This window comes from Panthera pardus, unplaced genomic scaffold (genome assembly GCF_024362965.1).
Source record: "Panthera pardus isolate Hobbes unplaced genomic scaffold, ASM2436296v1 HiC_scaffold_11, whole genome shotgun sequence".
Classification (NCBI taxonomy): Eukaryota; Metazoa; Chordata; class Mammalia; order Carnivora; family Felidae; genus Panthera; species Panthera pardus.
This window is the reverse complement of record NW_026526666.1, coordinates 104307409-104408881: the sequence shown is the minus strand read 5'-3', so window position 1 is coordinate 104408881 and position 101473 is coordinate 104307409. Positions and strand designations below refer to the sequence as shown.

Genomic DNA, 101473 nt, shown 5'->3' with positions numbered 1-101473 from the left:
ACGCCCCGCTCGCCCCCCGGGTCTGGCGCCGCGCCCTGATCGCCCCGACAGCCCCTCCACCCCAGGTCCGCCCTCGCACAGGGGTCTGGGATCGAATCTCCTGGTTTGCACCAGCACCCAGGGCAGCTGTGTCGTCCACAGATGAGTGGCTCTCGCATCGGAAGCGGGAGATTACCAATGACTGAGGCCTGGCCCCTGGTTAGAGAGAGATTCTGGCCTAATAAATGGTCTGGGCTGCGGGTCGGCCCGGGATGGCCCCCAGTTCCCAGGTGTTGAGTGGGTGGCAGGGTTGAGAAGGGCTCGGGGATGGGTCAGTTTTCCCTGGTCAGGCACCGCGCCAGCTGGGGCGTTGGAGGAGGGAAGGGGGAGTGCGAGCTCAGGGTAGCTGCCCCTCTGCTCATTAACGCCCCACCCCAGGGGTTGGGGGGTTCCGTTGCTTCGTTTTGTTTTGGAATTTTTGAACTTTGTATTGAAGTGTGATCTACACACAGAAAAGTGTGCACACTTTGAATTTTGCCCCAATTGAACACATCCGTGTAGCCATCATGCACAAGAAACGGGTTATTGCGTCTCCTCAGCCCCCTGGTGCCCCCAAGGGGCGTGGCTTTCTTGGGCCCGGACACCACACATCAGCGCTTCCTGTGTGATGTGCAGGGTGTTCGCCGAGCCTGGCTGCTTTCCTTCCACACCATGCCTTTGGGATTCATCCACGTGACAGGCAGCTGTGGATGGTCTGCTGTCTAGCATTAGAAGTAAATTGTGAATATGCCGTATTTTTCTCCAGCGGGGTCCTCGGGCTAACTGGGAACCCGCCCCCCTCCCCTCAGCACGTCACCCAGAGAAAAGATGGTATTTTGCTTGGTTGCCTTTGCGATCAACTCCATCTGTGAAGGACAGGCATCAGTGGGGGCAGAACTCGGAGCCTGCATCTGGCCCCCCTTTCTGAGCTGGCTGCAGCTCAGAACCTGCAGGACCTCGTGCTCTGCGTCCTGCTGGAGCCACGCCACCCAAGCGCTGCAGAACTTTAGCCTTCCCCAGGGATTTCTTGGTTTCTCTGGAGTAGATTTTTGGGAATGAGTCCACCAGCTCATGCTATTTATATTGCCCTCCTGACCGGCTATGAGAACATTAATGGTTTTATAGTAGCCAACACTGGAAACAAACCAGATGTCCATCAACAGGAGGATGGATCAATACTGGGTGAGACATCTCCTAAAATGGGTGAGCGCGTCGGGAGTGAGTATTCGGCTACGCCCGGCAGCATGGTGATTCTCAAGGTCACGCAGAAGGATATGTAGTGTGATTCCATTTGCATGGCTTAAAAACATGTCAAGCTCAAGATGATATTATTTAGGGATACGTTCCTATGTGGTAAGTCTACGTAGGCAGCCAAGTGTTGAGACGTTTCCTGAGAAGCAAGGCCGAGTTTACTACCTTGTAAAGCAAGGGGTCCCCCGAGCACTGCCAACAGGTCTCCAACGGATTATGCAGGTGGTTAGCAAGTGACTTGTTTCTCTGGAGCCCCGCTAATGCCTCCGAGCCAACCTTGTGACGCTGTGTGGGCCAGCTTATATTTATTTATTTATTTATCATGACTATTTTTTTAATGTTTTTTGTTTTTAAGTTTTTTTTTATTTTTTTTTAAATTTTTTTTTTTAAACGTTTTTATTTATTTTTGAGACAGAGAGAGACAGAGCATGAACGGGGGAGGGTCAGAGAGAGAGGGAGACACAGAATCCAAAGCAGGCTCCAGGCTCTGAGCTGTCAGCACAGAGTCCGACATGGGGCTCGAACTCACGGACCGTGAAATCATGACCTGAGCCGAAGTCGGCCGCTTAACCGACTGAGCCACCCAGGCGCCCCTATAAATTATTTCAAATGCATTGGATATTAAGTTGCCCTGATATTTTTGTCATATGAATTGTGAACAATTTTTAGTAAAAATACTGTTTTCATGTAAATACTGAAGTGCCTGCCAGTATTGTTATTTTTTTCTGGTATCGCCATCAGTAATCTTTGTTAAACTTTTTCTGAATATCCTCCGGGTTGTGAGGGCCTTTTTGAAACGTGATAGAGACATTAGTCATGTGGTGTCCTTACACGTATGGTGGGCGGAGTAATGGCCCCCAACAAAGTCCACGTCCTAACCCCGGAAGCGGGGAGCGTGCTAGGTTTTATGGCACAGGGGAATTGAAGCTGCGAATGGAACTAAGGTGGATAGTCGGTGACCTTGAGGTGCTGGCCTTGGACGTGGGGGGAGGGGCCCTGGGTTCGGGAAAGGGGGTGCCTCTAGAGGCCGGGTTCTGCTCGGAGCGCCCACAAAGGGGTGCACCCCGCTGAGCCCCCGTCTTAGTCCAGTGAGACCCCGTCAGACTCGTGAGCTGCGGAACCGTGAGGGGGCGAGTGTGTGCCATCGGTAACTCTGCTCACGATGACCGGTCCCAGCAGCAGCAGAACACTTGGGTGCCATGTTCTGGAATTACCTACCTGTTTTCACTCACACAGAAAGCCTGGCTGGAGGCCTGCTGGTCCCTTTCCTGATGACAGTAGGAATTCCGCGTCTTTTGGGTACTGATCCTTTGTCGTCTGCGTGTGTTTTCCATCTCTGTGAGGTGTCTCCATGCGCCTTTCTCGTGCACGGACATTCATGATTATACTGGATTCCAAAGACGGGTTGTTTAGTTGTTGTGTTTGTGTCGTTTCACAAATCTCTACCTCGTTCAGGAGCAGAAAATACAAAACATCAGCTCCAGGTAGGTGACAGGTGTTGGTGTTAAAAAGCAAACTTTTAAACTTTCAATAGGGAGAAGGCAAGTGATTATTTTTTCTGTTCCTGGCCCTGTTCCATCCCAGCCCCGCCCAGGCTGAGACTTGGAGCCAGGCCCGGACATCTGCAGGCTCGCCCTCTGGCCTCCCCCAGCCACCAGGGACTGTGCAACCCCCCCACCCCCGCCATTCCAGGATCCCGGAATTTGGTAAACAGCACTCCCAAGGTGCTCCCTACCCCATGGGGAGAGAGAGATCTCCATCCAGAACCCTGGCATTGGTTCCCACAATGTCCCCCACCTTCAGGCAGGACACTGGTCCCAGGACACTGAGAGGTACCAGGACCTCTCCTGGGGAGTCCTGGGGGGTCCTCAACCTGCAGGACCACAGCACACAAAAGGGCTTTGCTTAGGGATGACCTCCTCCTGTGCACAAGGAAATCCAACCAATGGGGAGTCTGACCTCAGCCCTCCCCACTCTCCAGGCCCCTCCCCTGGAATCCCAGCACAGTGCCTCAGGTGGGCAGGTCTGGGGTCTGGGAAGCTCGGTGGGGTTTTGAGGCCTTCTGGGCAGGGGGTGGTCCATGCCTGGGTCTCCCCGTTCCCCAGCCCCTTGCTGCTACAGCCTAATGAGGGACGAAGGGCTGGGGGGACCCCTCAGCTTAAGTGTGGGCTCCCTCCCCAAACTTGCAGACTCACTGCCCAGGCTGGGCCTCTTCAGCACCTTCTATTTGGCTCCAGTCCACAGAGGGGAAACTGAGGCAGGGATCAGCTGCTGTCCACGGGCCTCCCTGGTCTGACCCATCACGACCCAGGTGCACATTTGGGCTCACTGCCTTCCAGGAAGCCGGTGTCCCTGTGTACCATTGAGGATATCCTCAGCTGCGTCGTGCGGGCCTCGAAAGGTCCCGGGAGACCCCGGGGGGACACGCTCTGCAGAAGCAGCACAGAAGGTCACCGACCCACTGACCACTTTCTCTGGTGGCCTGCATTTCAGAGCCAGGGGGCTCAGCCCAGGCCTCATCCGGGATGAGGTGGGTGGAGGCCCCAAAGCCCCGAGGGGCAAGAGCCAGGAAGGCTGCTGCGCACACACCAAACTGCTCAGCGGGCCTAGGTTTTAAGAGCAAATACGCAACGGCACAAATGAACATCTAATTCGAACAGCACACAGGCGGGTTCTTTCCCTCTCGCACATCTCTGCAGGTGTGAATGCAGGGCACGCCCTTCACTTGCCCTTGGCTTCTTTGGAAAGCGTGCTCTTTCGTCCTGCACTCGTGCAGTGCACACATCTAATAACTTCAGAACGGAAGCAATTATACAATTACCAAAACTAATAAAAGCTTAAAAACACTCCAGAAATCAACAGAGGAAATACTGACGCTTTACTTATTTGAAAGCAAAATAGCCTTGTTGGCCGGCAAAAGTTCCTCTGTCAAAAGGGAAGAGCCTGTGCAGAGACCATAAGTGCAGCCCTCCCCCCACCAACATTCCGACTTTATCCCACAAGATAAAGCGGGTCAGTGATTCTCTCCAATTTACACGCACTTAAAATTCTTTAGCTTCTTCAGCGGGAAACTCCTTTCGACACACCCTACGTGGGGCCAGGCTCGGCCCCCCCCCACCCCACGCCCCAACCCGCCCCAGCCACGCCCGGTGTGGGCATGCGGTGCATGCAACTGGTTCACCTTTTAATTACAATCTTGAAATAAAAGTGACAGGATGTTTTGTGACCTTTTTATTGTGTTAACATGCTCAGAGTGAACTGACCCCTAGGCCCTGAAATAACAACAAAAATATATTGGTTAGATACTATAATTCTGGTGCCTGAAATAAAGACAAATAGAAAACTATATTAAAACATTAAAAAGTTAAAAATTTTCATTAAAGGTATTTACATGTGTATTCTGATGCCAAATTTATAGACACATTTGTTTTAAATTAAAATATTTTGAAATATGAAAATAAGAGAAATAAATATCCACAACATATTCATAGTGAAAATTATTAATTCCTGTTCCAAATTTACATTTTTATTTATAAATGGCCAAGGGATCCTACACTTCCTTCAGAATTGCCTGTCCTTTATTTTCAGTTCCTTAATAGCCTCTAACTCTGTGGAGCTCTTTGTAGCCGCTAGGCAGGGCTCACTTTGACAGAAACGCCTGCTCCTTCTGTAACCAGCAAGGCTAACCGGTCTTGAACGCATCCAACTGTGTCAATCACTAAAGTGAAATATTTTTACGAATCTTTTTAAAGTTACGATATATGGAAAATACTACATACATGTTTTTTGCGAGTGTTGATTAAGAGGGAAGAGAATGGCTCCTCGATTAGCGTTTCTCATCACTGCTCGTGTTACGGAGCGGCTCGCCTGTAGGAGGAGGGACCAGGTCGTGGCCGCGGTCTGTGAAGCCAGGAGGGGTCGCGTCACAGTTCCCTCGGCATCTGTGTTCTGCTCTGTCTGATGAAGGTTTACGTTCTTTCTCCCCACTACTTATTTCTTAATTGAGTTATTTTTTGCAAAGGTAGTTCTCTTAGTCCTATTCTTGCTGTATTTTGAGTCAACCATATGAGAAAGTGTTAGTTCACCCAGAACGGAGAGTGGTTAGTGCAAACTCGCGGTCACTAACACACTCAGGGGACGCGCTGCTCCAACGGCTATGAGGGGTTTTCTGAAACGTGTTTTCTTTCACGTGGCGGGGAAGTAAACAGGTGTATATGCTGATGACGTGGTACAAATCCCACCCATTTCTCAGCGGCACCCCGAAGGCCTGCTGTCTACTTGCCTACCACGCGGGAGAACGGAAGCATGCTGGGCCGCGGGCGGGGTGGGAAGGGCCGGCCTCCCTGGGTCTCTGGGCGCCCAGCAGGCAGTGGGAGCGCAGGCCGACACAAGGGAGATGGGACGCTTCCCAGCAGGTTTCAGACACACCCTGGCTTTGCCCCGCCGCCACCTGGACACGAAGCCCGGGAACCGCTTCTGTGGGACACGAGGGCTGGTCTCTTCATTTTAAGCCATGTTGGGGTTTGAAGTGTCATGGGGCGTGTTTGAGACAAATGAACTTAGGGCTCCGATTCGTAGATCTGTGAGAGGCAGGACAGGCCCAGAGCAGACACCCGAGCCTGCTGGTCCGCGCTGAAGGCTCGTTCGCGCGTGTTAACCAAGTGCGGCTGCTCCCCTCGCCTGCTCAAGGCTTTGAGAGAGGGCTGTTCTGACCGACATGTGTTCAGGGCGCAGGACAATCGGTGGAGAGGCGGGTCCTAACTCTGTTCTAGAACCACAGGTGTGGTTCTAGAAGGAAGGAGCTGGAAGCACCGGGAGGAGAGCCCTGATGGAGCCACAGGGTGGCAGGCTCGGCTCCCAGGGGCTGCAGCTTGGGGTCGGGGGGGGACCCAGCACTCCGCACGGTGGCAGGGGTGGGGGTCGGGGGGGGGGGGCCTAGCGGGGCAGGTGCTGCAGGGGGACCCATGCGTGGCGACCGCAGGTTTGTCTTTCCCTCTCGTGACAGCGGGAGGTGCGGGGTCCGCACACAGTGGGGAGGTGCGCTGGGCGGGGGCCGGCGCCCGCCAAGATCCGCGCGGCCCAGTGAGCCAAAGCCCTGCGGAAATTCTGCCACGTGAGAGAGAGACCGACGTGCACGAGGTTTACAGCGAAGCCTTTATGGAAACCACTCCAAGCGCTTGAGGAGAGGGCGCTCTGCTCGAGGACACCCGTAACCTGCTCACCCGACCCGGACAGGGAGGTCGGTCCCCTTCAAACGGAACGGCTGCTCTTCTGGCGACGACGGCCTCGGAGGCCAGAAGCCTGGTAGCTTCAAACCGCGGTGAGCTTGGTCTGAGCCCCGGACGCAGGCTCTTGCGTCAGCCCCTCACAGGGAGCGGCAGGTGAGGACAGCAGGGCCACGAGCGGAGGGATGGCGGGGGCGGAGCACAGGGTCGCCACGTCCAAAGGCGGATCTTAGGAGAGATGGTTCGCAATCAAGAAACTCGCTCGGTCCCTCGTGGGGACGAAGGAGACAGAATGTGGGTCACGTCACCGCTTTGTGTACGTTCTGCCGGAGCTTTTGTTCAGTCCCTTTGGGGTAGGGATCTTGCTTCCGACCTTGGATGCAGAGGTCCCTGATTTGGTCGTGGCTGGGCCTTTACCTGCTGGACACACAACACACAGGCCCCGTGTCAGCAGGGAGGCTAACACACCAACAGAGCGCCAAGCCACAGTGAGGGCATGGCGGCCAGGTGTCGTCAGGCCCTGGGGAGAAGCAGAGCGCCAGCGGGGTCTGCAGGGGGCAGCACAGCGGCCACTCGGTCCACAGGTGGCCCGGCTGAGCGGGGCACGTGTGGGAGCTGGCTGCCGGGCTGAGGAGCAGGGCTCGTGCGTCCCCAACGGGCTCAGAGGAGACGCCTGGCCCGAGGGCGGGAAGAAAGAGAACTTGCTCATTTGCCCGGGTGTCGGCTGTAGAGACTCAGCTCCAGAAACGAAGAAAACGAGCAGCCACGCGACTACAGCTTCGCTTCCGGGCTGAGTCGCCCCGGGCAGGCGCCCCCTCCAGGTACCCATATTCCCTCCGTTATGAGAGAGGTGGCAGGGTGCGGGGTGGGGGGGGGGGGGGGCGTCAGCCACACTCAGCCCTCGCCGGGTATCTGGCAGGTGGAGCCCAGAGCCCACATCCCGTCACACTCGTTTTTATTACTCTCTCACTTATTAACGCCCCTGAAGTAAGAACGTCCGTCCAACGGTTTTTCGTCAGGAAGAATTTTCTAACGAAAAACGTCCTGCTTTCCTGTCGGCGTTCTCAACCTAACACAAAGTAGCTGCAATTACAATTTACGAGGCAGGGAGCGGAGAGATCTGTGAGTCTGCTATCCGTCTGTTTCCGAGCGCTCTGCTTTGGCGATGCAGAGCCGGGAGCAGGGGCGTGCGCCCGAAGGACGCGGCGGGAGCCCTGAGGCAAGAGCGTGGTGCTGACGACAAGAGGTCTGGGCACACATCAGCCTACTCGCTAAGGGAGGGAAGCACGTCCGTGTGACCCCAGAGGTGCGGGGGCCCCGCCACGCGGCACCCACGTGCAGCAAGGCCCCAGACCTCACCTGGCGGCAGAGCCTTGTGCAGCACGTGCGTCTTGCGCAGGTTCATGGTGCAGCCGGCGGGGCCCATGAGGTGAGCCTTCCACGCCTGGAACAAAAGAGGAGGCACACGCCGCGTCAACCGGCGACCGAGAGGGAGCAGACGAGCTGAGCTCCTGTCAGAGCTGAAACCAGAGGCGGCCGCATCTCACATCCTGGCGCGGCACGCGGAGCCCCTCGGTCGTCACCTCCGAGCACGGCGCGCTCGGACTGTTGTCACATAAGCACGTGCACGTGTGTGGATTCGGGGAGTACACGGGGCAGGGTGACCTCCAGGAGCGGGGAGTGGCCCCTGGCTGCCAGCCGGCAGAAAACAGGGACCCCGGTCCTGTAGTGACAGAAGAATTCTGCCGGCACTGGGGGAGCTCGGGAGACCCCCTCCCCCCCCAGCCGGGCCCATGGATGAGAACGCGGCCCAGTCGACGTGTCACTGCGGCCTGGTGACTCCTGGAGCAGAGGACCCGTTCAGTTGTGCCCACGACTCCTGCCCCACAGAAACTGACATCACAGAAGGATGTTTGAGCCGCCAAGCGTGTGGTGACTGGCTGCAGGCATGGACCGCTGAACCGAGAGCAAGCAGAGAAGTCCGAGAGGCCCGCTGACGGCCTTGGAGCCGCGAGCTGTCGGACGCCGGGGGACACAACTGCCAGGAGGAGAGGGGCTGAGGTCCGCATCGCACGGAGCAGGAGATGACAGCAGCCACACACAGGGACCGGGTGTCCCGTGACAGCTAGTGTCACGGTAGAAATCAGACCCCGGACACAAAGCCTGAGTTTCACACGCGAACGGAGAGAAGGCGTGTGCACGTGAGGACTACTTACACGACTTTTAAAAGGGAAAACCACTAAAAACGGCCCTGTTAGGAAGGAGGGGTGGTGGGCAGGGGCAGGCACTGCAGCTGCTCTCTGTTCTTCTGTGCATATGTCCCATTTTACAGACTTCAGAACTAGTCGAGTGCTTTATATAATTACAGGACTTAATTTTACCCCCCCCCCCAAAAACCAAATACACAATAAAGCAAGTGACCGTAAACGCACTGTGGCCGTGAAACAGCTCGTGGACCCCCCACTGCCAGGGGACACGGAAAGGATGTGAACAGGGACTCACGGCCCCGAGTTTGGGCACTGCCGCCAGGCACGTGCTGCGTGTGGGGTCGCGCAGTGCGCGTGCACGACGGGCGGCAGGCGGGTCTGGCATCTCCGGGGCTCTGAGAACCCAACCCTTGGGCTGGGGAAAGGGGACACCGGGAGACACAGGATGCGTCGGAAATGTTCGGCTGAACTCACGAGGTGGTCATGTCAGCATTTTCACACGGCTCCATCCACCGGGAAGGCCAGCGACAGTGACCAACTCGGTGGCTGTGAGCACGGGAGACACCGATGCTGTTCTAAAATATCCATTTCCACCGGAGGGAGCCCAGGTCCGGGGCCGGCCTGGGCAGGGTCAGCATGGAGCGGGCAGAGTGTGACAACAGCCAGGGGGTGCCGAGAACACCGGGGTCCGAACAACAAGGCCAGGAGCCTGAGAGGCCGCGCTGGCCACAGACCAGGCGACTCAGGCCTCAGAGAGGCTGCAGGACACCGGTTGAGTCTGCGTGTTTACGACACTAAGGGACACGCTGGTGAGCGGCTTGCTCCTGTGCAGCCCGTGGACCGTGCGGGAGGCACACACGTTCTCGCCCGGGGGCGACTGCAGGGCAGAGGGAGGAACGCTTCTCTCGCAAGTGGCGGCCCAGCTGACGACTGCAGGGTGGCAGGCTGGCCTGCGTGGACCTGACGGTCCCTGACGGTCGTGGGGTGTGCCCGGGCACGGAAGGGCGGGCCACTGGCTAAGAAGCGGCTGCGGGCAAGTCTGAGGTTTAAACGGACCCGGGCGGGAACGACCTCTTAACGGTGCCGGGAGGGAGGCCATCCGCAAACCCAGCCCACGGGAAACCCAGCCCACGGGAAACCCTGCCAGGCAGACCGCTTTTCACCAAACTCTAAAACAGAGCACACGGAGGAGGCTACTTAGAAACACATCCAGCAGTCTCCGCGTGCGGCCTCCGCGGGGGCCGGGACACTGACCCCGAGGGGAGGCTGGGGGACGCTCTCGAGAGCGCCTCCACGAGCACTGTTTCCGGAGCCCCACGGCAGAGCATTTCCAGAGGAAGCGACGTGCCGTCTGGCTGCACCCCAGCGTGGCCTGGGCGGGGAGCCGCAGCTGGGTGCAGATGGGGCAGGGGTGGCTGTGAGCCCACGGCCACGCGAGCCGGCGATGGGGCGTGAGGGGCGCCTGCGGGCCCCTCTGCTCTGCCGCGCACTGTGTTGTGTATCTGACGTTTTCTGAGAGAGGGACGACGGGCCTGGGACGACGGCATGGGCACAGGGCCGTCTGCTACGTGCTCTCGGAGGTCGAGGGCGAGCTACAGAGCACGGCTGGGTCTGAGCCGTCTCGTGGGCACATCCCAGACGGCTGGGGCAGGGAGAGCCCGCGGCGGGACCCGTGGGGAACTGCAGGTGCAGCGGCTAAGGGGGCTGGAGCGGAAGCGGTGGAGCCAGAGGCAGGTCCCCAGGACCGCCCTGCCTGGCACGTGGAGGACATCGCCACTGTCGTGTCAGCTGAACCACCGACACGAGCCTCAGACCTGCTCTGGTCAGAGCAGGGGGCCCAGGGAGGAGGGGGGCGGGAACCGGAAGCCAGAGTCGCCGGCGCCGGGGAAGGGAGGAGAGCTGGCAGTCGTCTGCGAGGTAGGACCCCCCAACTGCACTGGGCTGGACGGCAGTAATGAGAAGAGACCCGCACGTCTGGCCCAGACGCCACTCAGGGCCCCAGCGCACAGAGGGGTGCCGCGCCTAGACAGAGGCGAAAGCCCCTCGCGCTCGCCCACCCAGAGCTGAGGCCCCCGCAGAGGGTCCACGGCGCTATGGGAGGGAGAACTCACAGGAGAAGGCAGGTGACAGAGTGTCAGGCGGACCTGAAGCGGGACCGGGGGTGCTCCCCGAACACTCACGGTCCCCCACCCGCGGCCCAGCCCCGACAGCCTCGTCGCCGGGTCAGCCCCGGGTAGGGTCACGCTCGAGTTAGGTCCTCACCTCCTCCCCTGGTGAGAAGTTCTCGTGGCACAGAGGACAGCGGTTTGCCAGCTTCTCCGGTTTGGCGGCTGAAACGGCATCAGCAGGACAAGGCTCAGCTCCTCCCGAGACCTGAGCCAGGAGCTATAGACGCGGGGTGGGCCAGCCCTCCACGCGGGGCCTCCCCAGGCAGGGCCCGGGGGCACAGCGGGCACCGAGGGGTCTGGGCGGGGGCCGAGCGGGCACTCACGATTACAGTCCTTTGCTTTTATGTGTCTGGGCAGCTCTTCCTTCAGAACAGCCTCGTTGCAGCGGTAACACTTTCCAAACCCGTCTTTCTTGTCGCATTCTGTCAGCAGGTGCTCCGTCAGGCTGGAGATCTCGACCACCTGCATCCAGAAATGCAGAAGGAAGCAGGGTGCTGAGCGCACGGGGCGCGTGCGGCCCCACCTTGCACTTGTTCCCCAGGGCCGGAACACGCACAGCTCTTCTCTCACTTGGTCCTGACCCTGCCGGCCCCAGGGGGCTTCCTCGGGCGCTCACTATACTCTGATGAAGACCCGGTGCCCCTCGTGTGTCCCTCCTCGTGTTATGGTGGTAGCGCACAGAGGACACTGCCAAGGGGGGGGGGACGGAGGAGCGACGGCTAACCCCCGCAGCACACGCAGGAAGCCGCGGAACAGCTTAGCCGTGTGGCCTCTGGTTCAAATCCCGCCTCCCTGTTGCTTGTAAGAATGTGCAGAGACGGGGTCACAAAAAGACTGTTAGGAGAGTCTCTCACCACCCAGGCACGTTCAGCAGGAGTGACCACTATGCATGGACTCATACACCTGCTGGGAATCCAGCCAACACGGGCTGGGAGTTGGGGGGAGGCTAGAAGTCTGCACTGCCAGGCTGTGGGGGGTGGGGTGGGGGGCTCTGTCTACTTGAGAGCTGCTGTGTAGCCTGCAAGAGCCCCAAGGTAGAGGCCAGAAGTTCATTCTCCTCCTTTATTAAAAGGAAGGCCTTACTGCATCACAGGAGACCTGCAAATCCGGGGGTGGGAGTTTTCTTAAACAAGATACACAACGCGTAAACCACGGGCAAGACGAACAAGGCGGACAGCGTTTAAACTTAAAAGACACGCTGGGGTGACAAACAGGCCAGACCCCAAGCGGGAGAGGGCAACTATGGCACCTGGGGCTGGCCAAGGACTCCGGTCCGTGCACCTGAAGCGTGACTACAGATCAGTAAAGCGGGACCGGCAACGCGATTCAAAACGTGAGCAAGAGACTGGAAGCTATTTTATACAAGAGGGCACTCGGGTGGCCGAGAGACGGATGGACAGGGGCCGCACCTCACTGTGGGCAGGAACCACGGAGCTGGCGAGGATGTGGCACGGCCCCCCACGCCCTTAAGACCCCTCCGGAGCACGGCCTGAGTCAGCCCCGCAGCCCAGCGCGGGCTTGCCCAGCCACTCCGCCCCCGGGGGTGCACCCAGAAAGGCGCGTTCGCAGGCGCCCTGGGAGCGGATACAAGAATGTCTGTGGCAGCGTTACTCGTGATAGGCTCTAACTGGACGCAACCTGAGTTCCAAAAACAGTAGGATGGAGGGATGAATCGTGCACTGCTCAAACAACGGAACACTATAAAGCTGGAAGACCAACCTGACATAAAGTAGGTACATTTTGTAGGGTTCTATCACGTAAACCCGAAACGCAAGCAACACTAACTTGTGGTGTCAGAAATCAGGATGGTGGGGTGACTCAGGGCGGGGGGAGGTGGTGCACTTTGAGGGGCCTGGGTGCTGGGGACACGGGTGTGTTATTTTGTGGGGGCCCCGCGGGCTCTCACACTCATGGCTTTGCGGACGGGCACCTCCTGTCACGTGCTTCGCAGATGCCGCGTTCTCTGCAGACGGAGGGGCTGCAGCGACCCTGCACTGACGGGGTCATTCGCCACCACTGTCCCAGCGGCATTTGCGCACTTTGCGTCCGTATCACATTTCAGTCATTCTTGCAACACGTCAAACGTTTTCACTGTCGTACGTGTGACGGTGACCTGTGATCGGCGAATAGGACTTTGCCAGAAGCCCAAATGCCGGCCAGCGTTTTTTAGTACGTGTGTGACGCACGCACGTCCTTTTTTAGGTGCGGCTCATACGCTGGACAGACCACAGGCCACAGCACACGTAGCTTCCCCGCGCCCCGGGAAGCCACGAAGGTCACGTGACTCGCTTTCTTGCGCCCCGTGTGTTCCCGGGGTGGTCCGGAACGGAACCCCGCCGCTGAGGTGCGCCTGCACGTTTACGTACGTGGGACACGGCTCGCTTAAAATAGCGGAAAACGTAAGAAAACGGGGTGACAGCCATCCAGCCACCTTCCCCGCGACTTCTCCCCGGGGAGCGCTACACGCGGGGCGGGTCTGTGAGGGGCCGTGGAGGGGCCGCGTGCGGCCGGGCGCCTGACCTGCCTGCAGCAGGCGCATCTTGTCAGCATGAGGCAGCGCTTCCAGTAGTGGAGGTCCAGGCCCTCCTCCGTGAAGGACTCACTCCTCTCCCCACAGAAGATACATAAACTGAAACGAGACAGCAGCGAGAGATGAGGCGCGGAGGGGCCTGGACGCACGCGCGCCCTCGCCTTCCCTGGGCGGCCCCGCTGCCCTGGCAGGAGGCTCCGGCGGTGGGGGGGGGGGGAGGGGGGGGCGCGGCCCACTCGTTTGACACAAGTCGGCTTCGGGTCCCACAAGTTCTAACCCACCGGCACAATCAGGCAGAAACTAACTCGCATCGGAAAAAAAGGCAAAGACGTTCTACTGAAATTCCTTGCACATGCGCTGTGGCGGTGGCACAGGGGACGTGCTTCGCTGTTGTCACATCTGGTACCTTTAACAGCCCTCTGACAATCGGCCGCCAAGCAGTGTTGGGTAAAGTGCAGGGAAACCGGACACACCCGGAGTTAAGCCCGTCAGCGTGGAGGGCAATTTTCCAACTTGTACAAATGAGCGACGCGAGCCTATCAGCCCACAGGCTCGCAGTGCGCTGGGGCGAAAATATCTACTGAGTCGCGTTTTATGTGGCCGGTCCCTTCCATCTCTATACACCGGGCTGAGGATGACCCCACGCACTTATCTAAGTAGTGAGCGGCTGGGACTTCCGGGGCAGGACATGCGGCTGCCTTCCCTCCTTCCGTGTCTGAAATGAGAAAGAAAAATGGAAAAAAAAAAAAAAGGTTATTTTTTAAAATGACCTTTTGTAGAAATTATTTTCAAAGTTTTAGTAACCAGTTTGGTGTGAAATACACTTAAAAGCACGTGAGTTAACAAAGGTCGTACAATGTCCCGCCCTCCAGTATTTGCTGAATGGCCGAGGGGACCGAGCACCTACCCTGACTGTCTGCCTCCAGCGTGGGGCCTGCCGTCGTCTCCTAAGACACAAGAGCAGAAAGGTCAGGGACAAATGGCTGCACAGTCTGTCCAGGGTGTTTTGACCCTGAAAGCAAATTCTTCTGTTTTCAGACTCTCTTTTTTCTTTTTTTTTTTAACGTTTATTAATTTTTGAGACAGAGAGAGACAGAGCATGAGCAGGGGAGGGGCAGAGAGAGGGAGACACAGAATCGGAAGCAGGCTCCAGGCTCGGAGCTGTCAGCACAGAGCCCGACGCGGAGCCTGAACCCACAAACCGCGAGATCATGCCCTGAGCCCAAGTCAGATGCTCAACTGACTGAGCCCGCAAGGCGGCCCTATTTTTAGACTTTCTACCAACAAGTAACACAGCTCTGTGAGCTCCCAACGCCCAAATACGTGCCTTCCCCTCTCAAGTCCCTGCCTCAGGCTCCTGTCCCTGCTGCCGCTCCCCTGCCCTCACCGCTCCCCTGCTCCCCGCTGGCTCTCCAGCAGCTCACCTTGGTGCTGTGAGCTCTGGGCAGCACGTGACCGTTGCCCTGCCCTGTGGATGCCCAGGGTGCCCCTCAAACGCCATTCCTCAGCCGTCTCCCCTTTCTTAGCTGCTCATGCTAGGGGCGCCCTCCCCGGCCCCCCAGCTCGCCGCCCCCGTGTGGATGAGCAAGCGTTCAGCCTTCTCTCCCTGGGGGTCCCAGGCCCCGGCTTCTCCTGACCAGGCCTAGCAGCTGCCCCGCCCACCCTGCTGTGGACGAGGCTCCAGTGCCCCAGGTGCAAACTGGGGCACAAACCGGGAGATCTGGGCTTCTCCCTCTCCCCCCACGCGACCTCCACGAGCCCACCGGCGAATCGTAGGCTGCACTTCACGCACGCACAGCCCACCCTCCTAGCTTCTGCCCGCACGGTCCTCTCTCCAGGCCGGGGGCACTACTCAGGAGTCCTCCTGCGTGAAGGCTGGTGGCCCCGTGAAGGCCTCGGAGAGCAGATTTACTCTTGCTTGAAACCCTCAGACAGCTTCCTGAGTCACTCAGCTGTCCACTCAGCTCGTTATCTTCGGTGCCCTGTGGGCCAGCCACCCGGCTCCGGCCGCCCCTGAGGGCCCCTGGTGCTCAGGCTCGGGCTCTGGCCTCCTGTCGCCAGGCGTTTCCCAAGACAAGCTCCACGAGAGGCCCCCCGGAGCAAGGCGCCAGGCGGCAGTCCCTCCTCCGAAGCCGCTCCTCTGCTCTCCTCTGCGGTCCCCCACTCTCTCTCACAAGCTCCCTGAGTATCTGGATTGCTGTCGGATGCCGCCGAGAGAGGACAGGGTCCCTGGGGATGGGGACTTTGGTCTGTTCTGCTCTCTGGCACACACGGTCCCCAGCCCACTGGCGGACCCAAGGGATGAAGGTCAGTCAGAGCAGCACTGTTCGTGGCAGGGACGCTGCTGGGCACCACGCCCTGGAACCTTCTCTCCCGCACAGCTGACACTTCACGCTCCTCCGTGGCTACTGCCCACCCCCTCTCCCCCTTTCTTTCTTTTAGAGAGACGTTCTTTCTACTCAAGGAACCGAATTACGAAATCAGTGGCATGCAGCCGGTGTTTATATCCCCCAAGCACCTCCTGACCCCCCGCGGACGATGTCCCCCCGAGGCGGAGGACCCGGGGCTCCCTGAGGTGGAACGTCTACCTGAACCCCCCCTTTTTAGTGCACGGGAATCACATCTTCACATTCAGCCATATTTTCCTCCTTTGCCCCTGAAGGAGGCCGGGAGGAGAGGAAATGTCCTTGTACCAGGACCGTTTAGCCCAGAAGTTTCCTCTCTAGGAAACCTCCCCCCAGGCGGCCGTTTTTAGACTTCAGCGGCTACCAGCCGCTCGTGCCACCGCCTGGGAGGTGAAGAGTGGGGACCCAGAATCTAACGCAGAGCAGCTAGTGGGAGGTCCCTTTATTCACCCCCAGACTAGTTTTAGAAGCACTCGCAGCAGAGAACACACACAGCCACCCGCCCGAGGCCACAGAAAGTCACGCGAGCCTGCCATGCGTCTGTCTGGGGGGCCGACACTCGGCGACCGGGGAAGGATGTGCTGACCTTGCCATGCTGGACTCCGGCCTGAATTTCGGAGAGCACTGCCAACTGCCCTTGTAAAGCTTTAATTTCTTCTTTCTTTCGTTTTTCCGCTTCTTCTGTAGCCGCTTTTTTCTGTGCCTGATATGAAAATTATTTTTTCGTTAGAACAGCTTTTTAGGATGGTCTTCGAAATTGGGAGGGAATTACGGCATATCAATTACATCTCTTATATGTTAGAACGGTCGCTGACAATGTAACGAGGGTTCAAAGTAAATTCGCCAGATCAGCCTGAAAACATTTACTGGCAGATAAAATCGCCAATGTTCTCTCAGCTGCCGTTGCTCCAAAACTGGGGGTCTCACAGGCAGCAAGAGCAAAGGCCTGCACCTGAGCTCCGAGTGCTGGTTTCCTCTACATGCAGCTCCTCTGTCACTCTAGTTGGGGACCAAATAACCCCTTCGGTACAGGATCAGATCACAGCTTCACACAAACTAACGTACCTTCGTGTCAGCATCTGTTGGTCTGCCGTCTATTTTAGCAAATCCGTCAAAAATTGTTTTATAGAGAACGTTCTTGCGCGTGGTGTTGTCGTCTGGAGGGAGGTACTCTAGAATAAAAGCCCGGTGCTGTTTATACATGTCCAAAATAATTCTAACCGCTGTCTCTCGAACCTCATACACTCTGTGCTCCAGGGCACTCACTGAAAACTAAAAATAAAGTTGGGAGGGGTTCTTGTGGTTACTGATTCTTACAATAACAGTATTTTTTCCAGCATAAAATAAAGGCACATGACGAGAATTCGAAAAACAGACCACCACCCACACGATTCCATTATGACAGAGAGTTTCTCACCGTGTGTGTCTCACACACGCGATTGAACTCTGGTCGTATACATAACTTTGTTTTGCTCTTTTCCACTTAACATACCAACAAGCATTTGTTTAGGTTACAACCGTCCATAAACTTCGCATTAAACATTACAAAATATTCCAATCACGGAGGAGAGCAAAGGTGATAAGCTTTACACGTCCACCATCCACATCACCAAACTGTAATTCTGCCGTGTCTGTGTGGGACCTCTGTCTTTCAGAAGCAAGGCACCGCGGTGATGGCGTGAGTCCCCCGTGGAAGCCTCCTGGGCCCGCTGTCCTCCCGTGCTCCTTGGAGGCGTGGCTCTCCCGAAGCAGGCCTGCACGCTCCTTCCCGTCCGCTAGTCCACTAGCATCAGTGTGCGCGTACCATGGTGTGTTTAATGTTTTAAACAGCATCCTGCGCTTATCTGTCTGGAGCTTTCTTTCCCTGCTCGACACTCCTCTGTCAAGGACGCCCATCTGTTTGGGCCGCAGGTGCTGTCACAGGGACCTGTGGTGACACGTTCACCCCATCGTAGACTGGTGTTGCCGCGACAGTGGACCGACACCTCCCCGTGGTGGTCTGGGCGCCAGGCTGCTCACTTCCCACGGCGTCAGCCTGGCCACGGGCTCTTTGGTTTTACCCCAGAGCCTGCCTGCCCCCCACTGCCCCCCGGAGCGGCTCGCCCCCAGGTCTCCTCCCTTCCCCACTCTCTTGTACTCCCTCCCTGACAGCTCCCCAACCCCACTGGGGCTCCGGTCCATTCCTGCACCCACTACTGTCTCCTCCTGTCACCTCCCTCCAGCCGTCCCTGCCCTGGGCGTCCAGCCTGGACAGTGCGGTCCATCGCTAGGTCACTTCCAGCGTTCATGCACACCCTTAGAGTCTGGGACCCCGTCTTCTCCTGCGTAGTCGTGGGCAGACTTGAGGCACGTGCTGACTGGCCACCCCAGGTGTCACGGGGACCCCAGTGCGCAGGGCACCGACTGTGGCATTTCCAGTCACTTCACCTTCTCAGACGTCCAGGGGGCGTTTCATATTCCTTCTTGTCTCTTGAACCTCTGCCATCGGGTCTGGCTTCCGTGAAGCCCATGTGTTCCCTGCTCCACACGCAGCCAGCCCACTGAGTCTTTACCAGAGCCACTCGGGACTTTGCTCCTGCGGTAACTGACCCCTCCTTCCCACTTCTGTTCATTTCTTTCTTCTTTTCCTTCCATCAGGGTCACTCCTTCCAGCATTCAGACGGACCCGAATGTGGCTACGGGCTCGACAGGCCAGCCTCCTTCTTCAGTGCACACAGCCGTGGCACCCTTCCCAGGTCCTGTGTGTGTGGGCCACTGCGGTCACAGGAAGTGTGCCGGGAGCAGCCTGGCCCATAAGGACATCCTCACCACCCTCTAGTCGCTTCCTTCATTCAGTGACCTCCCAGGTTGTGCGTGAAAGCTGGTGGTGGCGACCCAGGAGGAAGCGGCGGCCCTGAGGGCCTGCGTGGGCCAGAGCGCCATCTCTCCTCCAGAAGTAGGACTGCAGGGGAGAGCCGCGGGCACCGCCCCCGCCGGCTTCCAGAACCGATGCTGACGTTGGCACCGTGGAGCGGGGCGCCCGTAACAGGAATTTAAGTGTGCGGGGCAGGCTCCGGGCTCTGTGCTGGGGAGCACGGAGTGAACGTGGGGGCGAGAAACATGGAGGTCCCCGTGGCCGCGGGGCTGCTGCCGCCAGAAGTGGTGGAGGCGGCTGGGTACTGTGTATGGGGGCTACCACCGGCTGCCCCTGGCATTTGTAGAAGAAGAGACAGGAGCTCAGGAGCGACCACTGATGGCCAACAGACTGCAAGTCGAAGCTCCTACGGGAGCCAGACACGCGGAGTCCACAGAGGAGGGAGAGACGGCACTGAAATCACGCCGCAGACCCTGCCCTCCGGCACCGACAGGAGCGAGTACGGGCGGCTGCGGGGGCTGCACCGGGCACCGTGTGTCCGCGTCCGGCCAACACGCTGGTGGCGTGCACGGAGCTTCCGTGCGGACCGTGTGGCACCAGGGACGCGGGGCCTCTGCTGTGGCCGTTTCTCTCCAGCGGCTTCTTAGTTGCACTAGGTTGTCCAGGCAAACTCCCTGCACTTCCGTAAACCTGACGTTCTTGCGGACTCGGCATCCGCCTCTCTGTGACCTGTCCACCGCGCCCAAGATCTGTACAGACCAGTTACCGACTCGAGGCACAGCCAACAGCAGGGAGACTTTTGTTGCACTCGTTTGTGACATGAAACAGTGACTGTCTTTCTGAGGTCACGCATTCGTTCGTTCGTTCAACAAGCAGTGACCGGACACCCACCGCACCCCAGGCCCCCCTCCCGTGCGGAGGCCACGGCAGCACACACACAGGTGCACTTACCTTCATCACGTTATCGACGGTGAAACCCGTGTTCCCGGTGCCCAGGTCTCTCAGGAGCCGGGCCAGGAGGTCCATCTGACTCATTGCCAGATGAGCCGAAGAGTTGGCTTTTAACGGCTGTACCAAGTAAGGTGGGATAATCTGGAGAGACCTAACTTCCTTAAACAAGGCCATTTCCTATAAAAACCAACAGAACTTGTTAATTTTTACTGGAAAACGCTAGAGGCCACTTAGTATAATTTAGCATGATCCTCCAAATATGCTCATGTTTCTATTCGAGGTGTACTGATTAAAAATAAAACCCTAAAGGAGCCTGTGCGGCTCAGTCGGTTGAGGGTCCGACTCTCGATTTCGGCTCAGGTCGTGATCCCAGGGTCACGGGATTGAGCCCCGTGTCGGGCTCTGCGCTGAGCGTGGAGGCTGTTTAAGATTCCCTCCCAGCCCCTCTGCCCCTCTGCTCCTCTCCCCACTCACACTTGCTCCTTCTCAAAACAAAAACAAAAAACCCTAAAGCATGAGAAATAAAACCATGATCACCCAAAGATAAATGAAAGATTTCCACAAAATGTGATCGAAAACTTAAGATTTCTCTTCTCAGGATTTCCCAACTTTAAGAAAAAGGTTTTCTAATTTCTAAAATTCTCAAAGAAATGAGTGCTGTGCTACTATTTAGGAAACGTCAACTGAGAGCACAGCAGTCACAGATGGCTGGCGGACGGGGGCCTCGGGGGGCTCACAGGACAGCAGGTAAGTCCACCAGCAACAGACACGTCTTCCTGTAATTAACGTGCTTATCACTCAGCAACCAGACACAGAAAGAAAACGATAAGACACTAAAGCATATGGGCTGCAATACAGAAAAAAATCCATTAACAGTCAGGAGGCCACACCACCTCAAACAGCCTCTGGCTTTTCCAGAAGTTCCCTTTAGTCTGGGCCCCTGAGGGACTCTGCCCACGATCACAGGTGCGTGGGCGGCCAACCCCGCCCACAGCTCGTTCACGGCCGGCCCTGCGACCTGCTGCTGGACGAGGGCACCGCACCGCGGCACCTCCAAACTACTCGGAAAGCAGAGCTCTTAAAAATGACTTCACGGAGGAAAGACACGCTCTCATTTTCAACACCCCTTCTGAAAACCGCCATCTCCCCCAAACCGGGTCACAAGCAAGAGGGGGTGTCTTGTAGGACTCCGGCGTCACTTTTGCCGTATTAGCATAACTCCCCCCTCCTTTTTCATACTCAACAAACTCAAGTTTGTTACAGAAAATGAGATTCGTGGTTCTTCACACTAAAAAGAATCCCTCTGAGAATGTTGTGCAGGACCTTCGGGGCTCATAGACTTGCTGAAGCCCCAGCATGGACCTCGGGGCAAGAGCTCCCTCGGGATTTCCCACGATGCCTGGCCTGGAGGAGGCTCGTGTGCGGCAACAACACAACTACTTAGATTGAGGTCATTGCACATTTATCTCATCTCTTTGCCCCCAATTTCCTATTCTGGTTCAGCTTTCCGTCTAGTTTCACTAGAAGTTACCAGCGCGTGTCGACGCAAATACCAGACGAGCCAAACTATACTTCACCGAAGTTTACATCTAAGGCAAAACTCAGCTTTCAGAGCACAAGAGACGCAGGGCAGGGCGTCACGAAGGAGAACGGGTGACGCTCTTCGGGGAGACAGAACCTCGCAAGGCCCAACGGCTGCAGCGACACGCTTCTTTGCCGTTTCAAGCTTCACGGCGGCATCCGTACCTGGATAAAATTGGAAGCTATGACTCGGAGGCGAGCAGAGGAGTCTCCGGTCCTGGTGAGCAGAACGGGAACGGTTCTCTCCACACAGTGGGCCGTTTCGAGCTTGCTCAGCTTGTGTTTGGGAATATATTGTGTAATTATCATTTTCAGCAGTTTCAAAGAAGCCTGAAAGACCTAAGGAGAAAGTGGTAAAAGCCGAGGCACTCCTCTGACATTTACTGAGAACGATAAACACGAGCATCGTGTGGAACATCACGTGCTGCGGGGAGGGCCGCAGAGGGCGAGCTGAAGGCCACTTCCTGAACACAGCGCCTCGAGCTGGGAAGACACGTGCCCGCACCTCACGTGTCAGGAGGCACCCGCTTCGCCCTGGACGCCAAGCGCCTGACCTTCCTGCCGGGCCGGGGAAATGCGGACGGCGGTGCCGCCGGGCGAGCTCACGGTCACGGCCCCTGTGGGGTCGGGGGATTCGCTAACGGCCCCGGGCTCCTGGGGCTTGTGAAACATAAAAACGTCAACCGAGTGCCTGCGGGTCGCGGGGAGCCCGGCCTCAGCGGACGCTGCTTTAAACAGCACAGCAAAGCTGGTGCCGTTCGAGAGCAGAACGCGTGGCCGGGCAGAGACGGACTCCGATGCCCTTCGCTGAGCACGCTTCGTGCCACAGAACCTTGATTCCCAGCGACACCCGTGGCCCCTCCCGGGGTACCCCGAGCCCCGGGGGCACCTCACCCGTACAGCCGGGGCCACTGAGGGGCGGAGGGGACTCACTGGGGTCACGAGGTCTCTGACGGCTCTCCTCACGAGGAAGATGGACGCTCGCAGAACGTTCTTCAGCTCCTCCTTGGGGGCTCCAGCGGGCATCTGCATCAGCTGTTTGCACAGTGCGAGCAGCGCGTCTTCCCGGTACGACCACGTCTTGGAATAGGCCCCAGCGACCTACCACAGACCAGAGGCTGCCTTACTCCGTGCAGGCGTTTCAGTGATGTCACGCCGCCCCCCAGGACCCTGCGACCCCAGCCTCTGTTTGTTCCGGATGGAGAAAAATCTCTTGTGAGAACAGAATTAATATGTACACTTAAACAATAATTTCTCTAACGCAGAACACCGAAGGCCTGCTAAAGTACGGAAAGTGTCAGAAGTTCCGCCAGGAGAAATACTGTGAAGCTGGCGCCCAGGGGCCAGGGGACCAGGGGGAGGCCCACTGGGCTCATTTCAAGAGGAGACTGCCGTCCTCTGTTTTGTTTTGCCATCATCTCCCCCCCCCGCCTGAGTTAGCAGGTTCTGGGAGGGGCAGGTTTTCAACACGGGCTCTGGCAATACTAGACAGTATCTTCAACACTCGTTCATAAAATCTTAACTTCTAGCTTATGCGTCTGCTGTTTTATATAATTAATAATTATCAGAAGGCTTCAAGCGAACAAGGACAACAGGAAGCCAAGGACATCTCAGACACAGAGCCGTGGGCGCTTTCCCGCCCTCGTCCCTCCCCGTGACCCGCGCCCACCCGCGGGCCCGCTCGTTACCAGGGCTTCTCCGAGCACGTCCACGGCAGGGCTGGCCTCTCTCAATGCCTTCTCCGTCAAGGGCTCCGGCTCCCCAGTGGCAGCTCCTCTGGGAGCCTCACTGCCATCCCAGTCACTCTTCTCTGGTTCCAGGGCCGCCGCAGGCTGCTTCCGGGCAGCAGGAAGGGGCCGCTCATCGTAGGGCACGGCCTGGAGCTACAGGAGAGGAAGGGCGGCTACAGAGCTCCGGCGGGGCTCCCCCACTGCCAACACCATGTCTACACTGCAGGCTTACTGCTCTGCGCTTACCTGGTCTGAACAACGGTATTTCGCTAAATACCAGTTTCATCAGATTAGGACAACTTATGCGACGGCAAGATTTAATAGGAAAACTTAGACAGGGTCTCTATTCCTTTCCAAGTTCACTACAGACCTAACAACAAAGTGGCCCGAACTCCGCGTCAGTCGCTGTTTACTGCTGGTAATTACAGTTCACAGGACATGAACTGACTAGGGTACAAGTCATTGTGTTTTCTTGACAAGACTTCTGTTTCTTTCCATACTTTATGCCTTAGAAATAACGATCAGGCCTCATTTTAAACGTGCTTGTCATCCGGCAGACCTCTAGGAAGACGGGCGGCCCAGCCGAGGACCTCAGGGCAGCCTTCTGCTCTTCCTGCTGCTCCGGGCGGGCGCTCAGCCCCACAGGTGTTCGTCGGGCCCCTGGCCCAAGCAGTGGGCGACACGGACTCCCTGCCTCCTGGGGCTTCATCCCCACGTGCAGACAGACACGCCACTCGACAAGTAAGTATGCAGCAGACTTCCGGAAAAGTAAGTGAGAGCAGAAACTGCCGAGTCATTTCCCGAGGCAGGTGTCACCGTGACGCTTCACTCACACTTAATACCCACTGAGACACAAACGGGGTACACCGTGTGCGAGAATGAGTTTCTCATCTTCTAAAATCTACTCTGCTGTAAAACACGTTGATGTGGTAACAAGGGGCACGTTAGAGTATCATGTGCCGAGGTATTAAACGTGACTTAAAGCAACGAAGTTACAGACAAGATGCTCCTGGGGAGGCAGCCACACCAGTGCCGTCCTCGCTGGCTTTCCTGGGCCTCAGGCCGCAGCAGACACTCCCCGTGCCCGCCTGGCGCCCTGCCTCCCCACCCAGAGGCCACCGGCCACCCCGCCTGGCGCACGGACGGGAGCTCTGGCGAGGCCCTCCTCCGGTCCCTGTCACCACTTCTGGGCCGGCACGTGACGCGTACGTTCAGGTGCGCACGGTCCCCTCGGACGGGACGCCGTGTGCACCTGAAGCCACGTGGCAGCTCCAGCCCCAGGGCGCCTCGGACCCACAGGAAGCAGAGTTGAGACAGGAAGGCAGCGGGCGTCGAGGACACTGCCGAGCTGCTGAATCAAACCAAGCCCGAACCTGCGCGGTCCCTCAAGTCCCTCGTTACTGAAGCCAGCAGGCCCCCAGTTTAGCCGGGTTTTCTGTTACCCACAACACAGAAGATTCTGGAAGCACGGTACCTTGCGTGTGTACGTGACAAGCACATGACTCGTCCTGAGGGTCTACCGAAGGCAGCTTACGTTAGGCCGCACAAACACTGTCTCATTTATTCCTGGAAGCAATCCTTCCAGCTGCTGCTTGCGCCTGTTTACAGGTGAAGCACAGGCTCCAGAGGCCAGCATGTCCCAGGCCGCCTGCGGTGGGAGGCCCGGCCGGTCCAAGTTCACACAGGGCCTCCCCGGGAGGGGTGATTACCTGCCGGCTGCTTAGGCTTCGGCACTTACGTCCCTGTCCTGGAACACAGGACGGGCGGGGGCTGTGCAGGCATGTGCCCTGATCCCCGCACTGGGAGAGCCCGGGCACCAACGGGTCCTCACTGCGTGTCTCTGATCGCGCTGCACCCAACGTGAAACCGAGTTACCTACGTGGGTCCTGAGGTGAGGGTCCACGGCGGGCGGGGCCTGGTCCGCTGTGGTGGGCTGAGGAGGGCCCAGGGGACGTGCTGGAGGCTTTTCCTGAAGGAAGGGCTCTGAACGCAGGCTTTCTGGGGCTCTGTCCTCTCGCGGTCGAGACAGCGCTGGCTGCTGGTGGCGAGGACTGCCAGAGTGTGCCAGGGGCTGCAGGGGCAGGTCAGGAGGCCTTTGCACCTGGGGAGAAACGGGACCCTTCATTCCCGGGGCTGCTGCCACGCCATTCCGGGGGGGGGGGGGGAGGGCGCAACAGCTGAGGCAGGCCAAGGGGCCCCCAGTCCTGTCGCCCCATCTGACCCGTCTCTTGACGGCTGTGTGCGCTACGGAAGTGGCGGCACGCCAGAGCGCCAGCGTGACCGCGAGCATACCGCCTGGGTCACTGCAGGGCGGAAGTGTGCGTGCACACCTGCCAGCAGAGACGAGGTACGTGGGCAGAGCGCGCCTGGCGAGACCCGAACCCGGCACGGCCGTGCGCTCCGCCCTGTGGCTGCGAAAGCGGGTGCCTCTGTGTCATCGTGACATCGGTTAGCTCGCGCTGGGCACGGAGGGAAGTGCACCGGACAATCTCCTTTGAGGTACGCCTCGTACATAGGGTAAGGAAACCGAGGCACAGGGTGGCCGAGGACTGGCCCTGCGATCACACCGCCAGCAACGGGGCCGGATCTGAGCCCAGATCTGAGCCTAGTGCCGCGGCAGAGCGCACGCTCTCACACGGACTCCGTTGTGCGGCTCTGGGCCTCAGTTTCCTAGCCTGGGATGTGGGATGGACACCACTGCCCGTGTGGGCTCTAAAGGTCCGAGGCACGGCATCTCCCAGGAGACCGTCTTAACGAGCCGGGGCTGTCGGGACTGTTCACGCTCGACGCTCCCGAGGCCACGAGGCACACGTGAGGAGGGCTGGCAAACGAGGAAACCGGGCTGGGGAGATGCGGGGAGATGCGGGCCCCGGCCCGTTCCCCTCCTCCTCTCCCGTGAGTCTCACCGCTCGTGTCCAGCAGCACCTCCCACGGAGGCCGAGGGAGCTGAAGTCACCTATCTTTTCTTTGGATCTTTTAGTTAAGAAAGTTTTTTAAAGTTTTATTTTAGAAAAAGAGCACACGTGCGCGCACGCACAAGCAGGGGAGAGAGGCAGAGGGAGCGAGAGAACCCTGAGCAGGCTGACGCAGGGCTCGATCCCACGACCAGGAGATCGTGACCTGGGCCGAAATCGGGTCGGGTGCTCCACCGACTGAGTCCCCGCAGGTGCCCCTGAGGTCACCTATCTGAAGTGTGACCTGAGCGCCACAGGGCCGCGTGTGTCTCACAAATGCCCGCTGTGGGCGAGCGGCCCCTCGGGGCGGCCCGCGCACCTACCAGCTCGGCGTCCACGAGGCTGTGCAGCCGCAGCTGCTCGTACACTTGGCTGCGGAACCGTTCCATCTGCTGCTGCTTCTCCTTGGCGCGGTCGTAGTCCTCCTTCTCCACTGCGCAGCGCTTCTCCACCTCGTACCGCCCGAGGCGCTCGCCCACCTGAAGCACACAGGGTCACTCTGCCTCATGTGGGCCCGCGCGCCTTGGGCACACGCACGGCTTGCCCCACGAGGCTCGGGTGACGGCATCACTCGCCGGGGGGGGGGGGGGGAGGGGGGCTGGGCTGGGGCCACGGAGCGGCAGCCACGCAGGCCCACGAGGGGTGCTGCATGTCCTGCCCCAGCGTCTAAGACCCTGCGCGAGTCACAGGGACCATAAACCTCTTGGGTTCCCTGGCACTTCAGGACAGCGACGCGGCCGCAGAGGACGAGGTCTGAAGAGGCGGGGCCTGTGCTTTCACTTACGCTTAACCTAGGGGCTGGACCGTCCCTAACTTCGTTTTGCTTATGTCTTTGGACCCACGCTAAACGTCCACGGGCCTTTGTTGTGCCACGCGTCGGGGTCACGGGCGGCCTTCTCACAGAACTGAGGGGGGGCCGCTCTCTCTGGAAGCAGTACCTTTTGCAAATCAGCAATAGCTTGTTTCAGCTTCTTGGCATAGTCGTAACGTTCCTTTTGGACGGCTTCGCGTTTTCTTTCGTCTAATTTACGTATAATCTGGGCAACTTCTGGATCTTGGTACATATCGAAAGCTAAGTCATCTAGTGGAGAAATGTAGTCAGATTTCCTAAAGGAACGAAACGGGTATTTCAGAGCGGACAGGGCAGTGGTAGAGGGAACCCCGAGGGTCCAGTGCCGAAGACAGGGTCGCAGACACGGCACCCCCACCACTTCTGCTCCTGGAGCCTTCTTGCCTGAGAAAGCAGAGGCTCAGAAAAACTGTGACGGGCTTCAGTCACTCAGCTCTCAGTGCAAGCGGGTCTTTCTGACTCCACAGCTTATACTCTTGGCCGTTAGTTAAACTATACTTGGGGCGTCTGAGCCTTTGCTGCATTCTTCAACAGATAGTTCTTTTTTTTAAATTTTATTTCTTTTTTAACGTTTTATTTACTCTTCAGTAGACACTTTGAGTGCAGACCCCGTGCCCAGCTCTGTTCTGGGCACCGGGGACAGGACGGTGCATGTCAATCATCTGAAGAACAGGGAAAACCCGAACTAAAACGAACACGTTTCTATGCACCATCCTTAAGGAGTCTGACTTGTGGGGCCAGGAGTCCAGGCGCCCAGCACGCCTGACACCAGCACCACCCTCTGACGGGTGCTATGGATGGAGAAGCACTTTGCCTGGCCTTCTCCTCAAAGCGTCCGTCTGTGGGACATCCCAACTCCTGGGGAGACCAGAAAAATCCTTCCAGGAATAAATGACCTTTTTGGTTATCTGAACACCCCATTTCTGATTACCTGTCACCCCACTCTTTCTTTCAAATTCCACAGCGGGCTGGCAGCCTTCTCCTGGGTCTAACATTTAAAACAGTAATGCCAACGTAACTGCTCAACAAAAATGCTAACTGAGGACATGTTTCAGAGTCTCCGTCTGCTGTATGAGCTACACAAAGTAAGCCAGTTGTTAGCTTTGGCTTAGAAACTTTTATATACAGGGGGCGCCTGGGTGGCTCAGTCATTTAAGCTTCTGACTTCGGCTGAGGTCATGATCTTATGGTTCATGGGTTCAAAGCCCTGCGTTGGGCTCTGTGTTGACAGCTCGGGAGCCTGGAGCCTGCTTCGGATTCTGTGTCCCCCACCCCCTGTCTCCCCCCCCCCCCCAGCTCACACTCTCTCTCTCCTTTAAAAGTAAATAAACATTAAAAAAAATATTTATATATAGGTGGATTTTGATGAAAATATTACTCATCATAAAAGCCTGGTTGTCTCATATCATTGTTCACAGCCCCCCAGCCCTTCCCCACCCCTGGAATTCAGCACTCCACCAGACTTGGTGGTGGGGTCAGCTTCAGCAGCTTAGAACAACATCAATTAATCTCGATGATGGGAAGGGAGAGAGAACAGCTAGGGGCATCTGGGGGGCTCAGTCGGTTAAGCGTCCAACTTCGGCTCAGGTCACGGTCTCACGGTTCAGGGATTTGAGTCCTGTGTTGGGTGAACTTGAGCCCCCCCTTTGGGCTCTGCACGGTGTGGAGCCTCTGTGGGATTATCCCTCTCTCTCTCTCTCTCTGCCCCTTGCTCACTCTTGCCCTCCCTCTCAAAGAGAAACAAAGGTCAGTGATGACCAGGCAGTAACATGCTTTGGTGCTGGTACAAGATTAACCATTTCCGCCTAAACGTATTCTATACCCTTCAGTCAAAGTTGCTTTGCCCCAAAGTCCTAGAGATGAAAGCAAAGACTCCATCTCACTATGAAAATGCCACAAAGAGAAGAGTGGCACCTGTCCTCTGGCCCCTTGGTCACAATTCCAGGGCGCTGGGCAGTTTCAGGAGCGCGGGTCTCCCCACGGTCCACGAGTACCACCTGGCGGTGACCCGGGCACCTTTATGTCTGGTGCCGCTGCACGACACAGCACACGGGCTTTCTACCGACCTCTCTGTGCCTTCAGCAAAGCCCTGCGGATGAGTCAGGATGGGCACGCTGTGCACCACCGCTCCAGCGGGCTAACTTGATAAAGAACTAACGTAAACAGAGTCCAAATAACCTAAAGAACTTCTGTGGGAGCTACTAAGACCAGCCAGAGGGTCTGGCGGTCCCTGTTCTACCCCTGGGGCTTCACTGAGGGCAGAGCCGAGGAGCTGTCCGGGGGGGTGGTGCTGACGGACGTGGAGGGATCACTGCGTCAGTCCTCACCTGGGAAGGTAAGGAGGGCACTGCCGTCACCCTGTGGGGCGCAGGGAGCGTCTGCGGGAGGCAGAGCGGCCTGTGGAGGTGAGAGGTCACTTTCCTCATTATTTTTATACACACGTAGGGACAGTGTCCCTACTCGCATCCTTACACCCATGCCGTAACTGCCAGGCGGCGGGCCCGGGGACGCTCCGCAGGAAGCAAGGCAGTCCAGACTGCTGACACAGAGTAATTCATTCCTAAGCCGGGCTCCTCTGCTTGCATAAAACATGGACAGATTCTCTCTGTGGCTCAGGAGGCACTTGTGTGCCAAGTACACACACCAGTGGACAGTGAGCCTCGCTCCCAGGGGAGCCTCCCTTGGGCCTGCAGCCCAGCCGTCACGGGGTGCGTGTGAGCGGGGAGTGTTTAAAGCAGACATAAGATGAAGGCTCTAGGAACTGACAATTCGGGTCAACTAATTCCTTTAATTCTTACCCACAAAGTTGCCTGTGCCAATAAAACATCAAAGCACAGTTGACAGATCTTTTACCCGCATGCATTTTAGGAACTTTCCAGTAATACCTGAACACACGAGAAACGAAGATGTCTCTGAAGGGCAGTAAGTGAAGACGTGCTAAAGAAAACAGTGACCCTAATCTTTAAGTGTATTTAAGTCAATCCCATCAGTGGCTTATCTAGCTCAGAATTGAACTGAGAGGCTCTCGAGCCCAGAATCCTCTGGAGGTGACTCACACTTTGGTGATTCTGAGGAGCGTCACAGGAGTTGATGGCCTTGGGAGGAGGGACTCTTACCCAGTACAAGTTCCTTCCAGAGCTGGGTCCTCGGTGTTGTGCCCCAGATAATGATCAATCAGCTTCTCTCTAGAGGTCTTTGGGAGCAAAACATTCTGCTTAGCGTCTCAGAGGAAAACAGGAACAACACAAAGCCTTAACTAAGAGGTGACGTGATAGGAAGGTATCAGCAGGCTTTAAGGACCCTAGTCTTTTGGAAGGACAGTTCAAATTCTTGAGTGAAAGAAACTTTAATACACTATAGCTGCTAAAGATTATCTGCTAGTTATTCAACAGACAATTTTATAAACATTTTCAAGAGGACACTTTATGTGACAAAAGTGATCAATCCCCTCTTGCTAGAAATACGTTTTCTTCTCTAGGAATGAAACTTCCCAAACTTACAATATTGCTTTCATCACCAAAATCTGCAGGGTCTCCAATGATATTTACTGCAACCAGAGCAACCTAAGGGAGAGTTGACCAACAGAAATTAAGTATCAAATTTGTGACTTACTCCCTTTAAGACAAGCTGCCCACTCATACTGTCATCAAGGAGGATGATGTACATCAAAGCACATTCATTGTAAAATGCCAAGTGTGTTGAGTTGCTAGTGTATAGGATTACCACGAATACTTTCTACGAATTACATAAGTTGATATTCTAATACCAAATCGAGTGGCTATTTTAACATTGAAAGTATATTAAAACAATAAAGGCTAAAAGACCTCCACAGGTTTTTTTTTTTTTAATTAAAAAAATTATTTTTAATGTTTATTTATTTTTGAAGGGGCGAGAGAGACAAAGTGCGAGTGGGGGAACGGCAGAGAGAGAGGGAGACACAGACTCTGAAGCAGACTCCAGGCTCTGAGCTGTCAGCACAGAGCCTGACATGGGGCTCGAACCCACGGACCGTGAGATCATGACCTGAGCCAAAGTTGGACGCGTAACCGACTGAGCCCCCCAGGCGCCCCAAAACCTCCACAGGTTTAACACAGCCTCGTGTTGAAGTGCTTCCTCACAGTCAAGTGTGGGGGCCCATCCACACGATCTTGGTAAACTAGACAACGAACTCAAATTCTACATTGACGTAGCTCAGTCTGTCTGGATCAGTGATTCCCTGAAGGGGGAGGAGTCCCCTTCCCACATCCTCCCTTTCTTGAGGATCACTACCGGAATGAAGTGAGGGGAACTGCAGGTTCACACACACAAGATGGGGAGGAGAAAGTATCAGTCTTCTAGTTTATGGTCAAGCATGGCTGCAATGGACCAAGTAATGTCTCAGAGCTCGCTTCCAAGTCACTGGCTGAATATAAAACTTTGATGTGGTGGAACGTTTCCATTCCTCTTGGAGGAGGCAGGGTGTGTTGAAAGTATCTGTGCTAATTAAGAGTCTGCTGTGGACACTGCTGATTTCCACTACATTAATCATGACCAAAATAAAACAAAACTGAAAAAGAGAAAAGAAAAAGAAAGACGGGAAGGGAGGGAGGAAGATGAGAGTTATTTGCTTGGAGCTTGACTACATGCAACATTTCATCACATCCCCAATTTCTCCCAGGGGGTTGATTTATCTTGCAAACTTTAGTGGGTTTATCTAGAAGAGTGTCCTCTAACAGAAACGGTGCAAATCACACGGGTAATTTTAAATTTCCTTTTTTTTTTTTGAGTTTATTTATTTCGAGAGACAGAGAGAGGGAGTGTGTGCGTGCACACAAGGGAGGGGCAGAGAGAGAGGTGAGAGGGAAATCCCAAGCAGGCTCTTCACTGTCAGTGTGGAACCTCACTCGGGGCTCGATCACACAAACTGCGAGATCATGACCTGAGCCAAAACCAAGAGTCAGACGCTTAACCGACTGAGCCACCCAGATGCCCCAAGTTTTCTAATGGACACAGTAAAAAACTGTGAAAAGAATGACGTCGATTTTAAACTGAACATGGCCACAATAGTATCACTTCACTGTGGAAATGACTCTCTTCCTCACGTGAAGCCTCTGAACTCCAGTGTCCAGTTAACCCGCGCAGCCCCTCGCGCTTGGGTGCCCAGGCCCCCAGCGTGCAACGTCCGTGTGCGGCAGCGGCTCCTGATGGGACAGCGTGGCTCGGAACGGCCTACCGCCCTTCCGCAAAAGTTACCATCTTAGAGAAAGACTTGAAATGTCTTTGCCAAGGGGTGCGGGCCCACGCAATGCCACCAGGAGGCGGGGGGCGGTCAAGGGGAGGGCCCGCGTCTCACCTGATTATATATGTTGTACTTGTTGAGGTGGTTTTCGTGAAAGGTCAGCTTGAGAAACTGTCCCACCGCGTCCACGTAGACGGACTTCAGCTCCCGGGCCCTGCAGCCCGTCTTCTCGTTGTCACAGAGAGAGACATAGCTGAAAGAGAGCACACGCCAGAGTCATGTTGACGGGGACTCTCCTGCGCAGCAGAAGTGGCCGCTGCCACCACTGAACTCCACAGGGTTAAATACAAGTTAAGTCTAGAGTGGAAAGACCTAGGGAAAAAGCTCAGAAGTTTCACTCTAACCAGGCTTCTTAAAACAAGTTCTAGATCTGAGGCAGAGACGAGCTCCATGGATGAAAACGACAGCCCTGCTTACAGAGCATATTCTACGTGGGGCGGCTGCTCAGACACCATGTCCCCCAGCACCAAAGACAAGTCTCCGACACAGGACCAACCGCAGAGGGCGATCCGTTGGTTTGCGCTGCACTGAGACAGGGAGTCGGGTTGACAGTTCCCACCAGACCTTTCCAGGTCACGCTCACCCGAGCCTTCGAAAGCGCTCTGCCTGGTAGGGCACGAAGTACTCGGGCAGGCTCTCGCTGACGTAGAACTCCACTTTGCTGGGGATCATGTACTGGTGGGCGAGCAGCTGCAGCTTTCTTATTCGACACCTCTCCACCATCTGAAGAACGATCTCTTGCGGAAACTGGCAAAATCTGAAAGCAAACCATTGTTTTTTCCACACGGTCACGGCCGCGGTTTCCAGCCATGTGCGTGGCGCTCCCCACGTAGCAAGGCGGTCCGGGTGCTGACGGGAGGGCCCCACGCGGCACGGCTGCCCCCTCCAGCCTCCAGCTTCGCAAGGAGGGGCTGAGGCTCTAGGTCACACCCGACCTGCGTGAGTCAGACTTTTCACGGCGGAAAAGCGTCCAAAATGAAACCTGAGGTTTACCACGAGATCAATACTTCCGTCTTAAGAGGCTGTTCTAGTGGGCAAGCAGGGCTGAAGGGTTTTCCCCAGGAACCCAGATGCTTCAGGAAAACCACGTGCTTGGCGAATCCCGAGCGAAGGGTGCCGGGCGAGAATCAACACTGAGCGAGTGCCACGCGTGCCTGGCGGTCCGCAGAAGCCTGTGACTGGCCACTGCGGAGCTTCTAATTTTGCTTAGTACGTGACACGGCGCGTTAAGAACCTACACTGGAGGTCAGAGAACCGCAGCGTCAGCACAGCCCTCACGCTGCATGATCTGATCACGATGAACAACAGAGCACAGCGTTTGGGCAGTAGACGCCGCGTCCGCTGAGCTGGCACGCCCCGGCTCACAATGGTGGGGCATCCAGGGCCCCGGGAGGGGGACGCACCCAAGGAGGGGACAGGTGGAAGGCGCTCGGCGGCCTACAGGGTGTGCTCACTCCTGCCCCCTGGTCGTGCTCCCTGGCCCTCCTCTGCCACCTCTCCAGGCGCCTCCCTCTCCACCGAGAAGACAAGAACCTCAGATGGGGCTGCTCACTCCCCGAATGGGGTGGTGTCCCTGCCGGTGCCCCCCCACCCCCAGCCTCCTGAAAAGTGCTAGAGCCAGCCTGCCCCCGAAACTTCCAGCAACACACAGACGCACTCTTAAGACCCGCCCCCCCCCATCCTAAGAAACCCCTCCTGTGACCGCACCGGGGCCTGGCTGCCAATGTCACGCAGGAGCTGTCTGTGGCCACCAGCTCAGCTCTTCACGCACCCTCCCCAGTCCCTCCAGGGCATATGCTGCCACAGCCAACTCTGGCCAAGGCCATGTGCAGTGGACTTCCCAGTCCTGCTCTGTTCAGTCCGCAGCTCCTGGCCTCCTCCTACCTTAGGGTGCCCTCCCCTGGGCTGGGTTCCAGGCTCCTTCCTCTCCCCACACTCACCATAGGGTGGCTATCTGACCACGGCTTTAGAAACCTCCTGTGTCAAGGAGCCCCAACTAAACGTTGCCCGGGTCCAAGCCTCCGATCTAGCTGTGACCTGACGTTTCCACGCAGACACCCATAGATGTTATTAGATGTGACAGACAAAAACTCCTGACCCCTGCCACCTTCCCCCATCCCGTGCAGCCAGTCTCCCGGTCCCCTGCTTTGCCAGCTGGGGCCCTCCTCCCCATCCGCCGTGGCCTCCCTCCCTCCCCACTGCTGCATAACGAGTGCCTGCTTCCCAGCAGCACACAGAAAAGAGGAAGGGAAGAGTGCACAAAGGAACACCAGGCTGAATGCAGGAGAATGTGCTCAGCCTCTAAGTCCAGCTCTAGCTCCAAGGGACGTGCAGGGGTGACGGGGCGGGTGAGCACAGATCTGATGGACTTGCGCCCCGGAGGCACAGTCACCAGAAATCTGCCAGCACTAAGGTTTTGAGGTTTCAAAGATGAAAAGCTCGTAAGAGAGATGGCTCTGGGGCAGAAGGCAGCTAGTGAACACCGGGAACCAGGAACCCAGCAGAAGGCAGCTAGTAAACACCGGGAACCAGGAACCCAGCAGCTTGTGACTCGAACACTCCTCAGTCGCTCACGGTGGTCAAGTGTGGCTTTAGACGTTTAAGATAGTTACTATTTTCAAATGCTAAGCACATACGTCATACTCGGTGGTGAGGTCATTCTGGGCACAAGGACACTCTGAAAATCCTATAGTATATTTAAAAAAAAAAAAAAAAACCTCCAAAGTTATTTAAAGAAAAATAAGACACCAGACAAAATCAGAAGTTCTAGGCTTTTTAAAATCCTTCAAAAACCGGCCCGTGACTCAGTTGTTCAAATGCAGCTTATAGAGTTTGTGCACGCATCAAAGCTGTCGTTGAGGGACACTGAAGAGGCCACAACGGGACGGTGGGAAGCGTGAGAGGCGTGGCCACCGGGGAGGGGTGGGGCGCACTGGGGAGCTGGCTCCACAGGCAGGAAGCCTGTCAGGCACTTGCGTGATGGGACTCCTATGGTTTCACGTTTGGGGAAGACTGACGACCTCTACGGAAAAGACTTAGTTTCAGAAAAATACCAACTCGTATAATGTGACTCAAGCAATGGACAGTTTAAAAGGTGTACAAATATTCGAGACGATCAATTGAAAGAGACGTTCTTGGTTAAAGTTTGGGGCTAACAAAACCTTACCCACAGGAGCTCGGCTGTGAAAGCAGGGACCTACAGACACCCAAGCCGGCACGGGGCACAGTGAGGATGCGAGGCCCGGCGGACAGTCAGGGGAGACAGTGAAACAACCGTGGCCGGTGAGTTTCCGCCCTCTCCCCGTATTTGTACATTTCTGAAGCCAACGTCACTTAATGCTTTGAGGGAAAAAGATCCAACAAACTTTCTTTAAAAACATAGAAAGAGGGAAAACGCCCACTGCATCACTATGCAGACGGTACCGCGGCACGAAGACAGCAGTGTGGTTCTGAGGCCTGCGTTGAAACTTAGCAGAAACTTAGCAGGAAGGGAGCCCGCCGGCCTGCCCTCGCCCCCCCACCCCTGCCCGGCCCACCTCACCTCGGTGACCTCCACCCGCTGACGGTAGGTGCGTGGATCATTAGTTCCCGGGCACTGAAGCCATCTTCGTGTCCAGAGGAGCTGACAACAACGAAGCCAATCTTGTGGGGCATCCTGGGCGCTGGGCTGGTTGTAAGGGCAGGAAAGACTTCTTTAAGAGAAAGGAATTGGTAACGTTTTAGACCACGGAAAGGGTTAGTTCGTGCCTTGCTAACAGACAACATAATTCACAACATATTCAGAATTTCCCCATCACTTTGAAAGAATCTAGTTTTTTGTTAAGCGTTTTTCACAGGAGCCTCTAATTCTACTTAAGGTATCATTTACCTTGACTTTTCCCAAACACATGTCCTAAAAACATGATCACGTTGTGGGCGGAACTGTGTCCCTCCAAAGATAGGTTGAGGTCCTAACTCCCAGTGCCTGTGAATATGACCTTTTTCGGAAACAGGGTCTTTGCAGATGTAATGAGGTTGGGATGTGAGGGTGTCCTGGAGCAGGGCGGGCCCGATACAGCAGCACCAGGGTCCATTTAGGAGACACAGACACACACACAGCCAAGGAAAGGGCCAAGCGCCCGGGGCGATATGCCTACAAGCCAACGACCCGACCCGGCAAGTACTGCTGTCACCACCAGAAGCTGGGACCGGCAGGGGCGGTCCTCCCCTTCAGAAAGAGTGTGGCCCTGCCGGCAGCTGGATTTCGAGCCTCTAGCCTCCAAAGTTTTGTTGTCCTAAGCCACCCAGTTTGTGGCACTTTGTTATGGTAAAAACACAGTTCTGCTAAGATACAAATACCAAGTTTTTGTTTTTTGTTAAATCTGAGTTAAGAAAGCAATGTAACCAGCGTGTTAACAAGTTACACAAAAGTAAGAGGAAAAGGGGCAGTTTGGTCAGCAGCATGGTAAGGGCTGACGGCAAGCACACGCCCGCAGAAGGGAGGGCAGGACTCCAGGGAGGCGGGTCGGATGCAGAAGTGGCACCCGGGGCCTGCCGGAGTGACTGACTCGTAGCAGACACTTAGCCATTGGTCGAACGAATGTTTTATGCCATTTTTTAGTGAACCGTTCACAGCTGAATATCATTTTGAGGGTGGATGTTGCGACGTCCGGTTTTGCCATCCTGTCCCTGTGTGAAGACGGCACCTGACTGCAGTTTCCCCGGCACGCTCCACGTCCCTCCCCGGCAGCTAGTTCAGGGATGGGAACAGGAGAGCAGGACCCACACTGGACCGGCAAGGCTCTCCCCAAGGACTCTGCCGGGGCTACTGGGAGAGAGAAGTATTCTTCCTGCTGGGGCTATGGCCGCAGAATATTTCCCAGGGGCCTACTGGAAGCCTCCTGTGGGGAGGTCCTGCCAGAGAGTGGGCTGACACGGGGCAACAGCCACCTTGGGAACCCTGAGGTTCAGCCACATTTAAAGCCCAAACTACTCATAAGCTTCGGGTTATTTTCGAGTCGTTGAGCCAATCAAATTCCTCTTCAGTAAGCCAATCTGAACTACCTTTAAGTATCTGCAACCAGAAGAATCCTCACTAACATAGATAATAAAGAATTCTCCAGAAAGTTCTCTGGGATAGGACATACTGTCAATTGAAATTCTGAATGGGACGTGACATGTAAACATATCCCACATGAAATTTTTTTTTTTTTTTTAAATGTTTTATTTATTTTTGAGACAGAGAGAGAGCATGAACGAGGCAGGGGCAGAGAGAGAGGGAGACACAGAATCGGAAGCAGGCGCCAGGCTCCGAGCCATCAGCCCAGAGCCCGACGCGGGGCTCGAACTCACGGACCGCGAGATCGTGACCTGAGCTGAAGTCGGACGCTTAACCGACTGAGCCACCCAGGCGCCCCGAAATTTTGCTTATTTTAATGTGCTTGGTGCATGATCTAGATCTTTCTTTTACTTTCATTCTGAACCTGAAAAGGCCCACATGCATAAATTCCTGGCTGGTACTTGCTAACGTTTCTTGGGCTGTGGGAACAAAGGCATCCCAAATAGAAAAATGAACCATCATTAGGGAGCCCAGTTATTTCTGATGCAAGCTCACTGCAGGATGTCACAGTGCGGAGGAAAGCTGAAGCTCGCCCAGAAGGTAATGAAAGGCAGGGATTATATTTGGGGTGTGCCTGCAGGGGTGTGGGTGGAGCCCCCCCTCTGGCCTCACCAGGGCAGGGATCCGTCCTCTGCAGGGGCTCGCGGCCTGCACTCACTCCCCACGCCCCGTCCATCCTGCAGATGGCTGACTAGGACTGAATCTCCTCTTCTCCACCCCACTCTTTTCTAGAGGACGACTGTGGCCTGTGGCCAAGTCCCCCTGTCTGGAGCACTCCTCCCTCCCCCAACTATCCTGTGCTTCTCCTCACGCCCAGCTGGGCTCATCAGTATCTGGGTCTTCACTCAGAGCTCCAGATGTGCTCCCTATCCCGGGTTGAAGGGTCGTCTGTGTCCTGACCCAGTCTGCTGTTTGAACCCCCACTTCTTATCATGAATTCTGAAGTCCAGCCGAACTGAAAGTTCTATGTCTCTGCTCTGAATTCCTCAAATCCCTCAATCATCTTTTTTTTTTTTTTTTTTAAATTTTTTTTTCAACGTTTTTTATTTATTTTTGGGACAGAGAGAGACAGAGCATGAACGGGGGAGGGGCAGAGAGAGAGGGAGACACAGAATCGGAAACAGGCTCCAGGCTCCGAGCCATCAGCCCAGAGCCTGACGCGGGGCTCGAACTCACGGGCCGCGAGATCGTGACCTGGCTGAAGTCGGACGCTTAACCGACTGCGCCACCCAGGCGCCCCCTCAATCATCTTTTTAAAAAAAACTTTTTATGTTTCTGAGAGACAGAGAGACAAGAGACCGTGTGTGTGCACGTGCGAATGGGGTGGGACAGAGAGAGAGACAGACAGACAGAGAGAGAGAGGCAGGGAGACAGAGGCTCCGAAGCAGGCTCTGCACTGCACAAGCTGCTCGAGCCGTGAGATCATGACCTGAACCGAAGTCAGACGCTCAACCGCCTGAGCCACCCAGGCGCCCCTAAATCCCTCAATCACCTTCAAGGGCAGGGCCCACGACTTCCTGTTCCACCTTGGAACTGCAGGTATCTACGAGGTACCTTCAGCTGAACGTGATCATGTGGACACTACCTTCGAAGCACTTGCTGTGTGCCAAGGACTGTCCTCAGCCCTAGACACACACTTCCACCTTCGTCACACTGACACGGGTTTGTGGTCACGCCAACCTCAGGGATAAGGAAGCCGAGACACGGACAGGCTGTTGCTCAAAGTTACACAGGTAGTAAGCTGTGTGGGCAGAATCTGCGTTTAGCCGCTCGGGTTCCGGAGTCTCTGACCTTGAGCAGTCCTCTCTGCTAAGGTGCTAAGACTTAAATGTGAGACTTCCAGAGTCCTAGCGAAGGAGGTGTCCCATACACTACACTGTCTCAGTAAGCCCCAGACAGAGTGCGGGCCTTCAGGACCCAGGTAGGAGGAACGCCTGGCCACTGTGAGGACAACACTACCCCACTGTTTGGAAACGATTCCTTTCTGTCCCCCTTCTTCCACGGCCCTTCCACCCTGCACCCTGTGGGGCCCTTTGTGGGAACCTTCAAGGGCTGCGTGATACCTGGGGCGTTACTACAGGACGCCACTATCAGCCTCTGTGGACCTCACCACTGACATTCTGGGGAAAATCAAAGCCCCCCGAAATGCTCAGCTCCCGGCAAGGAGGACCGTGGCAGCAGCAGCAAGGGCTCTCACCTCGGCCTTGCGGCACACACTAGCGGCTGCGTGGACGAAGGCAGCTCGGCGGTAGCCTCACCAAGTCTATCAAAACGCAACTTTCCGAGATGTTCTCAGGATCGTTGACCTCCATGAATCAAAGCGAAACAATTCAGCAACTTCCGAACGTTTGGCTACAAGATTAGGAGACAAACCTTGTTTCCATCGTTCTTTTGCGGAAACCTAACTGTTAGGAGGGTGAAGAACGGTTGGCCAGGTAATCTTAAAGGCCGCAAGTGCCGCCGAGCGCACGTCCGAAACCGAAGACGGGTGGGGAGGTGGGGGTGGGGAGCCGCACCGAACCCGCACGGCGGCACGACCGCATTCCTCACTCACTCGGGTCCCCGTCAGCCGTGCGGCCCGAACACGGAGGTCGCGACGCGCAGAGAGTACCCGACGCTAAATGCGACGCCGACGGGAGGCAACCGCAGGCCGGACCCTGGGCTGCGGCGGGCGGAGCGCGGGCACCCCGCGCCGTACGCGCTCCCGGGTCCGGCCCCCTGCCCCTGCCCCCAAGCCCCTCGGCCTCCGCCCTCCGGCCCCCGGCCGCGCCCACACCGCCAGGCCCCGCGCGGTGTCGTCGGGACTCCCGGTACCTGTCAGAACGGAAGGCCCGCCCGGACCTCGGCGCCCTCACGGCTCCCAGGGCCCTCCGCCGCCCCTCGGCAGCGGCTTCCGGAGCTCAGGCGGCGCCTCCTCCACCGCCCCGGGCCGGCCCGCACCCCCGAGCCGCAGCGGCGGTGGCCGCCGAGGAGCAGCCCCGGCCGCCTGCGCCCAGCGCCAGGGCCGCGGCCGCCGCTCTCATGACAACCAGACGGGCCGGGCTGGGCCGCGCCTGCGCACAAAACGGGGTCTCCCCGCCTCCACTTCTCCGGGCCTTCTGGGTAATGGAGTCTCGGGGAGGACGGCGCCTGCGCACAGGCGGGGCTGCCGCTCCGCTTCCCCAGGCCTTCTGGGTAATGAAGTCCCCGAAGGACGGCGTCTGCGCGCAAGGCGGGGCTGCACCTCTGCTTCCCCGGGCCTTCTGGGTAATGGAGTTTCCGGGGGGACAGCGCGCGGCCCGGGTCTCGGTCGCAGAGCCCACCGAGCTCCGCATCCCCGCCGCTCAGCTGATCTCTGGGTCCTGGGCGAACAACAGCCTGAGTGGCCGGCCAAGCAGGTGCCGCCGGCGGGGCCGGAGGTCCTGAGGATGTTTACGGAGTTCCGGAAGCCCAAGACGTTCAAGCTGCGGGCTCTGCACGGGACGAAGAAGTTTGGGGTGGCGGGGAGGAGCTACCAGGAGGTGCTGCGGAAGGGGTGCTTCCACTTCCAGGTGCCCGGGGCCGGGGTTCGGGTGCCTTCACTTGCAGGTGCCCGGGGCCGGGGTTCGGGTGCCTTCAACTTGCGGGTGCCCGGGGCCGGGGTCCATGGGACCTGGCGCCTCCTCAAACTTCTTCCTGTAGTCACTCAGCCCTTCAGCGGGAGTTTCTGGAGGGTTCTGGCGCAACACCTCCCTCTTCTGACCGTGAAGATTACGGCAGCTCTGGCCTGAGATTCTGGGACTCCCTGTTCCAGTGCCTACCTGCTAACTTGCTGTGTGCTCCAGGGCACAGTCAGTGGGCCTCTCTGGGCCTCAGTTTCCCCTTCCGTGAAATGAAGGAGTTGTGTTCACAGGCCAGCACTGTTGTCGCAGGGATCGCAGCCCTCATTCTCACTGGAGTCTCACCGTATTTGTTGTCTTGACCTGGACCTGGATCAGCGCGGGTTGTGGGTGTGTGTGCGTGTGGGGGCGGGAGCGTCAGGAGTTAGGGTTAGGGTGAGGGTTAGGGTGAGGGACAGTGTTAGGAAACCAGCGGACCGTGTGCCGTTCACACTTCGTCAGCCAGAGGCAATGAGTCATGTTCAGGAAGATGTTCGCTGAGCGGCGTGTCCTGATACCAGTCGGGTGATGTGTCCTCATTGGTGGGGGTGTGTTTATGGGCTTAGTGGAAGCAGTCAGGCATCATTTTCTGAGACGGGCTTGGATTTTAAGTGCCTTTAAGGAGCCCGTTTTGAAAGGATCTGTGTGGCGAATCCTGTGGAGTCGACACCGCTATGTATATATTTTTATGTGACTTGTCATATTTTTGAACGACGTGTAACCCCAGGCACGATTCTTTGAAACATAGTTTTTTTCTGATTGTGAGGACCGCAGGTGGAAGGGCCTCAGGTTAATGCTCCCAGGCAGCCCGCCCGAGACCGGAGACGTTAGCTTCCTGCCCTACCCTCCCTCTCCGCAGCTCCCCATCACCGGTTCCCGCCTGTGCCTCTACGAAGACGGCACTGAGCTCACTGGAGACTACTTCTCGAGTGTCCCTGACAACTCGGAACTCGTGCTTCTCACCTCAGGCCAGACCTGGCAAGGCTGTAAGTGGTGGGGACGTGGGAGAGTGGCGGGGAAGCCGGCCCGGCTTTGGAGGTGCTGAGGGCCTGCTGTGGGGGCCAGCCAGGGAAACGGAGAATCTTCTCGCTCTGAGCTCCCCAGGGGGGAGCCCCGAGTCGGGAGCCCGGTTGTCCAGTTGGGTGTTTTAGGTGTCTTTTCTAGGTCATGTGAATTTTATGTTCGTTCTGGGTGTCCTAGTAACTCCAGAGGGCAGAAGGGAGGGATCTAGGGGTTGGGGCCTGCACAGGTTTGTGGGTAAGGCAGAGCCAGAGAGAGATGCCATCCTGTGTTGTCGGGCCGTGCGAAGGGAGCGGTGGTGGCTCAGGTTGTGCTCTGTCTGCTCTGTTGGTGTTTGCTGATGTGCTGTCACGTTGGAGGCCCATCAGAGGCATCGCTTCCAGGCGTGATTCTTTAGGGGCATCCGGATTTAAGAACCAGCTCGATGACAAGTTGCACATTGGAGCTGTAGGCCAGGGGCAGAGCGAGTGTGCGTTCCTGGCTCTTGCGCAAAGTGGCTTACGTTTCAGGAGATGCTTCTGGTGCTCCAGGAAGTGGGAGCCCCGAAGACAGAGATATCTGCCTCTTCGGCCGAAGGGACAGAAAGGGGCCCTAGAGTGGTGTACGTGTGGCTTTGCCCTGCGGTTGGGACTCCGCTGTTAGCAGTCACATCTAGTGTCTGCCCCAAGGTGGCAAGCGCTCTATCTCTTTGGGGCCTTGTCCTTCTAGAGGGGCAGCCAGAAAGCAGAGTCACTGTGATGCCTCCTGGGACGGCCCCTTGCAGGAGGTGGGGACTGGGCAGGACAGGGCTGAGAGCCTGCCTGGCTTTTCCTTTTCTTTCCCATTTCGTGGTAGCGAAATGAACAGACTAAGAAACACGGACTTGTTCAAGTGTGTGAATCACGAGGGATTGGGATCGCATCTCAATATTTTTTTTTAAGTTTATTTATTTATTTTGAGAGAGAGAGAGAAAGAGCACAAGTAGGGGATGCAGAGAGCAGGGAAGTGTGAGAATCCCAAGCAAGTTCCACACTGCCAGTGCAGAGCCCGACGTGAGGCTCGAACCCATGAACTGTGAGATCATGACCTGAGCCGTAATCAAGAGTTGGCCATTTAACCGACTGAGCCCCCCAGGGTGCCCCACATTGTTGTTGTTGTTTTTAAAGAAACGGGCTGTTTTCCAGAGTGGGAACACCTGTCCCACGGCCTCCGCAGCCTCCCCCACTTCTGGCTTCGCCACTCTTCTATTTTAGCCATTCTGCTGGGCGTGCAAGGTGTCTCTGTGTGGACGGCTTTGTGTTCCTGCTGGTAGTGCGGTTGACCATCTTTCCCTGGGCTAGCGGGCTGTCCACCCGTCCTCGCCCAGAAGGCGTGTCTTTGTCCGTTTGTATCTTGTCCATTTTCTAATTGGAGTTTTAACTGTTGAGTTTCGGGTTTTTCTCAGAACACGTACTGGATGTGAGTCTTGGTAGACGCGTGGCTTCTAGGGACTTCCTCCTGCTCCGTAGCTTGTCTTTGCGTCCCCAGAACAGGCTCTTTCACAGAACAAGTTTTCCATTTCGATGAAGCCCACATTGCCCGTGCTTTCCTTTTGTGCTCATGCTCTGCGCGTGAAGACTGGAAACTTCTCGCCAAGCCCTGGGCCCGGAAGCGTTTCCCTCCTGCCTTTCTCGTCAGTGGATATGATCATGTGACTCTTTTTCTTTAGCCCATGAAGGGTGGGTTTATACTGGTTGATTTTCGAGCACTGAACAGCCTCTCGTCCCCAGAACGACCCGCTGGGCCGTGGGAGCATCGTTCTTTCTGTGGGTTGCCGTTTCTGTTGGCCAAAGTGTCACGAAGGGTCACGGTAGACCGTGGTTCCACTGGGTTCTAAGCGCTGGCTGGGCTGCAGTCAGGTGGGTGTGGGAGGCTCCAGGAGGGAGGTCCAGAAGGAGGCCCAGAGACGTGGGAGGTTTCGTTTGGGGAAGAGAAGGGCTGTCGTGCCTCCACATCCGGCCCCTCCCCACGCTGAGGGGTGGGCAGCCAGGCCCAGGGGAAGGGCTAGCTGGCATCCGGGCAAGCCCGGGAACCCGGACGCCCCTGAGGTCCGGCAGGTCCAGAAGCGTGGTGATGCTGGGCGTGCGGAGACCCCTTCCTCACCGCAGCGCTCAAAGGACCGCCGGCTTTTCTGTCTGTGACTCTTCTGGTGGCAGATGTGAGTGACATCCATCACTTCCTCCACGCGTTCCACAAGCCGCAGGCGGGGCTCATCCAGGCTGCCCGGCAGCTGCTCTCCGGGGAGCAGGCCCCGCTGCGGCAGAAGCTGCTGGCCGACCTCCTGCACACCGTCAGCGAGAACACCGAGGCCGAGACCAGGGCCGAGGATCCGCCGTGGTTTGAAGGTACTCTGGGGCCCGGAGCAGGGGTGGGACTTGCTGGGAGCTGGCCACGCAGGGGACACCAGGTCCCACCGCAGTCCCTGGGCGGGGGGCCTGCCTGGCTTCTGTGTGCTAGAGGCCCCGGGACTGGCCTCCTTACTCCTCTGTCAGCTGTGGGAAAGCGTACGTGACGTAATGTGTTCCGTCTGAATCATTCTAAGCGTACGGTCTAGGGTCGAGCACGTTCTCTGTGGCATGCAGCCACCACCAGCATCCGTCTCCAGAACCTTCTCACGTTCCTCAACGGCAGCCGTCCTTATGTCCCCTCCCAGCCCCCACCCTCCACCCGGTCTGGATCTGACTCCCCTCGGGGCCTCCCCCGGGGGATCACACAGGACTCGGCCTCCTGAGCCTGGCCTGCTCCACGAGACACAGTGCCCTCGGGTGCAGGCGTGCTGCAGGCTCTCCCTCCTTCAGGCTGGATCTCGTTCTGTGGCGTGGCCGGACCGCGTTTTGCTTGTCTGTCACCCGGCCGTGGACACTTGGGCATGTCCACCTCGGGGCGTGGCCTTCAGGCCCGCCGGAGCCGCCCTTGGACTGCAGGAGAGGGGGTTCGGGTGCCTGGAGCCGAAGCCCCTCTGTGGTGTCTAGATGCCCACGATGCAGGTGGGCCAGAGTACCCTCTCCAGGCAGAGGGCAGGAGCCCACGGGCAGGACACGATCAGCACTTTCTCAGACGAGGCGGGTGGCGCTCGCAGCCTGCCGCCCGGGAGAGGATGGCCGTGGACTCCAGGGGGGTCTCGTCTTCTCTTGCTCCTGGCAGGTCTGGAGTCTCGATTCAAGAATAAGTCTGGCTACCTGAGGTACAGCTGCGAGAGCCGGATCCGGAGCTACCTGAGAGAGGTGGGTGTGCGGTGGCGGGCACGGGGGCGAGGAGAGACGAGGCGTGGAGACGGTGCCCGGAGCTACGCGCCTCTGCAGGCGGACGGCCCCGCCGGGGCCCAGCTCGCGGTGTCCCTGGGGTGCAGCTAGCGGCCGGTCCCCGCACTCCGCACGGTGCTGGCGTCTGCCCCGAGCTGGCGCCCTGTGGGGTTGTTGGGGCCCCACCTGGGGCCTTGGCCCCCTTTCTTTTTGCGCTGGAGTCTCAGTGTGGGTTTTGAATAGAACCGACCTGTGAACGTCATCACCCGTCAGGTGGTTGGATTTTGACGTGAACTTGTCTTCATCCAGCACTGGCTGTGACGGACGCCCACGTGGGTGGGTCCTGGCCTCTTTCCCCACGAGGACACTTCTGTCTCCAGGCTGTGGCCCTGGGTGGGGGGCCTGACCTCCGAGAACTGGGAAGGGCCGAGCTGCATCTGCTTTTGGGGTGCTCCGAGCCGTTGTGGGTGTGAGCTCTGACTCCACGGGCCCAGGAAGGAGATGACATCCTTCGCCCCCCTGGGAGATCCGAGAAGCGAACACAGATGGAGATTTAAAGCTTCGGTGCTCCCACTGGACGTGGCTGTCCGTCCCCAGAGAAATCTGTGCCCGATGTGGCCTCTGTCCTGCTGCCCCCTCAGCGAAGAAGCAGAGCCCACGGACAGATTGGCGGCACGGAGGGCAGAGCTGGAGCGGTATCCCGTCCCGCTCAGAGGAAAATTTGGTCCCGTGGCACTCGCCTTTTGCCGTGAGGGTGGGGGTCTGTGCAGCTGCCTTCCGACCTCATATGATGGGACAGAGGTGGGGTGCGTTCCCCGGGCGCTGACTTCTGTAAGGATGAAACATGTAAGAGGTCAGCTCTTCAGAGTGGACGGGAGTCCAGGCCAAGATCCCGTGACCCCTGCGCCGGGCCCTCCATGCAGGGGTGAGGCTGGGTGCTCCCTGCAGAGGCGTGTTGGGGGCGGGGGCTGCCCCTGTGCTCGTGTGCTTGGAAGGCAGTCCCAAGGCCGTCTTGCCCTCTGACTTTGCAGACGTTCTTTCTGCCCCGCCCCCCCCCCCCCCCCCCCCCCGCACGCCTGCCCGCGTTTCTTGGACCGTAGATCGCAGGGTCTATGGTGCAGGACGATGCATGGCCCGTGCTCCACTGAGAAGGAAAGCTCAGGACCGCGGTGTGGAGGCCCCTGTGGTCCGGCCCGGCTCCCCCACCTTTTCTGTCCTCCCACCTCCGCTCCACCCTGGCCACCCTTGCCTGCCCCCTGCTGCTGCCGAGAGCGTGCTTCCTGCCCTGGCCGCCCTGGCCTGTCTCTCAGGCTGTGACCCCCTCGGCGCCACACAGACCCTGCCAGGCCCTCTGTGCCCTGTTAATGTGTCTGCTGTCCTGTTGCTCGCACTCGACCAGGAGCCCCGTGGGGAGGAGGGGGGTCTTTCTCTGCCTCCCCTGGGTGCTCAGCGTCTGGCTGCATTGTTGTGAGCCTCCCTCCAGCTTGAGTGGGCAGCGTGGGTGGCGGGCGGGTGACGTTCCTCACCTGCCCGCCTCCTCTCGGGTTTCTTCCCACGTGGCAGCGGCGAGCGCCAGGGAGACGGGGCCAGGACTCCCGGAGCTTGAGTCTGTTACGTGGCCGACCCCGACCCCGGCTGCACGTCATGGGCCCAGAGAAGCTGGCCGGGCTTGGCCGGCCGGGGACCGTGTGAACTCAGGGCACTGGGACCCCAGGCGGCAGGGTCCCCGAGGGCCGTGGCACCGAGTGGACTCGGAGTCCCCCGACCGTGCCAGCCTTCAGCGATGTCCCTTGGCGTCTTCAAGGTGAGCGCTTCTGCCTCCACGGTGGGCGCGGAGGCTCAGGAGGAGTACGTCCGGATTGTTGGCCTCATGTGCCGGAAGCTCAGGGCGGAGCAGTACCACAGCAGCTACTTCGACAGAGGAGCCGAGGCGGACAGCCGGCTCTGCACACCCGAAGGCTGGTTCTCCTGCCAGGTGAGCGGGGGGCCGGGGCCGGGGCAGCCCTCCGGGCATCAGCTCAGCTCGTGGTTCTCTGGCTTCAGTGGCCCTGGAACCCCCGGACGGTGCCGGGAAAGACCCCCCCGCCTCCCGGCCCCCAGCTGCTCCTCACAGGTCTTCTGCCCGCTTCCCGGGCGGTGCTGCTGCCGCGGGCCGGGGCCCTCCTTCGAGAAACACCAGTGGCAGGGAGTACGCGGGGCACTGGGGACGGAGGGCGCCACTTGGCCCCCTCGGGAGAAGGGTGGTGGGCAGAGGAGAGGACGGTTTCGGAGCTTCTGAAACGTGGTGTGTCCCCGGGCAGCCACCTAGGTGACGGCTCAGATATCAGGACTGGTGGCCAGATGTGACCCCTCGGGCGTTAGTGTGGCCTGACTCCACTCCCTGGCGGGGTGTGGTGGCAGCAGCTGGGAGCAGTGTCCTGGGCCTCCTCCCGGACACTCAGATAAATGACAGAGATACCGCTTCCCAACAAGTGCTACCACCTCTGGGGACCAGGGTCACAGTCTGGAGGCTTGGGGCCGGCGACCTTTGCAAGGACGGCAGGGGCTGTTCCACTGCCCATGCTTCCTTCCCGGCCTCCTGGACCCCATGCATTTCCAGTAAAATGCCCTGTCCCCACTGGTGGCTTTTCTAGTGCCACTGAGGGTACGGAGCAGGCCCTGGAGGCGGGTGTGGGACCCAGCAGGTGCTCGGTTGGGAATCTGGCATTCGTAACGAGTGTCTTACTGGGGGTAACGAGGGAAAGGGGGCACCGTTCCAAAGACAGGGTTCCTGATCGCCCCAAGCAGCACACCGTTTACCAGGACTAAGTCCCCTACCGGGGGCTCGTCAGTCAGCTCCTCCCGCTTGCCTGAGACCCGGGGTAAGGCCCTTCGAGGACCCGAGCTTGCTCTCTGTTGCCTAGGGTCCCTTTGACGTGGACAGCTGTGCATCCAAACACTCCATCAACCCCTACGGTAACAGGGAGAGCCGGATCCTCTTTAGTACGTGGAACCTGGACCACATGTGAGTACGGGTTCCGCAGAGGTCAGGAGTGCTTGTTGTTGAGAACTGAGCTCACAGACCCACGGGGCACCTGCGGGGGTCTGTCCCTGCCGTGGCGTCCGTGGCCTGCCTGCCGGCTGCCTCGTGTTTCACGTGCCGAGCTTGTGGGTTGTGGACCCAAAGGTGTCCTGGGTGTGCGTGCGGATGGGTGCAGGTGCCCACTCCTAACCTGCCTGATTAGGTGCCCTCCACGGTGGGGGCCTCCGACAGGAGCTGGTCCAGGTCCTTGTCCATGTGCGTGCGACCTGGTACGTGGCCCCTCGGTCACGTCCGGCTCCACCTGTGGGGCCCAGTGGGTGGCTCTCACCGCATCGCAGTCTGGGGGTGTCCTGCCCCAACCAAGCAGGAGGTGCTCAGAGTGGGGGCTCTGGGTGGTTACTGTGTGCAGGGCATTTCCTGCTTTCACCGGGGTGCGTGGAGGCCGGCAGCAGTGTTCTTCCACGTGGACGAGCTCTTTCTAAAAAAGGCGCACAAGTAAAATTGTGTTATCTTCACGGACTCTTTTCTGGAACGTAATGATGTCCTTGTCTCTGCTTTGTGAAGACAGAGGTCTTCCAGTGCCCTTCAAGTGGCTCTATCACTTTGGGGACAGGTGGCTTTGCACATATGTAGGACATCACAGGGACAGCTGAGGCTCACTTTCCACCCCTCCTGGATGCACCCCTGTCCTCGCCGGGGAACCGCTCTGCTGCCATTTGCGAGCGTCCCTGTGATGCCTGTTTACACAGACCTTTACCCTGTAGTTGTGATTTGAAACGGACGTAAGTGGTGGCGCACGTGGTGACTCTACACCGGGCTTTTCCGTCCCATGTCGTGCTCACGGGGATGCGTCTGTGGGTTTCGTGCACTCGTTTCACCAGGTGCAGAGTGCCTCGCTCTTTCAAGAGAGTATCGTTTGAATATCCGTTTCCATCCCGGTAGGCGCTTCTGGCCGCCCACCTTCCGCTATGACAGAGCCCCCTGGGCTGAGCGTGCACGCGGGACCGACCTGCGTGGCCATGTGGGGGTGGCCCGTGGACTGGCAGCGTCCTCAGCATGTGGGGACTGGTCAGGAATGCAGATTCTCGGGCTCCGCGCACCGTTACCCGGGTGCTGGGGATTGGGGTGCACGTTCAGGTGAGGAGGCTGTCCTGGTGCCCGAGCTGAGGAGCTGCGCTCCCCTCTCGGCAGGGTGCTGGGTCTCACCCCTTCGATGTGCACCGAGCACCCAGAGACGATTCCCGGGTTCTCCAGGTCATCTGTCGGCTACTTTCCGTGCCCCGCTGGGGCGTGGGGACATCGATCTGGGGGCGGTCCCAGCACTCAAGGGGCGGAGCAGGCCAGCCTGGAGCAGAGTGCAGACGAAGCAGCAGAGGCCGGAGCAGGGTTGTCTGACACCCTGGTTTCAGGTGCATTTTCTCTGTCTCAATACAGTACTTCTGTGTTCCGGCAAATCGGCCTGCTTCTCCGCACGCGTCTGACTTCCGGTTTTCTGTGCTATTTCAGGCTCGTTTCTCCCAGGAGGGTCCTGTGGGCACTAAATGTTCTTTGGTCTTGGAAAATGTCCCTCTGGCCTCTACTCCTGCGTGGTCATTTAGCGATACTGAATTCTGGGCGGTGGGTGTCCCACCTTCAGAACTTTGAAGACGTGCCAACACTCTCCTGGCGTCTGCTCGGGAGAATTCTGCCCACAGCCTGTTCTCTGCCTTTTCTACAGACATTTCAGATTTTCCCTTTCTCTTTGAACATGGCATGTGTGTGGGTTTAGATCCTTAAATTCTGACCGGGGCTTGTCTTTGTTCCGAAGACAAGTTTCTCTTTCGTTTTGGAAAACACCTAAGTATTTTTTAGTTACCCCTTCTCGGCTTCTCTCTGTCCGGCTTCTCTGGAGCTCCCGCTGGCCGCACGTTGGACCTTCTCGTCCTGTCTCCCTTGTGCTGTGGGGGTGGTGTCGGGGAGCCCTCCGAGGCCTCTCAGCGGTCTGTTTCAGAGTGCTCTAGCCCAGGTCCTCCGCGGGGGTCCTCGCCCCTTGCGGTGTGCTCCTTGTGGCATCTGTGCTTCTGGATTCAGAGTCCACCCTCAGTGGGGACTGTGTTTTCTGTGCACTGGCTTGTCATGTCCCCACAGGGTGGTTTTGCATTTGTTTCTGCCGGACACTCACGGAAAGCCAGGGCCTCCCGTGGCTCTGAAACAGCGGAGTATTAATTTCTGGCTTGGGTCCCGTCCCCTGTGGCAGGTGCAGTCGGACTGTGGGTCTGTGTGAACGGTGAGCCGAGGGTCCTGGGTTTCCTGGTGACTGTGGAAATGGTCACGCTGTTGGTGCGCCCGAATCATGCCTCCTGGGGCCTCTACCTGGTGTGTCGTCCTCACCCCTCCCGCTGCTGACTGAGGCTCGGCCATGTGGCTCCAGCACACGGGACGCCAGCGGACGCCTGATACGTGCTTGCGCGCTGGGGCTCCTTCTCTTTGAGCGCTGGCGTCAGTGGGGAGGGCCCTGGCCTGGCCTCCTTGAGGGTGAAAGGCGCCATGGGGAGCAAGGCCGCCCCCAGCCAGCCCTCCAGCGTCGCGCAGCCACAGGAGCGGTCGGGGTCAGCGGGCGCCCCCCTGTTCTGGGGCTGGGCAGGCAGCAGTAGGTAGAGGGTAGGGTGGCTTCTCCTCCCTCCCGGAGCCCCGGGCGCCCCTGCCGCTTCCCTTCCGCTTTAATGGCTGGACTGGGGTCTCGGTCCCACCTCCCTGGCCCTCCCCTTGGGCCTCTGTCGGGACCAGAGCCCCAGTGGGCTGCAGGAGGGTGGCTCGCCCCTGCGGATCAAGTGTGGACTTGAGTTCCTGGCAGTGGGGAGCCCTCACCTGCTCAGCTTTGTACCTCTTTTCCCTTTTCTTCACTGTTTCTCCCGTGTTGTAGGGACAGGTGGGCCCAGCATGCTGCAGTGGCCCTCCCGGCCTTGTTTCTGTTCCTCGTGTTTACAAGCTCAGTTCGCAAGCTTTACCTGTCCGTACGCGGGCTTTGAATGGTGTGTAAGCAGAACAGGTTTACACAAAGCAGTATCGCGATTGTCTCCAGTGGACACACACACAAGCACAAGGTCGCGGTCGGGAAGACAGACGTCAGGAGGCCCTATGACTCTCCCCAGGGAGGACAGGGGCTCAGCTTTACTTCTGCGGTTCAGCTGGGGAGGTGCTCCTGTGTCACCACGGAGACGGGTGTCGGTGGGGACGGGTGGCGTAGGGCTCCACCCCCTTTCCCCGTGTACTTCCCAGTACTTACAAACACGCGCCGCCAGCCCTCCTCCGTGAGACATTCGAGCTGCTGGCCCTGGGGCCGCATGCCGTGAGGACCGTCCCCCCAGTGCTGCCCCTGCTGACAGCCGCGGCCAGAGGAGGGGTCACTGCCCCACTGCTCCTCGGGCGTGTTTCCAAGTGCGGCTCCTTTTGAAACCTGAACCTCTGGCCACTTGTCCTCCTGTACGCCCCCAAACGTCAGCTCACATTTGGGCCACAATGACCGGGTGAAGCCCTCCAACGTGTCCCCGTGCTGCCATAGCAGGCGACTCGGTAGGGGCCGTGGGACGCCGGCAGCACCCGTGACCCTGTCTCGCCTTGCCCTGCAGAATAGAAAAGAGGCGCACTGTCATCCCCACGCTGGAGGCCGCCGTGGCGGAGCGGGCCGGCAGGGAGGTGTCCTGGGAGTACTTCTACGGCCTGCTTTTCACTGCACACAACCTGAAGCTGGTCCACATCGCCTGCCATAAGAAAACCAGCCACGGGCTCAGCTGTGACCCACGCAGGATCTACAGAGCCCAGACGAAGCCGAAGAGACGGCAGCCGGCCCGCAAGTGCCAGTGATGGGCCACGCGTGGCGCCTCCTCCCCCGGCGGGCACGTCCTCCCATTGGGCACTGTTACTACACTTTTGCCGCTGCAGTGGTTCCTGGAAAAACTTCACAGAGCCCTCCTACAAGTTCTGACCTCGCTACACTTCCGAATCTGTGTTCGCACCTCCGACGGCCCGAGTGCCAGCGGACAGGCTAGCCGTGCCCTGGGGCGCGCGGTTGGCTCAGGAGCCCTCCCGGCCCTGCTGGGCGGCCCCCGCAGAGACGCAGCGTCAGGCCCGACGTGGCCGCGCTGGTCCGAGGCACGGGCATTCTGTGTCAGCTCTCTGCTGGGTCTCTGCTCCCGGGCGGATGTGAGGCTGTATCTGCTGGACTTTTCCGGATGCTCCAAAGAGTGGCGACCCATTCAGGGTGAAATGTTTGTAAAGAACGCGCAGGGACACGCGCTGCTGTATGGTTTATGATGGCAGAAAGCGGGAAACCCTCCGAATGCCTGTCCACAGGTGAGTCCCGCTTGTGGTATCGTGCTGAACCGCGGGAGACCGCTGGCTTTGTAGCTCAGAAGCTGTCAGAGGCCATTAATTTCTGGGTTCGTCTTCCACGTGGACATAAGGCACAGCCACGTGGCAGCTCTGTGTGTTTCATACGGAAAAGGGAAGCTGTCGAGTGCACAAAGCATCCAGTGGCTTGACCATGCAGAGGACAATCTGTTGGTTTTATAAAAGCCCGTGAGTGTATGTCACACGCACGTGTTAGCGTGTACAAGACGGTCAGGAAACACACCGTCAGGACAGCAGTAGTCCTGGGGGACAGGGTGGGTGGAGGGGGGGGGTACTGGATTTTAAAGAGCCAATTTTCTAAATCATGTATTTTATAATACTTGAAGTTTTTGAAATGATCACTTATTTCATGATCCTTTAAACATTCATTTTTTAAAGTCACACAGATTTTAATATTTGAATTTTTACATTTATTGTATAATCATAAAAAGCAATAAAGATTTTTTAGAAAAAGACTTATCAAAAAAGTTTGCACTCACTGGGAATGATGAAAATGAGGATAAAAATAGGGGTTAGTGATTTTTTTTTCAAAGGTTTTAATTTATTTCTGAGAGAATGAGCAAGCAAGCGTGAGCAGGGGAGAGGCAGAGAGAGTGAAAGACAGACAGAGAATCCCAGGCAGGCTCTGTGCTGTCAGCACAGAGCCCGATTGAAGGCCTGCACTCACGAGCTGTGAGATGGTGACCTGAGCCAAAATCATTATTCCATTTTCGGAAATTGAGATCTCAGAGCGAGTCGATCCTGTGTGGAACCGTACGAGTGCCACCTCAGCACGTGGTGTTTACCTGGCTGGACCGGGAAGCCCAGACCGTGGGGGAGTCGGGGCCCGTGGGAAGTGTGCCCTGCTGTCCCGGTGGACCCTCCTTCTTCAGCCCAGCAGCAGTGTGACCTCTTTGCAAAACGGGGTCATGGGCTGTCCGTTTTCAACAAAAGAAGGGAGTTAAAACGTAGTGGCTGGGAGTGTTGAGTCTGGTGATCTGTGGGTGCAGGAATGCTGGGTGGTCTGGGCAGGAGGTCCCTCATACCGGCAGGCCCGTTACTTGCTGTGGGCCAGCTCTTTGGTCAGCAAGGCTGCAGAGAGAGGACCTCCAGACCCAGGGCCTGCAGGAGGGAGGGAGGCGGCCAGCAGTCAGCCTCTGATGGCAGCTGAGGGGCAGAGGGAGCTGGCTGGAGAGCGAGGGCAGGGAGGCCCAGGGAGGGAGTCGGCGTGCAGAGCCAGGGGGGAGGGACGAGGTGAAGGGTCCGCAGTGGAGGCCCTTGGACCAGTGTGAGCAAGGCACAAGGGCTCTGGTGAGGCGAGGCCTGGAAAGGGGGCATTTCAACCCCAACACTCTAGGAAGCCCTTGAAGCAATTTAGGAAGGGGCCCCGAGTGCCCATTGCCAGGACAGGCCGGTCTCCAGCCTGCCTGAGGCTCCAGGAACACCCCGCCCTGGGGGTGTCTGTCACCAGCCAGTGGCCTGGGCCGGGCTGGGGTCCAAGTCCGAGGTCCCTCGGGTGGGCATTCCAATCTCGTGTGACCCCAACAAGACCCTGGGCGGCCCCAAGGTCTGGGTGAGCTTCCCGGGTCGGCAGCCCTCACAGGCACTGCCCCACATCTGGCTGGAGAGGGAAGCCAGGTCTCCGCCACCAGCTCGAGGCCTCTGCACTTTGCCCCAAGCGTCCTTCCCGCGATAAACGGGGACTGGGAGTCTATCCTTTCCTGAGTCCTAGCAGTTGTGGGGATCGTCCAGCCTGAGGCCCGTGGGAGGTCCCTGTGCAGCGGGCGTTTAAGACAGCGTGGAACGCCTCTGCTGCTCAGCCAACCACTTGGGCAGCACTTTGTGAAGACCAGTAAGTAGAGATGGTTCCTAAAAATTCACAGTCACAGGGCCTGCTAGGTCACAAGTAATTCTAACGTGTATTTCGCTATGCCTTCTGAAACTTTATTTTGTCCCCAGGGCTTAGTGTGCATTCCTTTTGTACTGCTAAGGTCATCCCCAACGGGCCTCAGCCCAATGCTTGGTCCCGCAGCACGTGAGCACAGCACGGTTTCCCCCAGCTCCATGCTGTCTGTGCCGTCCCTGCAGGGGACACTTGCTTGCTTCTTGCAGCACCCCTCACCTGGGAGTAACCGTCTCTGGCCCGCTCGCCACCCCAGTAGGCCACGCGGTGGTAGCAGGGGGTGGGGCCCCCAGGCGCACGCTCGGTTTCGTTCTGCGTTTTGGTGGGAATGTGATAGCAAGGCTCTTCTGCAGGTCAGGCCGATGCTTCTCCCAGAGGCCGGTACGTAGGACAGGGACTCCTGGCATCTGACGCAGTCGTTCACCACTAACTCAGGTGCTGTGATCACTAGTTAATTCTGCAGTAACCCCAACTAGTTAGTTGTTTTCCCTGGCTGCCGTCAAAATGCCTTTATAAGCAACAATTTCAAGTTATTAAGTAGTTTGTTGATCAATAAACCACAAAATTATCCAGAGTCGGTGGTCACAGCTGCTAATGGTCACGTTGGGCAGTGTCTCGGGTGGGTGTTGGAGGGGCTCGAAAAGCTTATAGGGCAACTCAGCGACCTACCTGCCCCGAATGATCTTTCACGTGAGATCCTTCCGTGCCTCACAGGACATTGTAATATGGTTAAATGTAGCTGCTGTCAGGACTGAGCTCCTGTTACTGGGGCGCCCCGCCCCCGCTTATCGGCAGGGGATTCCTTCCAAGACCGCCAGTGGATGTCTGAAGCAGAGGTGGTCCCGAACCGGCTACGTGCCAAGTTCTCTCCTGTACGCGCACCTGTGATAAAGTTGAACCTTGCATCGGGCACAGGAAGGAACCAACAGTAAAGCAGAGCGGTCACGACAATGTGCCGTCCCGCACTCATGACAAATGCCTGTGTGCTGGGATGAAGGAGGTCGATGATGCGGGCAGGTGACACGGAGTTGGGCTACTTCCAACCTTCTGACCTTGCGTCACAGGGGGGACATTTGCTTCCGACCCCGCGGACGAGGGGGACGACCGCAGCTGAAGAACAGCCTGTGATGCTCCTCAAGAAAATCCCAGTCTTCCTGATTCGCAGGCAGCCTCCCTCGATCAGTCGTGGGGATCCCTCGTGGGTGTTCCTCACCTGCCCACCCGCTCTGTAACCGCACTGCACGGGGCGAGGACTGTGCTGAGCGCCGCTGTCTCAGGAACCCCTCAGTCTACACGGAGGGGCCCTCTCCCTTCAAGGGCACAGCCTCAGCTCTCAACTCTCGGGCCTCACCTCTGCCCACAACCCAGGGAGCAGGTACGAAGGCTGACCCAGCCTTAACAAATACAGGAGGGAAAGGATTCGTTTTCCCCACTTGACTCTCAAATATTGTAGACAAGCATGGAGTTTTAGGAACACGAGACTCTTTAAAAATACTTCCAAAATATATTTTATTTCTTAGTCGTATGTGTTTTGCAAAATTCCCAAGGTAAACATTAGCTTCATGTACAGAAATAGAAGGAGAGTTCTTTAAGAACTGGCACTGACTCAATCATGAGAATGATCAAATTTTGATAATGGAAAATAAACGCATGTGTTATCAAAACTAAAGAGCTTAAGTGAGCAGTTTTCTCTAGAAAGATCTCCCGGCCCCCTCAGGGGACTCAAGCCCTCGTCCGCCTACACGGATATCAGAAACCGCACGATCTCGGAGATCGTTCTGGGTCACACGTGTCCATGCTGCAGGTATCTGGCGTTCTGCACTAGGGCGTTCGTGGGTCAGCTTCAACGTGTGGTGAAGGACACGTTTTCTTGGGAGATAAGGTCGTGTGAATCCCAGAACTTGCTCAACCGTCAGACTACCACTGACTGTCAAATTCGTGTTTTGTTCTCTACACTTCTGCACCATCATCATCATCTTCATCGTCTTTGGCTCTGAAATGCATCTTCCTGAATTCTCGTCTGCTCATTGAAGGACAAGACGAAGACGCCGGGGGAAGGTCCTTGGGGGAAGGAAACACTCCCTCAGCCACCGCCGGCCCACCGCACCTGTCGGCTCTTGGGCGAGGGCTCGTCCCCCCCGCCCCCGGCTGACGTGGGGGACGCAAGGGTTAAACGGAAGAGGACGCCCCGCAAGTGTGGGCAGTCGCTTCCCACCCGCGAGCGAGCGGGGAGGCCCAGAGTCACCTGCCAGGCCCCCCGCCCCCACCCGAGGGCCGAGCGGGAAGGAGGCCTCCCAGAAGCAGCTGTGCCCTGGCAACCATCTCCCGCTGAGGATGGGGAAGGGGCGCGCCCACTTAGTGACGGTCTGTCTGCTCGTGGGGACCGGAGCCTGTCCCCGAGGCAGTGCCACGTGCAGGGAGTGCAGAGCCGGCCAAGCGCGCGCCCCCGCGCGGGGGCAACCACGGAGGCGCCAGTCTTACCTGCATGAGCTCCACGTTCCCGAAGAACCGGCCCACCGGCATCGGCTGGTTGCTGTCCTCGTCCAGAAAGACGCTGTCATCCGTCTGCAGTGCCGCCCCGCCCCGTGCGGTGCGGCTGCCGTGGGGGTCCTCTCCCGTGAGGGGCCCGTGTGCCGGCGGGGACGGGCCGTCTTCAGTCTCTGCGGGGCGAGTGTTGCCCACGGCGGTGCCATGCCCGAGGGGGCCGCCCGTGGCCGCCGGCTCTGTCGGGGCACCAGCTCCCCTTCCTGGAGGCGCCGTGGGGTCTTCGGCAAACCCCAGAGGGTCCCTGTCACAGGGGCGCTCGGGTGGTATCTTGGGCAGAGCAGCACTATCGCTCTTGGGGACTCGTTTCTGTAATTCTGATTTCACAAGATGACCTTTGTCATACTTGAACTTCTTGGAAGTTCGCCTGTCGGCGGCTTTGTGTGATGAGGAAGTCTGCGGAGAGAAAAGTGTGTGAGAGAACCGGACACGTGTAGCATTGTGAGGCGGACGGCGAGTCAGGAGGCCTCCGTCCCGGGGGCGAGCCCTCCTCACATCTTCAGCAAGAGACGTCGTTGCCACAACTTGCACGATGGGGTCACGTCACTGTCTCCCTCGGAGGGACACGATGTAAACTGGCGGTTGGGGAAGAATCTAGACACACACCCACCGGGGCCTTCTACTTCCTGAGGCACCTTCGGAAGCACAAACCACCGTATCGTAGTTACAGCGCGGGACTCCGGGTCGCACACATCTCTGCTCGGACGGAAGCCGTTCTGTGACCCCGAGCAGGTGCACAGCCAGGATTTACTAAATGGACCGCAGTCTTTAAAGCCGCGTAGGCCACTGAAACTCTATGCTAGTTGTTGGTGTAAAACCCAAGTCCCTACCAGACCCCGGAGCGCGGCCCGAGGCAGGTCGAGCGTACAGCGACTTCGTGGGCTAGGATCGCTCGGCACAGACAGAGGCAAAGCTCTCTCCCGAAGCGGTCAGGGCTAAAGAAGCGTGGCGCCATGGCAGCCGACACCACGCAAAAGGCGGCAAGGAATGACCAGCAACGGTGCACGGTGAGTCGGAGTCTGAGACACCCCTGCCCGTGGACGGGCGAACGCTCCGAAAGCACGGCCCTGGGCTGCAGAGCGCACCTTCCTCTGAAAGCAGCTACACGGTTCTCTCCTCTGGGACCGAAGCACCACGACACTGTTCTAACACGACCCATCTCAGGGCGAACATTTCGCATACAAATGGCCACACCGGTCGAGACCCGGCAGCTCTGTGTTCCCGAGACTCACCTGACATACCGTCCTGGCAGACGTGGCGATGCTGGCTTCCCGAGCAGAGGCCAACCTGGCTGAGCGACGGCGGGCTCTCAGGCGCACCGAAGACCGCACTTCACCTGTGAGCTAGACCAGGACCCAAGGCGTCAGAAAACGCTCTTGTGAGACGCGAGCCCGGACACAGCGACTTCCTAACCGAAGAAAACCCTGTTGAGTCCTTCCCACCCCCCTCTTCACCTTTCTGGAAAGTCCCCTGTGGCCTTGTGCAAATTCAAACTAAACTGTCTTGGATCGAAGATGCAGACCTACTCTTTCCAACGGCCTCAGAAGCTTGGGGACAGTCTGTCCCCGTCACCTTATACCTCCATTTGTAGGTTAACAGATACTAAGCTAGCTGCAAATGTTTAGAAGCAGCCTTCTGAGAAGGTTCTTGAACTTTTACATGGTATCTGAGTTCCTGATAAAAGGTAATATGAAAAAACAAAAAGGCATCCCCAGCCCCATCGCTCCCTCCCTCAAATTACAGGTGGAAACCGTCCCAGTTCTACTGGTTTAAAGCAGTTGACTTTGGACTAAACACGGTCTGCCGCCAGTTTACTCCGAATGCAAGAGTCTTCTAATGCAAGAAAAGAATTAATGAAAAAGTAAAACTTATAACCCACGGTACGTCTGGCAAAATGGAAAAGTTAGCATTGGCTCACCCCTGTTCACTAAACTACAGATTTATCTGAATTCCACGCTTTTTCTCTTTTTAAATAAATATTTATTTTTGAGAGCGGTGCGCACGCACGGAGGAGAGGCAGAGGGAAGACAGGAAATCCCAAGCTGAGCCATCAGCACAGAACCCGATGTGGGGCTTGAACTCACAAACCGTGAGGTCGTGACCTGAGCTGAAATCAAGAGTTGTTCGCTTAACCGACTGAGCCATGCAGGCATCCCTCACCCATTTTTCCACTAATTCCTTATTCTGTTCTGGAATGGATACCAAGTGCACGTGGTGAGCAAGGGTGGGCCGGCACGCAGGTGGAAGGGCAGGGGCTGGGGGCCGAGGGGCCGGGGGAAGGAAGAGGAAACCCATCAAAAAGGAGACCGCGAGTTTAGAAATCTGCCATGGCGTCCCACCCATCCCCATCTGCAGCCCTGGAGGTCTCCAGAGGCCCCTGGAGGTGGCGGCTCACCCAGGCCGTGAGATACTGGGTTGTCCCATACGGCATTCAGGATGGAAGGAAAGGCCAAGGCCGTGGCCTGTGCACACAGCGGGGACACGGCGCTCCAGGCCAGGTGAAGGGCCTGCCGGGTGGGTGCAGCAGGGTCTGGGCTCACAGCCACTTGTGGGGGAGTCTGCAGCGGTTCCAGCACGCCCCTCCTCCCTGCCCTGAAGTCCTCCTACCTCCCAGGAGGGGCCGGCCGCCTTAGTCCCAGGCCACCAACTGTCCTCTCTTCCCCTACGAGTCCTGCTCCCGCCACTCCCCCTTGTGACTGTGCTCGGTGCTGGCTGAGAGACACGACTGGCCTTGAGGATGGCTGCCGCTATCACCGAGTGCTGATGTAGCTAGCACGTGCTGTGCTTGGGGCCTGAACAGCCTCCTCTTTGAGAGGGTGGAGGCTCCGGTGAGGGGCCTGTGTGAGGTTACACAGGGATGCGTGGCCTCAAAGTCCTCCTCACCCTGCTTCATCACGCACGGCTCTCCCCGACATGAGCTCCAGGAGCCGCCCGCTCCCCAGGACGGAACCGGGGAGCAGCAGTCCCGGCTCCGTGCCGCCGAAGCGCTCAGGCCCTTCTGCGCAGCCGCGTGCTTCCCGATGCCTTCCAGCTTCACCTCTGAGGCGGGGGCTCCAGGCTCCCCAGGCGGGCTCCTTAACCTTCACTTCCGGGCCCCCTGCAGAGGCTCTCTTGGCGGGTATAGGCCGACGCTCAGGAGCTGCCGTCACATCCGGCATGGCATCGCGCTGGCTTCGGGTTCGTCGCGGGTGGAGCCACCCCCCAGGCGCCAGCTCCCACGCGGGATCCGGCAGTTTCTTCTGCCTTGGACAGCTGCTTGGCCTCCCGTCGTCGGTCTTCTGCCTTCCAAGCGAGTGGTTAAAAACTGGGATGTCACAGGCAACAATGTGGTTTCCCAAAAGGGCAGGACAAGACTGACTTCCAACGGGTCAGCACAAGGAACCCCGCTGACCCCCACCGAACTGGCAAGAAGTATGAAAACCATTTAAGACTTCTGGAAATGGTCCTATGGCATGCAAAGGGTAAAAGAATGTTATTCAAGACCACCCACGAAATTCAGTGGTGTATGGACTCCAGACTGCCACCAGACCGCCACCACCAGGACGCTGGGCTCCCAGGCGCGAGGCGGGTCCCACCACCCTTGCCCCTGCTGGGAGGAGGTGGGTCCAGGCCAGGAGAGGCAAGCCTTCCTCCAAGAGCTCAGGGGCAGAGGTGTCACATCAGTGAAGGCACTGACGCAGACATTTTGCCTGGGGAGGGACAGACTTAAAACAGAGTTCCTAATCAGAATTCTTAATCTCTTCCCTACAGAATTGACTTCTTTTGCAAGGAGTGTGGATAAAGTTCATGCGTAAAGGGGCTCTCCAGAACACTAGAGGTTGTGGAGAAAGGCAGTTAGAGAGAGACATCAAGATAAACTTTAGGTCAGATAGTCTGCAGGTGACAACCAGGGAACAATGCAGCTGGAGGAGCCCTCCTGGGGTCAGCACAAACATCCAACACTGACCCCAGAAACTAGGCCTTCAAAGAAGCCACAGCTAGACTGGATTATCGGCAGAGCAATTTATGCCCCAGGCTATTGCTGAAAACAATTGAGCAATCAACAGGCATTTACTGGGAGCTTAACAGCTAGGTGTGGTCAGGGCAGGAGAGGATGAGAGCCACCCCAGGGAGAATGCGGGCTGCCAGGCAGGCAGGGGCACGTCCCAGCTGCCCAGGTGAGAGGGGAAAAGACTCCCATAGAAGAAATCTACCCAGTCACCAAATAAAAAGCCTATAAACAATAGTCTGTGGGGGTGGGAGACAGGTACCCAGAACTGCTGCACTATCTACTATGTCCAGGTTCAACAAGAAATGATGGCGCGTGCAAGGAAAGAGGAAAGCAGATGTCTACAGCGGAACAAGAGCTGGCAATGTTCCAAGAACCTGTGATGGTGCCTGGGGTGGAGTTTATCAGAAAAAGCCTTCAAAGTGGCCATGATGAACATGTCCAAAGGCTAAAAGGAACCACAGTTAAGGAATAAAAAATTTGACAATGTTGCATCCAATACAGAATGATGACGATAAAAAGAAATTATGAAAAGGAACCAAAAGGAAATTCTGTAGTAAAAAAGTACAAGAACTGAAATAAACACTTCACTGGAGGGAACTGGCAGAAGAAATAATAAGCAAACCCAAGGTCATGCAAGTCAAATGAGAGAGGAAAAAGAATGAAGAAAAATGAAGAGTCTTCAAGAAACTCTTGAAGTTTCTTTTTTGAAACTTGATGGGACTCAATCAAGGGCACCAACATATGTGTAATGGGAGTGCCAGGAAGCGGAGGGAAGGAGAGAAAAGATACACAGAGAAATAATGGTTGAAACTTCCCAGTTATTGCAAAAAAACAAAAACAAAAACAAAAAAAACCAACCACCTTCACACACAGGAATGTCCAGGAACTAAACTCCCAATAAGAGAAATGGAAAGAGCTGTGTAAACAGACGGCGCCGCTTAAATGCTGAAAGCCTAAGACCAGAGAACTCTTGAAAGTGGCAGAGGAAACACTCACCAGGGGAGCCCGATAAACAAACACACCGCTAACTGAGCAGGGGCAATGGATATAGTCAAACATAGTCAAAGTTCTTGGAGAAGAAATGTGCCAACCAAGAACCCTGTATCTAGCAAAGCTATCAAAGCAAAAGAGACACTTCCGGATAAGCGGAGAGAATGTTGCCGTGTTTCTTGCCAGAGGTACTGGGGGGAGCTCTGCAGGCTGACAGCAAGTGGCCCCGGGGGAGTTCAAGTTCACAGAAAGAGGGCGCCCTTTTTGTCGATGCTTACCGACAGCGTACATGCACGGGTGCCTCCTTTCTTGGTGATTTATAAGCGGTTGTAGAAATAACGTTATACAACGTAGACAGGAATGTGCTTTGGGGTGCCTGGGTGGCTCAGTCGGTTAAGCGTCAGACTTCAGCACAGGTCATGATCTCACACTCCGTGAGTTCCAGCCCCGCGTCGGGATCTGTGCTGACAGCTCGGAGCCTGGAGCCTGTTTCAGATTCTGTGTCTCTCTGTGCTGACAGCTCGGAGCCCGGAGCCTGCTTCAGATTCTGTGTCTCCCTCTCTCTCTGCCCCTCCCCCGCTCACGCTCTGTCTTTCTCTGTCTCAAAAAGAAATAAAAACATTAAAAAAAAAAAAAAGGAATGTGACTTATTTGCCAGTTACAGCACAAAGGACGGGGGTGGGGGGCAGGACTGTTGGGGCAACGAGAGGACCACACACGGAGAAACGATCAGAACAGGTCGTTGGGTTTCTAACACTAATAGATATAACAGGTATCCCGACATACCAATAAAGTGGGTGAAGGGAATAAAGGTACATTTTTATGTCTCACGACAAATCTGGAGCAACCGGGTGCAGAAAGGGCGCCAGCGCCCACCTGTCTGAAAACAGACCCACGAGGCGACTCCGCCCCCGGAAATATCCATAGGCCCCAACTGGCCAATGGGCTACTTACAACCGGCACAGGTCCCGAAAAGGGAGAATCCCATTGGTGGCCACACCTCCGCATCTTCCCGCAGCCCCGCCCACTGCCTCCCAGCAGCCCCTCCTGCACTGCGCCCTTCCAGCTCCTGGGTTCCCCTTCCAGCTCCTGGGTTCGGCCTCAGGTGAATTTTCACGCCCCGGGCCACTGGCTTCCACACCACTGCCGCCCCACATGTGGGGGCCCCTGACCGATCAGTCACCCCATTTACACACCACAAAGCCGATTCCACTAAGTTACAATGCATACGGTGAAACCTAGAGCAACTGCTAGAAAGAAAACACAAATGCCCACCAGAAAACATTCATTTTCATCCATCTACACAAGGAACAACGATAACAGACGTGCATAAAAAAACAAAACTAAAATGGCATGCGTGCATCCAACCAGACCAGTAACTTTAAAGGTGGGCCAAACGATTCCATCAAAAGAGAGGCCAGGCTGGTAAGACAGCCCCCCCACACCCCCCGCCCGGAAAAGGGCCCGCTCCTTGGGCACCGGGTGCTCTGTGTCCCGGTCCGTCGCCAGGTACGGAGTGCCAGGAACCAGTGCCGGGTCAGTCCTCTCCCCCTCTGCAGTGGCCTCCTCCCACCCCACTCTGCACCTGAGGTGACTGGGGCCAGGCTGAGCTCACATGCTGAAGAACAGAGGGCTTGGGTGGCGGCAGCAGTACTCAGGGGTCCAGACCAGTTCTGGACAGGGAGGCCCCCTTTCCTGGGATGTGGTCTGGCAGCCCCCTACCCTGAAGAGCGACCCAGTACCCCTCTCTCCAACTCGGGCAGTAATCTGGGAGCCCCCTACCCAGAACCTTGACCCAGGACCCGCCCCGCCCCCCCCCCCCCCCCCGGCCGTAATCTGGCAGCCTGCTACCCAGAAGGCTGACCCAGGACCTGCCCCCCCACTCAGGGCCGTAATCTGGGAGCCCCCCTACCCAGTAGCATGCCCCAGGACCTGCGCCCGCCTACGGGGCCGTAATGTGGGAGCCCCTACCTAGAAGCGTGACCCAGGACTCCCCCCGCCGCAGGGCTGTAATGTGGGAGCCCCCGCCCCCACTACCCAAAAGCGTGACCCCCAAACCCGCCCCCCACCCAGGGTCGTGATCTGGAAACCCTCCCGGACGTGGTCTCAGACCTCAGACCCGAGGGCGAGGGCAGGGAGTCCCGAGCAGAGGCAGCCCCCGGCCCAGGGCATACCGCGGCCTCCTCAACTCCCCAGACAATGGGTGGCGGGAGCCCCAGCCTCATCGGCACGGCTCCCGCCCGGTCTCGGCGCCTCACCTTCCGGCTCCTCATGAGTGTGAGCGGCGCGCTGCCGCCCCCAGCACTGCCCGAACCCCCGCGTCCCGGCCTAACGCTTCTCAGAGGAGCAGCGACCCGGCGGCCCTCTGCCCGCGCCCGGCGTCTGACGGCACCAGAAGTTTGGCCAATCACACCCCGGCATCCTCCGGCATGTGACCCAACAAAGTCGGCGCTGGGCGTAATGGGCGGGGCGGAGGCCATATTTGTGAGGGGCACCCTCGTGGCGGCCCTATTTAAGCGGGGCGGCGGCCATGTTTATGAGGGGCACCCCCCCCCCCCCCCCCCCCGGACGCCTGGCCACGTGTCTGGGGGGATGGCGGGAAGTGGTTGTTCACAAGGGGGCGGTCTCTTTCATCCTCGCCCCGGAGGTGGGCTCCTGCCCTGGCGTGTGAATGCCCGGCAGCGCTAGGGTGCTCCCGGCCTGGGGGCTGGCGAAGCCCCGGATCTCGGAGGTGGGCCGGCGAGGCCCTGCGTGGTTCTGCCCTTAAGCTGCCCGCAGGGACCCCGGCGCCCCCAGCCTCGAGCCTCTCCCCGGCGCCGGTGGAGCGCAGCTGGCCCTCGGACGGCCGTACCTCCCGGGGTTCAGCCCTTTCAGTCCCGCTTCTCTGCAGCCCTGGCCTCACGGTGACGTCCCAAAGGCGCTGCCCTCTCCCCTCTCCGGCGTCCTGGCTTTTGGCAGCTCAGGGACTGTGCATTAAAGCCAGTGTCTGCCTTTGAGAGTTTTAGTTAGATGAAATCCAGCCTTGCCTTTAAACGCTCCAGGCCCCCAGCTCTGGGCTCTAGGACCTGTGCCTCGAAGAGGCCTCGGTGGGCCCCCCGGGGGCCGAGGGACGCCCAGCCCTGTCCTCCAGCCCATCAACCCCCCCACCCCCTTTGGGGGCTGAGGGATGCCCAGCCCTGTCCTCTAACCCTGCTTGCTGGTGCCCCTCCGGAACTGGCCTCCCGGAGTCGTGGTACAAAGGCGGAAGCAGCCATACGTGTGCTTTGGGAGTCAGTGACAGTGGTGTTTACTTTATTATCATGTATTTACAGGTGAGAACATTTAAACCAGGCAGTTTTGTCAGAAGGATTAGATCTTCCGGTTAAACTGTACAGGTTGAAAAGTGACCTGTGTTGTGCTTCGGCCTCAGGTACCGCTCGAGGGTCCCGTGTGCATTGTTCCGTAGCAGAGGGTGATTCATATTCTCCTCCAGAAACACTAATGTGCTCTGCTCCTGCAGAATGACTCCCTCAAAGCCCGGAAATACACTCGATGCCTCTTTTTAGTGCATAAAAAGTGAGGGTACTTAAGGATCCTGCCAGCTCTCCCCTCCTTTCAGACTACCCTCTCCTTGCAGAGGCATCTTTGGGTAATTAGGCGGAGCCCCTTCGATTAGGCCTCATGTGGGGTCTGCTTTGGGCCGTGAGTGAAAGCACACGCAGTGTTGGTGTGCACACAGGCACGCTCGCATGCTCACACGTGCTTGTCCACCCGGCTGCCTGTTTCCCGTGGTCTCCGTGGAAGGGAGAAGACAAGTGTGGACTGGCAGGAAAAATCCATTTGAAAAGGAAACTAATATAACCACTGCCAGCTGTTGAAGAAACACCCAAGGCCGAACCGTGTTAAACACCTGTCTCATTTTCACTGAAATTGGTTTCCTGATAAACTAGGTTCAGTGGTTTTATTCTGGGGTCCTTCAGAGCTCCGGTTCTCATCAACTAGGAGCTGACTGTCACCAGCTAGCGTTTGCCTCGAAGGGGATCGTGGTGTCCGCTGATGTCGGGACCCCTGCTTGAGCGTGCCCGACTCGGTGAGGCCTGAGCCCTTGGTGCCTCTGAGCACGGCCTCCCAGAGGGGGATGCTTCATCTCTGTTCACAAATATGCCCTGCGCCCCCTCCCCTACGTTTGTGTGAATGGTGTTTCCAGCCCCCCAGCTGCTCCGGCCTGACACCCAGGGTCACCCGGGATAGGTGACACTCCCTCAGCCCCTGCTTCCAATCAGCGACCATTCCTGCACAGCCACATGGCTGGACCCCCTTCTCCTCCTGCCCACGCTGCCCACGGCAGTGGGGTGGTCACTTCCCAGTGGTGGCCTGACCCCCACTGAAGCTCTCTGTTCCTTCCCCCCTGCTTCTGGGATCAAGAGCTGGTCCTTTTTTTTAAATAAGTTTTTTTTTTTAAAGTTTATTTATTTGTTTAGAGAGAGAGAGAGAGAAAGAACAGGGGAGGGGCAGAGAGAGAATTCCAAGCAGGCTCTGTGCTGCCAGCACAGAGCCCGACGCGGGACTCCAACTCACAAACTGTGGAATCATGACCTGAGCCGAAATCAAGAGTCGGCAGCTTACCCGATGGAGCCACCCACGTACCCCAAGAGCCGGTCTTAATATGACCTGTAAGGCCCAGCACATAGTAGGTGCTTAGTGAATGTTTGTTGGATGAACGTGTAGCAGGTGGGGCGCCTGCTGCCCTCTCCCCTTACCCTCCCCTGCTCACGCTGCTCCCCTCCTGGCGCTCAGGGTGCAGCAGATCCCCTCCCCCTCCCGGCCTGGGGTCTGCCTTCTTCCTGGAAAACCTGCTCTCCCGGCCCCCCACCTATCTTTCCAGGCTAATCCCATGCTTCAGACCTCAAATCGGCTTAAACTGCATGTCCGCAGGGGGAGGGGGACATTACCAGCCGTCCTCCTGCCGCCCACAACCTGAGTTTCCTAATTATGGCTTTATTTAGCATTCTGCTTTTCCTTCAGGATGGGGGCAAGTTAGCTCTTTTCTCTCCCAGAGCATGGCGCACTCACTCACTCACTCAGTCACTTAGTATATGTGTGCTGAGCCCCTCGTGTGTGCTGAGCCCCTCAAGTGTGCTGAGCCCCTCAAGTGTGCTGAGCCCCTCACGTATGCTGAGCCCCTCATGTGTGCTGAACCCCTGATGTGTGCTGAGCCCCTCATGTGTGTTGAGTCCCTCATGTGTGCTGAGCCCCTCATTTGTGCTGAACCCTTCATGTGTGCTGAGCCCCTCACGTATGCTGAGCCCCTCATGTGTGCTGAACCCCTGATGTGTGCTGAGCCCCTCATGTGTGCTGAGCCCCTGATGTGTGCTGAGCCCCTCATGTGTGTTGAGTCCCTCATGTGTGCTGAGCCCCTCATTTGTGCTGAACCCTTCATGTGTGCTGAGCCCCTCATGTGTGCTGAACCCCTGATGTGTGCTGAGCCCCTCATGTGTGCTGAACCCCTCATATGTGCTGAACCCCTCGTGTGTGCTGAGCCCCTCGTGTGTGCTAAGCCCCTCATGTGTGCTGAGCTCCTCTATGACTGAGCCAGGCCCAGGGTTACAATGGTGGCCTGCTCCAGTGAATCACCAGGTCTGCCTTTTAGTCCAGCAGGGATGGGGGTGGGCGTTGGTGGAATAACCACACAAGGAATTGTAAATCTGCAGTGGTGATAAGAGCCACGGGGGAGAAGCCACATCGGGGGACAGCATGTGGGGGTGGAGGTGCCAGCTCTGCTCAGGGAGTCAGGCTTCTTGTGGGAAGTGACAGTGACAGTTATTCAGGGTCACCTCTTTCCCTCCGGGACTGAGCCCCTTTTAGGCCCGGTGGGAGGAAGCAGGCAGGAGCCCACACCTGGGCCATGGCTGCCCCTCCTGGTGGGGCGGGAGGCCTCGAGCTGGTGGAAGATCCCTTCTTGGATCCTCTGGCTGCCGGCGTCGGGATGCCGTGAATCCCGCAGGGCACAGAGACAGACCGGAACCCAGGCTCGCGCCTCCGCACGGTTCTGCACGTGCGATTCAGTTCCCTCTTCCAGCTGAACTGTCCCCTGCCTTCCTGCGTGGACGTACAGTGAGGGCCGTCCTCACAGCGGCAGGCGTGTGATGTTGCTGGGGTCCTGGCTTGTGGTCGGCCCCCCACGGGGACCGTAAGCTCCCTGAAGGCGAGGACCGTGTTGTGCTCACCACCGCGGCCTCAGAACCCAGCTCGGTGGCCGGGACATGCTAGGTGCTCAGCAAATATTTGTTGAATGGATGGATGGTGGGGATAATGCACACAAAGAAATCGAGGATTGAATATTCCAAGGAAACTTTGTATTCTCGCCCATCACGCAAACTCACTCCTCAAACACTGGTATGTCCACAGCTCAGTATTTGCCTTTCACAAACACTGGCAGGCCTGGTGAGAAAGTCGAAGAGAATTTTCAATTGATTAAGTCAGCGGATTTGTTCGCTGAGGTCATCCTGGCCTGGAGCGCGTCTCCTTACCGCCAGCACACGGTGGCCTGTATGACGAGGGATTGTCTCTTATATGCTGACCCTTTACATTTAGAAGACACATATAATAGTTTTTTAAAAAGCGAGGGAAAGCCATAAGCAAAAAAGCTCACAGAAGAACGTGAGGCAGAAACCCGTGGCTGGTGGGAATGCAAAATGGCACAGCCACTTTGGAAGACAGTTTGGTGGTTTCTTACAGAACCAGACATGCTTGTCCCATACGATCCAGCAGTCACATTCGTTCGTATTCACCCAAAGGAGGTGAAACTTATGGGGGCGCCTGGGTGGCTCAGTCGCTCGAATGTCTGGCTCTTGATTCCGGCTCAGGCTGTGATCTCACGGTTTGTGGGGTGGAGCCCCGCGGGTGGGCTCTGTGCTGATAGTGTGGAACCTTCTTAGGATTCTCTCTCTCCCTCTGCCCCTCCCCTGCTCTTGCACGAGTGCATGTACGTGCTCTCTCTCTCTCTCAAAATAAATAAACTAAAAAAAAAAAAAAAAAAAAAAAAGAAGTTGAAGCTATGTCCGCACAAAAACCTGCACAAGGATGTTGATAGCAGCCTTATTCGTAACTGCTAAAACTTGGAAGAAACCAAGAAGTCCTTTTGAGAAGGCGAGTGGATAAATAAAATGGTCCATCCACAAATGGAATATTATTCAGCGCTGCAAAGAAATGAGCCATCAAGCTATGGAGGAACCTTTAAAATTTTTTCTAAATGTTTTATTTATTTTCGAGAGAGAGAGAGAGAGAGACAGAGACAGAGTATGAGTAGGGGAGGGGCAGAAAGAGAGAGAGTGAGACACAGAATCCGAAGCAGGCTCCAGGCTCTGAGCTGTCAGCACAGAGCCCGACACGGGGCTCGAACTCACAGACCGTGAGATCATGACCTGAGCTGAAGTCGGACGCTTAACAGGCTGAGCCACCCAGGTGCCCCAAGCCATGAAGGAACCTTAAACACATCACGCTAAGAGAGAGAAGCCAAGCAGAAAAAAAATACATGCTTCCAACTACGTGACCTTCTAGAGAAGGCAAAACTAGATGTAGCAACCAGGTCAGTTGCCTGGGGATGGGGGTGGGGCAGGCGGATGAGCTGAGGACAAGGGAGTCTCAGGGCAGTGAGGCGGGTCTGGGTGAGCAGTCTCTATTTTTGTCCAAACCCATAGAATGTACAACAGCAGGAGCGAACCCCAGTATAAACTGTGGGCTTTCGGGGACGATGATATGTCCACACTTGTTCAGCAACGATAGAAAGTGTCCCACTCTGGGCGGGGGGGATGTTGATAGTGGGAGGCTATGGGTGTGGGGGTCAGGGCAAATCTCTGTATCTTTTCAATTTTGCTGTGCACCTGAAGTGCTCTGAAAACCAGTCTATTTAGAAAAGGGGTGTGATACATTTCAGCATTGATTGAAAAAAAAAAGGGAAAGGAAAAGCTCGCAGCCTTGTTTTCACTGTACGTGGCTGGGCAATCACAGCCCTACGGTAGGCAGCCGTGTGCTGTTGAAAAGATCTTAATTCCTCACCTGGGTTAAGAAATACCACACAGGGGCGCCTGGGTGGCTCAGTCGGTTGGGCGGCTGACTTTGGCTCGGGTCATGATCTCGCGGTCCGTGAGTTTGAGCCCTGCGTCGGGCTCTGTGCTGACAGCTCGGAGCCTGGAGCCTGCTTCAGATTCTGTGTCTCCCTCTCTCTCTGCCCCTCCCCCATTCATGCTCTGTCTCTCTCTGTCTCAAAAATGAATAAACGTTAAAAAAAATTAAAAAAAAAAAAGAAATACCACACAGATTCGCCAAGGCCCTACTAGGCGTGAGGCGTCTTCCGGACGTGGTCGGAGAAGGGTGTGCGGGCTCGTGGCTGCAGAGAGCAGGGGGGAGGGCAGGCAGAGCTCCTGCTGCGGCCGCCAGGAAGTGCCACCATGTTCCAGAGGGCGCCAGCGTTGGGCAGGAAGTGGTCTCTTATAGAGGTAGGTTGGGCGAGAAGAGGTTTCTGGAAGAGGCAGTGCTGCTGAGCGTGTAGGGCACATGTGCACGTGCCTGAGAGGGGCTGGAGGGGGGGGGGGGGATGCCCGCCTGAGCAGGGGTGGGGGGGATGCCCGATGTTGCCCCTTCACAAAGCTTCCCCGGTAGCTACACACTGATGAGATTTTTTTGTGGCCCACTTTGCAGGCTAGTCAAACAGTTTGTGGCATTAAAATGTTTGGGAACAATGGGCCGTGTTGGGCTTCAAATCCCCTACACCCTGTTGGGAACAGTGTGCCAGTGTGGGTGGTTACACCTGCTCATGCTTCAGTAAGTTCATGATCAATGGAAGGTCATTATCCGGGGCCGGATCCTCTGGCTCGGGGCTCATGGGACAGGGGGGTGGGGAGGGGGCGGTGTTCTCCACGCTCACAGCCGTGACCCCGAGGACACGCTGCTACCAGGGGTCCCGACTCAGGATTTCTCGGTACTGGTTTTCCCCACCCCCTTGGCTTCCGATGTCGCCTTCTGTCTTTTCTGTAATCAAGTGTGTGTCCCCCAAATCCAACAACGCTTCTGTTTTCATTGATAGTCACGCAAAGTCATTTTGGGAAGTTTCGAGATGTGAACGTGCATGAAGGAACATCCTTACGATGCCTCTGCTCCCCACCAGAGCTGCACCAGTGGAAATCGGCCAGGATCTCCCCGAACCCGTCTCCCGACACCCTGCGCACATAGTAACTGTTACCGTTACGCGTTCATTTCGTTCAGCAAACACTGATGGAGTTCCGTGTGCTTCGGCGTTGGTAGAAATATCGCAGGCACCACCGAACCGCCGGGGCCCTGACCACGGGAAGATGTGGTTCCCGCTAAGGAGGGTGGGGCATGCGACCAGAGAGACCGAGGGAAGCGGCTGCAAGTGAGCAGAGAGCTGTAGGGACCACCCCGTCTCCCTTTGCCCCGACAACGCAGAGAACATTAAACACACCCACTGGGGGCGGCGGGGAGGGGGCACCGCAGCCACAGTGCCCTCTGAGCAAAGAGCCTGGGATTTGCAGAGCCCGGAAGAGACTACATTTCCAGCTAGATGAGGACAATGCCGTTTCATGAGAAGCCTTGAGCAGGCAGGAAGAAAACCACAGGATGGAAAAGCCCTATTTTGAGAGCTCCCTCGCCCTCCAGCCAGCGGGGCTGTGCAGGTAGAAATCAGCTTAGGATCCTGTGAAACGGCCGGGCGAGGTTGGCGCTGGGGAGCCCGACGTGTCAATTAGGCGCTCTCACCACGTCTGTTTCTGCCTCCCGCGCACAAACGCTTCCGTGTCCCACGGCCCTTTCGGCTCCTTCGGCTAAGCGTCAGCGAGTGACACGTGAGGGGCAGCCACCAGAGAGATGAAATTTGCCCACAAATGTGGTGATCGTTAGCGGGTGGCTGTTTTCCCTTCTGCGGCCGCGCGGGAGTCACTCGTGGCGGGACGGTCCGTGTTCCGGGCACCCCAAGCATCGGCAGGGCCTGGCCACCACCGATGCTGGGGGACGGCCACCAGCAGAAGGCACAGCGGTGGCCTTGCCAGTTGTCACTGGTGTCCCATACTTGGTAGCACCAGGAACAACTAACCCCAGGTCTCAGTCCGTTTCTGGCTGTGGCCTTGAAGAGCGAAACGTTATCAGATTCCAAGTCAGATGGGTGTCCACGGGGCTACAGATATGCTCCCAGGTGCCCGCATCCTCCTGGGTTGTCAGTACAGGTGATGGAAGCCCTCGAGGGCGGTGGGAAGGGCAGGTAGGGAAGGGCCAGCGCCCGGAGGCACAAGTGCCCCCCACCCGGAGGACGTGACAGCACACAAGGCCCTTCCTTCCAGTGGCCTTTCAAGCGCACGAAAGACACGCCTTCCTTTCAGTGGCCTTTTGAGCGCGAGAAAGACACGCTGTTAATATGCACAGTTTGGGCTGGAGAGATTTTGCATGAGCAGCATTTGTTCAGAAACAAGGCAAGGTCAGGAAGAACCCTCTAGGTCCCCATGTCACGTGGGTGGTGGCCAGCTCGGGGGACAAAGAAAGGTATCCGATGGGGAAGTGGTTAAATCACAAAATGGTTCTGGATGTTACGACCAAGCCCTGGTCCTCAGGGACACCGGCAGCGCCCCCGTGCCCCCACGGCCCCGTGTCCGTCAGCGGGGGTCTCTCTCCCGTGTGCCACGGGCACCGGGAACAGCGTGGCACCTGGTCGGCCCGCCCTCGCTCTGGCTCCTCTGCACGAGGGAACCCCCGCCATCCCCGAAGGGCATCTGTCTACTCCTGTCCCCGCGGCTGCGTCCCCGTCTGGCTGCTTGCTAAGAATCCAGAGCAGATTCAGGTCAGTGAGTCTGAGGCAGCTACGTGCCGGGTAAATGATATTGTACGTAAATTGAAGTGGCTTAGCCAGGCGGCCCCATTCACAGCAGCTAACAGGTGTGACCTAATGTCACGGACGTCACCTTGCTTCTCAGGTGGTGCCGTTGCCAAGGCTGGCTTGCTCCCCGGTCCTCTCCCGGCTGCTGCGTGGAACGGCTCCAGCTTGCCTTCCTCCAGTCGCCTTTTCGAAGTCTGGGCACAAAGTGGCAGGCGGGGCCTGCTTTGTTATCTGGTCTCCACACACGGCTCTTGGTTCGTGGGGTGTTGGCTCACGCACAAGGAGCAGCCAACAAGGTTTGTGCCTCGTCGAGGGTTTTATGACTGAACCATCTGGAATTCCTGGACATTTTCAAACTAACACAGTTGGCATGAATTTAGAGGTGAAAAGGTGGGGGTGATGTCTTCCCCTGGATTTTGTCAGTCCCAGGATGTAGAACTTCGGTATTCTAGAAGACGCATCCGCCCCAGATCAGGAGTTGGGGGATTGTGGGAACGATATTCATTCTCTCTCTCTTTGTCTCTTGCTCTGTCTGTCTGTCTGTCTCTCTCACACACACAGCATGAGCTTAGCCCAACTTCAAAGTGGAAGGATGCCGTCCACACAAGACCTCACTTCAGTTGCCAGCTTGGGAGTCCCCAGACCACCCTCAGGCGAGCTAATTCTCTAGAAGGACTCACGTTGCTCACCGAGGGCTGCTACCCCCACGGTTATGGTCTCTTACAGGGAAAGGACACGGGTGGAGATCAGCCAAAGGAAGAGACACACTAGCAGGGTCCTGGAAAGTGCTCAAGGCGGTTTCCGTTGTCCCCTGCCCCTGGAGTCAGGACACGTCCTCTCGGCCGTGGAGTGTGACGACACACATGGAGGACTGCCATCAGGGAACTCTCCGGAGCCTCGCGGCCCCACACGCTCCCTAGATGGGCTGCCTTTCAGAGGCATGACTGATGATTGACCAACTGCTTATCGATTGGTTGGTCGCCCGCATTGCTGATCTCAGTCTCCAGGGGACTGATCCCTGTGACCCCAAGTCCCACTCTAAATCACAGGGTCTGTGTTTCTGGCAGGGCCGGCCCTACCCCACGACTACCACTCTGGGTCCCCTTGTTGGATTACCCAGGGTGACCCACGGCCCCCAGGAAGGCAGACCCTCCGGTCAGGCAGGACATTTTAGACATGACTGCCCAGAAGTGGGGGACAAAGGCCAGATTAAACTCTTTGCCCCGCCTCCGCCAGCATGGAAAAGCGGATATAAAGTGTCCTGGTGGGTCTGTAACTCCCTCGTCCTCTTTCCTAGGCTGGGTGGAAATTTCTTATCTCTTTTCTCCCGATTGCTGCTGAATTCCCTGGAACTAATGCCCATTGTATGTACCTGATTACAAAGGGAGCGGTTTTACAGAACATTCTTCCTCTCAGGAAAATGAGAGTTACCTGCCTTTTTCTCGGTGAGAGGGAAATGTTCTTTTGAGTAATTTTTTAATTTACTAAAAATTTTTGATCCCATTGTCGTGGGGATGCAATCTTCCAGAGGAGAGGCACACAGACAACGATGTTTTAATATTTGCACGGCTCTGAGGTGAGGCCAGCGAGAGCCCAGGGGCCGCCCGCACAGCCTTGCCTCTCCCAGGACCACGGGGATCGGGTGAACCTCCTGTCCCCAGCCCGACCCCGAGAGACACTGACCACTGACCACTGGCCAGTCAGAAATTAATTACCTGTGTCTCCAAGGAGATGGTGCTGTCCACTTACGACCTGGAGTTGTTTTTTTTTTAATGTTTATTTATTTTTGAGCGAGAGGGAGTGAGAGAGCCAAAGTGTGAGCTGGGGAGGGGCAGAGAAAGAGGGAGACACAGAATCCGAAGCAGCTCCAGGCTCCGAGCTGTCAGCACAGAGCCCGACACGAGGCCCGAACTCACGAGCTACGAGATCATGACCTGAGCTGAAGTCGGACGCTTAACCTACTGAGCCACCCAGGCGCCCCTTAAGTTTATTTGTTTGTTAGCAAAGGTTTTTAAAACTTTGCAGCCAGGACAGTCAGCATCCATGTGCCCGAGTCTCTGAGACAGCAGAGTGGCTACTGAGGTCTGGCGGTCCAGGCCCGCATGCCCACGGACCTCTTAATCCTGCCAGCCTGGGCAGCCTTTACGCTGAGGACGCTTTGAACTATGAGGTCACTGGTTCAGCACCGTGCCTGTTGGCTGGCAATGGAGGTGCTGTGCGGTCTTCCGGGGACGGCCGGGCAAGCAGGGTGCACAGGCATCGGGAGATGTGTGGTGGCCCAGCTTTGCAGACTCGGCCACCCCAGCTCCTGACCGGCACGAGGCTCTCACCTTCGTAGAGAATGGGGTGTCCGCCCGCCAAGGGGGCTGACACAGAGGTGGGCCTGCTGGGACAGAAGCCGGGCCCTCAGCAGGTCCCTGGTCACTGTTGACTGAGTAACCAAGTCAGGCGACATGGGGGCCGTTCTAGCGTCTGAGCCCCCGCGCCGATGGGGTGGGCACAGGGACGCCTACATGTTCCGAGGGCGCCTCCGTTTGTGCCTGGCACTGTTCTAAGCCAGCCTCTTCCGGGCGTTACGTCATGTGATTTTCGAAGCACCTGGAGGTGGTTCACTCATTGCACCTATTTAGACCTGGGGAGACTGAGGCATCGTGGGGTGCAGGGCAGAGGCCCCCTGTCCCCCCCGGAGGGGAATGCGGGGTGCTGAGCCGGGGCTGGAGAGCTGTCCTGGGCGCCCTCACTCTGCGGAGTCTGGCGTCTGGGTCCCGGCAGCAGGGGGCAGGATGAGACAGGGAACAGCAGCCGTGGCCGCGGCTCCTGCTCCGGGAGGCTCCGGAGGAGGGTGGCAGGTGCGGGGCAGGGAAGGTGGCTCCTTCCCTAACGACGTGCAGAATCTGTGGATGGGCCGGGGTCGGGGGCAGCTACCTCTGTAGAGACGGTGCCTCTGGGTTCCCCGCACCCTGGGGGGCACCGGGCGTGAAATCAGAATCGCGTATTAAACACGGGAAGTGGCAGCCGCTCAGTGCCGGCTCGTCACAGAGGAACCCACCTGCCCGCCGCCTGCGGGGACCCCCGCGCAGCGCCCGCCCGCTGGTCTGGAGGCAACGCTGATCAGGTCCGCAGGGACGCCCGTGCGCGTTCTGTGCTGGGGGTCATGGTGGGGGGTGGAGCTCTGCTCACCCTGCCCTCTTCCACCCTCTGCTGTCCCGAGCCCAGTCCCTCCGCGGAGCTCTCCCTCGCGCGGCCAGGAGGGCCAAGCTGGGCCCCCCACGCCCAAGGGGCCTCTGCCATGGCACAGCCAGGACTTGGGACGCAGGCCCAGGTTGCAGACTTTCCTTCTCTGCCCGAGCCCCACTCCGTGGCTTCTTCTAGAAGACATGTCTTCCTTTGTGGGGCCTCCGATGAGTCCTGATGGAGGGAGGGTCGTGCTGGTCCAGATTCCTCAGTCGCGAGGGGGGACGCCGAGGCCCCGATGGAGCCTTGGGGGCGCTGGCTGGGGGGGCTCCTGGGGGTGAGCGTGTCCCTGTGGGCAGGACCGCGTTCTCCGTGTCTCTGCTTGTCACTCCAGCTACTCCCTCCTCCCCCCCAGCTTTCTTTCCCATGCCGTGTGTTCAAACCTCGTTCCTTCCTCAGCTTCTCTCCTGGGGCGCACACCCGAGCCCCAGCCCAGCAGGAGGAGGGACCCCCCCAGCCCGTGGGTCCCAGAGGCTTTAGGGCCGTGAGTCTCGTGCTTCCAGAGAGGCCGGCCTTGATGTGACGTGGACAGTCCCCACGGACACTCTGCCTGGGGTGTGCCCTTTATCACGAACTCGGCCCGGGGCCAGAGACGGGGCTGGAACTGAGCACCCAGACCTGCCGTCGGACCACCCAGCAGGCGCAGCAGGTGGCATCGAGCACCACGGCATCTCTTTGCAGGGAACGAGAGACCCATCACAGACACAGGGCTCCTCCAGAACAGAGCCTTCTGGGTGCGGTCCTGAGCTGCCTTGTGACCTGGAGCTTTCAGGACAGCCTGGGTGTCTGGCAGTGAGTGGAGACAGAATGAAGCCAGGACGTGGAGGTCAGGGCCGCCCGCCTGCCGAAGTCAACACACGGCGGCGACTCCCTCGAGCTACTGGACCCATCACCGAGCAGGCTGCGCCTGGGGGACTGGAGCGGGGGCTTTGAGGGGCACCCTAGCCTGGCCTGGGTCCCGGCAGCACCTGGATGCCAGCTCACGTCACAAGGGGATGCAGAGTCCTCACTGGAGAGTGCGTGGTCCGTGCTGGGAGGGCCGGGCGCCGGTCTCACTGCTTTTCCTGGGTCACCACCCGTGATTTTTCCACGGCTGTCTGTGCTCGCTGGCCCCTGGGCCAAAGGGGGGCCCCAGGCAGAGAGGGGTTTTGTGCAGCCCTCCAGCTGTGACCCCTGTTTTAACCGCAGCTCCCTGGCCCTTCCCTAGACCCCAGTAAACGGGTCTCTCTACGGCACACTCTCCTGACTGCCATCAGACTGGGTCTCTTGTGACCGGGTTGGGATCTTCTCTGTGGAGACAGGCCGGGGCCGGGGGGCGGAGGAGCACAAGTTTGGCACAAGCTTCTTTCTACCCAGACCGAATTCCCGCCGCTAGACCCCAAGGCCCAGGCGAGCCGCACCTTTAAGAAACACGGCTGTTTGGTGCCCGGGTGTAGCCCACCCCTCACGTCTCTGCCCTCTGGACAAGGCCCAGGAAGTTACCCCCCTTGCCATCTATCCTGTGTTGACACCTGTCCCCAGGGATGCCCAGGCAGCCTGTGTCCCACTCTTGCTATTTCGGCTTCTAAAAGCCCAAGGAGCGCCTGACGTGGACCCAGGGAAGGTAACAGTACAGGTGTGTGGGTGTTGAAGATGGTGGACAGAAGCCAGGAGGCACTGTCTGTGGCCTCAACCAGACAGGCTTAGGTTAGAATATGGTTAAAAATTTTTTTTTAATGTTTATTTATTTTTGAGAGAGGGAGAGAGAGAGACAGAGCATGAATGGGGGGAGGGGCGGAGCTAGAGGGAGACACAGAATGGGAAGCAGGCTCCAGGCTCCAAGCCGTCAGCACAGAGCCCGACGTGGGGCTCGAACTCACGGACCCTGAGATCGTGACCTGAGCCGAAGCCAGTCCCTTAACCGACTGAGCCACCCAAGGGCCCCTAGAATACAGTTTTAAAGTGCTGATCATCCGTTTATCTAACACACATTCATGGAGCATCTGTTTTGCGCCTGACAACGGTGCAGACAATGTTGGGGACACTGCCATAGACTCGAGTGGCCCCACACGCCTGCCCCGTGAAGGTGAGGGTCCGGGGGTGGGGGATGGAAATCAGTGTCCAGATGCCGCTAAGCAGATGGCACGGCGTGCGGGGCCCCATGAGGACGCTGGGGACAGACCGGGGCAGGTAGGGGTCGGGAGTGCGGGGAGGCAGTGAGTGTTGACGTCAGTACAAAGAGCTGGTGAATCGGAAGCCGGTAGCCTGGGTCCGGGTGTGAGGCGGGAAGGGCCCCGCCACAGAGGCCCGAGGACCAGTGAGACCGTGTCTCCCATGGGCTCGTGAGCTGTCGGCCTCTGACGCCGGGGGCAGCCTTCCTGCTGGGGAATAAGGGAGACACGAGGGCAGCCGACCCCGCCACCCTGCCCATCCCACCGCCGGACGTACGGCTGGATTCCCGACTGCAGCAGAGGACTGGCAAAGACAGACGCCCGGGGGCACCTTGTCTGAAGACAAAACATGACCGTTTATCTCATGTGTCAGCTTGGCTGGGCCACAGTGTCTGGGTACGGGGCCGTCCATTATTTTGGATGTTTCTATGAGGGTGTTTCTGGATGAGACTGATATTTAAATCAGTGGGATTTGAGCGAAAAGCAGATTGCCCTCCGTGATGTGGTGGGCCTCATCCAATCAGCTGAAGGCCCCGACTGGTGTCCCCCAGGCAAGAGGGAATTCTGTGGCAGGTGGACTTGGGACTTGAACTGCGACATCAGCTTTTCCTGGGTCCCCAGCCGGCCTGTCCATCCTTGCAGCTTCCATAATTGCGTGAGCCAATTCCTTGAACCGAATCTCTCTCTCTCCACATGTGCACACATCGTTTTGTGTCTGTTCGTCTGGAGAGCCCAGACTCACACATCGAGATGGGACACAACTGGAGTTTCCTAAGACAGAAGAAATGGAGGTTGAGAAGCAACAGCCAGCAAGGGCTGAAGAGCGTCCCTCTAGACCTGGGTGAGCTCTGCACGGTCACAGCAGGTCTGATGGAGTAAAGGCCATGTCACCTCGACCTCGCCATCCCCAGGAAAGCCTCTCCTTTACTGCATAACATGCACCACCAGTGCCCCTCCCCTGCCCTCCCAGCCCCCTCCCAGCTGGTTCTGGCCGTCACCCCCGCCCCCTCGTCATCCCAGCTTCCCCCCTCATGGCTTGACCGGTCCGGTGCTTCTCGGCCTCCCCTGACTCACGGGTACCTCCAGGAAGGGAAAAGAAGGGAGAATCTGTCTGCCGTCATTCTGAAGAGTCCCTTGGTGCTCTGGCCACGCTGGACTGTCTGCTGCATTCCTCTCCAGTCCACCACGGGGGAGGTGCAGCCCCCCAAGTCCCACAGGGGCCCTCCCACCCCTTTCCTGAGGATCAGACCCCTTCATATCCACCGCCTCCGCCAGAGGGCTGGGTGGTCTCTTGTCCACTCGCCAGGCCCTTCCCGCCGAGGCCGGAAGCCGCCTCTGGGCGGGGGCAGGGGGGGGGGGTTGGCCAGCGTGAGGTCTGCGGGGTGCGGTACAGCAGAGGCCGTGTTCTCAGGAGGCCCTGGTGGCCAGAGGTGGTGGCACCAGACACAGCGGCTTTCTCAGCTGGCCCTCTGTAGAACCGTGCGTGGCCCCTCTTGGGCCGAAGGGACTGGGTCTCTCTCCTTCCTTCCTCTCTGCAACCAGACCAATGATGAGGCAGCCAGCCGGGTGGGTGTGCCTCGGGGCAGGTGGCCCGACTGGTTCCGCCACAGAGCTGCACCCCTTCGTGACAGCAGTGAGATTTGGCTTCTCCCAGCCCTGACTCATTTGTCTGATCTGAGTGAAAAGCATGTGAACTTGACTTTGCTCCTTAACCCCTTCGTGCCGGAGTTCCCCTCTGAAAGCGGGGGCAGTATGGGTGACAACTCTGGGTGTTTCAGGCGGCACAGAGAAGCCGCCCAGATGGGCGCCAGCCCAGGAAGTGACCATGTCATGTGGCTGCAAAGCCCAGGCTTGGCCACAGACCCTGGCTCTGCTCACCTCCACGCGTCATCTGCTCCTGGGGCGACCGGGCCCGGTGGGAGGGGGCCCGGGAGAGTGGGGCTGCCAGCATTTTGAAGGGGGCCCCTCCTGAGGCTTGCCTCGTGAAGGGCACACAGGAAAACGTCGGATTGCATCGCAGTCTTGGCCGGGGAATAGGAGTGGGTACTTAACCTCGTTTTTAGGAATAAGCACATGTGGAATTAGCTCACGGGGCGGGGGGGGGGGGCGGGGGGCGGAATGAAAACCGGCCCCCGGCCTCACTGCGCTGACATTCATACAGCAGATTTCCTACGAAACTCTTGAACTAATTCCAGGTAGAATTCTCATCCAAAAACACCCACTGCAAACAGCTGGGATGCTGGAGTGATGTCAGAGTGTGACCGCACAGCTGAGACCCAGAGCCCTCCCGGACGCCGTGAGTAGGGTGGGGACTTATTTCCAGGATCCCCATCCTGGGGACTCTCCGAAGAGGGGGCAGAGGGCTGTTGGGACACAGAAGCATGGTGCTACGTGATCCCGATCCTTGCGACAAGACGCCCCTGGCTGCCTCCCTCCCGCCTCTGGACCCCCGTCAGGCGACTCTGCGGCGGCAAAGGGCTCGCCCTCTCCAGCGCTATTTGTGGCTCTGCTGCTCACGTGGGGCTCCTTCTCGGTTGGGAGGAAGGCTTTGTGTGCTGGGAAGGCCAGCGTGGAGGCCAGCCCCTCCTGCCATTTAATCTTAGCCCACGGACGTCAGCTGCTTTCGCAGGGACGGTCTTTTTCCTTTTCCAAATAGGGCACGGCAGGCATCTCTGTCGCGACACCCCCCTTCTCAGTGGATGGCTCTGCTCTTTGCTGCTAGGGAAGTGATACTCTGGGAGTGGGCAGGGGTGGGGGTGGGGGGCTGGGCTTATTCGGACACCCCCATAGTCTCTTTGCCACTTTTCCTGGTGATCAAGGCACGTGTGTTGTCAAGGCTGGGACACCAGGAAGCAGGGGATAAGTGACCTCCGGGGACCGTGCACCTGCTCCAATTCCAGGGAGGTTTTCATCAGCCGGTAGGACTGTTGGAGGAAGATCCAAACGCGAGCTGCCATCCTCTGCCCATTGGGAGCCCGGGAGAAAGAGACAGAGACTGTCCAGTCCCAGGGGCACTTTTGACCACTCGGGAACGGCTCCCCCGTCTCCTCCCTCCCCTGGGATTGCTCTGGAATCTTCCCAGCCTGCTGCCTGAGGCCGCTGTGGTTCCCAGGCCCTCACCCCATGAATGCAGGTGGGCTGGGCGAACTCTGTGATCCGAGGGTGACAGGAGCCTGTGAGCCACACCCGTCTGCCCCCTTCCCCGGGCGTCAGCTGGCTGGCATTTTTTCCTGCCCAGGTTGGCAGGTTTGGGGGTGACAGTGGGCAGTGATGTGTCAGGGGCCTTGGGGATGGCGGCCAGCCCTGGCCTCTGCTTTAGGGAGAGAGTCACCCGGATTGGGGCAGATCCGCCCGGATCAGGGGTTCAGGACACAAAAGCCAGGCCTCTGGAAGACATGGGTGGGGCTGGGGCCCCAGGGAACTTTCGGGGCTGGCGGAGAAGACTACTGCTCTCCCCCTGGGGTGGTGGCTCTGTGGGTGCATGTCACTGCCTGGCTCCAAAACGAACACTCACGCTGTGCTTTCGCTCTCGCGTGTGGATGACACGGCAGCTAAAAACATGCCACATGCACCAGCCAGCGCGTCTTTCTTCCCCCTTCGCGGGCAGACGGGGGTTGTGATAACCGAGGCGCTGTGTCAGGCTCTTAGCAAGCACACCCAGGACACGGTGACTGTCAATACAGGCTAGCTGTCGTATGTCACCATCCCTCCCACGAAGCGAAACGCATTCTTTCTGCAGCGGAAACGGAGAACGCCTCTTGGTTTCATATCCACCCTTCCGGAAGGCCTCACGCGTCCCAGGACCCAGGCTCAGGGTCTCCTCCCCCGTCCCACGTAGCTCATGCCGGGACAATGCAGTTAGACGTGCTGTTACGTAGGCAGATTTTCACCTGCCCGCCACCTACCCTCCCCAGGTGGTCAGTTTCACGACTGCAGGGACCAGGTCTGTTTTCCTCGTCGCCAAATGCTTGGTACCCAGCGTAGTGCCAGGCCCAGGGGACTCTCTTTAGAAACACTTGTAGCATGATTCAAGGCTAATGATGGTGATTTTAATGATTATTATAGTAGTTAACTTTCAAAACCTTTTCATTGTAAAATAAAGCACGGGTACAGAAAAACGGTGAGACAAATGTTAGCTTGATGGATTGTTAAAGCAAACAGCCTCGATGCCCCACCCACGTCGAGAAATGGAACCTGGTTTAGTCTCACTCATTATTTTTATTTATTTATTTATTTATTTAAAATGTTTCGTTTTGGGGTGCCTGGGTGGCTCAGTCGGTTGAGCGTCCGACTTCGGCTCAGGTCACGATCTCGAGGTCTGTGAGTTCAAGCCCCGTGTCGGGCTCTGTGCTGACAGCTCGGAGGCTGGAGCTTCTTCAGATTCTGTGTCTCCCTCCCTCTCTGCCCCTGCCCCGCTCATGCTCTGTCTCTCTCTGTCTCAAAAATAAATAAAACATTAAAAAGAAAAGGTTTTGTTTTGAGAGGGAGAGGGGGGTGGCGTGCGTGAGGGCACACGCGGGAGAGGAGTGGAGAGAGAGGGAGGCGGAGAATCCCAGACAGTTTCTGCACCATCTGCGTGGTGCCCGACGAGGGGCTCGAACCCACGAAGCGCGAGATCGCGACCTGAGCCGAAATCAGAAGTCGGACGCTCAACCGACTGAGCCCCCCAGGTGCCCCAGAGCTGGTCTGTCCTTAAGTCTCTTTTAACAGACAGGTTCCACATGTATCCCTTTCTTTCCCTCACGCCTTGTCTGTGAGAGGCCTGGGCCATTGGACCCACACTCTGGGTTTGTTGACCACATTGTCACCGTGTGGTTTGTCACGTCCCCCCATCCTCGGGAACTGCTGGCGAGAGGCAGCTGAAGCCAGCGGCCCCGTCGGACGCCGGTGTGGTCCCCTTGGTGAGGCGCTGAGTTCTCCCACCCTGGGGCATGTAGTGCCTGGTTTTACTCTGGTTCGATGTTGGCAGCTGCACTGGGCAGAATTGCGTCCCAAACACACGCTCAGGTCCAAACCCTGGTACCTGTGAATGTGACCTTATCTGCAGATGTCGTCATGTTACGAGGCCAAACTGGGTTAGGGTGGACTCTCGTCCAGTGACCACTGTCCTTACGACAAGAGGGAGATTGGGATATAGATCTCACCATCCCCAGTGATGTGTTAGGGTTGGGGCCCGATCCCTGGACATCACACAGTGTGGGTTAAGGGGCCGGCTTGACTGGGGTGAGGGTGAGAAAAGACGACTCCTCAGGCTGGGCAGTGAGAGGGGTGCCAGATCTGGTGTGTGTCCCAGGGCCCCAGGGGATGAACGGCACCTCCCCGGACACCCAGCTTTTTATAGGGCACGTGAAGGAAATTGGCCGTGCCTGGACACGCCAGCTGCCCAGCACTGAGGCTCTGTGGCCACGAGGTTTCAGCCCCTTGGCCTGTGTGGGGAGCTGCCCCTGGGAACAGCCTGTTGGCCGTGAGAAGGGGGAGCCCCGTCCCAGCCCCCCTGTGGTCCAGACAGGTCGGTGTCACTGGGGACCTTGCATCGCATGTTTCCTTGGTGATGGATGGATGGGTATGAGAGGCACTGGCGGAGTTAGATTAAGAACAAGCTTGAGGTCAGTGGGGACACCCTGACATCTGCCTGCGGAGTCACCGACTGGCTGCCCAAGTGAGCTCTGGGTGAGGTTTGCCCTCCCGAGGGTTTTGCTGGAAAGATGGACCTTGGGAGTCGTTTGAGGAGCTGGTTCGGGCCCTGCTGCCCAGGCGAGAGCGCCACGTCTGCAGCCTTCCTCCTCCTTCCTCAGGACCCCGCTTGCCTGTCCTCTGGCACGGGCCCTTAACTTGCCTGCGCCCACCCCTTCCAGGGTGGCCTCTTGGGCAGCAGCAGTGCCCATCACTGTGGGCGGGGACGGTGACAGTAGCTCTCCCGGCTGCCAGCCACGGAGAGAAGGACGTGGAACGGGAGGATGAAATCCCTGCCGTGGGAGCAACAGGATCCGCTCTTCAGACAGGGCTCTTGGCCAATGGACAGCGTCCTCTGCCTTGTTCTGAGGTTCCCTGTCCCCCGGGCAAAGCCTGGGTGGCAGCCGCGGGGTCTGCCCGCAGAGGCTCTCCCGGTCCTGGAAACCTGTGGTTCCAAGTCAAGCTCACTCCTGTGTTCTGCAGCCCGGCTCTGACCTTTGCCACTGGCCATGATCTTGGCCGGCCCTCAGGCCTCTGTCGCTCCAGGCACCCCGGCCAGAACCAGCCGGTCACCTGCAAGTCTCTGTACCTCCTGGCCCCTCAGGGAATCAGCTTCCTCAATAACCCTTGGACCCGCTTCCTCCTCTGCAGCCCCCGCCCCGGGTGGGCCTTAGCACCTCTCGTGGATTCTAGAGTCACAGTGAGCTGCGGACACGTCTGTCTCCAAGCAGATGGCAAACACCGTTCCTAGCTGGGCCCATCTGGCCCAGTGGGTACTCAGTCACCCTCTCCTCCAGGAAGCCCTCCCTGCCCCTGGGAGGCGGGATCCTTCCCTGTGTCCCCGCCTGAAGGAGTTCACTGCAGTCCAGCAATATCCTTCCACCCAGTCCTCGGGCTTCCGGAGGGCAGGGGCCCTGTCTGCTCCCCCCCCAGGGCTCAGAACATGGGGTGCATGAATCGAAATGTTCGGGAGCTCAGTTCTCTCTCCGAGGCGGTGCTGGGCTTGGGAGGGAGGCGGAGGCCGCCAAGGTCATGGTCCCAGACAGTGAGTCACAGAGTTCCTCGTGGGACTTTGCTGGCCCAAATCCTCCCTCCGCCCAGAGCCGCGTTGCTACCTGCAGCCGCAATTACTCCTACCTGAGCCGTGGAGGCTCTTTCTTTCACCTTTCCCGGAGGCTCTGTCTCGAGACACAGCAGCACTGACGTGGGGACACTTCCCACTTCCCGTGGGGCTTCCAACGTGCTGGTGCCACCGTCCGCGCTGTCCTCAGACTGCTCTGCGAGGGGGCGGAGCTGCGGATACACGATCCCAGCTGCCCCGAGATTTAGGATTATGTCCGAGAGGACTGAGGCACCTGACCCAGGCCCCGGGGCCGGGAAGGGGTGGGAGGTGGGTTTGAAGCCGGGCATCTGGAGAACTGGGGTGGCCAGGATGAGAAGAGAGAAAGTCCTTGTATCAATCTCCTAGTGCTGTTGTAACCAGTGACCCCACAGTTAACGCCTTAGAGCTACACATGTTAGTTCTTTGGCCGTCTGGGCGTCGGGAGTCTAAAATGGGTCTTCCTGGCTGTGCTCCTTCTGGAGGCTCTACGGGAGAATCTGTTCCTTTGCTTTCTCTTGCTTCTAGAGGTGCTCACATTCCTTGGCTTGTGGACCCTTCCTCTGCCTGCAAAACAGCTCTCTGTGACACCCCCATACCTCCCTCTTATGGGGACCTTGCGATGACACCGGGTCTGCCCACATAATGCGGGATAATCCCCACCTCAAGGTCCTTAACTTCCTCACATCTGCAAAGTCCCCTTGGCCACGCAAGGTGACGCATTTATGGGTCCCGGGGCTGGTAGGGGGGCACCTTTGGGGGCCATCGTTCAGCCAACCACAGCCCCTGTGGGCTCTGCCTAAGCAGTCACCAGTGTGTCTGGTGCTCAGAGAAGAGGGGGAGCAAGGAGGAGACTCCTGAGCAAACATGGGACTTGCTTAGATCAGAGGCCAACTTTCCCCGGCCTTGGGCAAGGCTCCCGCGAGCAAACGTGGTCTATTATTCAGCATCTTTGTGGAGGGAGATTAAAATTGCATCGGGCTCTGGGAACTCCTGCCCCCCAGCACCTGACAGTGACAGAAGGGGCTGCTGTACAGAAGGCTCATTAAAAATGAAAGCACGATGCTGATTTCCAGCACACTTGACTTACTTAAGCTGGTCTAAGTGGATAAATATTTCATTCTACAGTTTATTAAGTTCGCACCGATGGAACTTCTCTGAACGCTTCCCAGCGGTCTCGGCAGGGAAGCGGGGGACCCCCACTCCAGGCCTCGCCGACATGCCACGAGCAAGTGGCCCTGTGGGTTCTCGGGGTCACGCTTGGGCCCAGCTGTGAGTCACCAGGGTCCTCGGGCCACCCTCTGATGCGGCTCCCGGCACAGTGGGTGATGATCAGAACCAGAGAGAGTCCATAAGCGGCAAGAACAAGCAGGGAGCGACTGCCCGGTGCTTGTGTTTTTCTTGCCGAGGGAAACTGGGACCCGGACAATTTGGGAAGTGAGCTTCCTGCCCTCCCGCTCTTGCAGATGTGCAGAGGCTGGCGGTGCCCCGAGGCCGCTGGCACTGTGCTGGCGGCCGGGGAGCCCACGTGAGCACTGTCTGTCACGTGTCTGCGGGTGCTGGCTGTGGGGTCACCTGGACACGGGATGGGATGCCTGTCAATGGCTCTCCGTGCTCCTTCCCAGCTTGACATTCCCCCGCTCCCCGGAAGCTCCAAGTACAAAGAGCCATCTCTGTCCTAAGAAACTGTCCCACAAAGGACTGGTCTTCCCCCACAATGGAGCAGAAAATAGACACGCGGGCAGTTTGAGGGGGCCCAGCTGTGGCCTGGTGGGGGCTGTGGGTGTCACACGCTCCCCGGTGTGACGTGAAGAGTCCTCTGCGTGAGCTCACGCACAGGGAAGGCGTTAACCCAGAGGGCTGGTGACAGGTGCACAGTGCCCCAGCCCCACGTGCTGAAGCCCTAATGGGCGTATCTCAGAATGTGACCCTATTTAGAGGGAGGGTCTTTAAAGAGGTTATTAAGGTAAAATGAGGCTCTGATCCAACAGGGCTGGCGGCGTCCTTGAGGGGAAATCTGGACATTCAGCAAGAATGCCGTGTGAACATGAAGACAGCTACAAGCAGGTTCCCCTCAGGCTCAGAAGGAGCCACCGGCCGACGATGCCTTGATCTCTGACTTCAGCCTCCAGCGCTGGGGGGAAGAAATGTGAGTGGTTAAAGTTCCGCTCCCTGCCCCCCACTCTGGTGCTTCATTACTATTGCCCCAGAAACGAAAAAACAGCCATATTCTGTTCCTTCGGGGAGGGGAAGTCGTCGTTGGTGGCAGTGACTGGCAGCCCGTTTGTGGTTGAGCGGCACATTTTGGGTGGAGAAGCCAAGTCTGGGGGAGTTTCTAACGTGGGCTCATTCAGCACTCAGCGGGGCACCGTCTTTTCCCCACCTGACCGACACAGGGAGGTGGAGACTCACCTGAGGTCACACTGGCAAGTGGCAGAGCTGGGCTTTGACCGTATGACGTCCAGCTCCAGGGCCCGCGTTCCTGCAGGGAGAATGGAGAATGTCGAGGACGTGTCTTGCGTCAGGAGGCAGAGGGGACCTGGCAGCCAAGGGGTCGCGTGGTTCCCAGGCTCTGTGGCCCCTGACTCACCTGGAGCGTGGTCCGAATGGTACTTGGGCAACACGGTGCCCGCACCCTTCTTCCTGCCCCGAGGCGAGGCCCCTGGGGGCCTCCACCCACACAGACCCCAATTCCTTCCCTGCACGACCCAGATGCCCAGTGACTGCCTCGGGCTGAGACCCCTGCCCTTTTCCAGGTTGTTCCCTCCTGTCTGAGGCCCTTCTAGCCATCGGCGTCTGTCCGCACCGTGGTCGCACGGGTGGCCTCTGGAGGAGCCCATCCCGGACCAAACGCCCGCCCCGGCCCCTTAGTTCCGTCACAAACTGGAAACACATCTGCACCAATATTTCAGTCTGCACAGCCCAGCGGGGGGAACAGCAAACGGGCCTCTGGAAGCCCTCCCTGCGCGGGGCGTCAGACCGCGCTGTGGAGCTGTGGGGGGCTGAGAACGGCGACACCGAGACCCGTCCTGGTTTCCGACTTAGCCGTACTGGAGAAGAGGGTGGGAACCCGTCAGCGGTGTCAGGAGAGCGAGAAAGCCGAGAGCCCTGCGGGTCGGGTAACGTGCGTGGGGGAAGTTCCATGGGGATTGCTGGCAGACCAAGCAGTGCGGTCACTGGGCACTACGTGGTCCTCCCAGTTGTAGATGAAGGCTGGGTGTGGGGAGTGGGCTGACGCCAGAGGTCTGAGCTGTTTTCCGTGTTTGCACTCTCCACCTGCTTGGGGGGGGGGGAGTCCCCAACCCTGACACAGGACTGTGTGTGGGCTGAAAGCATTAGAGGTGTGTGTGTGTGTGTGTGTGTGTGTGTGTGTGTGCACGTGCTGCTTTCCCCTCCTGGCAGGAGGAGAGTCACAAAGGGGAGTCATAGCAGGTCCCAGAGCTGGTGGAGGGCTCCCAAAGACGAAGGCAGTTAAGCCACAAGCAGGTACCATGCGTCTGGAGCTGGAAGGTCAATGTGTCCCTTACACTGGCATGGAGACACTTCCTCTGCATCTCTCAGATCCCTTCGTCCCCTCTACTCTGACCTGAGCTGCTTTAAAGGTTAGGGGTGGAGTCGAGGTCTCTCTGTCTCCAAGAAGGAACCGGAGGTCCTGTGCTCTCCTCCAAATATGCTGGGGGTCTTCAGGGAAGAGAGGGGCTCAAACCATTCATAGCTCTGTTGGATGCGAGCAGCCAAGTCACCATCCCGCACGGTCCCATGGGGGAAAGGGACACTGGTACAGGTGAGGCTGAAGGTACCGAGGACGTAGGGTGAAGCCATGGTGGCATGTGAAGGGCAGAGAGTCCAGGGTGCCCCGTGGAGGCTGAGAGGAGCCTGGGGAGGGGAGATGGACCCTGGGTCGAGGAGCCAAGGTGGGGAACACCTCTGGTGGCTCCAGCTTTCTCTCCATCCCTCCCCTCCCCCCACCGCCCAACTAGAAAGCCTTGTGATCTCCTGGAAGCTGCTGCCATGACCCTCCACATGCTGAATTTAACTGTTGGAGTTTGAGAGAAAATGTTAGGAAAGGAAAAGAAGGCCACGTCACTTTAGGACAGGCCTCTTTTGTGGGTTCAAGAATGGAGTTTCTCTGGGTTTGTCCTGTTTGTGGTTCACTGAGATTCTTCCACCTGGAGGTTTATGTTTGTCACCAAATTTGGGAGGCTCCTCAGCCACTATTTCTTTAGTATTGTTTGCACACTGTGTTCTTTCTTGCCTCCTTCTGGGACTCCGATGATGTGAATATTGGACCTTTTGTTTTTTAATCGTCCCATAAGTCGCTGGCCCTGCATTTACTTTTCCAACAGTTATTTTCTGTGTTGTTAAGAATTGATCATGTCTATGGATCTACCTTGAACTTCACGGACTCTTTCATTTATTGTAGCCGATCTACTATGGCCCTATCCAGTGAGTTTTAAAATTTCAGTGATTGTGTTGTTCAATTCTGAAGTTTCCATTTGGTTTTTCTTTGTGTCGTCTACTTTGCTAAGTGAGACTTTCTATTTTCCCTTTTGTTTCAAGAGTGTTCGTGTTTGCTTTTTGGAGAATTTTCCTGACGGCTGCTTTAAAATCTTTGTCAGATAATTGCAACATCTGTGTCATCTTGGCATCGGTGATGGTTGTTGATGTTCTCCATGTGAGTTGAGATTTTCCTGGTTCATCATATGCCATGTAATTTTGGATTGTATCCTGGACATTGTGAGTGTTATGAGACTCTGTGTTCTGGTTATATACTTTGAGGAATGGTGGTGTTTTTGCTCTAGCAAGCAATAAGCTAGGTTGGGTTCCAGCCACAGGATCCAACACATCTTGTGTGGGTTGTGGTTTCAATGTCAGTACAGTTTTCAAAGCCTTTGGAACACCCTTCATATCTTTCCCACGTGTGCTCGGCTGAGGGGCCAGTCTTTGAGCCAGAAGTGGTTCAGTTCTTGAAGTCTTCGATATACCACCTACAATCAGATTCGTGCCATGTGTGGCTTGGGAGGAGAGACCAGGAGTTCATAGCGACTTTATGGGGCTGCTTTCCAGAGCTGTTCCCTCTCTGCACTCTTCCCTGTAATCTCTGGCTCACTTTGGTCCTTTGGCCAGGAACCTAGGGCTCTAGAGACCCTGCTCTGACATACACTTCTGTGGCTCTACCCTTTTCTGGTGCCACTGATGGAGAAAGACACAGGAAAAAGAGCAGCGGGGCTTCCCCTACCCTTGTGGTCACAGATCCACTAACTGGAAAGGAAGATTCCTCTGCCTCAAAGTTTTCGCTCCTAATGGTTTCTGTTGTGGTCCTGCCAACACTGTCATAGGACCACGTGGGATCTGGGGTGTGACAAAGTAGAGAGAAGAGAAAAGATGTGGGGTGCCCACATTTTTTCTGAGCATTAGGAGGCTCCATTCTTTCTCCTTTAAGTCCTTTGTTAACATTTATTTCATTTATTTATTTTTAAGAGACAGATAGAGACAGAGCACAGGTCGGGGAAGGGCAGAGAGAGGCGGGGACACAGAATCCAAGGCAGGCTCCAGGCTCTGAGGTGTCAGCACAGAACCCGACGTGGGGCTTGAACTCACGGATTGCGAGATCATGAGCTGAACTGAAGTCAGACGCTCACCCGACTGAGCCACCCAGGCGCCCCCATTCTTTCAGAATTAGAAGACTTCCCTTAAGTTTTCTCTGTGCCAATGCCCAAGGGTTGTGAGCTGCACTGTGTGCAGACCAGGGGACACTGGAGGAAAAAGCTGGTGAATTCACTACTGATTTAGTGGTACTTAAAAAATATCTGGTTTTCTTTCTCAATCTGCCTGCCACTATTTACTTTTCAAAACTCTCAAATAACTTGTGCATATATGTGTCCGGGTGTTATAGTTGAGTTTAGCAGGAAAGACCAGGTGGGGTGTGTTTAGTCTATCTTATCTGAAGTTGGAATCCTTGCCTTTACTTTTAAAAGATAATTTCACCCTATAAGGCTTCCAGTTATGGAATGAATAAGTCACGGGGATGGCAGGTACAGCAGAGGGAATACAGTCAATGGTATTTTAATAGTGTTGTATGGTGACAGATGATGGCTGCACTTGTGAGTGTAGATAGTGTATAGATTTGTTCGATCACTATGTTTTGCACCTGAAACTAATGTAACATATTGTGTCAACTATACCCAAATAAAACTTCTACTTCTTAAAAAAAGGTAACTCTGTATAAAATTCCACGTTGACAGTTAAAAAAAAAAATTCAGTGATTTAAAGATATTGATCCACTGTCTTCTTGCTTACATTGTTTGCAATAAGAAATCGGCTGTCATTCTGATTTTTTGTTTCTCTTTACGTAACATATCTTTTTCCTCTGGCTATTTTGCAGATTTCTCTTTATCATTGAGGTTAAGCAAATGGTGTGCACTTATGTTTCCTGTGCTGGAAGTTCGCTGAGCTTCTTGAATCTGTGGGTTTGTAGTTTTTGTCAAATTTGGAATATTTTAAGCCATTATTTCTTTAACTAGGTTTTATGTCCGTCTTCAACTTTGGTGATTCCAGTTACACTCTATCAGACTGTGTGAAGTTATTCCTCAGCTCACTAGTTCTCTGGAATTTTTTCAAAATTATTTTTTCTCTTTGTGTTTTGTTTAGGATACTTTCTTTTTTAAAAAAAATTCTTTTTACATTTATTTATTTTTGAGAGACAGAGCATGAGCAGGGGAGGGGCAGAGGGAGAGGGAGACACAGAATCTGAAGCAGCCTCCAGGTTCCAAGCTGTCAGCACAGAGCCTGACGCAGGGCTCGAATCCATGAACCTTGAGATTGTGACCTGAGCCGAAGTCAGATGCCCAACTGACTGAGCCACCCAGGCGCCCCAGTTTAGGATACTTTCTATTGCCATGTCTTTAAGTTCATTGGTCGTTACCCTTTAATGTCTAATCTGCTGCTAATTTCATTCGGTGTATTTTTCATTTCAGATATTGTGATTTTCATGTCTAGAGATTTGATTTGGGCCTTTTAAATATTTTCCATGTTTCTAACTTTTTGAATATATGTGATTGTGGTAACTTTTTCTTTTTTCTTGTTTTTAGAAAGACTGTTCCTTAGAGCAGTTTTAGGTTCACAACAAAAATGAGGGGAAGGTACAGAGATTTCCCATATACTTTGTGCCTCCACACGTGCATAGCCTCTCCCATTATCAATATCAGAGTTATATATGTGTGTGTGTGTGTATATATATATATATATATATATATATATATATATATAAAACCAAGGAGGAAGCTACGTCAGCATATCATTATCACCCAAAGTCCACGATTTACAGTAAGGTTCATTCTTGGTGGTGTACATTCTACAGGTTTAGGAAGGTGTATAATGACATGTACTCACTGTTGTAATCTCATACAGAGTATTTTCACTGCCCTAAGAATCCCCTGTGTTCTGTCTATTCATCCCTCCCTCCTCTACCCCTGTAAACTGCTGATATTTTTATGGTCTTCACAGTTTTATCCTTTCCAAATGTCATACAGTTGGAATCATGCATAGGTGGTCTTTTCAGATTGGCATCTTTCACTTAGCAATCCCATTTAAAACAGCGATCCACATCTTTTCATGGTTTGATAGCTCATTTCTTTTTTAGCTCTGAGTAATATTTGATTGTCTGGATGCACCATAGTTCATCATCCATTCACCTACTGAAGGGCATCTTGGCTGCTTCCAAGGTTTGGCAATTATGAATAAAGCTGCTGTAAACATCTCTGTGCAGGTTTTTGTGTGGACATAACTTCTCAATCCATTTGGATTAATACCAAAGAGCATGCTTGCTGGCTCATACGGTAAGAATGTGTCCAGTTTTGTAAGAAACCACCAAACTGTCTTCCAAAGAGGCTGCATCATGTTGCATTCTGACCAGTAATGAATGAGAATTCTTATTACTCCACATTTGGTATTGTTAGTATTCTAGATTTTGGCCATTTGAATAGGTGTGCAGTGGTGTCTTATTGTTGTTTTAATTTGCATTTTTCCTGATGACATATGATGTGGGGCATCTTTTCATATTATTTGCCATGTGTATATCTTCTTTGGTAAAGTATCTGTTCAGGTCTTTTGCCCATTTTAAATTGGATAGTTTGTTTTCTTACTGTTGAGTTTTAAGAGTTCTTTGTATATTTTGGTTAGCATTCCTTTATCAGCTGTGTCTTTTGCAAATATTTTCTCCTGGTCTGAGCTTGTCTTCTCATTATCTTGACATTGGTTTTCACAGAGCAGAAGTTTTTAATTTTAATGAAGTTCAGCTTAAAAAAAACAATTTTCATGTATATTTTTGAGAGAGAGAGAGAGAGAGAGGGAGAGAGAGAGAGAGAGATTGGGGAGGGGCAGAGAGAGAGGGAGACAGAGGATCTGAAGTGGGCTCTGCACTGACAGCAGAAAGCCCGATTCAGGGCTCGAACTCACAAACCGTGAGACCATGACCTGAGCCTAAGTCAGATGCTTAACCAACTGAGCCACCCAGGCGTCCCTGGAGTTCAGCTTTTTAATTAGTTCTTTCATGGATTGTGTCTTTGGTGTTGTCTCTACAAGGGCATCGCCAAATCTAAGGCCAACTAGGTTTTCTCCTATGTTATCTGCTAAAGGTCGTATAGTTTTGCATTTACATTTATATCTATGATCCATTTTAAGTTAATTTTTGTGAAGGGTGTAAGTCCTGTATCTAAATCAACTTTTTAAAAATAAAGTCTATTTTTTTTAATGTTTATTTTTGAGAGAGAGAGAGAGAGAGAGAGACAGAGAGTGAGTGAGTGCACAGCAGGGGGAGGGCAGCGAGAGAGACAGAGAGAGGGAGACACAGAACCCGAAGCAGGCTCCATGTTCCACGCTGTCAGCACAGAACCCAGCATTGGGCTCAAACTCATGAACTGAGAGATCATGACCTGAGCCAAAGTCTGATGTTCAACCAACTGAACCACCCAGGCGCCCTATAAATTTACTTTTTTTCAAAAAGTTTATTTATTTTGAAAGACAGAGAGAGAGAGCAAGAATGCTCGAGAATGTGTGAGTGGGGGAAGGGGCAGAGAAAGAGGAGAGAGAATCCCAAGCAGGCTTCATACTGTTAGTGCAGAGCCTAACGTGAGGCTTGATCTCATGAACCGCGAGATCCTGACCTGAGCTGAAATCAAGAGTCGGATGCCTACCTGATGAAGTCACCCAGGTGCCCCTAAGTTTACTTTTTGCGTGTGGATGTATGATTGTTCCAGTTTGTCAAAGAGAACTTTGCCTCATTGTCCTGCCTTTGCTCCTGGTTAAAGACAAGCTGACTGTATTTACAGGGATCTACTTCTGGACTCTATTCTGTTCCCTTGACCTATGTGTCTATTCTTTCATCAATACACATTGTCTTGATCACCATAGATTACGTTATAAGTCTTGAAGACAGGTAGTGTCCGTCCTCCATCTTTGTTCTTTTCCTTCAATATTGTATTGGCTGTGGTAACTTTATTTATTTATTCGGGAGCAAGGACCTTTGAAATTTGCTAGCTTTCTTTTTAGGCCCATGGTAGTTTTTTTTTTTTTTTTTTAAATTGAAGTATAGTTGACATACAATGTTATATTAGTTTTAGGTGTATAACAGTGTGATTCAACAATTCTATGCATTATTCAATTCTCACCCCAGTAAGTGTAGCTACCATCTGTTACCATACAGTGCTATTAATACAATATTATTGACAATATTCCCTACACTGTACTTTTTAATCCCCATGACTTATCTATTTATTTATTATTATTTTTCCTTTTAGGCATGCAAGTTTATTTTTCTTTTCTTTTTTTTTATTTTTAAATTTTATTTAAATCCAAGTTAGTTAACTTATAGTGTAATAATGATTTCAAGAGTAGAATTTAGTGATTCATCACTAACATATAACATCCAGTGCTCATCCCAACAAGTGCCCTCCTTAATGCCCAGCACCCAGACTCATTTATTTTATAACTGAAAGGTTATGCTTCTCAATCCCCTTCACCAAATTTGACCATTCTCCCCATGTAATAACTTTTCAAATGTTCTTGTGTGCTAATTCTAACGTCTATGTCAGCTCTGATTTAATTGATTTTTCCTCTTATCACAAATCATATTTTCATACTTGTTTGCATGTCAAGAGATTTTTGATTGGATGCCAGACATTATTCAAATTTTACATCGCTGGTTACTGGATATATTTTATAGATCTAAAATATTCCTGACCAAATTCCTTAATTTGGCCACTGCTTTTTTCTCCTTTATCCCCCTGTGTGCTCCTTTACAACTCCCACCTTGCCGAGGCTTGGACATTTGAGGGACCATGGAGGTCTGGCCACAGTTGAGACCCTCTAAGTTTATACATAGGGAACATTTTTCAGTAGTCAGATGGACCATCCAAGGTACTATAAGGAAGTAACCCAACCATGGCTCACAGGTCTGCTTCCCCTAGGAACTTCCCTGACTCTATTCCCTTGCCTGCCCCCCCACCCGTCCTTCACTGGGAGAGACTCTCCCTCATTGTCTTATGCTCACCTGGGTGGTGCATGTCTCTTAATTGTCTCCCCTCCTCTACGGTGAGCATGTGGGACAGAGGACTTTTTCTTACTTGTGTTCTTATACCTTGTATTAAGAAGAGAGTATCCAGCTGTACTGGGTGCTCAGTGAAGACGGTATGAATGAATGAATGAATGAATGACTCTCCTACTTGTGCAAATGAGGACACTTTGGATCTCAAGTAATGGAAGAGCCAACTCAAGATGGTTTAACCATAAAGAGATGCACCATCTCATGGAAACATGTTCTGAAGTGAGGTCAACTGCAGGCACAGTGCCATCAGGGCTTTAGCCTCACTGTTCTATGACTCCCTTGACTCTGCCTCTCCTTGTCCTCAGGCAGCCTCCCTCATCACTTTAAGATGTGTGCAGCCAGTTGCCAATTGGACAACACGCAGAGGGAGAAAGATAGATGGAGGGCAAGTCCTTCTCATCCCTCTGATTGGCCAGCCTAGATAATGTATTCCCTCCTGGACCTATTATAGTCACGAGGGGAATTCCATGTGCTGATTGGCTGACATAATCACTGGTGAGGAGGATGGCATACTGTGATTGGGTGGGTAATCAGGATGCAACCAGAACAACAGAAGGTATTGGCCTCCCAAGTCCATGGGCGGTGCAAAGGAGAGGTGGACACCAGACCAAACATGGGGTCTTGTGGGGAAGGAGGGAGTGGGGGAAGGTGACCTGTGCCCCGGCCACACACTGAAGGATGAAGGGAAGTCTTCTACATTGTAGGTTGCCCTCTTTTCTCCCCCAAATAAGCAGGGCATATGCGACAGCCTGCATATCTTGGGTGTACGTCTGGCACCACAGAGGTCCTCCCAATTTCCCTTTGGGAAGGGATTACAATCACTCCATCTTAGAGATGAGGGAATGAAGGCAGGGGGAAATTAAGAAACTCAACCAGGGGCACCTGGGTGGTTCAGTCGGTTAAGCGTCTGACTTCAGCCCAGGTCATGATCTCATAGTTCCTGAGTTCAAGCCCCAGGTCAGGCTCTGTGCTGACAGCTCGGAGCCTGGAGCCTGCTTCGGATTCTGTGTCTCCCTCTCTCTCTGCCCCTCCCTAGCTCATGCTCTCAGTGTCAAAAATAAATAAACTTTAAAAAAAATTAAAAAAAAAAAAAAAGAAACTCAACCAAAGTCGCACAGCTGGTCAGCAACACAGAGGTCTTTTAAGGATGGGTATCTCTGTGGTTTCCAGGACACTGCCCCCACCCCTTTACCATTTACTTCTCATTGCTTCCCATCTTTAGAAAAATTTTTTAATGTTTTTTATTTATTTTGGAAAGAGAGGAGAGAGAGAGGTAGTCGGGGAGGGGCAGAGAGAGAGGGAGACACAGAATCTGAAGGAGGCTCCAAGCTGTCAGCATAGAGCCCAACGTGGGGCTCAAACTCGTGAACCATGAGATTATGACCTGAGCTGAAGTCGGATGCTTAACCCACTGAGCACTCAGGTGCCTCCTCCCCCCTCCCCCAGTGCCTCCCATCTTGGCCCATCCTTCCCACACAGGGCGGAGATTCCTCAGTGGGCAGAAAGCACAGGCTGTTCAGGGACCCTCGGCCACGTCCAAGGGTTCTTAAAAGGCAGGTGTCCCTGACAGCCTGGAAACCAGGAACTCCCACCCCCCTGGTTGGGGTGGGAAGGGCAGAGCCAGCATCTGGGGTCTCCTCTATCCCCATTCCCTCCCCAGACCTCCAATTCAATCCCTCTGGACTTGCACAGGGCCAGATGATCGAGAGATCCTTAGAAGGACATTGTGTGTAACCACAAAGAGTCCATGAATGAGAAAGACAAAATAGTAAGAAGGCATTAAAGCTGAGGCTAGGTGAACCCCCAGGGCAGCAAGTGTGGGAGTGTGCTGCACCCCTGGATGCTGCGGCTGAGTCAGGACCACCCCTCCCTGCCCATGGGGACAGTAACATCAACAGTGACAGCTCTCATTGGTGGCCTGCTCATTGCAGACGCTGGGCTATGCACATCTACGTAGTCGTCCGCTCGACAGGCATTTGTTGGGCACGAGTGACAGTGTGCTGGCCATGCTGCCCCCATCACCTCGTCAAAACCTCCCCACTGTCCTGGAGAGTGAGGGCACTGACGGCCTGGAGAGGGGGAGGGTTTGACCAGCCTTCCTGGAGGCTTTATAGCCAAGCGTGCACCCTGGAGCCCTCTTCCCGGGTTCGATAACCGGGATTCTCAAGCCCCTGGCACCTGCACCCCACCCCACTCAGGAACTGCCCAGGACGCGGGGCTGTAAATCTCTTTTATGGCCCAGAAGCCGGGTGGTTCTCTCCCTCCGAGTCTCTCTTCTCATCGCTGTTTGCGGGCAAAAAGCCCCTCTCCCCATTTCCTGCCCCAAAATACAGGACTTCCCTTCCCTCCCGGATCCCACAGGAGCAGCTGCTTCTGCTGCCTGTGCCTCTCAAATTCATCACCCGGCGGACGCCTGGAAAAATGCAAATAAAAGTAATATTATGATATTTTTTGTAAATAAGCAATGTAGCAACTCAAATCTGGTTTGGGCTGTCAGCCGAATCCACCAGAGAGAAATTGATGTTGAAATATTTGCGTATGTTCTCACGGAACATTTATTGTGGAATGCTGGGCTCCAATAAAGCCTTTATATAAATTATTCATTATGGAATTCAGATGAAACGCCAAAAACCCTCCCACCAAGGGGCTGCCTTTTTTTTTTATTAAAAAAAAATTTTTTTTGTTACCTCTAAAGAGCCGGTGTTGGTTAACGTCTGATGCCACTGGCCAGGCAGGCGGTATAATTATCGCGGAGAAACGGATTGGTCTGGCACCACATTTCTGACCTTATGTTGGCCTCTTCAAGCGAGCTTGGCTTTTCTTAAAGGATTTTCTCTGTGGGTCGAGCACCTGTTAATGTCGTCTCCCGCCCGCCAGAGAGCTGCGGTTTCCTGAGGGCAATTCCTGTCCTTGGTCAGGAAAACTGGTTTATAGCAGCCAGCACAGTCCTGTGAGGTTCTGGGAGGGGGTCGGGGCAGGTGTAGGGAGATCCAGGCTCAGACGTTGTTATCGTGTGCCCCTAAATCCATGCGCTGAGGTGCTAACCCCCAGTACCTATTTGGATCAAATGGGATCATCATGATGGGCCCTCATCCAATATGACCTGTGTCCTCATAAAAGGGAAATTGGGACACGAGGCATGCAGTCAGGGAGAACACTGTGTGAACAGGAAGGCGTCCTTCCGGGAGCCTCAGGAGGAATCAGCCAGCCGACACCTTGATCTTGGACTTCCAGCCTCCCCAGTTGTGACAAAATGCATTTCTGCTGGTTAAGCCGCCCGGTCTGTGGCGTTTTCTCACGGCCGCCCCAGCAAACTAACACAGAGATGAAGCGACTCTTTGAGGTTCAAAGACAGTGGGGCAAGATTTGAACCTACGGCCTCGGTGTCCAGACTGCCGGTGTCTTCAGGTTGGAGGAAGCAGGAGGACACTTTGAAAAATGGACCTCCCGTGGAGCCCAAGGATCAGGAAGACAGAGGCTGAAATGGGGAGCTCCACCAAGGCCCTCCGTCCTCCCCGTTCCAGAGCTGGCTGAAGCTCTCTGTAAATATTTGTGCCGTTAACCTCACCATTCACAAATGAATAAATGAAACAGCAAGCGGGAGAGTCCCCCTTGCTGGGATGACTCCGCAGGGAAAATCCCAGACGCCAGCCCTGTGTGTTTGGTGACCACAGCAGGCCGTGTCCCCTGAGTCCAGTGACCTCCTGGGGCTCTCCTGGGGCCAGTGGACCTGCCCGGGGGCGTCTTGCTCCCCTGTGACGTGAGACGAGGACAGATGTGGCTGCAGTCTGGGGACGGATGGGTTTCCCTGAAGGAGTCCTGGCCGAGGGCAGTTTCGGCAGGAGAGGAGGGCCGGGCGGCCGGGAGACTCGCTGTCCCACCAAGGGCTTCTATGTGGAGCAAAGTCCGCTGGCCTGGTTCAGATCCAAGTGTGGCTTGGCACGGCCTCGGATGATCTTTGGGGGTTTTCTATTTCCATTGTTAACATTATTAATCACTTCTTTTCTCTCAGGGAGAAGCATGTGGTGCATTAAGGAAATTGTTTGTGAAATGTATTGGATTTATGCTGAAAACAGTTAACGTCTCACAGAGCAGCACCGGGTCCTGAGAACCTTCCGGATCCTTGGTGCTTCCCCACGCCCCATTGGCGGCTAGGAGCAGAGCGGTGTTGAGAAAGGCAGGTCCTGGAGTCAGGGCCGGACGCCCCCTTTCTCCTTCCTTCCCTCTGCAGACTCGCCCGCCCCTCTCTGTCTAATCTGCACGCATACATGTGTTTTAGATTTTACTGCTCGTACGTGTGTTTTGGTAGCGCGTTTTCAGAATTTCTAGTGTGCTTTGAAGGCCCAGGCGTGGACATTTCCAGAGTCTTTCAGTCTGATTGCACCTCCAGCTGTCCCCAGCTGTGTCCCCTCTGTCCCTCTGCCGTGCTTGCCCTCAGTGGCTCCACCTGTGTGGCCCCGCCTTTCCCTCTACACCCCCATCTCCCTGCTGCTGGCCCCGCCCCGGCTTCGGGGTCCTGCCCGGCCATCTCACCATCCTCCCGCTGTCCAGCTCCCCCGCTGGCCCCCGAGTCAGGCCAGAGCCTGTGTCCAGCTATGGCCACCCTGGACCATCCCCCACCTGCCTCCTGGAGCCCCGGTCACAGTCACGGAAGTGCGGCCTCCTCCGCGGTGTGGGCTGGGTTCCCTTTGCCAGTGCTCCTACTCTGTGCCAGTGACAGCCCCTAGTCACCAGGCGAATGAATACGCTCGGGGGATGACAACACGGTTACTAAGAAAACCCATCCATGGCACGATGCCTTCTTTTTCCCCTAAAAAGAGCAGCGTTTGGGTGTCAGGAAGGCCGCGCTGGCGGCATTGGTGAAATCAAGGATGTGTGTCCTCGATGGCAGATGTGCTGGGCTTTGGTGCACCTGTTCTCATTTGCATAAAGCAGAGAGACCTGGGGAGGGGCTTCTTTCCTCCCTCTCTGGGCTTTTCTTTCTCCATCTGCCTGTCCCTCCCTCCCCCGGGTCCCCCTCTGAGCCACGCTCTTTGCTGTGTCATAGACCGGGGTGTGCTTTGGTGCCTCCTGGACCTACTGTCCTCCTCCCCTCCCCCCCCAAACAGCTGCCTGGAGCGTGATTTATGCATCTGTGATTCTCCGGTCTTGGTGGCCTGAGGTTGTGGCTCCGACCCTCCTGCAGCGGGGAGAGCTGGGGGCCGAGGGACGGTCAGAAGAGAGCGAGGTGGATGGGGCCGGCTTCTGCCACCTGTCCCAGCCCCGCAAGGTGAAATGACAGGCAGCCGGCCCTTCTGGAACCCGTCTGCTCTTGGCTGTTCAGTGATGTGTTATAACATGTTCCTGGAACGCTCCTTTGCCATCTGTCTCGTGAGCTAGATTACCGTGCGGCCTTGGAGAGAGGAGTTCCAATTTGCAATTGTAAATTGTTTTTTTTTTTTTTCCCTTCCTCTTCACTCCTCCGGCAGCCACTCTGGCGACTTCAAGGGGCCGTCATGGGTTGCTCGTATTCCATACGGCACGAAACATCCTCCCTGAAGTCCTCCCGCAGCGCAGACACTCCCGTGGGCAGGCTGGGGGGCAAGGAGGCCAGGTGGGAGGGAGGCTGGTGGGAAGGGAGGGGCCCAAGACATGGCACGTCCCCAAGGTGACCTTGGCTTGATTCTGGGCACTGACCTCGGACCCCGTAGAGGGGACCCAGATCCCAGAGCCCACCCACCAGTACCCACCTGGCCTCCTGGTCTCCATTTCTGTCCTGCCAGAGCCTTTCCAGTGACGCGGGCAGCCCGAGGATTCCTTTACCACACAGGGCAGATCTTGTCACTGCGCCCTGGCTAGCACCCGCCCCCCGACCGCACCTGCCGGACCCTGCGCGCACTGCTGCCCTCTGCCCCCCAGGGACGCCCCCCTCCCGATGACTGAGCCTCGAACACGCTGGACGCACGCTACGTGGGCCTGGGCCCAGGTGGCTCCACGGCACAATTCTGCCGAACGTTTAAGTAAAATTCACGCCAGCTCTTCCCCAAAATGGAAGATGA

At 56.5% G+C, this 101473-nt stretch overlaps 3 protein-coding genes across 5 annotated transcripts; 1 reads left to right on the top strand and 2 right to left on the bottom strand.

Annotated features, from left to right (window-relative positions):
- Window positions 1-4485: 4485 nt before the first annotated feature.
- CEP104 (centrosomal protein 104) lies at window positions 4486-40030 on the bottom strand. Of its 2 annotated transcripts, XM_053899072.1 has the most exons (23): window positions 39915-40030; window positions 39298-39452; window positions 35544-35694; window positions 32586-32759; window positions 32057-32195; window positions 30225-30287; window positions 29841-29917; window positions 26813-26981; window positions 26198-26353; window positions 24800-25021; window positions 22879-23073; window positions 22124-22291; window positions 21356-21529; window positions 19610-19786; window positions 16870-17076; window positions 16391-16507; window positions 14307-14346; window positions 14048-14114; window positions 13390-13498; window positions 11193-11331; window positions 10964-11031; window positions 7854-7938; window positions 4486-6914 (listed from the first exon to the last, which is right to left on the bottom strand). In XM_053899072.1, exons 3-23 carry the CDS (start codon window positions 35654-35656, stop codon window positions 6799-6801), a joined length of 2775 nt encoding a protein of 924 aa, XP_053755047.1. In that variant the 5' UTR covers window positions 35657-35694; window positions 39298-39452; window positions 39915-40030; the 3' UTR covers window positions 4486-6798. The 2 variants fall into 2 exon arrangements, with proteins under 2 accessions (XP_053755047.1, XP_053755048.1); XM_053899073.1 differs by lacking the exons at window positions 16391-16507; window positions 16870-17076.
- Window positions 40031-40256: 226 nt separating this feature from the next.
- Window positions 40257-52929, top strand: DFFB (DNA fragmentation factor subunit beta). 2 transcript variants are annotated; one of them, XM_019461197.2, is made up of 7 exons: window positions 40257-40630; window positions 41577-41703; window positions 43912-44100; window positions 44900-44979; window positions 46802-46972; window positions 47901-48001; window positions 51628-52929. In XM_019461197.2, exons 1-7 carry the CDS (start codon window positions 40508-40510, stop codon window positions 51860-51862), a joined length of 1026 nt encoding a protein of 341 aa, XP_019316742.1. In that variant the 5' UTR covers window positions 40257-40507; the 3' UTR covers window positions 51863-52929. The 2 variants fall into 2 exon arrangements, with proteins under 2 accessions (XP_019316742.1, XP_019316743.1); XM_019461198.2 differs by lacking the exon at window positions 40257-40630 and adding an exon at window positions 41241-41393.
- Window positions 52930-55782: 2853 nt separating this feature from the next.
- CUNH1orf174 (chromosome unknown C1orf174 homolog) lies at window positions 55783-64206 on the bottom strand. The gene is made up of 4 exons (XM_019461200.1): window positions 64074-64206; window positions 58067-58177; window positions 56772-57230; window positions 55783-56351 (listed from the first exon to the last, which is right to left on the bottom strand). Exons 1-4 carry the CDS (start codon window positions 64086-64088, stop codon window positions 56241-56243), a joined length of 696 nt encoding a protein of 231 aa, XP_019316745.1. The 5' UTR covers window positions 64089-64206; the 3' UTR covers window positions 55783-56240.
- Between the last annotated feature and the right edge of the window lie 37267 nt (window positions 64207-101473).

What these genes read in the sequence shown, in the direction of transcription:
- CEP104 (XM_053899072.1), bottom strand. Translation starts at nt 35,656, where the DNA reads ATGCCCCACAAGATTGGCTTCGTTGTTGTCAGCTCCTCTGGACACGAA. An exon ending in TTGGTGATGAAAGCAATATT is followed by an intron (nt 29,918 to 30,224) that starts GTAAGTTTGGGA and finishes TTGCTCCCAAAG; the next exon opens with ACCTCTAGAGAGAAGCTGAT. An exon ending in CCGGAGTCCAGCATGGCAAG is followed by an intron (nt 14,347 to 16,390) that starts GTCAGCACATCC and finishes CTTGTGTCTTAG; the next exon opens with GAGACGACGGCAGGCCCCAC.
- DFFB (XM_019461197.2), top strand. Translation starts at nt 40,508, where the DNA reads ATGTTTACGGAGTTCCGGAAGCCCAAGACGTTCAAGCTGCGGGCTCTG. An exon ending in AGGGGTGCTTCCACTTCCAG is followed by an intron (nt 40,631 to 41,576) that starts GTGCCCGGGGCC and finishes CCCTCTCCGCAG; the next exon opens with CTCCCCATCACCGGTTCCCG. An exon ending in AGGCCAGACCTGGCAAGGCT is followed by an intron (nt 41,704 to 43,911) that starts GTAAGTGGTGGG and finishes TTCTGGTGGCAG; the next exon opens with ATGTGAGTGACATCCATCAC.
- CUNH1orf174 (XM_019461200.1), bottom strand. An exon ending in CTGCCAGGACGGTATGTCAG is followed by an intron (nt 57,231 to 58,066) that starts GTGAGTCTCGGG and finishes TTCTCTCCGCAG; the next exon opens with ACTTCCTCATCACACAAAGC. An exon ending in GGAACGTGGAGCTCATGCAG is followed by an intron (nt 56,352 to 56,771) that starts GTAAGACTGGCG and finishes CCTTCCCCCAAG; the next exon opens with GACCTTCCCCCGGCGTCTTC.